General features: G+C 42.1%; 5 protein-coding genes across 10 annotated transcripts; 4 read left to right on the forward strand and 1 right to left on the reverse strand.

Moving 5' to 3' along the window:
• Positions 1-13,813: 13,813 nt before the first annotated feature.
• Positions 13,814-35,285, forward strand: LOC149447852 (uncharacterized). Of its 5 annotated transcripts, none has more exons than XM_089651955.1 (8): positions 13,814-13,876; positions 21,071-21,590; positions 24,774-24,859; positions 27,175-27,231; positions 28,725-28,866; positions 31,371-31,481; positions 31,583-31,681; positions 32,238-35,285. In XM_089651955.1, the coding sequence occupies exons 1-8, from the start codon at positions 13,832-13,834 to the stop codon at positions 33,005-33,007; spliced, it is 1,830 nt and encodes a 609-aa protein (XP_089508081.1). In that variant the 5' UTR covers positions 13,814-13,831; the 3' UTR covers positions 33,008-35,285. The 5 variants fall into 5 exon arrangements, with proteins under 5 accessions (XP_089508081.1, XP_089508083.1, XP_089508084.1 ...); XM_089651957.1 differs by having other exon boundaries at positions 31,586-31,681; XM_089651958.1 differs by having other exon boundaries at positions 31,374-31,481.
• An 8,345-nt stretch (positions 35,286-43,630) lies between these two features.
• RPL14 (ribosomal protein L14) lies at positions 43,631-51,510 on the reverse strand. Its single transcript, XM_089651962.1, has 6 exons — positions 51,458-51,510; positions 47,737-47,838; positions 45,461-45,555; positions 44,838-44,937; positions 44,146-44,199; positions 43,631-43,732 (listed from the first exon to the last, which is right to left on the reverse strand). The coding sequence occupies exons 1-6, from the start codon at positions 51,458-51,460 to the stop codon at positions 43,667-43,669; spliced, it is 420 nt and encodes a 139-aa protein (XP_089508088.1). The 5' UTR covers positions 51,461-51,510; the 3' UTR covers positions 43,631-43,666.
• Positions 51,511-61,467: 9,957 nt separating this feature from the next.
• GGCT (gamma-glutamylcyclotransferase) lies at positions 61,468-75,579 on the forward strand. 2 transcript variants are annotated; one of them, XM_089651964.1, is made up of 4 exons: positions 61,468-61,716; positions 69,583-69,728; positions 71,028-71,160; positions 73,960-74,423. In XM_089651964.1, exons 1-4 carry the CDS (start codon positions 61,558-61,560, stop codon positions 74,032-74,034), a joined length of 513 nt encoding a protein of 170 aa, XP_089508090.1. In that variant the 5' UTR covers positions 61,468-61,557; the 3' UTR covers positions 74,035-74,423. The 2 variants fall into 2 exon arrangements, with proteins under 2 accessions (XP_089508090.1, XP_089508089.1); XM_089651963.1 differs by lacking the exon at positions 73,960-74,423 and adding an exon at positions 74,431-75,579 and having other exon boundaries at positions 61,473-61,716.
• Positions 75,580-82,002: 6,423 nt separating this feature from the next.
• On the forward strand, positions 82,003-95,188 carry POLR2I (RNA polymerase II subunit I). Its single transcript, XM_089651966.1, has 6 exons — positions 82,003-82,122; positions 87,411-87,465; positions 91,134-91,207; positions 94,142-94,216; positions 94,300-94,351; positions 95,050-95,188. The coding sequence occupies exons 1-6, from the start codon at positions 82,034-82,036 to the stop codon at positions 95,110-95,112; spliced, it is 408 nt and encodes a 135-aa protein (XP_089508092.1). The 5' UTR covers positions 82,003-82,033; the 3' UTR covers positions 95,113-95,188.
• A 24,124-nt stretch (positions 95,189-119,312) lies between these two features.
• Positions 119,313-119,907, forward strand: LOC149447856 (putative transcription factor Ovo-like 1). Its single transcript, XM_089651899.1, has 2 exons — positions 119,313-119,427; positions 119,518-119,907. The coding sequence occupies exons 1-2, from the start codon at positions 119,313-119,315 to the stop codon at positions 119,850-119,852; spliced, it is 450 nt and encodes a 149-aa protein (XP_089508025.1). The 3' UTR covers positions 119,853-119,907.
• The last annotated feature ends 24,272 nt before the right edge of the window (positions 119,908-144,179 follow it).

Here is a 144,179-nt window from a genome sequence, read left to right on the forward strand (position 1 = left end):
TATCATATTTTGTTATCTAACTATAAGTTAATTCCGGTTGTGAAACCTTGTCATGTGGAAATACAGATGTACCAAGGATATTTGGCAATAAGGGTATGTGCGCTAGGTATAATTTTTATTGGGTGGAGTTTTGCAGAGGACACTTTAAGCCACACTACATTTTATCAGCTGAAAGTTTCTTTTTACAATCAACAAATAAGGATATTGTTAAAGTTAAAAGCAATCTGTATAAACTGTGGAAAATATATTAACCCCTTAATGTGCACAGGGAGAGAAAACACACAGAATCGTTGCGAGAAAGATCTCTACTGAAAATGTTAAAAGGCTTTAGTACAGCTTAGAGACAGGAATTAGATCACTTCTATGTCTTAGTAGGTGCTCAAGGTCACAGCTGGCTATACTCCTAGGAATAATGTTATCTGTTTTTCTCATGAGAATGCAGTTGAAGAAAATAATCTTTAAAGAAGAACCCTACAGGTATGACAAATATAAAATAAAGTATCTAAAGCTTAGCTCTGAGTGAACTTGCTCAACATGGAGAGTTACTTTTCTGAATGCCAATGACTCTTGCAAACATCAGATTGAACATATATGTAATATCCCCTCCCTTCAATGAAATCATTGTACTAAGCAGAATTAATGTTTGCCATACAAGTTTCTGAGTTATGAGAATTATGACATCTACGTGTAACATAACCACATCCCAAGAGATGGAAAGGAACACACACATCCATCCATTCAGACACATACAGACATACAGACACTCACAAGGAAGGCATGAAGACACATTTGTACAGTTATTATTTCTTATATTTTTATTTCACCTACACTGAACTGTAATTTATTATACTTTTTACATTGTATTTTTAAGCCATTGTGTGATACAATAAAATCATACTTATTTTTTATTTTGCCAGCTATTTAATTATCTGAAATCGCTTACACTAGAAATTATTGTATGTCATAAAACATTCTACAGTTAATGGCGAGCCACCATCTTGGTCATTTTTCTTTTTTTACAAAACTCCCGAACCTTGATCAGATGGGGAGACTAGCACAATTTTGTGTCTCAAGGAAAAGACGATCGAGAACCTAGAAAAGGAAGAAACTAAGGTGATTGACCAGAGTTGACTAAGAGATCCAGTGACTGAGCTGGGTCAAATGAGAAATTTTGATTACGGTGAGTAAAAATTATGGAATTTATGGATGAATTAGCTAGGGAACACAAGCAAGCTAGAGTTTAAAGATGTGTCCTTTTACCCAGACGATAATTATTTATGGCAGTACATGTACGATGAATGTTTACAGGCCAATGTTCAGATAGACAAATCTAGATCTACTGTAAACAGTGTAAAAAGATTTCTAATATCTTACATTTGGTAAGAATATTTAACAAAATAATTATTCATGTTGATTTACCTGTTAAAAATGTTTGTACATGAAAGCAGACAGAATGTAACACCGTACAGAACACAGGAATGCATGAAAACCTTTCTCAAGATTCTCTTAATTGTCCAAACTGAAATTTTTTGTAATTATATAGGGGATCTTGGGGAACAAATTGACTCCAAAACAAATCTTTTGTTAAGACTACAAAATGACAGTAAACAGTGACAGTATGCAGGTTGCTATGATAATAAACACAGATGACAGCATGGTTCAAAGTCAAAGCCACAACCTTCTTATATTCCCGAAAGTTCAGAAATAGAGGGTGTTGATGCTGATGATGAAACAGAAATTAAACTAAGAATTATTACGTAAAACTGCCAAACTAAAGTTGCAAATACATGACCAACTAATGAAAGTTTTGAAAGACATCCCTGCTTATGACTCAAAGACATTGATTTTTGCAATACAGATATAACGGAGTCCAATGCAGATCTTTATAATTTTCCAAATGATCAAAGGAATCAAATATTTAATCTGTGGGTTCCTGTTAATTTTGCTAAACATATTGCGTAACCTGCTATTGATGATGAAGGACAGGAGAGACATAGTGACGTGACAGACAGACTGCAACAATTGCTGTTATGTACAACTGGTGAGGAAGTGCCTTCCATAGAAATGCTAGACCTATTACAGACTGCTGCAGAAGAACACCCTTGTGAGTTTAAAATTACATTTTCCAAAGCATATAAAATATTTGAAGTAGAAAATGAGGTATAATTTAAAGCTTTTCTAAAGAAATTTAATACCTTGACCCAACATCATTAGCTATAGAACAGGAACGACCACGTTTGAACGAGATGGCAAGTGTCATTGAAAAAATTAGGAGACAGTTAAAAGCAATCTCACATATGAGGTAAACGTGATTCAATGTGGCAAAAGTAGTCAGGCAGCAGTCACGCCAGGAACTACAGGTCTCAGCAAGAATGACAACAACAGGTGTAGGCAAGTAAGTCAAGAGTCTACCACATGTTTTTACTGTCATATTCTAAGCCATATGAGAAGACTGTGCTGGAAATTTAAAAGAGACTCACATATAAAAACTATGAAAATAGAAAATATGCTTTATTATGTCATGATAAACGTTTGACTGCATTGCCTTACGCCCCAGTAGTCAAACAGATTAGTAATTTGACTAGCAAGTTTAGACGATATGGTGAAAAGAACTGACACTGACAGAGATGGTTTATTACAGACATTTTTCCATCCCTTTAGCTAAAATTTGTCAGTACAAGCTCACTTTCAAGTTCCAGATTAATAGCTAGCCTAGATATCAGTGATGGTGTAGTTAATGAGTCTATAGCAAAAATACTATCAAAGTCCTGAAGGCCAGAATGTATTGTTCAGCATGTAGATATGATTATGCTGAGTATGCAGAATATTGATGGACATATTGCTCTTTTGTCTGAGTTGTTTAGGTTTTTACAGGTTGCAGGCCTAAAATTCAACACGGAAAAAGTCCAGCTGATGAAAAGTCAGATAAAATACCTTCACATGCAGACAAGAAAAGAGAGCTATCGCTTCCATTCCAATTCCAACAGCTCATAAAGCATTGCATCAGTTTTTTGAATAAAATAAATCATTGCAGAGAATTCGTACATGGTTTTGCTGAAAAAAACATTCTATAATCTTTTGAGGAATAAAGACAATATAGTTGACCAATGGGGTCCAAAGGAGAAAAGTGCTTTCGAAGTGTTGAAAAAAGATTTGCAGAATTCTCCAGCATTAGATACAATAGAGGTTTGTTCTGAAGTCCCCTTTGTTTTGAAAACTCATGTATCTGAGGATGCATTCTCAGTAACTTTGGCTCAATTAAAAGAGGGTAATGGAGAATAATTAGCTACTTCTCCAGAGTTTTATCATCATTGGAAAAAAAACTTTTGAGTCAGGTGTACAGCAACTGCTAAGTGTTTATTATGCAATCAAAGCATCAGAGAGCATAGTAAAGTCAAACAAGATCATATTACACACTCCTGACTGCTCACTAAGAGGAATTCTTGAGGAAGATGGTTTCAAAGAATTTCATGAAAAGTATCCTCAATAGTTTAAAGCAGCCTTTCTCAACCAGGGTGCCCAGGCACCTTGGAGTGCATTGGCAAAATTTCTAAAAATTACCCAAAACTTGTTTACAAGCCAGCAGGTGGAACAAGCCTGCCTTTTAGTTATACAAAGCCACAGGTTTTCATTGTGAACCATTACGACCTTCTAGCCGCTGGCATCCTGACAACCAATGACATCATCAATTGATAAGGAGGATGTCAGCTGCCTGCACAGCATCCTAGTTTGACCCTCCCCTGCCCCTCTCCATCAGTGCTGGGGTTACATTAGCTCTGTGATGGATAAAAACTGAAAGAGAAGAGAAACATTAGAATACTAGTCAGTACCAGTGTGCAAAAGTGTGTTTGCTTTGGAAGAATAAATCACCTCCAATGTTGGGTGTCCTACAGGTGTGGATATTTCTGGGTTTATATAAAACTATTAGAATAGTTTTTCCTAATTTAGAATGGGGTACCCTTTTAAAATTTGGACAGTCTTGAGGCACCCCATTTTAGAATGGGGTGACTCAAGACTGTCCATAATTTTAAAGGGTGCTTTGACTGAAAAAAGGTTGAGAAACCCTGGTTTAAAGCATTGTCGTCCAAACACATTCAGATGTAACAGGAAGAAATCTTCAGGAAAGCACACCAGTGCATGTTTGTACAGCTGTAACTGAGAACTCTGTACCTTACATTTTCAGCATAAGAACTGAGAAAGATATTGAACCAGTACTTGTTACTGCAGAACAGTCTAACACTAGAATAATAGCGTCAGCATAGAAAACAGTTACGCATATTTCTAATTTTATAGAGAGACAATGGCATAGTCCATTGTCATCTCTGGGGTGGTACAAAACCTTTCTTTGTGAAAGCAAGGTTTTGAGTCATGACCAAAAAAAGAGATGTTGCATCCTACCTAAATTTCACACTACTTTTGTTTTCTAGTTTAGGTCATCTTAGGATAAGGACGGTACATTGATATATAGAAGTTTTCTGTGAAGAGAAATCTAAAGTAGCATTGCTTCACATATAGTGTTCCAAATTCATAAAACTATTGTCCCATAATTTTTAACATTTGTTGAAAAAAAGGTACAATAATAATGCAAACTGTTCATGCCAAAATAATGATACTGCATTTCTTTTATAGAAATGGCATCTAAAACCAAATATGGAGGATAGCAATCTCCTCCAAAGCTAACATCAAGAAATTCAGAAGTTAAAGAAGAGATCTTCTTAGGAATAAAATTGGACAAACGTTTTATACTTCATACTTATGACTGTTTTATCACGTTCAGCTAGGTTTTTCTAATATTACAGAACTTAAAAGATATTTCATAGACCTTGCATGCAGAAAGAATTCACCAGAAGAACTCTTTCAATATTACTGATAAAATAATTTATTATTGAAAATGTTGTTATAGACCATATATATGTTTTTGATGATCCACTTATTCTGATGCAAACATCCATATTAGGATAAGAATATTATTTTTATTTTTCCACATTCCTATACTGAATATTTTTGGTCTGAAACTTCACAGAGTCATTCTAGTTAATAGAACATCTTTTGTTAAAAGGTCTAAAGGCAATAGAAAGTTATGACAAGTTTTAGCATGTAAAGTATATTTCCAGAAAGTTGAAATATTATTTAAGCACAAATATGGAAGTATATTACATAATTTTAGTTTATAATTTATTTATAATTATTATTTTATTATTAGTATCATATTTTATAACTACTTGCCCTCCAGAGGATTTACTCCCCCCTTCCTGACCAGGTAATATTTTGAGATACGGCACTGCGTTACATTAACTGGCAATTGCGCGATCAAGCATCGCTGCACCTAAATGAAATTTGTCCTTTTTTTCCCCACAAATAGTTTTCTTTCGGTGGTATTTGATCACCTCTGTGTTTTTTTTTTATTTTTTGTGCTATAAATAAAAAGACTGACAATTTAAAAAAATATATATATTTTTGACTTTTTGCTGTAAAACATATCCGGTAACAAAATTTAAAAAATCTAATTTCATCATAAATTTAGGCCAAAATGTTTTCTGCTACATGTGTTTGCTGAAAAGAAAAATACCAATACATGTAAATTGGTTTACGTGAAAGTTATAGTGTCTACAAATGGCGTACATATATTGGAATTTTTTTTTTTATACATATACTAGTAATAGCGGCGATCAGCGATTTATAGCAGGACTGCGGCAGGCATTCTGACACTGGGGGGGAACAAACTGCCACTGACATCCCAATGACATTAATACATTGATCAGTGCTAATAAAAAGCATTGACACTGTACTAATGACACTGGGCAGGAATGAGTTAACATCTGTAGCGATCAAAGCGTAAACTGTGTGCTGTTTTGCTGTGTGTGTTTTACTAGGGAAACATGCTGCTTTGTATTGCTCTGCTATGCAAAGCAATACAAAGCAGCATGTTGGTGCTGACCGGGGAGAATTATGTGTTGTTTACACAGAGATCTCTCCCCTTTCACTGTTCCTCAGTGATTTCTGGGTGCCAGTGGGGAATCTCCTGCCAGGACCCGGTGATCGACATCTGTAGCCGCCACTGGTGGTATGGGTAGGGCGGCGCCCCTACCCGGAATTGCGAAATCACGTATATATACGTGATTTTGCACAGCCCTGCCACCCTGTAGCAGTAGTTATGCTATAAGGCGTCAGTGAACCGATTAAAATCTGTATTATGATTAGGAATTTTATAGATAGATCAAAGAGTAACCAAAGAAAGGTGAACAGAGTTTAGAAGTAGAGTTATTTCTGGCTGATTCAATTCTGAAGAATAATATGTCTGGTCATTTGATACAAGACTGTGTGTGTGGGCCATGAATGAAGTGTGCATTTATTCATTAATTAATATGAATAACCATAATTCAGGGGGAATTGTTAGAATATCATTCTAAAGTCATAATTTGGCACTTATACGAATTATATTATATTTATGGCAAGCTTGTAAAATATTTGTTTTTTATGATTAATCATAATTAATATTAAAATATGTGGTTGGCCTTGAGGAAGTGATGCTGTCAAATCCTTGTTATAGCTGAGCCAGAGTATTTCTGGAGTTAAGTTAACTAGCTGGAAGCTGAGTGTAACAGGAAAGTATTCAGGACACTTCTGTAAATGGGCATAGCTGGTTAGAAGATCTCTGGGGTAGGGTGCCAGGGGAGACAGGTGTGAACCAAAATAGAATCAGTGTAAAAGAGAAAATATATACATACTGTTAGTTAGAAATGAGTATGAAATAGTATATTTTGGTAGTATTTGTCCGTATTTAATTTGTTTTATAAGTTGGTAATATGTGTTACATAAATAGATTTGGTTATACAAAATGTTTTAGATATTATGTTGTAAAGATAAATTCTTTGTTATACAGTACTATCCTTTGAACAGAGAAACTGGTCCCATGAGTAAGCTGATGCAGCGTTGTCATCTTTAACTTGTGAAGTCACGTTTCAGAATAGAGGATCAAGAATAGTGTGTTACATGTGGGATTGTCAATCAAAAGACCATATACGTTGTATCCCCTCCCTTCAATGAAATCGTTGTACTAAGCAGAATTAATGTTTGCCATACAAGGTTATGAATTATGAGAATTATGACATCTACGTGTAACATAAAAAGACATCCCAACAAGATATGGAAAGGAACACACCCATCAGTCCATTCAGACACATACAGTTGCTACCTCAGCCTTTCAAAACCGAACACATTAATTACACAGGTTCTGAGGCTAATTTATTGCAGATAAGGCACTGAGTTTAATTGCCACCTTGACACGGACGTAACACAAATATGCGGCCTCACAGAAATTGGCTTTTTTAAGGTGGGATAGCTTATTTGCATACCTTTCTTTTTGCTGGGAGCACGGCGCGCTCCCAGCAAAAAGACAGCGGTGTCACTGAGAGCAACGGGTCCCATTCTAACGATTGGGACCCAGGACTCCCAATTCCGGGTCACATGATCACTGTGATGGCCTCTGATTGGCTATCACAGTGATCAGTCACTGTACAGCCCGGCCTCTTTGTTTTTTTTTTTTCTCTTTATAAATGGAGGAGAGGGATACATTGTATCTAACTCCTGGCATAGAGAGAAGAAAATTTTTGTAAAAAAAAAAAAAAAAAGATAAATATTTAAAAATAAAGAAAAAAACCTAGATCAAGGTTTGATCTAGTTCAGTGCCAGGGTAGGTGTTTGGGTCAAGGTCAGGATCAAAGGTCAAAGGTCAGGATTTAAAAAAAAGTTGGTGTTTGTATGTTTTAGGTAAAAAAAAAACCAAACAAAAACACACTATTGTTTCTGGGCTGTACTACGGGTACAAACAATAAATAACATACACACGTATGGTATTGCTGTGATCGTCAAGAGCTGGAGAATTTATTTTGGGTTGTTCTTTGGTGGTAGGTTATGGTAGTTACAAGAAACACACAGCTAAATAAAAAGAAAATAATTTTTTTTTACTATTCTAGGCCAGTTTTCCTTTGATAATAAATAAAATCAGGAGATATCCATTACCATTTACCACCAAATGAAAGCCCAATTTGCCCTGAAAAAAGGTATAATTCATCTGGATGTCCAAAGTAGTTGTGATGATATGTACAGTTTTACTAACACATGTCAATGTTGCAAAATTGTGCTTAGGCGTTTAGATTTGTTTTACCCTTAGGTGTGAAGGGATTAATCGGCCACAGAACCTGTGTAACTAATATGTGTTCTGTTTTAAAGGTATGAGGTGACAATCCTAACACAGACACTCACAAGGAAGGCATGAAGACACATTTGTACAGTTATTTACATAATGACAAGCTTAGACATGTGCATTCTGTTTTAGCCTACCAGATGTGATTTCCCTTACTGTTGGGATGCTCAGACACATTGCTTAGAGCAGAAGTACATGGAGAGGCACACGTTCCATAAGTTTGTTACATTTTTATAACTTCTGTTTTTATTTCTTACATTTTTGTTTTACCTACACTGAACTGTAATTTATTATACTTTTTACATTGTATTTTGAAGCCATTGTGTGATACAATAAAATCACACTTTATTTTTATTTTGCCAGCTATTTAGTTATCTGAATTTGCTTATAGACACTAGAAATTATGTGTTGTAAAATATTCTACAGCCGATCAGCAGGTGCTGGCAGTCAATCATTGCCCATCACCCGCAGATTGGCTTGTGCTGTGACTAATCACAGCACAGCCAGTGCGCACCCCATATCCGGGAGTGCTGAATCAGAAACATGATCTGTAACAGGAGAGCTGCCCTGCTGCCGTACTCCTACACAAGGAAATCAACAAGAGGTTAACACGGCAGTAAACCACCACAAAGAAATAAATATCCCCTGCAAAATAATATCATAATGTGCTAGTATGAATCGCATGTTTGCATATTATGAAATAGTTCCGTTAGAACTAAGCCCTCCAGAGGCGCTTTGTCACCACTGGCAGGGCTTCTATCTTCACCCAATCTTCCGTCCGGGGATTGTGGCCTCTTGATTGGCCGAGCTGCAATGACATTACTCCTGCGTATGGGAGTCTTGGCCGTGGCACACAGCTCTGAAGGAATGGCACAGGAATATCATTCCTTCAGAGCACAAGTACCGGTGATATCAGTTGCAGGGGCACTGAATATCTCCTAAATGGTGCATGTTTAGGAGATATTCCTTGTACCTACAGATAATATTTATTATAAGCCTACCTGTAGGTACAAGTGTCCAGTTGGCGTTTACTTCCACTTTAATATAAGTATAATGAATCTTTCCCCCTTATGCCACATCTGGAGATCTATGATCTCTCATACTGTAAAACTTGTGTTCCTAAACAAGTACTTTTGTCTTACCAGTAGTTTTGGTTGCTCTATATTTATGTCAGGGGTGCTCAACCTTTTGAATAGTTACTTAAGTGATTTTGTAACATGTCACACGCCACAATGATATGAAATGTTTCAGAATTTCATTTTTTTTTAAATTTATTTTGAATAGCATAATTATCATTTTCCTCCTGCAGCAGAAAATGGAAAGGATTGGTTCCTGTAAATGCTGTCCCTCCTGCTCAAGTGTAATGCAGAATGTGACAGGGAGGCTTCATGGGCCCCCTGGAGCATGGGGTGGAGTTGCCATTGCAACCCTTGATGCTACACCAATGGTTGGGGTGTGTGGTAAGAACGTGTCTCAGCTATGGGGATTCATCGCCCTCTAAACTGCAAATGTAAACAAGCCTTTAATGTCCTGAGCCCCCCATAAGACTGCTTTCACACTGCAGTTTCCCCACAATGTGGGTGCAGCACAGTGCACCTGCTGCTTTCCTACAGGTTAGCTGCACTGAGCCAGACTTTTATTAGATCTTGCAGGTGTGATGCACTTTCTGAAAGCGCACCAAACCAGCAGGATATAGTAGAAGTACACTTCCCTGCTTTCTGAGGGCCACAGATTGAGCACCCCTGGCTTATATGGAACCTTATATTGTACCAAACTATTGTCTTTCTCACGGTGTATGTGTGTTTTTTGTGCCATTTTACAAATTTATTAAAACACTACTAAACATGTAAATGAAAGGTAAAACCTTTTATGTTGTTTTGGATAGAGTGGAGAGGGATTAGAACATCTGGCAGGTTTTGTATTGCTGCCTGCATTCCTGTTAGGAAGATTCATCCTCCCTATTTGTCCTGGTGACTGTTATCACTGAGAGTGAAAGTTGGGGTGCCCCTAGTACAGGGATGGAGGGGGAATCTTTCAATGGGAACATTGGTTCCAGAGATTCCCGTATTTGCGTTATGTCATATGTCACATGAAGTGAAGGGAAATCTCCTCAGTGAGACACAGATGGCAAAAAAACCTGACAGGTTGAATCTATCCAAAATGAAAAAAAGTTTTGCCTTGAGTTCTACAATAAGCAGAATAGTGTGCAAAAAGCACACATAATTATAAAAAATAGATGACGTCTGGGAAAATTGGGCTTGGCTTGAATTGTTTTACTTTTTTGGTGATGTTTATTACAACCTCAGTTTTCAAAGTATAAAAATGTCTGCTTACACCTCTGCACTACAGCAGACTAGTATGACCATCAGGCACTGTTTATGAATAATTAGGCTACATTCAGACAGCTGAAAAGGAGTGGCCAGGGGAGGCTGCTGGCAAAAATCAGTAGATTCTTTATAGCTCCCAACTGTCCCTAATTTAAAAGGACTGTCCCTGATTTGGAACAAAGTCCAGCTGTCCCTCTTTCCTCCTCATTTGTCCCTCATTTTGGCCTGATCTATAGAATTGTATATAAAATGCTCTTTTTATCTTTCAAACGATTCCCAGTGCTAAACCTTTCATCCAATTTCCAAATTGCCGCATTTGTAAATTTGAAAAGCCAATATAAAGGAATAGTAGTGGTAAAAAAAAGAACTTGTGGGTTAACTAACTATTTTGTTTTTAAATTCTCCTTTAAAGGTGAGTGGGAGGGTGTGTGTCCTATGCCTACATATCCCTTGTTCCATCTAAAATAAAGTTGGGAGGTATGGATTCTTTGTTGTATTTGCTGGCTGCATTCATTGTGTGCATCCACCAGCTGTCAGTTCTGTACTGCTACTGCGGTTTGCCTGTAATTGGTTACAATTGTGAACAAAGCCTCTGTCCAGCCAGTGTATGTCCAGGGTCGGTGTTTCTGCAAAGTTCTGGCCGAACACAAACCGGCTGCAGCTACACTATATTGCCAAAAGTATTGGGACGCCTGCCTTTACATGCACATTAACTTTAATGGCATCCCAGTCTTAGTCCGTAGGGTTCAATATTGAGTTGGTCCTCCCTTTGCAGCTATAACAGCTTCAACTCTTCTGGGAAGGCTGTCCACAAGGTTTAGGAGTGTGTCTATGGGAATGTTTGATCATTCTTCCAGAAGAGCATTTGTGAGGTCAGGCACTGATGTCCGACAAGAAGGCCTGGCTCGCAGTCTCCACTCTAATTCATCCCAAAGATGTTCTGTCAGGTTGAGGTCAGGACTCTGTGCAGGCCAGTCAAGTTCCTCCACCCCAAACTTGCTCATCCATGTGTTTATGGACCTTACTTTGTGCTCTGGTGTGCAGTTATGTTGGAACAGGAAGGGGCCATCCTCAGACTAATCCCACAAAGTTGGGAGCATGAAATTGTGTTGGTATTCTGACGTCTTAAAGGCTTGTTCACACTTGACTAATTTCTAATCTTGCCAAACGCCCAATAGCATTTAACAGGCATTTGGGAAGCATTTTAAATGCTCCCCAAATGCCCTATGCATATTTTTGAGGCATTTGATAGGCGTTTGCCAAGCGTTAAAACCGCACCACAAATGCCTATAATGAAGTTTTATGGTATTAACGCTCTGCAAACACCTGCCAGGTGTTTGAGTGTCACCATAGACTTGAATGGGAGGCTTCAACTCCTCCTGACTAGATATGAGGCATCAATTTTGGCGCGACACTAATGCTTCAGTGTGAACACCACTGTGTGCTGCCATGTGTAGAATTTTCATAGGCATTTGAGGAGTGTTAAAAACACTTCCCAAACACCTAACGCTTGCTAACAAAACTAGTGTGGACTTAGCCTAAGAGTTCCCTTCACTGGAATTAAGGGGCCAAGCCCAACTCCTGAAAAACCACACCATATTCCCCCCTCCACCAAACTTTACACTTGGCACAATACAGGCAAGTACCATTCTCTTGGAAACCTCAAAACCCAGACACATCCATCGGATTGCCAGACAGATAAGCGTGATTCCTCACTCCAGAGAACATGTCTCCACTGCTCTAGAGTCCAGTGGTGGCGTGCTTTACACCACTGCATCTGATGCTTTGCATTACACTTGGTGATGTAAGGCTTGGATGCAGCTGCTCAGCCACAGAAACCCATTCCATGAAACTCTCTATGTACTGTTGTGCTAATCTGAAGGCCACATGAAGTTTGGAGGGCTTTAACTATTGACTCTGCAGACAGTTGGTGACTTCTGCGCACTGTGCACTTCAGCATGCGCTGACCCTGCTCTGTCATTTTATGTGGCCTACTACTGCATGGCTGAGTCCTGTTGTTCCCAGTTGCCTCCACTTTGTTATAATACCACTAACAGTTCACCGTGGAATGTTTAGTAGAAAGGAAACTTCCCGGATGTACCTATTGCACAGATGGCAACCTATCCCGGTACCACGCTTGAATTCACTGAGCTCCTGAGAGCGACCCATTCTTTCACAAATGTTTGTAGAAGCAGTCTGCATGCCTAGGTGCTTGATTTTATACACCTGTGGCCATGGAGGTGATTGGAACACCTGAATCCAATGATTTGGAGGGCTGGCCCAATACTTTTGGCAATATAGTGTATGTTCCCTCTCACATAGGTGTACTACAGTGTACACCTGTGTGAGAGCTGTGTTTGCCAGCACAGATGTTTCCATTCATGTCCATTGGGATGCTGTGGCTACATGGACGCAGTGTCTGCTCCCTATTTTACATTCGTTTAGGTGTGGGTGCATGGCCCTGTATACAGTGTGCGTTCGGGGTTGGGCACCTACATCAAATTGGGAGCAGCAGCTGACTGTGCAGCTGCCGCGTCCCAATTGACATCAATGTGAATGCCTGCTAGGAAACCCGGCCCTCACACAGGTGTACGCTTTAATGCACCCACTTGCATGAGGACTGATGAGGCAGTTTGTATACGGTCATAGCAGTGTTGCTGCGTCTATAGGTGCCGTTTTGCAGCCTCTGAACACAGGAAACTAGCCGCTGCCATTTGGCCACAGAATGTAACTGTAGACCCCAATGACCATACGCTGATAATTTTCTATATTTATGATAAAGGGCACTTTTCCATGTTTATTTATGATCAAAGGAACCCTATTTTTAATACACAGCAAACACAGCTCCTCCCACAAGGGGAACTCATTCACCTCAAAAAGCTGGGATTTTCCAACTTCTTTGCAACTAAAAGTACCAGAAAAGCCTCCTATCTCAGGCAAAAGGCATGCCTTCAGAGTTACTAGCATTAACCAATGTCCTTTCATAAACCAGGCCCAGCTACCAGGCCCAGCTTCCCTTCAATGCCTCGCTCAGGCCTCAGCACAGTGTAAAAGAATAAAACCCATCACTATCAACACTGCAGGAAGTGTGAGATAATATCTCCTCTGTGCGCTGATTGGCAGACCCGTCCTGATTGTCCGGGGGACGGATGCTGCTAGGGGCTTCTGGGAGTTGCAGTTCACTTCTCCTTTCAATGTCCGCCCAGCCTGCCAGACAGAACTACGTTTCCCAGAAGGCTGTGACCTGTGCCTAGCGTAGGGATAGAAGGTCAGCCAATGAGCGAGGACAGATTTTCATATGACAACGCCCACTGAGACCAGACGAGTCCTTGATTACAATAAGGTACAGTATAGACGGTAGGTTTTATTTGTGGGTACAGAGGAGCGGGCTGATATGGAGGGAGATGGCTGTGTGCTGCCTGGAAGGACATGGGAAGCTGCCTGCACACAGCCCAATAGACAATGCACTGCACACAATGGATGGCTGCAGCAGAGTAGAAGTTACAGACCTTCCAGGCAAAGTACAATGGAATGTTGATAGATGATTACCTCCAATAGATCCGAATATACTTTACCTATCTGGATATTATATGTTGTACAATCTGTGATGTCTCTGCCTTCCACAAAGTATGGGATGGGATACAGAATACTGTGCCATAATCATCCTATTTGTATATCTGGTTATTTATGTTATTTCTATGTATATGGAATACAGAATACTTTGCTATGATCCATTATTTTATTGTATGGTAAAGTATTCTGTGATGATCCCTGCTTTCCAATATAAAAATACATACACACATACACTATATTGCCAAAAGTATTGGGACGCCTTCCTTTACACGCACATGAACTTTAATGGCATCCCAGTCTTAGGCCGTAGGATTTAATATTGAGTTGGCCCACCCTTTGCAGATATAACGGCTTCAACCCTTCTGGGAAGGCTGTCCACAAGGTTCAGGAGTGTGTCTATGGAAACGCATTTGTGAGGTCAGGCACTGATGTTGGACGAGAAGGCCTGGCTCACAGTCTCCACTCTAATTCATCCCAAAGGTGTTCTATTGGGTTGAGGGCAGGACTCTGTGCAGGCCAGTCAAGTTCCTCCACCCCAAACTAGGTCATCCATGTCTTTATGGACCTTGCTTTGTGCACTGGTGAGCAGTCATGTTGGAACAGGAAGGGGTCATCCCCAAACTGTTCCCACAAAGTTGGGAGCATGAAATTGTCCACAATTTCTCGGTAATCTGACACTTTAAGAGTTCCCTTCACTGGAACTAAGGGGCCAAACCCAACCACTGTAAAACAACCCCATAGCACAATCCCCCCTCCACCAAACTTTACACTTGGCATAATGCAGTCAGTCACTCCAGAGAACACGTCTCCACTGCTCTAGAGTGCAGTGACGACATGCTTTACACTACTGCATCCGATGCTTTGCATTGCACTTGGTGATGTAAGGCTTGGATGCAGCTGCTCGGCCATGGAAACCCATTTCATGAAGCTCTCTATGCACTGTTGTGCTAATCTGAAGGTCACATGAAGTTTGGAGGTCTTTAGCTATTCACTCTGCAGACAGTTGGCGACTTCTGTGCACTGTGCGCTTCAGCACACACTGCCCCCGCTCTCTCATTTTAAAGTTCCTACCACTACTTGGCTGAGTTGCTGTTGTTCCCAGTTGCTTCCACTTTGTTATAATACCATTAACAGTTGACCGTGGAATGTTTAGTAGCAAGGAAATTTCATGGATGGACTTATTACACAGGTGGCAACCTATCATCACGGTACATCACTTGAATTTACTGAGCTCCTGAGAGTGACTCATTCTTTCACAAATGTTTGTAGAAGCAGTCTGCATGCCTAGGTGCTTGATTTTATACACCTGTGGCCATGGAGGTGATTGGAACACCTGAATCCAATGACTTGGATGGGTGTCCCAATACTTTCGGTAATATAGTGTATATAGGGAATACAGAATACTTTGCAATAATTATCATATGGCTATATCTGGATATTTGAATGGTATTTGTGATGATCCCTCCTTCTGAGAAAGTATAGAATACATAATTTGCCATAATTATATTTTTTATACCTGGATATTTATATGATACAATGTCAGTGATGCTTGCTGCTTTCCATTATACATACTTGGAAATACCGGCAACCTTTAGTATGATCTGTAATACTTAATCGGGCCATACCTGTATAATCTCCATAGAGTGACCAAACAGATGTAATAGGACACATTGAAACAATCCATCCAGATTGTATCAAAAAATGTTTGCTTACCTATATGCTAGTGGCTGTTGTCACCTTCAAAGTATACCCCTTGTGAAGCAAAGCATTTTTTTTAGAACTGTGCCACTGGTGGAAATATTCCTGGAATTAGTTTTCCATTAGAATCTGCTGCACTATTGTCCTGGTCATGTTCAATTCTTCTGCCATCATTCACACGCTCCACCTTCCATCTGAGCATACGACAGTTCACACTCTGTCCACATTTGCGTCCATCCTTTGCATTTTTGGCTGCCCACTTCTTGCATTACGGTGGACGTCTTCCCTCCCCTGTTTAAACTGCTTATGCCATGCAAAAACTTGATTTCTTCATGGAATGCCCACCATAAGCCTGTTGTAACAGAGTTAAAGTGTCACTTGCACTTTTGCCAGTTTTCCTGCAAAATTTGATGTTAATCCACTCCTTCAGATTCCCGTCACTGATTTTACACCAATAGCGCAACACACGCATGTTAGTTCTTCTACTACCCTGCAAAGACTGCTATGAAGTAGTGAGCTGCATGTCTCATCATACATGCAATCTGTACACTGTCATCTGTTGGGCTCCCAAGCAAATGCCAAGAACGAAGGGATGCAGCTCCAAAAGCTTTATTTCTTGATTTTAATACATTTTATAAAGCAAATAGATTAGGTGAGAACATGGAACAACAGTTTTAGGGAAATTTGAGAAAGATGTAAGGATGCCCCAAACTGGTGTTCTGTGTTTTTAAATGTGGAATGAAATCTTAGTTGTTGCCGAGTATTTCCCAAGCATGACAGCTAGCCCCAGATATCTGACTTTAACTAAACTTAAAAATGGTAATACCCAATGGCAATAGCAACATTTAATTATGACAGGTGTACCTGCCCTTCCATTGAGTAGTTTTTGTTGGACAATTCTCCAGAATGTTAGAGTGAAAATGACACCAGGCAGAATAGGTCTGCCCTGTAAAGGCAGTGTCTCACTTAGAACCTCCATTATTCAGCTGTATCAAGTGCTAAGCTATGCAGATTCAAGGCTTCCAGCATTGGGTAATGCTGCTGTGTTTTCTTTGGGGTCATAGCCCACCTTCAGAAACTTGTCTGTGTTCAGCTTGGGCTTTGAAGGAAGTTTCAGATGGAGTGAATAAAGGCAAACTTCTCTGGGCAGCAATAGTCATGTAGCTGCTTTGTTGGCATGTTAAGATCGAATCTATACATCTCTGTAAGGCATGCACATTTCCTACTGTTTTAGCACTTAAAAAGTGCTGCAAAACAGCCCCTGTGTGGGCGAGTGTTATTGCCTCTGTTTTATAATGTTTAACCAGCTGCCGACCGCAGATAGCCGAATGACGGCTTCACTGCGGCCGGCCAGTTCTGGGTGGACGTCATATGACGTCCTCCCAGAACGAGCTCTCCTGCGTGCCCCAGGGGGCGCGCATCCGGCGATCTCCGTGATCGCTGTGTCCTACGGACACAGCTGATCACGTGATGTGGTAAAAGGCCAATCACAGCGGCCTTTTACCACGTGATCAGCGGTGTCCAATGACACGCTGATCAGAGGGAAATGCAAGTGCCGGTTCTCGGCTGCACTTTCCTCACGCTGTCAGATCGTGAGGAAAGTACTGCCGAGAACCGGCAGTTGTCAGAGCGGGGATCGGCACCGATCATCAGGGCACTGATGATCAGTGCCCAGCAGTGCCACCCGCAAGTTCCGCCCAGCAGTGCGCCCACTAGCTGTGCCCAGCAGTGCACCCACCTGTGCCACTCTGCAGTGCCACCCACCTGTGCCCAGAAGTGCCACCTACATGTGCCCAGCAGTGCCACCCACCAGTGCCACCCACCTGTGCCCACCCACCAGTGCTGCCCACCAGTGCAGCCCAGCAGTGCTGCCAGTCAGTGCCACCAGTCAGTGCCCAGGGGTTGTGCCAGTCAGTGCCCAGCAGTGATGCCAGTCAGTGCCGTCTATCAGTACCGATCATCAGTGTCACCTATCAGTGCTGCATATCAGTGCCGCCTATCCGTGCCACCTCATTAGTACTGCCTATCAGTGCCCTTTAGTGCTGCCTATCAGTGCCGCCTATCAGTGCCCATCAGTGCTGCCTCATCAACGCACATCAGTGAAGGAGAAAAGATACCTGTTTGAAAAATTTTATAAAAGAAACAAACTTTTTTTTTTTTTTCAAATTTTTTGCACTTTTTTTATTTATAGCGCAAAAAGTAAAGCGCCCAGTGGCGATTAAATACCACCAAAAGAAAGCTCTGTTTGTGAGAAAAAAATGATCAAAATTTCATATGGGTACAATGTTGCATGACCGCGCAATTGTCAATCAAAGTGCGGCAGCGCTGAATGCTGAAAATTGGCCTGGTAAAGAAGGGGGTATAAGTGCCTGGTAGGCAAGTGGTTAAAAATGTAATAAAAACCATTGGAATATAAAAAGTGCTGCAAAACAATGCCTCTTGGGCTGCCGAACTCTCTGACAACACAGTCTCTCTGCTGTACAGCATTTCCAAGCAGCATTATCAGCCCCCACGTTCATATTCTATTCCATTGCTGGGTTACAATACTCTGACTCTTACCATCCATCTCTGTCCTTTCCTACATGCACACATTGAATTATTTTCCAATAACATATTGATGCAGCTTTGATGCCAAAGAGCCTGCCCGCACACTAAAGGAAATTCAGCAAAGTACTAACATCAGTTTTCTGACAGTAGGGCCCTCTAAAATGTGCAATCAAACCAGGGAAAGCACCTGAGAAAAGAGGTATCACAATAGAGGCATGTAGTTTGACTAAAAAAATGAAACTTTATTGAAACAATATGCAAATAAAAACATATGTACAGATAAATAGTAAATGCAATACCACAATTGAGGCAAGTAGTTTGACTATAAAAATGAAACTTTATTGAAACAATGTGCAATTAAAAACATATATATGAATAAATAGTAAATGCAAAGTAGCAAATGCTAATTTCTGCAGGGTAGAGGTTTCTGCAAAATTAGCATTTGCTACTTTGCATTTTTTTAGCCAAACTATTGTGGTATCTCAGGTTCTTTCCCTGGTTTGTTTGCAGCTTCTATTTTGGTACCTGATCCACGCTATAATTCATAGAATTAGTGAACTTTACATTTAAGCCCTTAAGGGTCCTGCTGCTACCAGCAGTGCCATATTGTAGTAATTTGGCCCTTTAAAATGACCTGTGCCAGCTTAAAAATTCCCTACCCCTGTTTCAGTAACTTTGCCAACATATATGCAGATTCAGGTAGTGGCACTTTCAAAGCACCGAAATTAAAAATAATTACCTAATAATAATTAGATTAATAATAATAATAATAATAATAATAATTACCTAGTTTGTAGATAACTAAACTGCAGGTAAATTAAAACCTATTCTAAATTGGTGTACAGAGACAGGCAGAATGCCCCTCCCTGTATGCAGTGTAGCAGAGTGGCATATTTGCCACCGCTACCCTCTCTGTGTCACTGGATGTTAGTGGTTCTAAAGGCTTTTTTACCTTCATGCATTCTAGCAGCTCCCTTCTCACCCCACCCCCATTATACTCACCTGAGCCCAATCCTAACCCAAGAGCAGAAACTCTCCTGGGTCTTTCCCACATCATTGGCTGAGGCACAGCAACAGGAGCCAATGGCTGTCAGTCACAGCCAGTAAGGAGGGAGCGGGGCTGATCCCTGCACTGTGTGTCACTCAGTAGGGGGGAAGGACTTGGAGCACTGGTGGGGAACCTGAAGAGTGGAGGAAACCATTGCACAGAGCAGGTAAGTATGACATGTTTGTTATTTAAAAACACAATCTGAATCTTTGGAATCACTTTAACCTCTTCACGCCGACAGTATGCAAATATGCGGCATCTCGGTGGCTGGGCTTTGATGCCGAGCAGTTGCCTATTTGTGTACCATTTGTAAACCAACATATGCTGAGAGCGTGCGCCCTTTATGCTCTCAGCACATGTGTCGGCGTCCCACAGAAAAGTCCTGATCTCTCCTTGCAATCGGGACCTTTTCGATCATGTGACTGCTGTGACAGCCAATCACGGTGGTCACATGACCCTAAACCCCGCTCCGCCTCTCGGCATCAGAAAGAACCAGAGGGCGCCAGCGTGCAGGGGTTAAGGATGTTGTTGGCTTCACATTCAACAGCCTCCTTGCAACCAGTGATGCTGTATGATGGGGAAGCTTAGACATTAGTTCCCCAACAGTTATGGTCTTGCCTTAAAATTGACAACGGGCAGTGAGTGGGTTAGATAGCCAATAGCAGACTGTCTGCTCACTAGGAATCTGCCCAGTGCCTACTGTTAAAGCACAAGGGGAGCGGACCTGATGGGGAACTGGTGTCTGTGAATCCCATAAGGCGCCATACCCCACCCCCCTGATACAAAACTCCCCAACACCGTTCTGTAGGTGCAGCAGTGGTGAGGAAGCACAGTTGCACCAAGGGAAGAATGTCCGTATGGACACACCAGTCTCAGTGCGCCTCCACGTGCCCCAGATTCACGTACCTGTCTACAACAATATTACGTGGAGGCATGTCAGAATCCTGAAGAGACACTTGGAAATCCCCTGATGTGTGTAAATAAAAAGTTTTTCGAGATGTAATTCTGAGGATAATTTGGATTCCCACCTGATCTCTCTTTCATTCAGCTGCTCCTGCAAGATTTTTACATGCCCAGTGGTAGGTTCAGGGAGAGGGGCGTAATAAAAAGCTGGTTTCATGCAGGAACACAGCAAAAGAAAAATGAATACTGGTGTATGATCTAAAGGAGAAGAGGTAGGATTAGAGATGTACTGTATTTGAGTTCATTCTATACAACTCGAGTTCTTTAAAACAGGCAATTAGTGGGGGTTCAGAGCTCGACATCCCAGATCTCACACTTTTTGCTTGGTAAAGATTTGAAAACATTGACGGGTTGTTATCTGCAGTTTAAGAAGCCCAGATACATAGGGCGACCGATGTTCTTAGTTATATCCAGGCAGTCTTTGTTATAAAATGATATATGCATAATTGATAAGATTTATGGAGTTATATAGGCACCTGCACTTTATGTTTGAGGTACATATTTTTGCAATTGTCACTTTATGAGTATGTTTTATATATGCGCTGTTGGGTAGGGTAGGTAGTAGAAACAATAGTGTTTTCTCAGTGGAGAACAGAGGGATTAGAAAATACTTATGCACTTGACATCATGTATTTAGGGAGATTGATAACATCGTATTGCGCTGTCTATTTCTTTTTTTACTATAAAATTGACTCAGTCTCTTTACAGGTGTCCACCATGACCAAGTGCATTGTGAAGGACTGTCACAGTAATTCTGGGACGGACAGTGGGGTGTTGCTACATGGTTTCCCGAGCTCTCTTGATCTAATTAAACTTTGGTTGCAACAGACAGGTAACAGCTTCAGTGACATAGATGCGTTTGCACGGAATGTCCTCTATTCTAGATCTGGCCGCTATCAGATATGCTCCAAACATTTCTCCCCAAAAAGTTACGTTTTCAATGGCACAAAAATGGTTCTGAAGCCAGATGCCATTCCCACTGTTTTCCAAGAAGCACAGTGTGTCTCCAAAGTCCCATCATGCCAGAAGGTTCGAGAAGAAACAGATGCCCGTCTACATTCTCCTCCTTCCAAAGCTCATGTAGAGAATCAGACCACTTCACTGCAACACAGACGAAGAATTCTACATACAGATGAACAAGAAAGTTCTGGATGTATGGAAGCTAAACAATGTTCAACAGTTACAATGAAAATGATAGATAAAGCAGTCGGTACTGATCCATACTATGGTAAGATAGACTCATATGTTGATCCTCCATCATGCTTCTCTTTAAAGAGGGGAGTATCACACATGTTTTCAGAAAGCACATATTTTGAGTTGTAATTGCAGTTTTACCCTAATGTAATTTTGGTATGATTCTCTGATTTTTCACATTTCTCTTCCATATTTATTCATGTTATTAATACAAACATTTTTAGGCTAGCAGCTAGAGGGAGCTACAACTACTTGCGCTTAAAGCAGTATGAAATCCAAAAACAGAAGTGTAAAATATTGCAGCTTACAAATCCTTAAATGTGGTGGCTTCATTAGTTTTCTTCTTTTTTTTTTTTTGGTGGGGGGGTTCTTTATTTTCACCTGGTGATCCAGCCAGTAACATGCTTCCTGTCTTTGGGTTTTTCCACTCAGGATGGAGGTACAATGGAGACACCTTTTGGACAGTGGCATTGTTAATGTGGGGAGATGATGTTAGACTAGCAGATTTAGATGGGCTTGACTAAGGACTTAAAGCTGAGCTCCAGCTAACTCTTTTTAAGCAGTTACAGCAACAGTTTTTTTCCTTTTAAAATAAATAAAAACTGACCATTGTAAGCACACCTGTCAGTGTTAAATGGTCTGTCTCAACCTTCTAACTTTTGCTTTTACTTGATAGCTTGGTCAGTTAAAGGAAGTTGAAAAAGAACAGGTAAAAACAAAAGGGAAAAGTCTAAAATAGGAAAACTATTATTACCACCACATCCATGAATACCACATTTTACCGCTTTAAGGTGCCTTCACTTACCTCTGACTTATTCCTCTGACTTCAGGATAAGTCCCTCTTCAGACTCCTATGCAAAATAAATTTGAGCCATGCATAGGGCTAAGACACTCCCCCCACTGTTCCATGTGATAGCAGTTGGATCAGCTCAAATATCCAATGTTGCACTGAAGATGGATGAATGTGGTCCCCCATAACCAGAAATACCAGGTATTTTTGGGAGCGCCAAAAGTGGATTCAGGGGGCAGGAAGTGAAACAGGACAAAAAGCGTGTACCCCACAGTGCCTGTCATGTATCAACAATAGACCTTTCTTGTTTTGCTTTTAATGGCTTCCTTTATAAAATGTAAACATAAGCTATTAGCCTCTTGGTAATTCTTTGTTTAGTGTGCTGACCAATTAATGGTGCAGACTTTAAGAGTAGTAAAGCACAACCAATGCATCGTACTACAAAACAGTAATCAGAGTTTGTGTATATCATGAATAAATGTGTCCTCTGTGACAGCAGCAGTCTCTAATACCACTGCTGCCACCAGTATGTGATCATTGCACTCTTAAGCCTCACCCTGCGCAGAGAATCTCCAGCTTGCAAGACAACAATCTAACCATTTACAGACAGAGTGAGCGCCACTGGAGTCAGTTACCTCCACATTTAACAATTTACGCACACAGACAGTAGCCACCATGTGTTTTCTTTCAAATTCTTTATTTGTATTGACATCACCATACTCACAGAACAGTGCAAAGCACTGTCTCCAATATAAAAGTCAAAAGTTAAGAGGTAACATCCCCTGTGTGCAGAGATCACAAAATAACCATTCAGGAATAAGACAAAGTGAACAATCAACAGGTTAGACCATATACTGTATGCTGTAGAGCAGAAAGTCAACTTGGGGAGTACCCCGAGGAGGAAGACTCCCTGCAACTATGAGCACTGGGATCCGTCCATTATTAATAAAGAGGGTGTATAAAGGGATGAGAAACAGTATGGAAGTAGAAACAAAGTGCTGGGAGGATAGAGAGAAGAGAAAGGGGAAAAAAAAGGGGGCAGCCCATGAGGAAAGGAGGAGGGAGGAAAGAAAAGGAACGAGTTGCCGGAGGAGGAAAGGAAGCTCTGTCCAAGGGAGAAATAAGTCAGTCTAGAGTGGAGGGTACAAAGATGGATTTCCCCTCATCAGAGAAAATAAACATATTCCAGGGAAGCCAGGCCTCATGTCTATTTTGTGACATCAGAATCAGATCTTCCATTTTATTGACCTCTTCTACTCTAGACAACCAGAGTGGGAGAGGAGGAGGATGGGGGTCTCTCCATCTCAAGGCAATACAGGAGCCACCACGTATTTTAATGGAAACATACACCGTACACAGCATCTGCTGTAGCAATTCTGAACTTTTAGAAATGTGCATGACACTCGCTGCTACGCTCAGGCAGGAATGTACAGAGTTTAAAATACAGGAGCCCTCACAGAGGCAAGGATTTTTTCTTTCCTGGTTAGAGCATTTAGAGAATTTTGGAGGAATGAGGGTGAAATTGTGTTTAGCTCAACTTTCACATTCCCCCCACTTGGTTTGGGATGTACATACAGTATATAATTACATTTTTCCATACAGAAACAAGGGCTTTAAAGTGGTTCTAAAGGCAGGACGCTGTGCAGCTCCCCTCTCAGCCCCCCCAATACTTACCTGAGCCCCATCTCGATCCAGTGATGTGCAGCAACTCTCCTGGGTCTCTCCCTCCTCATTGGCTGAGACACAGCAGCGTGAGCCACTGGCTCCTGCTGCTGTCAATCATAGCCAGTGAGGAGGGGGCAGGGCCGAGCAGCGCTTTCTGTGTCTTATAGACACACAGAGAAGGCTTGGGAGCAACCATGCACAAGTGCCCCCAGAGCATGCAGGTTTCTCTGGGAGCACTCAGCAGGGGGAGGAGTCAGCAGCATCAGCGGGGGACCTGAAAACAGGAGCAGTAGCCACAGAACCATTGCACATAGCAGGTAAGTATAACGTGTTTGTTATTTTTAAAAAAATACAAACCTTTAATATTATTAAGAAATGAATGCATTCTGATAAGTTCCTTTACATCAAGCTAATTGATTTTACGTGTATAATAAAACTTTTAGAAAAGTAACTATACCCTCCCTTTACATTAACATTTGCCTACATCTAGCAAGCAAATAAGAGCTGTAATTGATTTCATGTTTTACCCAGGGGTCTAAAAACTGCTATGGAAATAATTTGGCTAGGCAAAGGAAAGCTTGTTCTGCTTTTTCTTATATGGTAAGAATTCTGAAAGTGAAGCTAATGCTTACGAAGTTGGACAACAAAAAGAGAGGTTCTGATTGGTGGCTATGGACAATATAGAGACTTTCAAATATATCAATTTGACTCTCAGCAGCTTCATTAGTCAAATTTTGCTAAGGAAACACTTTTTTTCTGCAGATATAATTGAGAGCAAGATTGAGAAGATGCTGAATAAAAGACTCCTAAACATTGCCATGGAAATAATCACTATGCTTGCTGGTGAGGTGAGAAATATTTGATACTGTATGATAATAGTAAAGGACAGATAACAGTAAAATCTTTCACATTACACTTTGTCTATGCAATCGACCTGACAATCTACAGTTTTATAGTGAGTAAATCTGTTGCATCTTGAAGTGGAAGAAAAGCTTTGGCTCCCCTCTGTAATGGAGTACTTGATAAAGATTGTGAATTCTGGGAGGCGTAATGTCACCTCTAGGCTCATGTGGCCATTTCTGGCACTCCATCGGCTCCCCTGCAGCAGCCACTCGCTGACAAAGGGGAGCTAGAGCTGCAGGATCATGTGACTAGACCACCTTCTGTTAATTATGGTAGATTAAAACCATCTAACAAAAAACAGGAAAGATTTCGGAGATGGCAGACTAATTTTAAAAGACACTCCCAATCAAAATTACCAATATGGAGATAAACCCTGTCCACTAATTGACAAAGCTCAGGATAATGCTGTATACGCGCATTAGACTATATATATATTATTGCTCACAACCAAAACTGACAAACCATTTTATTGTTGCAGGAAGTGTAATGAAGCACATTGGTAAATGCAGTACAAAATTTTGGAAGCTGCTATCATTTGTTAAAGGAGAAGTATAACCAGAGATTTTTTTGCTTATACTTCTCCTATGAACCGCAGGAGTGCAGTTTGTTCTGCACTCCTGTGATCTGTTTTCAGTCGTCGGCGGCTGACATCATAGAGCCAACCAAGGCTCTGAAAAGATCCCGACTGTGTGGTTGGGATCCACCCAGAAGCCTAGACCGGCAGCTGTGTCAGCCTCTCAGCTGTGTTGCTGGGAGACTGTGCCAGCCACTCCCTCCCCTCCCCAGCACGGTGCTCCAGTGAGCGCTGGAAGGGCAAAGCAGAGAGCTGGTGACAAACAGTCATGGCTTACTGCTCGGAGGGTAGAACTGAGCGACCAGCAGTCTTTAATTGCTTAGTTTGAACCATCTAGGTGAGCATTAACCCCATTCTTTTCTTTTAACAAAAATTGTACATCTGCTATATTTTTGACTGGTTTGACTTTAACCTCAATACATATACATTAAAAAAGAAATCAACCTAACAGTGACAGTCAAAGCAAAGACTATTGATTACAATTTGCTGCCTCCTGCTGCTCTGACATCTTTTGTGATTAGAAATTCCATGACATGGGTGCCTTAGCTCTCCAGACCAGCAGTCCTCTAAGAACTCCAAAAGGTGAGGCTGAGCACGGTTACCTTTCTTGGATCAGGTGAATTTTATTGAACAAGTGGCAGAGGCACTACAACCTGTTCCTCTCCTCTGATGTGTAGAGTAGTGTAAAGGAACAGGTTGGAGTTCAGTGTAAACCTTGTTCATAGGGGCAGCAAACGCAGGAAGTTTTATTGCATTTTTGATGTCCTAACCTTTTGGCAATGCTCCGTACAAACTTAAGTGGACAGCAGGCAGTACACTTTTAGAATTCATGAAACATTTGTGCCATTTAACGTTGTGGTGCATCAAAAACAGCTAGTAGGTGCTGATGCCTATATTGGTTCACAACTGTTTTTGAAACATCAGACAAAACTGGAGGAACAACATACCCCACAAATCCATGTACAAATGATAGAAGAGATTGTAAATTTGTTGCAGCAGTCACTTCCTATGTTCTCTGCTGATCGTGATGACTGCTGTCAATGTCGCTGCGCTGATCCATGAAGTTGAACAGCATCCTGAGCTGTATGACCTTACAGTAAAAAATAGACCTAAGTAAAAACTTGCCAACCTGTGCCTCAGAGGAATTGGGAAAGCAACTTATCCAAAAAGAAAGAAAGGGAAAGTGAGTATTATATACTGTATATTGCTTTTGTACATTCTCACTATTTAAAGGATTAGTTCGTCTTTACAAGTAGTGCTCCAATTTTCAGAATAAAGCTTCTATTAAAAGTAGTACCTGTAGGCTGCGCCTAGCCTCTCCCATGTCTGTCCCAAAAACATTTGGGTTGTCAACCCCTCTCCTGCCTTCATGACAGTATGCTTCGGATGTTGGGCGCACACAGTCCCAGCACAGCATGAACAAGCTCTCTGACTCTCACTCTGTTGCGGAATAAGATTGGTTAACCACTGAAGTTCATTACAGAACCAGGCCTAACGTAGTGCTGTTATTTTTTGACCACTGCTATCATTTATCTAACAGATTATTTATAGTGTTCTAAAACTAATGGTATCCTGTATTAATATATAGTATTCTTTTAGGAGATAACCTTAGTATTTTTCTGTTTAACTGTATGTTTACATGTGATCAAACATGCCCTAAGTGTATCTGCTTTTTGTATGGTTTAGGAATATATGATGGTGAAAAAGAACTCCAATATGCCCAATTCCACATTGAAAAAGGAGGTAAGCACTGCACTGTACATGACATATAGTGGGTATAGCAGTGTTTTCCCTAGAGTTTTATTTTATCCAGGTAGGATGAAAAAGTACACTGGTGGTCCTAAAAGGAAAAAAGCAGTCTATATTTCAGTATGTTTATTAAGGATTTTAAGAAACATTATTCAGAAAGACAGGAAACGCAACCCACCAACATGACGAGTTGTAGAACATCAAGCAATGAAACAGTATATTCAAGTACAATGTGTAGCAACACAACAAAATCGACCAATAAAGTGTAATGAGAGGAATACACCGATAGTACATTCAGATTTTGATCGATTATGAGCAAATTGCACCATAAACAGAGTGGTACAAATAAAATAATTAAAATAGAAGACAAAAGTAGAGAGAACGAAAAGTGAGGAAAGAACTGAGGAAAAAAAGTAAAGAATAAAACCCTAAAAAGAAATGAGAGGGCCAGCCAAGAGTCCATTATATAACATAAATATACTGAATCCATGGGTCCCAAGTGCTCTCAAATTTAGAAGTATTGTTATTAAGTATACTAGTAAGTTTATCATTAATAATAATCCAATTACGTTTCTGTTTGACTAAGTCCAGCGAGATTGCTGACTGTTTCCAACGTTTGGCTATCGTAACTCTCGCCGCTGAAAAAAGCAGTCTAAAATGTAAAGCGCACTATTATCTTTTATTGCACACAAACAGAATATAATCTCTACAATTTTCCACTAAGTATAAAAGATCAGACTCTGCTGAGTTACCAAATATATCAAGCCGCTATATAATCTAAATGAAATCTGTGCTTGCAAAACAATGAGAAACTATAATAACCAAAATCATAAGTAGACAAATGCATTCAGGAACTTTACAGCTCATTATGTTAAACCTAAATTATGGCCATTAAATTGTTTACCTCTAGCATGCATGGATACCAGGCATGTTTCACACATTAGGTGTTTATGTATGTGCATGTGTCCGAAATCCATGTGCACTTTTGTCAAGGTGTCTTTAATTTTTTTAATTAAATAATTTTAGCTCCATAACAAGACCCGTATGTGATACTACTTAGGCAGTAACAGGTATTCATTCTGAAGGCATCAAGATTTTAGTAGAAGCCTTCTCCGCTCCAGCCCCTGAAGATCTTGATTTGACAGCTGTAAACCTGAAAATAGCTGATTTTTTATGGGTTCATCCAGCCAAGAAGAGATTGGTGAATGTCAGTTCACTGATATCCTACCACTCTCCATTGTGAATGCCGCCACAATGGTCCTGTTCTCACAGAGAAGTAAGGTGAGCCTGGGGATCACAATGGGGGGGGGGTTAGAAGGGGAAGAATAGTCTGCAGTGTTTTCCCTGGAAGGCTTTTGCCAGGCAGCCAATTGGAGCGCTTGGTAATAATACTCTAGGAAGGGAACTGATATTTCATCAAAACTTTGCTTCATGTGTAAAGTATTTGTATGCTTATTTCTCAAAGGTGTATATTCCTTGGGTTTCAGGTGCCTGTAAAATGTGGTGATGTCTCAATCTCTTTCTCCATGGATGAATGGGATTATATAGAAGACCATAAGGATCTTTATCAGGAGGTGATAGGGGAAAGTGATCAAAGGCCTAGCAGTTGTTCACCCCCAGAAGAACCAGGTGATTCTCTTTGCTGGAAATAAAAAAAACAAAAAACTGGGTATAGCAAGGAACCTGTTCCCTTAGGTTTCTCTATACCCCTTTTCATCGTCCACAATGCAATGTCTGACCTAAGCCACACAAAAGCAGTGATATATTTATCTTTTTGAAAGTATGGAAAATTGCAAATTTCAGGTTGTGTTATTTTCCTGATGATATACATGAAGATTTGTCTAGTCTATTTTGAATCACAAAAGTTATTATTGCCTGGATTCCTAAATTCTGCGATAGTACATCAGTTAGCCATAAGTACATGGAAATGTAAATCAGAAACTAATTTATTAGCAATCATCTTGATTTTATTATCACTAATAAGCAAACCAAAACAGGGTCATGTGGATCTGTAATTTACTAAATGCAAAAATAGTAGACAAATAATAATTGTACTTTAGTTTGGCACAAAATAATAGTGAATCACCTTCCTGCACTTTTTTGCAAATGGTTTATAAAATCCTGATATCAGAGGTTCAGACCCTTTCCTGAAAACTTTTAAAGACCTAGTACCAGTTATATTCATTCATGTTTTATAAATGTATGCTAAGTAATGAGTAAGGGAAAATGTTACAGATATTATTACTCCCCCTGACAATGTCTTCATCATTCTTCCCACAAGACCAAAAGACTTTTAGGCCTCAGGAAACCCCCTGTATGACATTTTATCTTCAGCCCATGGTACATTAGCAAGATCAGTGAGACCCTTACATTGATGGTCAGTTGCTGACTTCCTTAACAATAATAGCCTTTGAGAAAAGACCCTCAATATTGGGGGTGGAAGAAAGGCTCCTTACACTGGTGGTTATTGGGAGAAAGATCCCTTCCCTTGATGTTTAGGTAGAAAACCCCTCTTATGTTGGCAGCTGGTGAGAAGAATGCTCCCCTTACAGATAGCCAAAAAGATTATTGGTGTCAGTGCTTGATTACTTGAGAGATTAAAAGCACCAGTGGTCCTTCGCTGCTGGATGTGTTGACAGATGTTGACTCCAGAACTGAACAGGTGCTGTCATCCAGGAGATCAGTCTACCACTGCTTGCTGCTAAAGGGATCTCTAGCAACTTCTGGAAGAACCCAAGGGTTACACAGAAGCCTAACAAAAAATAGCAGTATGATAGATGCAATACTGCTCAAACAAAAGTGGTTACTTCAAAATCCAAGCGGAGTAGTATTGTTATACAAAAAGCTTTATTCAATCACATGGATCATATAGAGGTTAGACATGGATGTGGTAAACAAGTAATAATAAAATCACTTAAAAACATTCGGCGTCTCCAAGTAAAGTAGTTGTTCGGCAGTTTGAGGATCCACATAAGGCAATGGAGTTCCTAACCACTAGATCAAAGAATTTTCCATATTTTCCATAGAAAATCAGCATAGGGAGAACATTCTTCAGAAACCATTATGGTAATAATCACAATAAGTAGAATGACTTCCTAAAATGGAAAAACCAAAAAGAAAGATCATAGTAGGTGGAACTACAATAAGGTAAATATACTGGGCAAATACATCAGCCCAGCAAACACAAAACTAGTGTAGTGAGTCATCTATTAATGTGGATACACTTTCATCTGGGGTGGTTACCCAGGAAGGCCATATATCCATCTTTCAATGATGGTCAAGCTTTTGAGAAGGTAATGATTTAAATATACACTAGTTTTGTGTTTGCTGGGCTGATGTATTCGCCCAGTATATTTACCTTATTGTAGTTCCACCTACTATGATCTTTCTTTTTGGTTTTTCCATTTTAGGAAGTCATTCTACTTATTGTGATTATTACCATAATGGTTTCTGAAGAATGTTCTCCCTATGCTGATTTTCTATGGAAAATATGGAAAGTTCTTTGATCTAGTGGTTAGGAACTCCATTGCCTTATGTGGATCCTCAAACTGCCGAACTACTTTACTTGGAGACGCCGAATGTTTTTAAGTGATTTTATTATTACTTGTTTACCACATCCATGTCTAACCTCTATATGATCCATGTGATCGAATAAAGCTTTTTGTATAACAATACTACTCCGCTTGGATTTTGAAGTAACCACTTTTGTTTGAGCAGTATTGCATCTATCATACTGCTATTTTTTGTTAGGTATATATTGGGTTCATAAATCCACACTAATTATGAGTAAGACGGAGATATTAATATGACATATTTATAGGTGTCATATCAGGTGGCTCTTTTTCGTTTGGTTGTTTACACAGAACCCTGATTGAGAGACTGATCTTGACTAATATGCTGGCATATAGATTAGGAAATTATTCATATCTGTGTTATAGCCTTTTTGTTTTTGGGTAATTGAACATGTATCACACTGGCTGTTTTAATGATAAATAAGTAGTTTTCTTGGAGAAAAAAAGAAAGGAAAATGTTGCTGTGACACTTTATTCAAAACTGTAAAATTATTCATAGGTCAGGTTTTAAACAAAAACACTTTCCTAAAATGATTTTATTTTTATCTTGCTTTCATTTAGCAGAGCTCTGTAATGAACATGTAACACAAACATCTGCTACTGATAAACAGGAAGATGACCAAAGCAGAGAGAACTTTAAACAGGTGGATGTTGCAACCAACACATTCACAAGTGAGTGATGATTTATTTAATGTATATTTATACTTTATTTGATTACAGATGAATTATAACAGCTGTGTAAAGAATTGCTTTACAGTATTGCTCGGTCTCAGCAGGTGAATCAATTACTGCATCAAGTGATCAAGACGTAGAGGAGCTTTGTGTAAACCATTCCACGGAGACCATTGTAGAGCAAGAGGAGGCCTGTACAGGTGTGTAAATGAAAATTACACCACCCAATGGAACGGATAGAAGAATTCTGGTATATTTAAGGGAAAACAGTATTAACTGTGGTCAATTTTATTTCTAATTTGTCAAGTCTACATCTTTTTATGCTAATTGTTTTCTGTCTTGTAAGTTTGTATACATTATATTTATTTTACAAATATTTTATGTAGGATGCACCCATGGCAGTGGTGTCTAAAGAAAGAAAGCAGCAGTAGCTGATTGCTTTTAGACTGTCTGTCTCCAATTGCACAGAGCTGTACAGAGTTAGGAGGGGGAAGGGTTTTTGAATAATTTCTGACTCATTCAGTTTCATGTGTAATTTGAACTTCAGCTAGTGAGCTCTGTAAACCATTAAAAAAAAAAACAATTAAGATGAGCCCAGTAAATCTGGCAATTCATCACAAATATAAAATGTATTCAATATGTCATATTTACCTGTTTAGAAATAAGAGTTAAAAATGTAGTCCTGAACAAAGTGAAATAATTTACATAGTGAAATTATATAAAATATGTTGACATTTGGTGATATTTTTCAAACAGATGAATCTAAGAGCAGTGATTTGGGAGAAGAGCCTTACATTATGACTTGTTCCCCTGGAGAGATTGTAGAAGATAGCAAGACCATGTTACATGATTCCCAAACAGAGGATGAGGAAGAACCTATGCCTGCTGAATCACCAAGGCAGTCAATGGAAAATCTTGCTTATTCTTCTACGTCTGGTCAGTGTGAAGAGCAAGCCTGGAGTGACTATGAGAGATATGTTGGAGATCCAAGTTACACATCAGGAGAGCCAGTGCAAATTAAGGAAGAGAGCAGCCAGTTTAACTACAGCTATAGCGAAGAACCAGCTTTTATAGATCCCAATCCCAGCCATGAGGAACGTAGTGAGCTCTTTGACACCATGAATAACCTTCTTATCCACCAAATCACATTTGGCCAGTCTTCTTCGGTAGATAAGCCCTATTCTTGCAACCACTGTGAGAAACGATTTGCTAAGAGATCACACTTGGGAATGCACCTCAAAACTCACACAGGAGAGCGCCCTTATTCTTGTCCTGACTGTGGCAAAAAGTTCAGTCGAAGGTCAAACATGCTGACGCACTACCGTACCCATACTGGAGAAAAGCCATTTGCTTGCCCCAAGTGTGGCAAACGGTTCACGCAGAGCTCTCACATGGTGACACACCAAAGGACGCACACTTCTGACAAACTTTTCAGTTGCCCTGAGTGTAAGAAGCGTTTCACTAAGTGGTCCTACCTAAACTTCCACCTCCGAACACATGGAATAGAAAAACTGAGTGTACCCTGACAGTTGCTGGGCTGCACCTTTGTTATAGATCAGCAGACCTAAATCCATCCGTTTCTTTATATGCTAAAAAGATAAATACTCCAGTAAAACATGAAAATTGTGCATTTAAATGTCAAGAACACAATCTTCTTGCTGAGTGTTACTCATTTTCACTATCAGATTGTCATGAAAGGTAAATCTGGGCTTCTGAATTTGTGCCTGGGAGTATGTAGGCAAAGGATTCTATTGTACCAGCATCACTCTCTTTGTGAGCCCACTGCAGCCTCAGTCAACCCCATTGGAGCATGAGAGGGAGGTTGCACAGAACAAAATTGCGTGTCGTGGGGCTGTATTCTGCTGAATGAGAACCCTAATGAATCTGGCTGCATGGGATTACCTAAAGCTAAGATTAATCGTTAATTAGGAGGACTTTCTAATCTTAGTGCAGTTTTATTATGTCTTGGACAACATTTTCCTGACTGATCTGCTTGCACAGAAAGTTCCTTACAGTGGAATTGACGCTTACACTCCATTGTTTTGAAACAATGCAGAAGTGCCAAAACTATTATTATATATCTTGCCATGACAAGATACAATGAACTAGAGTACAGACCAGCAACATATTATTTTGTATTGTTTTCTGCAGTCCTTGAACGGATCTGGCCACTCAACTTGTGTCTAGAGGAATCGTGATACTGCCATCCAGGTCTGCTCTCTGTGACTGAACTTGTCTTTTCTTACGGAGCTATTTTTATTTGTAATGAAGGAGAATATTGCAGTGTAAAATGTGTTAAAGTGACTTCCTGCCATCATATTAAATATTTTTCTGTGAGAGATCATATAAAAGCTGCAGTGATAGTGCTGTGCCTCAGAATCAGGAGGCATAGTGAGTTCTGGGAGATGTAACCTCTAATGCTGGCCAAGTTTTAGGGGACAACTTCACCTTTAGTGAAGTTTTCTTAGTAACCTCCACTTTCCTGAGTGCATCCCACCTGGTAAAATTCTTACCTTCCTCCTCTTCATTGTGCGACCTCGCCCAGAAGCACATACTTAGCCTTTGCAAGGAACCATCCTAGTCAGGTCCCCTTCCTACAGGATTCTATGAATGAGTGGACTGTCCTTTAAAAATTAAAACCCATTTGTAAAGCACAGGTGTGCTTGCTGGGCATGCTGTATTAACTGTATGTAGCCTGAGCATAAAATACAAAGATTCCTGTGAATGGATGAGCAGCTCTCAGCACAACTTTATTTTTTCCAGAGATGGAATGTTCTCCCTTTGCTGTAACATATCGCTGTATGCTGTATGTACAGTGCCTTGATAAAGTATTCATACCCCTTAAAATTTTCCACATTTTGTCATGTTACAACCAAAAACAAATGTATTTTTTATTTTGAAAACCATTTATAATTTTCCTTCTACTTCACAATTATATGCTACTTTGTGTTGGTGTATCTTATAAAATCCCAATAAAATACATTTACATTTTTGGTTGTAACATGACAAAATGTTGAACATTTCAAGGGGTATGAATACTTTTTCAAGGCACTGTAGCTGAGGCTATGTACAGTTAATACTCACACTCACCTGTTAGTGAATTATTTAGTTTGTTTGGCCAGCTTGGACGAAATGTACTATTTAAAGGCACATTAAACCTGTAGTTAGGCTTTAAAGCAGTTTGGAGCAGTTTGGCATTGCCATTATAGACAGCAATCTACGTAATGTACTTTACGCAATTTAGAGAACAGCATTATTATACAAGACCTGAGCTAGAGGCAACTTATATAAGTGCTAACGTAAAACCTGAATTGTCACCTCTTAATTATCAAGAGAAGATTAAATATATGTTATTTAATGTGCAAACTGAAGGTGCGTTTTTGACACTGCATAGTGACACTGCACTGTCAAACCCTTGTGCTATTAACGAGGTCTTTAGGTACTGAGAACCATCTATTGGAGTTCTGAAACTTGGCATTATAGGAGGTTCACATTTTCCTTCACTATGCCATATCAACATTTCTTGTTTATTTCAACTTAATTGATACAAGGCAGACAAAAGAGATTTTATGCCTATATGTGTACATGTAAATAGAGTTGCACAATGATTAAGAAATACCACAGTAACTTTTGAGGTAGACGTTAATTCTTGTTCCTTTGTCATGTGCAAACAGACCAAACAAAATTAAAGCTTTTCAGTATATTATAGCTGTGTAATGTTTCTTTATGTTTATTGTATAATATAATTAAAAAGATTTTTTTTTGTAACTCCATCCAAACCGCAAAATAAACTCTTAAAATACATGCAATATTTGTATACTATTTTACATGTAAAATCCTAATTTTTGCTATACCTAGCAGCTACTTAAAGCCCAACTCTGTGAAACCTGAGTTTTCCGCTGCTTTTGTAGAAATGCACAGCAGTCCATTTAACGTGATTTCCTATGGGACAGGTTCACATCTCCGCGTTTTCACTCGATGTGTTTTGGAGAAAGGGTCAGAGACTTTCTTAAAACACAAAACGTTGCGTTTTTGGTTCTATAGAGTGCAAATGGAGACGCTGCAGAAAAGTATGTAGTCCATTCTTTAGGTGTTTTTGATATGTTTTGCATTTTATTATGCCCTGCGACAAGTTGAAAAAAAAAAAACGCAAAACACATCAAAAATCCAGCAAAAACACACTGCAAAAAGCAGTGCAGAAACACAAACTGGATAGCTGTGAACCTAGCCTTAGCTTGTATTGAGAATGTGTTTGACTATGACATCCTGTTAGGTGTCATCATCTCTATCCCTGGCTGCCTAAACCAGCAGGATACATACAGTCATGCTTGCCCGCATCTTCCTGTTCATAGAGTCTGAAGAGGCTCCCTTGCCTGGCATGGCTATGAGATTTCTAATTGCCAGAACATATAGCCCTTTCTCAGGGTGAATGGGAAAAACTTTTGAGTGTACCGGCCACTTGTTTAACCACTTGCCCTCCTGAGGATTTACCCCCCCTCCTGACCAGGCCATTTTTTACGTTACAGCGCTGCATTAATTTGACAATTGCAAGGTCATGCAACACTGCACCCAAATTAAATGTACGTTCTTTTTTTCCCATGATTCGAGCTTTCTTTTGGTGGTATTTCATCATCTATCCTTTTTTAAATGTTTGCGCTATAAAAAAAAAAAGTGCCAATTTTGAAAAAAAAAATTATTTTTCACTTTTTGCTATTAAACATGTCCAGTAAAAAAATAAAAATTAAATTTCATCTTAAATTTACGACAGAATGTATTCTGTGACATGTCTTTGCTAAACAAAAATCCCAATATGTGTAAATTAATTTACATGAAAGTTATAGCGTTTACAAATGGCGGTGTATATATATGGGATTTTTTTTTTCTATGGCAGCGATCAGTGACTTATAGCTGGACTGCGGCGGACATTCTGACACTGGGGGGAACTGACTACAGTGATCAGTGCTAAAAAAAAAAAAAAAAAAAAAAAAAGGCACTGACACTGTACTAATGGCACTGGGCAGGAAGGGGTTAATGTGAGGGGCGAACAAAGGGTTAACTGTGTAGTGGGTGTGTTTAACTATGGGAAGGTTTCTGTGTGCTTCATTGTAAGCACACTGCTTTAGATGGCTGTGCACAGCCATCCAAAGCGGTGTGCCTGAGCTGACAGGGAGGAAAACTTTTAGGCTGGCCATACATTATACAATTTTCATGAGAATTTTGCTTTAGATTTACCAAAAACCATATAATAGGAGGTCAAACCCAAACAACACTTTCAATTGTATCCAATTAGGCAGGCCCTTGCACTACATAGTTGAAGGTAAATCTAAAGGAAATTGGACAGAAATTTGTATAGTGTATGTCCAACATTAGTAAACAAAACCGTTCTCCCTGTCAGAGATCCTCGGTAATTACCGGCCGGGACCCGGTGACTGACAGCCACGGCCGCGAATGGCAGCATGGGTAGGGCGCGCATGCCCCTTACCCGAAAATGCTAAATCACGTATATATACTTGATTTTATGAACCCTTGCCGTCCTGTAGCAGTATTTCTGCTATAGGGTGGTTGGGTAGTGGTTAATGAATGTCACAACATGTTGGGTGTCATCATCCTCATTTCTAAATGCTTAACCACTTCCCGTCCGGCCGTTGTATATAAACGGCCGGACGGTAGCAGTGCAGGGTCGAGTGGCCGTTTATAAATGGCCTCCCCGCACCTTGTTTGTGCGCGCTCCCTGGGAGCGTGCAGCACCACGATCCGGTGCCCTCTGTACGAGGTCCCGATCATGTGATCACTGATTGACCAATCAGTGATCACATGCAGAGTATTAAGCAAGATGTTACTTGTGACATCATTGCTTACTACGTGTGAAATCTGTAAATTATCACAGAGGTCACATGGTACAAGGCTATTCACAACAGCCTTGTACCATGTGACAAGCTGTGACCAATCACAGCTCACTCAGTAGTTCTCAATGGCTACAAGAATGCAGCTACATAGAGAGAAGGAGAAATGATTGATTTTACATCCTTTATAGGTGTAAAAGCAACAAGTATAAAAAAAAAATCTTCATCACCCCCCACAAGTAGTACAGTGTCACCATGGTGACACTGTACTGGTAGGGTGACAGTATGTAAAAAAAAAATAATAAAAAATATTAAAAAAAGTTTAAAAATTATAATTTTTTCGTTATAAACTAATTTGGGTTATTTTGTTTACTAAAATTATAACAGAATACATTTTGGCCAAGATTTATGATTAAATACTATTTATTTGCAAAATTTTATAAGGAAAACACTTTTTTTCAAAATTTTTGGACTTTTTAATTTATATAGCAAAAAAAAATAAAAGTCCCAGTGGTAAATAAATACCACCAAAATAAAGCTTTATCGGTCTCAAAAAAATGCTATAAAAATTCATATGGGTACAGTGTTGCATGACCGAGTAATTGTCATTCAAAGTGTAAGAGCACTGAAAGCTGAAAATTGGCCAGGACAGGAAGGGGGTAAAAGTGTCCAGACTGGAAGTGGTTAAACAAAGCAAGATTCATACCGTGAAATTCATCCGGCTCTTCCCCTTTGGAGAGTCTGAAGAGGCTGTTTTGCCTGGGAAGGCTATTAGACTACTCTTTGCTAGAACATATAAAACATTTACATTCATGTTCATCACAGTCATGTTCATCTGCGTCTTCTTTTTTGATAAGTCTGAAGAAGGTTGCCTAGCTTGGGAAAGCTCTGAGACTGCTCATTGCCAGACTAGAGAATCCTTTTTACAGGATTTTACCTGCCGCTGATGTAATAAAGCAGAAAAATAGCTTGCTTAGTAACAAACACTAAAGGTTACCAACTGCTAGCTGGAGGTTGATACTGCAGCTTCCAACCACAGCCAGATTTAGCAGGTGGTTAATGAATCAAACTTTGCCTTGCCAGAGAGCAGGAGATAATGAAAATGTTTTGTCAAGAGCAACAAAAATAGGTAGGAATCTGCAACAATATTCTGCAATGTACACAAACCATCCAAAGGAATTGTTGACATTGTAAAAACCCCTCTTTTTTTTTTTTTTGAGAAACTGGAGAGTATAAACAAAATATAAAAGGATGTTCCATATTCCAACAGGCAATGCTGGCTACAGTAGTCATCCATAGGTGACTCTTCTACCTTCTCTGGAAATGCTGGTAGTAAAGCAAACACGAGAAGCCACCAACAGGTTAATGCCATGTGTGAACAGACAAAGTATTACTTTGTACACCTGTTATGCAGAGTCCTATCTGTGGAGGAGCTCAGGGTATGCACAGCAGCTGCAGGGAGCACAATACCTAGCAATGCATTTATTTGGATACAAAGCATTTTTACATTTAGCTCACCCAACCTCCGTCATCCAGCTGTAAACACTGGCACTACATGGGTGTGCGTGCCAAGGGGAGACTCTGTTATGCACTTCACATAGACCCAGCAGACCCCAGACAAGGCTGTTAGCCGTGATAAAAGCCACCCCGAGGACCAGCAATGGGGCTCCCTTGATTATAGGTCATTTAGCCAGTACACCAGGGACTGTGTCCATCTGAAACCCACATGCATGGACAGATCAGCTAGGTAGAGGAGCACACCTAGGTCCTGCACATGGGTGGGAAAAAAAAAAAAAAAAAAAAGAGGACCGCTGAGTCTGCAGGTGGCCTCAAATTTATGAGTTAGGTCCTGGAAAAAAGGAGGGGTGGGGCCCTTACCCAGCTGTGATGACATGGAGCTGTCAGGAAACAGGATTTTCACTTACCAGTATGATCTTCCTCCGCTCTGTTTTCATGATCTCCCTGTTGCTTGCAACAAAATTGAGAGGCTTTTTTTTTTTTTTTTTGCCAATGTCCAGTGACTTTAAAGCAGACCTCCAGTCAAAATGTAAAAAAAAAAAAGTAAGTGTCAGCAACTACTTTTAAAAATAGCCACTCACCTGTCCCTCGATCCTGCAGTGTCCTCCTCGCATCCGGTTTCACCTGCCGTCCTCTCTCCCCAGTGCCGGCATCTTAAGTGTGGGCACTCAGCTCACAGCCAGGTGCCCACTGCGCATGCACGAGTAGCGCTGTGCCTTGTGAATGGTCCCGTAGTCTTCTGGGATCTGTCATGTGTCCTAGAAGACAACATGGAAGGAGGACAACTTCCTCTTTTCTGATTGCCTAGGCAAGCGCAGAGGAAGTGGGAGCAAGTACCTGTCAGAATCGTGTACCTGAGCCCCAAAGGTGCCAATCTTTAACGGGGAGCAGGGGACTATACCATAAAGTGGAACTTCCCCTTTTGGGTGGAGCTCTGCTTTAAGGTAACTGTATATATACTGTACTAAAGGTCCTGTACTGTACCCAATAAAAACTAATTTTACTAGTAAGGCAAATGTCCTATTTTTTGCCAGCCTTCTAATTTTGTGGTATTATTTCCTCAGTGGCTTCAATCAAAATTCCCTGCCACACTGCTTCTTGAGTTGGTCTCTGCAACTATCCGGATCAAAGTCTGGTCTTCAGTAGCTTTGGAGGCTGTACCTCGTTGGAGTGACGTGGAGGGCTAGTCATGAATGTGACATTGGGGCACTTGGCTCTTCATTGTGGAGCTGTGTACTGTGGTGGGTTTCCACTGCCTGCCTACAGTGACATGGTCACCCTTGGCCACCTGAAACCCCCATAACCACCAGCTTCCTGTATTTGTCAATATTTAAAGCCTTGCCTCATATTGGAACCGGTTGCATTACTGGGCAGATGCAGCATGTCTTTGCTAAGAGACACAGTAGATAGTCCCATTGTTATGGGTGACCTCAGCTCATACGCCCCTAGTAGCTCTGGGGGAGTTTAATTTGTAATTAATTTACATTTGTATTGTAGGAATTGACACCCATCATCCTGACCCTGGGACTCCTCTTATATATGATTGTCCTCATCAGAATCTGCTCCCATTTAGCATAGTTTAGCAATGGGAATATTAGCAATTTTAAAAAAGGGTCATCAGGCTGCTTTCACACTGATCCACAAGTGCAGTGCACCTGCGGCTTTCCTGCAATTTAGCTGCACCAAGGCATAGACTTCTATCATGTCCTACAGGTTTGGTGTGCTGAATGCAGTTTTGTTGCGCTTTTAGAAAGTGCACACCTGCAAGATAAAATAGAAGTCTATGGTAAACTGCAGCACATCAGTACGAAAGCAGCCTTAAAAGGGGCTCAAGACAGTAAGGGCTTGTTTGCATTTGAGGACAGCAAAGCCCCATAATTGAGATAGATTTTACCACACTCCAACCACTGGTGGTAGCATCAGGAGTCACAATGGTGACCCCACCTCATACTCCAGGGGCCCTCACACAGCCTCCATCACATTATTTAACACATGGAAAAGGGGGGGGGGGATTATCCAAATAAATGTGGCCCATAACTGGTTACTAAATCACTTAAGTGGCCCTTGCCCTTCAATTTTGGATGAGCATCCCTGCCTTAGAGGGACCTGCTCCTGACACTCATTAGAAGAGCCTCTGATGCAGGAGGTGTCGAAGGGTCAGAGGATCCCCACCCTTCTTCCCCCACTTCAGCAGTAGGTGCTTGTATGCATTTAGAGCATCTGTCCCACTCAGGACGTAGGACTCCAACCTAGAGGTCAGCCTTCTGCATGAATGTGGGCCCCACCTCTACAAGTGAGGGTTGTTTGTTCTTCCACATGGGTTCTTGGGTAGTTTGCATCCCAGGTATTTGAGTTGAAGATAAAAGTAAACAAGTAGAGCCAACGTGTTTTGGGGGAACTTCCTCCCCCTTCTCCAGGGATAGTATACAAGGTAAAAACTCATAGGCCATAGGATTTGTATAAAGTGCAAAGCCAAAATGTGTGTTAATATACAGTGAGGAACAGATGTATTTGAACACCCTGCAATTTTGCATGTTCTCCCACTTAGAAATGATGGAGGGGGTCTGAAATTCACAGTGTAGGTGCATTCCCACTCTGAGAGACAGAATAAAAGAAAGAAAAAAATTCAGGAAATCACATTGTATGATTTTTAAAGAATTTGTCTTGCACTGCTGAACATAAGTATTTGAACACCTAAGAAACAGCAAGAATTCTGGCTCTCAAAGACCTGTTACTGTGCCTTTAAAAAGTCCACCTCTACTCCACTCATTAATCTAACTTAGTAGCACCTGTCTGAGCTCTTTAAATACACCTGTCCACCCCACAGTCAGTCAGACTCCAACTCCTACCATGGGCAAGACAAAAGAGCTGTCAAAAGACACCAGAGACAAAATTGTGGACCTCTACAAGGCTGGAAATAGATCAACTATTGGAGCAATTGTTAGAAAATGGAAGAGGCTAAAGACGACTGTCAGTCTCCCTCAGACTGGGGCTCCATGCAAGATCTCACCTCGTGGGGAATCACTGATAAGAAAGGTGAGGAATCATCCCAGAACTACAAGGGAGGAGCTGGTCAATGATATGAAGAGAGCTAGGACCACAGTTTCAAAGGTCACTGTCAGTAGAACACTACGCCATCATGATTTCAAATCATGCATTGCACGGAAGGTTCCCCTGCTCAAGTCATCACATGTCCAGGCCCGTCTGAAGTTTGCCAATGACCATCTGGATGATCCAGAGGAGGCATGGGAGAAAGTCATGTGGTCAGATGAGACCAAAGTAGAACTTTTTGGTCTAAACTTTGTCGTGTTTGGAGGAAAAAGGATGAAATGCATCCCAAGAACACCATCCCTACTGTGAAGCATGGGGGTGGTAACATCATGCTTTGGGGGTGCTTTTCTGTGAAGGGGACAGGATGACTGCACTATATTAAGGAGAGGATGAATGGGGCCATTTGTTTTGAGATTTTGAGCAACAACCTCCTTCCCTCAGTCAGAGCATTGAAGACGGGTCGTGGCTGGATCTTCCAACATGACAACAACCCGAAGCACACAGCCAGGATAACCGAGGAGTGGCTCCATAAGAAGCATATCAAGGTTCTGGAGTTGCCTAGCCAGTCTCCAGACCTAAATCCAATAGAACATCTTTGGAGGGAGCTAAAACTCCATGTTGCTCAGCGACAGCCCCGAAACCTGACAGATCTAGGAGATCTGTGGGGAGGAGTGGGCCAAAATCCCTGTTGCAGTGTGTGCAAACCTGGTCAAGAACTACAGGAAACGTTTGACCTCTGTAATTGCAAACAAAGGCTTCTGTACCAAATATTAACACTGATTTTCTCAGGTGTTCAAATACTTATGTTCAGCAGTGCAAGACAAATAAATTCTTTAAAAATCATACAATGTGATTTCCTGAATTTGTTTTTAAATTCTGTCTCTCAGAGTGGGAATGCACCTACAATGTGAATTTCAGACCCCTCCATGATTTCTAAGTGGGAGAACTTGTAAAATTGCAGGGTGTTCAAATACTTCTGTTCCTCACTGTAGTTTCAAACTAAAGAGCAATCCTCATTTAGTCTTTAAAACAAATTGCGATTGGTGTATAAAATGAAACCCTATCCACTGAATTTTTGCTTTGCACTTTATACAAATATACGGGGGGGGGGGGGGGGGGTAAGGGTGAGCTGTTATAAGCTTACCTGTAGGTAAAAGTTGCAAAAGCAGATTTTACCACTGCTTTAAAATGTTGCCATTTTCCTAGATGGCATACTGAGCCTTTGACATCAGCACAAACCCAGAAAATGTATGCAGGTGTTCTCACATCATGCAGACTCAAACAGGAAAGCCAGATACAACCAGGCAAATAGCATGTTCAGAAGGGGACTAATGAGAGGCTATTTCTTCCAAAATTCCTTTTCATACATACAAATGCACTGCTTTACAACACAATGTTAGAGTAAATCTGGAGTGACACTCAGTCGGCTTGCATTTGAAAGACCATTGCTAGCCCTGTGTTTGTCTTACAGCAGGTTGCTTTTATAGTGAAAAGCATTTTTATTACTGCCATTTGACACAGGTCTACAGAACAAGAACCATGTCATTTTAGTGTGTAGAAAAACATCAAAATGGTATGGCACATTTGTTCAGCTTTGAAATACATAACAGTCATAAATACCGTTACCTGAAATAAATCATTGCTGTATTTACATTCACTAATACATTCCTTCAACCTCCCAAAGGTTAGGCTGAAATTGTGGTGCATACACAAAAAAAGTTCAACCAGACACAAGAGTCTATAAACCAGATTTTATTTCTTTTTAAGAGAAATTTATTTTGCTGGCTTGGTAGCCTCTTTCTGGAGTTTCTTCATTTCATGTCTGATTATCTTGTTCCTCTGAAAGACCAATACAAGTCTATTAGTATTATATTCAGAATGCTCAAAATCAAAACAAACATTCAAGTGTGCCCAAATGATCACCATTCTAGAAGCCATCTTAAAAATAAAGCACAGATACCAACACTGTTATGAATGCTAATAGGACACATTACCAAGCTGTCCTCAGAATCCCCCCCCCCTCCATCATTTAATGGCGCATTTGTTGCTTCATAGTCTGGAAACAAGTGAGAAGCAACACTTTCATGACTAGATCTTTGCCGTACAAATGAAACTTATTTTAACCAGGGTTTTCATGTTCAATTATGATGTGGTTATTTTGTCCATCATTCAAATATTCAACTGGAACTAGTGTATGGCATCTGCTCCCAGCAATCAACACTTTTTATTGTGGACATAAAGGCTAAGCTTACCATTTTCTTTGCCTTCATAACTTTGTAACGGTCAAAATCTGTCATCTTTGCTTTCTGGAAAACAAAAATGGAATCACACAAATTCAAACTATGCATACATATATCAGCTTCTTCAGGAGTGACATCACTCATGCATCACTGCAGCTCCAGGGAAAGAGTGAGGCCAGTGGGTGGAACCACGGCATAAAAAAAAAAAAAAAAGAAGAAGAAGAAGGGGCACCTGTCATGCAAATTTCTCACCGAGCAGATTATGAACTAGTGCAGGCGTCAACAAGAATTTGAGAAAATCAGTGCACCACCATTACCTTCCATAAATACACGTCAAACAAAAGAGAAAAGTTCCTGGCTCAACTTGCCAGCCAGCCTGTAAACAAACCAAATTAACCTGTCTAACAGTACGAGTTAAAAACAGGGGTTTAGTTTGCACACATTTGCAAACATGCGTAAGCTACAGAGCCTCCTCACGGCACCCTTATATATTCTGTAGTCCTAACTCTACAAATTTTGGGAGCCCCCATAGTAGAGGCACATGGATAGACCAAGGGCAGGTGGACCCTTGTTTGCAGGCTGGCTAGTTGAGCCTGGAATTTTTCTCTTTTGTTTGACATGCGTTGCCCTTATATGTGCTTTGTTGTGAAGGCCAGTTATAGACTGAGGCAGTGGACATTTTTTGTACTGCCAAAATTAGTTACCCTCTCTCTAGCATCAATCCTCTTTGCCCAGTTAGTAGCAGTCCACTTCTCATTGATCTTCTCCTTCTCCCAGGCTTTACGGACATATTTCTGCCGAGCACTAAAAGAGAAAAAAATCAACTATATGGTAAACTTACTGTAAGCTAGAAAACAATTTTAAAATTATGCAAGATTCACTGATATTTAAACGTGAAAAACAACTAAGATTTCAGAAACTGTTTATTCTAAGCTTGCTAAATCCACTCTGAATATATTCAGGTCCAGAAAACATTTACAAAACATATCAGTTTTATTACTGGTCTCATTGGGGGAAGGCCTGCCTCACTTCCTGTTGACAAAACAGAAAAGATGAGATCTCTCCAAAGTGAAGGAATTCCATTCAGAAATTTGTCACCAAAACGCCCTGTTCTGGTAACAACTGTAAAATGTTTCCACATATCACTGACTTATAATCACAGTAGTCACCAGAACAAATAGAGGGTGAACCTTCCCAGTGCAGACAGATTAAAGCTGACAGATTTCTCTCCTCCATCCCAAATGTAAAATGACATTAGATACGCTTTAAATGAAGGATGACCCTACCTTCTCTTACAAAGTGCTTTTAGCCTTTAACATCTAATTACCTGTGGGGGAACTTCAGAACAAAGTCAGTAAGCTGCATGCACTTGAATGGCATGGCCTGCCTTCTTACACCAGTGCAGGGACCATCAATAAGAGCCTGTAGATAGATAATTCGATAATTCAACAAACACGCTATAAACAGTAAATATACAGCAATGCGCTTGTGACATTATTGCTCTGACATGAAGGACATTGGATTTAATCAAGTATATAACAAAAAGTAAAATCCTTATTTTAAATATATGATACACTATCTGGCAAACATCAGTGCAGCCGTTTCTTCTGCAAAGTATGACAGTGGCTGCTTAGAGGATAAGTTCACCTTTTGCAAAACAAAAAAAAAGTGCATTTATTATTTTTTTGTTGCAGCAGCCTGTAAACCATTCCACCAGTGATCAGATCGCAGGTGCCATGCAGGTCTCTGCAGACCTGTCAGTATATCTGCTTGCACATATGGTATGTACAGGCCAGCAGATATACTGACAGGAAGAATCCATGAACTACCACAGCGCTCCAGTCTCATGGTAGTTCACTGAGAAGTACAAGCTGACACCCACCAAGGCTGTTGGGACTTGCAGTTTCTCATTCACAGAAAACTGTGAATAAGTGACACGGCCGTGCGGAAGATCCCCCACTAGCTATCAAAGTGGGGGCCGGCCTATTCATACCATGTTACACCCTGAATATGGGTGTAACATAATGAAAGGTATCCTTTAAAAAATATGTGCCCCCTACACAAAATTACTCAGCTACATAAAAAGGTATTAAAAGGAATTTTTTTTAAATTAAAACAAACAGGTTATACTCATCTGCTCCATGCAGTGGTATTGTACAGAGTGGCTGAGATCCTCCTCTTCTCGGGTCCCCCACCGGCAATCCTGACTCCTCCTCTTCGTGAGTCCCCATAGCAAGCCATTTGCTATGGGGACAATCGCTTCATGCGTCTGACCTGTGTGTCTATGGAGCTGTGCTCCATAGACACACACAGCGGGACATAGCACCACCCCCTCACTTCCTCTTCACCACACTTGACTAACAGCAGCAAGAGCCAATGACTCCTGCTGCTGTTAAAAGTCCCTGTGTGAAGAGAAAGCAAGGGGAGAAGAGATGCAGCTGTGCACAGCGCTGATATCTTCTCCCCTCCCTTTCCCTTCACATGAGGAAGGGTGAGCATGGTTTACCTTAATGCAAGAAATGCATAGAGGTAAAAAAAAGTTTTCAGGTTTAGTATCACTTTAAGGTTTGACAATAAAATCTGGATGCCGATTGGTTTCTATTCAGAGCTACACCAGATTTGCACTCTGCAGTTTTAGTAAATTAACACCTGAGTTTAGGTGTTAAATCAGTCTATATAGGTTACCTTCTCACCGCCCATTTCAGCCTTGATAATGCTGCATCACTGTGCCACAACCGTGAGCATTACATGAGGTTTTCATCACAGCCCAATTAATTTGAATGTTTGGTGGTGGTAACACTGGTTGAACTCCAAAAGGGTATATAATTTTAAGCACACCCATGAAACAGGTGTAACATGTGTACACCTGTCTGTTTGCCTTTGCATCTTGAGAGGGCAGGAAAAGAAAAGAAAAGAAAAGAAAAAAAAAAAAAAAAAAAAAACACACCTAAACTGGCTGTTTTTACTGCCCCCAAATGCAAAGTGTAATCAAGCCCAAAGTGAAAGTTTTAGGTAAGTGGCTCTTGTAACTTTAGGACTCTCACAGGAATTAGCTTTATATAAAGCAGTTACAATTACCATAGGGGTAAAAAAGCAGCAATAATTTAGCATTTTTAATGATTTTCACATTAATTAAATTAACTGTTTAATATACAACTGAAAATACGTAATTATGTAGGGGTTAGGCAGGCGTCTCCAAACTTTCTAAACAAAACTGCCAGTTTTTTGTGCTTCAGAATTTAGAGGGGCTGCACTTTGGCCAGTGGCAGCTTTGCTGGCATCAATGGCACCAAACCACCACATTGGCTATTAACTATGGGAACACTTTGTTGTTTCTTCCTCCTTGCCCTCGCCCAACTGAAAATTATGTTGTCCAAATCTTCTCCCGTGCTCATTTATCCAGGGTGGAGATATTCGAATACATAAGGTTATTACTGGCCATATCACCAGGAGAAAGGGGGGCGGGGGTGCAAAAAGAAAAACAAATGTAGCCAAATGGTTGGTATGCTACAATATATCACATTTTTTTCTTTCAGGTTTAACACACATCACAAAAATCTCACCAACATAAATAATGATGTCATAAGCATTTCTAATACTTACTCTATTTTGGTCAATTACATCAACAATTGTCACAAGTTTACCAGCATGGGGACCAAAAGAGATGTAGGCAACACGGCCTATCTGCACATAGCGTTTGAACACCTGCAAGATATAGAGGAAAAAAAAAAAAAAAAGGTCAGTCCAGCTTGCTAGACAAACGTGTTTTATTTTTAATTGTTAAAACAACGTTTCAGAATATAAATACTAGAAAATTGCTGCCAATAGCAATTATATTGCAGATCTAAAGAGCGCACTTCTAGTTTTCAATAATTAGGTTTTTACTGCTGTGTCCCTGTTGGTGACATTTATCCTTCTAGCTGAAGCACCGTAGAGAGGTTTCGGGGGACTGGTCTCCTAGACTTCAAGAAGTTCACCTTTGTGAAATAATGAATAAATGCACTTTTGTACCTCCAAATACAAGAGACAGCAGAGCGTTGTACCTGTGATTAGAGCATCGAGGGTGCAATCTCAAGTTCCTGCAGACCCTTCCCTTCAGCTCTCTGCCCCCAACTATATGGCCTGTCAGTTTCAGTGCTGCAGGAAGGGTTCATGGACTACAAAGCACGCTTATTCAGCTTGTACTCTATTGGGAACTACATGCTGTCTGATGCGGTGAGATGACTTATTCACAGATCTCTGTGCATGTGCAGTCACACAAAGCCGCACCAGTATTAATAGTGATAGTGGCTGCAGGGGAGAGGAAACCCTGCCCGCTGGGGGGTTGCTGCAAAGCAACATGTTACACCCTAAATACAAGTGTAATGTGTTACCAAAGTTGAACCTATCTGGTAAATAGTTAACCCTTGCACTGCAAGACCCCCACTACTGGGGTACATTTAAAAAAAGAAAAAAAAAAAAAAAAAAAAAAAGATTACTTTTTTTCCTTTTGTACCTTTCTTCAAAACACAGTGGCAGGGAAATCGCATGAAAATCGCATGATGCTTTCACGCCATGCAATTCCCCAAACCCGCAAATGCGTGTTTTTTTTTTTATTAGATGCATGGGAGTGCCATTAAGAATGAACAGCAGTCCTGCGTATCTGTTAAGAACAGCGTATTTTGGCTGCGGGTAGTTGTGGGTGCAAGAACAGGTGCGATTCCTGCACTCACATAAGTGTGACCCTGGCCTAAGTGCCAGTTCACATTGGAAATTGCACACGAATGCTCTGTGGGTTCCTGTGCAGCGCAATTTTAGCCCATTCATATGGAATTGGCTGAAATTACACTGTACCAAAAGTAACATATGCACTACTTTTGAAAACTCACTGCAAACGCATCGCATGAGACTTCTGTACCAAGCTACCCTGTGTGGGCAACCGCGCTGTGCTTGTAACCTGCGTTTGGGGTGTCCTTCAGGGCCATTTCACACTAAAATGGAGTGCGGGAAAGCCTCGTTCCTGTGCAGCTTCCCACGCCGCATTCCAATCACACTGCCCTTGTGATCTGCTGTGGGTATCAGTGCAAAGTTAACGTTTGCCTGCACAACATTTGCACATGGTACAAAAGTTCCCTGCATTCCAGTTGCTGCACATTTCAAAAAAGTAGTGCATGCACTACTTCTGGTGAGGTGTGATTTCAGCCCATTCAAAATGAATGAGCCGAGATCGCACTACATGTGAATTGCACAAGAACTACATAGCGTTCCTGTGCGATTCACATGTAGTTCATAGTGTGAAAGGACCCTATATTTGTTGACACCTGCTTCAGATTGCAGACACAGCCAGTTTTGAATGCCATGCAGGAAATGCACACGGAAATGTGGGGTTCCCGCACCGTGTTCTGGTTTGGACTAGATGTAAGGAATAGGCTGCTATACTTCCCTTATTCCTTGATCCCCTGATCTCTTCTCTACACCACGTCAGGTTGTCAGTGGGCCCTCACATACAATGGTCCTGCATTAGAAATTACGCAGGACCACCAAGTGGAGCACCTTACAGAGGCTTTGGGGGACTCTACCTAAGGTGAACACAGTGTGTAAAAAATGCATTCAGTGTGCATTTCCCACACTGCACACAAACACTCTGCCTTTGTGAGATGCACGGGGGTGCCAATTATTAATGACACTCTAAACACAACTTGCAAATGCAGTGCTTTTGTGTCCATCAAACCACATGTACTGCAGTACCATTAAGTACAGTGCGGAAAGGTCTGAAAAAGTAGTCCTTGAAAGGGTTAATAGTTAACTAACCTTTGCTTTACCCAAGATTTCACGGGACCGCACAAATACCTGCAGCCACACCACCTGCACAGAGGAACGCAGGACCCATAGACAGGTGCCATTAATTGTAATGGCACGCCGCCTGCATTGGAAATCACAAGCGTACTGCGAACCTTGGTTCCCGTGCGGGATGCGATTTCCCAAGAAGTGCAGGGACAAATCACGGCCCGCACATATGTGAACCAGGGGGTAGGCTTACTAACTTTTGTTCCCCATGAACAGGAGGTTCCCTGAAGAATGAAATGTTATCTTATGTAGGTGTCTCTAGGCCTTGAAGAATTGTAGAAGTTACCATCTTGTCTATGACAGCTTAGGACACACCACTTCATGGTTTATTGTAACATCTAGAATGTATCCTGATTGGTGCTTTACGGAAATCCCCAACGTTCGCACTATACATAAGCTCAAGCCATAATAACGATCCCAGTTCTGCATCTGAACCTCTAGTGTCTGACTTGCATTATTCCCAAAGTACTTTGCATCTGGAGTGATGGGATGGAGACAGCCGGCATAACATCGACTTCCGAACAGTCCTTGCACTACTGTTTGCACATTCCGGTACTTTAGGCATCCATCCTATTGAAATGAAAGGCTAACCCAGAACACATGAGACGGTGACCTTTCCAGGAAGGGTTAGCACCTCATCCCTATAAACACAAACCTCACACAGGTTCTGAGGAGAACTAAATGCAGATCAGGCACTAAGGCTCCATTCACACTTATGCAACTAGTCATGTGACTTTGTGGTCAAAAGTTCCATGACAAGTTACCTCCTCCCCCCCCCCCCCCCATGTTTTCCAATGGGTACCATTCATAGCTGTGCGACCTCAAAGTAGTTCCTGCACTACATACTTTCATGCGACTTGAGGGCCATAGACTTCAATGTAAACCCCCCAAAGTTGCACCTGAATGTTGTACATGTGACTTTGTACAGAAGAAACAATTATCCTTGGTCAAAGCCACACTCATCCACTCACAATGAAATTTGCAGGATTTTGAAGTCGCACAAGTGTGAATGCAGCCTAAGGCAGTTTAATCCACCACAGAACCTGTGTTCAGATTTCCAGGGATGAGGTGCAACCCTACTTCCGGGTTGAACTGGCCCTTAGGCCAACATTCAGACATATTGGAGCCATGATGAGTGTCCGGGTGAAGGATCACCTCCACACAGCCTATCCCCGATCAGGTAGATGAGGAGTAGGCCCCGCCATGTGTCCAGCACAAGACACACACCCCTCCCATGGGGGGATCTCAGGCCTCCCTCACTTTGGACAAGTCTGCACACTCCCAGCAGATGAACACACACGCCGGGCTCTCCCAGGCCTCAGCCTGGCTCTCCATGCCGCCCCGACCTCCCCTCCTAAACTCACCTAGGACATTCTAACACCACAGCACACACAGTAGGGGCCATGCCCGCTCTCCGGGGCTCCGTCACCTATCCATCCTCCCTCCAGGGAGCACACAGCGCCCTCGGCCTCTCAGAGCACAAGAGCAGGCTACTCACCATGATGGCGGCGGGTAACAGAAAGGAGGGAGTATCGTGAACGCTTTCCGGCTAACCCTTAGTCTCCGACCAATGAAAAAAAAGAGTGCAGGTTCGTCACGGCTCCTAGAAACAGAACGGCAGAATAAGGAAAAGTGATGGCAGAGAAAACGTGTAACACGATTGGTTGACGAATAACATCCTCCTACCAATACAGATTACCCATTCATAACTCATTCGGCCAATAGTCTGACAAGTACTGCTCACAATCCCGAGGTGCATTGCCATTGGTCCGTGCGATTTGCAGCTTCCATTGGCTTTGAATTGGGGAATGATCCATTTCTTTTCAAATCGATCTCTTCCATAGGAATAATACATCAATACTCAACAAGCCTTTTAATCAATATGCCACACATGGCAAAGGGGATAGTTAAGATGCGATCATAAATGATTTCTTTTTCCACCATGTAATCTCATAATCTGATTCATCGAATTGCAATTGTATTGATGAACAAAATACGTCAGTGCTACAGATTGATGCAAACCAATCAATAATATTTCATCCTGGCCAATCAAAATTGAGTCTAAAGCTGGCCATACACATATAGATTTTCGTTTGAGAATTTTTGTTTGATTTACTAATCGTTAGTAGGGTCAAATTGATGTTTGTTTTCGACAGCAGTGACGGGAAAATTCTACAGGGCAAGAAGGAAAACTTTTCTAGATCAAACATATTTTCGGCCAGTATATATGGTTATCGTTCAGAAATTACATTCATTTTAAACTCGAATGTTAAAAGCAAAAGACAATTTTCGAACGACATTTGTCAATTAACCAAATTTTCAAAGAATTTTCATACTAATATTCTGGTCTGAAAATCTGCATGTGTATGGCCAGTTTAAGTCAATCAGAAGGGGAATGATGGCTATTGAACGCCCGATCGGTGTGCAACAAGCTTACCGCCATCCACGACCTCTTTGTTTCCCGCTCCCTCAACCTCCTGGCGATCACGGAAACCTGGATCCAGCCCACTGACTCTACCTCCCCTGCTGCACTCTCCTATGGAGGTCTCACCTGGACCCACTCACCCAGACTTAATGTCGTAAAGGTGGTGGGGTTGGTCTGCTCCTGTCACCGCAGAGCACCTTCCGAGTCCTCCCAAACCCCCCCTCCCTATCCTTCTCCTCCTTCGAGGCCCACTGCGTCCGACTATTCTCCGCAACCCCCCTGAAGATTGCTGTGATATACCGGCCTCCTGGATCCATACCCCGCTTCCTGGAAGACTTCCCCTCCTGGCTACCCTTCTTCCTCTCCTCTGAGCTACCCACCATCATTCTTGGGGATTTCAACATCCCTGTCAACCTTGACAACCCGGACACAGCCCGTCTCCTCCACTTAACCTCCTCCTTTGCACTTGCACAGTGCATACAATCCACCACCCACTCCGACGGTAATATCCTTGATCTTGTCTTCTCCAACCGCTGCGCTCCCCACAACCTCACTAACACCCCCTTCCCTCTCTCTGACCACAACCTGATCACCTTCTCTATCTCCTCGTCCTCCAACACCTACCCCTCCAAATGTCACACTACTACCAGCCATAACCTCCGCAACCTTAACCCTGCCCCCCTCCACTCTGCAGCTGATCAACTCCACGACCGCATCCTCCCCCTGTCCTGCCCCGACTTGGCTATGATTGCCTACAACAACGCGCTGTCAGCAGCCCTTGACTCACTAGCGCCTTTAACCACACGCAACATCAGACTCCGACCGCTCCAGCCCTGGCAGACTGATCACACCAAAACCCTCAAACGACGCAGTCGTGCCCTGGAGCGACTATGGCGCAAAACAAAATCCCAACAAGCTTTCACCTGCTACAAATCTGCCTTCCGCACCTACACCTCCTCCCTCCACGCAGCCAAACAAGCCTACTTCCTGACCCTCATCAAGGCCCTCTCCTCCAATCCTCGCCGACTCTTCTCCACCTTCAACTCTCTACTCTCTCCACCCCCACCTCCACCCAGCACCTCACTCACCGCCCTTGATATTGCCAATCACTTCAAAAACAAGATTGACACAATTCGCAAGGACATTGCCGCAACTCACACGCCCTCTCAACCCGTCCCCTCTCACACAGCTACCCCATCATCCCCCCTCCCCCTCGACATTACCCGCAGGGACTTCGTCGCTGCTCAAACTCCCTCCAACCCCCTTCTTCCTCACTTAGCTACCCCCTCTTCACCCCTCTCCCACGGCCTCACCACTGCTCTGACCTCCTCTCCCACCCCACCCTACATTCCTCATACTGAAGCTCCCCCAACACTCCGCACCTTTGACCTTACTACCATCGAGGAAGTCTCCAAGATCCTCTCTGATGCCCGCCTCACCACCTGCCCCCTCGACCCTATCCCCTCACAATTCCTACGACCTCCCTCCCCCTCCATCCTACGCTCCCTCACCCACATCTTTAATCTCTCCCTCTCCTCCGGCACTTTCCCCTCCCCACTGAAGCATGCACACATCACCCCCATACTTAAAAAGCCCTCCCTGGACCCCAATGACCCGAACAACCTCAGACCCATCTCCCTGCTCCCACTTACATCTAAACTCCTCGAGCGCCTCGTCTACACCCGCCTATGCTCTCACCTCAACGACAACAACCTCCTCGATCCCCTACAGTCTGGCTTCCGCCCCCTACACTCCACCGAAACCGCCTTACTCAAACTCTCCAACGACCTTCTAACCGCCAAAGCTAATGGCCACTATTCAGTGCTCCTACTCCTTGACCTCTCTGCGGCCTTCGACACAGTTGACCACCCCCTCCTCCTCAAAATACTACACTCCCTCGGCCTCAGAGATTCTGCTCTCTCCTGGCTCTCATCCTACCTGTCACAACGCTCTTTCAGCGTTACCTATAATGCTACCACCTCCCCCTCACTCCCCCTCTCTGTTGGGGTCCCTCAAGGCTCTGTCCTTGGGCCCCTTCTCTTCTCCATCTACACCTCCTCTCTTGGCCAACTCATACACTCTCACGGCTTCAACTACCACCTCTATGCCGACGACACACAAATCTATCTCTCAACCCCCCACCTCACCCCCTCGGTCTCTGCCCAAATCACACACCTACTGAGCGACATATCAGAATGGATGTCGCTCCACTTCCTTAAACTGAATCTCTCCAAAACCGAGCTCCTTGTCTTCCCCCCAGCCCGAACCCCACCCCCCATTGACTTCTACATCACATCCAACAACGCCAATATCAAACCCGCTCTGCAGGCCAGAGTACTTGGTGTCATTCTGGACTCCAACCTATCCTTCCAGCCCCAAGTCCAATCTTTAACAAACTCGTGCAGACTCCACCTCCGCAACATCGCCAAAATCCGCACGTTCCTAACCCCAGAAACCACTAAACAGCTCATCCACTCCCTCATCATATCACGACTCGACTACTGCAACTCCCTCCTCACTGGCCTGCCTCGCCGCTGGCTATCCCCGCTTCAGTCGATCCTGAATACGGCTGCCAGACTCATTCACCTTTCCAAACGCTCCGTTTCCGCCACCCCCCTCTGCCAATCCCTCCACTGGCTTCCGATTGCGCAACGGATCAAATTTAAAATCCTAACACTGACGTACAAAGCTGTCCACCATACTGCCCCGAACTACATCACTGACCTAATATCCAAGTACCACCCAGCACGCACACTCCGCTCCTCACAAGACCTCCTTCTCTCTAGCTCCCTGGTCTCCTCCTCCCATGCCCGCCTCCAGGACTTCTCCAGGGTGTCACCCATCCTCTGGAACTCCCTGCCCCAACCCATCAGATTATCACCTACTCTCCTCTCCTTTAGGCGCACCCTGAAAACCCATCTCTTCAGGGAAGCCTACCTCACCCCCTGCTAACTTGCTGACCTCCTCCATTCTTCCTACCACTCCATCCCCCACAGCTATCTCCTCCTGTACCACTATCCCATCCCTTCTAGATTGTAAGCTCGAAAGAGCAGGGCCCTCGATCCCCTCATGTTTTGCATTGTATTGGTATTGTTCTGTCACATGTTCTGTCCCCCTTTGTAATGTACAGCGCTGAGTGAACTATTGGCGCTTTATAAATACTGTATAATAATAATAATAATAATTTGAGTGTTTGCAGATATAATCGTTTTCACTGAACTGCACATTGATCAGATAAAGAAATCATTGCAGTGTGTATGGCCACTGTTAGTATTTAACTACCTCAGTACCAGGCACTTCCACCCCCTTCCTGCCCAGGCCAATTTTTAGACACTTCACACTTTTTTTTTTAGACAAATAGAGCTTTCTTTTGGTGGGTTTTTATTTATTGCTATATAAATAAAAAAGACCAACATTTTTGTAAAAACAAAACTAAAAAGTTTTTCTTAGTTTCTGTTATAAATTCTGCAATTTAATAATTGGTTTTCATAAATTTAGGCCAAACTATATTCTGGACAATACGACTGGTGTGGCAGTGATCAGGGACACTGTGACTGGTGTGGCGGTGATTCTGGACAATACGACTGGTGTGGTGGTGATCAGGGACACTGTAACTGGTGTGGCAGTGATTATGGACAATACGACTGGTGTGGCAGTGATCAGGGACACTAACTGGTGTGGCAGTGATTATGGACAATACGACTGGTGTGGCAGTGATTATGGACAATACGACTGGTGTGGCGGTGATCAGGGACACTGTAACTGGTGTGGCAGTGATTATGGACAATACGACTGGTGTGGCGCTGATCAGGGACACTGGGACTGGTGTAGCCATGATAAGGGACACTGTAACTGGTGTGGCAGTGATCAGGACAATATGACTGGAGTGGTGGCGATCTGTGACACTGTAACTGGTATAGGGGTGACGAGGGACAATGTAACAGGTGTGGCCATGATAAGGCACACTGTAAATGGTGTGACAGTGACTATGGATAATATGACTGGTGTGGTGGTGATCAGGGACACTGTAACTGGTGTGGCCATGATAAGGGATGCTGTAACTGGGTGTGCCAGTGATCAGGACAATATGACTGGAGTGGCAGTGATCAGGGACACTGTAAGTGGTGTGGCATTGACGAGGAACAATGTAACTGATGTGGCGGTGATCAGGACATTGTAACTGGTGTGGCAGTGATTATGCACAATATGACTGGTGTGGCGGTGCCGAGGGACAATGTAACTGGTGTGGCGGTGCCAAGGGACAATGTAACTGGTGTGGCGGTGATCAGGACACTGTAAATGGTGTGGCAGTGATTATGGACAATTTGACTGGTGTGGAGGTGATCAGGGACACTGGGACTGGTGTGGCAGTGATCAGAGACACTAACTGGTGTGGTGGTGATCAGTACAATGTAACTGGTGTGGTGGTGATCAGAACACTGTAACTGGTGTGGTGGTGATCAGTATAATGTAATTGGTGTGGTGGTGATCAGGACACTGTAACTGGTGTGGCAGTGATTATGGACAATTTGACTGGTGTGGCAGTGATCAGGGACACTGGGACTGGTGTGGCAGTGATCAGAGACACTGTAGCTGGTGTGGTGATGATCAGGGCCACAGTAACTGGTGTGGCGGTGATTAGGGACACTGTGAGAGTGTCAGTAGGGCAGGGTAGCTGATGACGGACCTTTCTCCATGTTCCCCATTAACTCATTGGGTGCCAAGTCTGGGTCATAAAGGAGGATTACCTCCAGGGTGGATTCTTCTGGGCTACGCTAAGCACCTGTAACAGGATCACTCTACATCACACATAAAGGGTGCCTTTATGTTTGTACTGTTTCATCAATGCCCTGGGACAAGGTCGAGGCTGCTGTGGGGAAAGACTTGACCTTAAGGCGGTCCTCTGACATTAGAAATGACCAATACAGTCTGTATACTTGCACAACGACTGTTCTCCAGTTACCTCTCATGTCCCTGTGTAAATGTACATCTTCCCATTGTAGCTTGCAATTAGTGCTGAACACTGACCACAGCCATCTGTCCAGCGTTTTCCAATACCAGTCCCTGTAGCAGAATGGACCCCCACCATGCACCTAGAGTAGGCTCCAATATGCACTTGACTTTAACTCTTGAACTTCCGTACCTCTGCACAGGATGGCAACCACATGTGTAACTTGCACTAGGATGCCTCTTTGTGCTAACCATTGGTGCCACTTACTTGCATTACACCCCTTTGAGTAACTTCAGATTAGGCGGGAACAAAGTTTCAAAGCTTTACTTGGAAAAGTGTAAAATGAACATCTCAAAGTCCAACATGCAAAAACAGGAATATTCCGATGTGCCTACTCCTAACTCAGGCTGTGCTTCCTCGGCATACATGCAAAACGTAGAGTCCATGTGCAAAGAGGCCCATCAGTGGCATTTCCCAGCAGCTGCTGTCCACGAGGGCGAACCCCAGGTCCCAATGACCTATTGCATCATGACAGCTCCTAGAATTTCAGCTGCAGGTTCTCTCTCCACGACCCCAGGGATCAGGAATAGGACATTGAGCTCCGGGCCTGTCAAATTCTTTCTGAAGAGGGATCTGAACACACATCACACTTCAGATACCAAAGCTAGTGTGTATGAGCCCTAAAGGCAAATAATTTTTTCATTTTGGACAGAGTAGAGAGGAATTAAAACACCAAACTGTTTTTTATTGTTGTCTTTGCCTCTGTTAGGGAGAATCACCCTCTCTATTTTTCCTGCTGATCATTATTGCTGAGAGTGAAAGAAAATCTCAAATTTTGAGTTGTCACTAGAACAGGAACAGAGGGGAAATCTTTCACTGGGGACACTAGTTCTAGTGAAAAAAAGCAATTTCCTCACTTGGTTGAAATCAGTTAGTCTTCTGCCGGTCCATAGTTTAGTATATGTACTCTGTTATTATAATTTGTAACTATTCATACATTTTGAAACTACAGCCAATCAGAATGTTTACATTTTGTTTCTTTTATTTCTTTTAACTTTATTAAAGTGTCACAAAATGACATGTAATTAAATTTTATTTGCCACAGCTAAACTGTAGTACCATACTGTGTGGTGAGCTGGAAAAACACAGCATGTCTGCAACTTTGTGAATGAGGCACATAGAAATCAATTGTTTTCTAAGTGCCATTGCAGTGTTGTTCTTGAGCAGAAAAATGCAGGTCACATATAACGAGAATAAGCCCTAACCCCTGGTTCACATATATGCAGCCGTGCGGGCCACAATTTGCACGGGCATGAGAGCCCATTCATTTGAATGGACTTCCGTGCCCCGTGACATGCAGGGAAGAAGTCCCTGCACTACTTCTGAAAATGCAGGCCGCACGGGAACCTCACTTCCCAGTACAGTTGTGTTTTCCAGTGCGGGTGGCATGCCATTAGAAATAATGGCACCCACCAGGGGGTCCGCATTCTTCTGTGCGGGTGGTGCGGCTGCACGGATTTTCGTGCGGATCCGCAGCGGCACCACCCGCACATATGTGAACCAGGGCTTAGAGGCTAATTAGACTGCCTCTCATTTAGCAATGTGTGCAACAATTGAAAGTGATTGAAAAGGATACATTTTAATTTTCTAAACATAACATGTTATACTTACCTTTAATGGATTTGCACAGAGCAGCCCGGATCCACTTCTTCTGGGGTTCCCCACCGGTGCTCCTGGCTGGATCCCCCTCACCTCTGAGTGCCTCACATACCATAACAATTGTTTTTTTATGTGTCCTTTCACACCACAATGCTTGGTTGACTTAACATAACATGCAATTAAAAGCAACCCAGATCAACGCAGCACTGTGGGGTGAATAGGTCGCATAAAAAACAATTGTTTTTATGTGTCTATGCATCAACCTGCATTTTACAAGTGTGCTCAAACACAGATCAAGACATGTCAATGTGCGTTAAAATGCGCATAAAATGAATAGAATTGTACATTTTTTTCACTGCATTTTATCACAAGTCAGTGTGAATTCAGCCTCACTCACAGAGTGATAAAACACCTGTCACCACAAGGACACACAGGAAACAACATGGCCTATGGCTGCGCTACAGCATGTTGCAGTAAAACGCAGCCACACTGAATTTTATCACAGTGCACTGCGCCGAATTGTGTGGCAATGTACAGTTGCGCAGTGCATTGTGCGTCAAGAATGAAGTGTACATTTTGCACACTGCAAATAAAGTTTGTACAAAACATAAGAAGGGAGCCTCACGATGCGCTGAATTGCACACCACACTGCCCCCTAACGCAGCCAGGAATGGACAGTGCTTCTGCAACTCTCCATTCCCATGTGAATGTGTGCAGACTGATTCCTAGCAGGTTTAAACATATTCCATTCCATTGACCAATACAAAACAGAGATATATAAAAAAAAGTTGTTTAAAAAAAAACATTATTACAATGTAAACAATTACATAATTGGCATTGGAACATATATTGGGCTTCACCACAGAAGATCAATGCAAAAATAAAATGTAGCAATAAAAGAAAGGAAATACAGTACATGTAACCAATGCAGTGTATTCAGTTTCGCAGCACGCCATCTAATGGCAGAATTGCTGAAATACAGCTTGCTATGATAAACAAAACTTCCTAATACTTTTCAAAATGAATACAAATAAATGCAAACACTTTGCTTTGAGACATACATGAGTGCGTGGCATTCCTGTTACTGATACAGTACATGCAATATGTTACAGTTGTAAACTTATAGTAAATTAATTGCATAGACTCCCTGCTCTTGTTAGCATTTATTTGCTATGTTATGCTACTGACTTGATAAATGTCCTCCGCTGTCCCTCATTTTGTAAGGTCTCATTCACACAGAGGTGCTAAGGTCATGTGTTTATGTAGCTGGAGGAGCTGCTTTCAGTGATCAGGCAGTTGATACACTGATGGATAGGGAGGATGATGTTCTAGGTCACAGGTGTCAAACACAAGGCCCGTGGGCTGAATCTGAGCCTTCAGGCCATTTCAAGTGACCCTTGCACCTCTTCTGCAGCTGCGGTACCCACTTGTCTCCGCCCCCACCCTGTTTCAGCAATCGGCAGCAGAGAGGAGGACATAACTCCTCCGCCAGATCCTGCACCTCTCACTGCAGCTGCAGCACCCCCTCATCTCTGCCTCCGCTGGTCACTTCATTCAGCCGACTCTGGTAACTGACTCCACTCCTCCTCTGGTCCCCCTCCAGACCCTGCACTTTCTGCTTCCCAGCTCAGCCTCCAAAGGGGCATGGTGATGTTAGGGAGGATGAAGAATTCTTGACATCTGATGTAATAGGGGGTGGGGTGCTCTGGACATCTAGTCCTACAGATACAACCAGCCTCATAATGCTGATACGGCCTGCAATGAAATGGAGTTTGCCACCCCTGCTCTAGGTGTTCAGATAGTTAATACACTGAAGGACAGGGAAAATGATGCTTCCAGGGATTAGAGGGTTATTACACTGAAGGACAGGGATGATGATAGTCCCAATGATTGGAGGGTTAATACACTGAAGGACAGGGATGATGATGATGCTCTCAGTGATCGGAGGGTTAATACACCAAAGAACAGGGATGATGATGCTCTCAGTGATCAAAGGGTTAATACACCGAAGGACAGGGATGATGATCCTCTAATAGATCAGAGGGTTAATACACTGAAGGACAGGGAAAATCATGCTTCCAGTGATCAGAGGGTTAATACACTGAAGGACAAGGATGATGATGCTCCCAGGGATCAGAGGGTTAATATAATGAAGGAGAGGGATGATCATGCTCTTAGTGATCAGAGGGTTAATACGCTGGAGGACAGGGAGGATGCTCCCGGGGATCAGAGGGTTAGTATACTGAAGGACAGGGATGATGCTGCTCCCGGGGATCATGAAGGACAGGGATGATGCTCCTCCCGGGGATCAGAGGGTTAATACACTGAAGGACGGGGATGATGCTCCCCCCGGGGATCAAAGGGTTAATACACAGATACAGATGCAGGTTGCCAGGATGCGGCTGCGCCCTGCGCTCATGGTTCAAGGTTCTGTGCTGAGTGTGAGTAGGAAGCATGCGCATGGCAGCAATGTGGGGGGCGGGGCGGGCAGTGATCCAGATGAGGAGTACATTCCGGTTGTGATGACAGGTGACAGTGTGCCGGTTACCAGAGCGCTCCGTATATGTACACAGAGAAGATGGGCACGGAGAGGAAGGACTCCGCCGGGCTCCAGCCTGGACACAACTGCTTCTATTACTTCGCCTATGGCAGCAATTTACTGAAAGAGAGGATCCTGCTGGACAATCCTTCCGCTTCATTCCACAGCATTGCTCTGCTCAAGGTGCTCTCTGATCTTCTGGACAACCTGAATTAGAATGCAGGGTGGGGGTACATGTGATCCCGGGGGGCCCGGCACGGGGTGCTGGTAGTGCAGACTGTGTGGGGGGTACATGTGATCCCGGGGAGCCCGGCACGGGGTGCTGGTAGTGCAGACTGTGTGGGGGGTACATGTGATCCCGGGGGGCCCGGCACGGGGTGCTGGTAGTGCAGACTGTGTGGGGGGTACATGTGATCCCGGGGGGCCCGGCACGGGGTGCTGGTAGTGCAGACTGTGTGGGGGGTACATGTGATCCCGGGGGGCCCGGCACGGGGTGCTGGTAGTGCAGACTGTGTGGGGGGTACATGTGATCCCGGGGAGCCCGGCACGGGGTGCTGGTAGTGCAGACTGTGTGGGGGGTACATGTGATCCCGGGGGGCCCGGCACGGGGTGCTGGTAGTGCAGACTGTGTGGGGGGTACATGTGATCCCGGGGAGCCCGGCACGGGGTGCTGGTAGTGCAGACTGTGTGGGGGGTACATGTGATCCCGGGGAGCCCGGCACGGGGTGCTGGTAGTGCAGACTGTGTGGGGGGTACATGTGATCCCGGGGAGCCCGGCACGGGGTGCTGGTAGTGCAGACTGTGTGGGGGGTACATGTGATCCCGGGGAGCCCGGCACGGGGTGCTGGTAGTGCAGACTGTGTGGGGGGTACATGTGATCCCGGGGAGCCCGGCACGGGGTGCTGGTAGTGCAGACTGTGTGGGGGGTACATGTGATCCCGGGGAGCCCGGCACGGGGTGCTGGTAGTGCAGACTGTGTGGGGGGTACATGTGATCCCGGGGAGCCCGGCACGGGGTGCTGGTAGTGCAGACTGTGTGGGGGGTACATGTGATCCCGGGGAGCCCGGCACGGGGTGCTGGTAGTGCAGACTGTGTGGGGGGTACATGTGATCCCGGGGAGCCCGGCACGGGGTGCTGGTAGTGTGTGTAGTCAGTGTGTATCTGGCTGTATTGTGTGGGTGATGCTGGTGCATTCTAGGAAAGGCTGATGTACAATGAGTCAGCAGCTGATCGGTGAGTGCAGCATACACACACAGTGTGCACAGGGATCACAGGGACACCCCAATGGTCCTTCTTTATAGGAGAATTACAGATGTATGTGTAGCTGTGTACTGTAGGGTGACAGACAGGGTCCAATAGATTTACAGCTCACATTTATTTGAGCCTGGGTTCACACCAATGTGATGCAGGAAACACTGCGAATCCTGTGCATTTCCCGCACCACATTGCAATTGCATCGCGTTCATGTGATCTGGTGTGGGTGTCAATGATAAATTAATGACACCCCAAAACAGAAAAAAAAGGCAATGCGATTGCCAGAAATTAGGTGCGGATTTAAAAAAGGGTCCTGCACCTTTTTGGTGCAGATGCAATGCGATTTTTACCCATACAAGTTGCAACCTTGGAATGCCAGGATGGAGGGGGGCAGGATCAGCTAGCTCTGGCTCTTGGCTGCATGTTGAGAGGTGGAGCCAGCTGTCCATTTTACCATGATGCTTCCTGAGTTTGGAGCGGCTCTGCCCCATCAGCTGATAGCGGTTAATTGCCCGCCATCAGTTGGCTTTGGGTCACAGGAGAGCAAAAGTATTTGTACCTCTCTGATGCACAAGAGAAGAATGGCCAAAAAAGCCATACCTCTCTATTAAAGAATTGCTATGTTACCCTAGGTTCACATTGATGCATCTCTGCCAGCTCCCCCTCCTGATATGCAGGGATCAGGTCCATGCAGCATATCTGAAATTGCAGTCCACAAGGGAATTGCAATTGTAGTGCAGTTCCCAGTGTGGGAACGATTTCCAGTGCATGCGGTGTACCATTAAGATTATTGCACCGGCATGCATGCAGTGCACTTTTCTGTGCAGTTGACTGCAGCTGCTGGAACAATTGTGGTCCTGCAGTGGAAATCACCTGCACAGATGTGAGCCTAGCCTTACAGAGAATATTTATAAATGGTAATTGTGCCTAAGCAGTTTCCTGAAAGATCTACCTATTTGCCCAGAACGTCTCTTGAAGGATAGCAGTACTCTTCTTGTTATGTGTGTGCCTCGGCAATTCTGTGTCTGCATCCCCCTAGCTGCATATCTGCAGTGTGAGAAGTAAGGTACTGATGCCTGTTACTAGTCTCGGGAGATTTGGTGATGCCACTATTGTGCTGCTCACGGTTCTCCTTGCTGGAGGCTCAGACATGAGGATTTGTGTCCTGATCACCTTGATCTCGGAGAGTAAAAGTGAAAGAAAATCCCAAAGTTTGGTTTGTCACCAGAACAGTAATAGAGGGGAAATCTTCCAGTTGGGACACTAGTTCTGGTGAAAACCAGGGATTTGTTCACTTTGGGGGGATTTTCTCTTATTTCCTGTTTTGGCTATGGGGCAGGAAGTGAAGGGAAATCCCTACAATGGGACACAGATGGTCAAAAAAATGACAGGGGTTATAACACTCTGTGTATCACCTGAGGCCAGTCACTAATCCAAAATAAAAAAATGCTTTTCAGCTTTATTATCTATAAGAGAAATCATGATACATTTGTATTTTTTAGAAATGCACATTTCACTTTGAAGTGCAGGCCAGTGGACTGGACTTTTCCATCCCTCACACTGATAGAATAGCCTGTCCATGTATTGATAAGCCTGTGGTTTGTGCATCTGCCCCAGTCATCTAGATTTTGGCCATCAATCAGTGGAGCATTCTGGTCTGCTCTCTGCTGTTGTTCTGTTTTTGCATTTTGGAGAATGAACTTCTTGTTCTATAACATTTTTCATAAATCCAGGGTTTTCTTTCAGCGGAAACGTAGGGGAATGCAGTTCCACCACCTCCAACACTGAATGTATGTAATGCCTAGGGGTGCTAAAGGGTCTATTGTTGCTGGGGAGGTCTATTGCTGCTGGTGGGGGATCTACTGTTGCTCAAGGGTCTATTGTTGCTGGCTGCTGGTGGATATTTTTTCATGAGGAGGGGTCTATTGTTAATCAGAGTTCTATTGTTGCTGGGTGGATCTATTGTTGCTGAGGGTATGTTATTGCAGGGGGTCTATAGTTACTGGAATGGATCTATTGTTACTGGGGGTATTTTTGCTGTAAGAGATATATTGTTGCTGGGGGATGTTTAGTTGCTGGGAGGGATCTATTGTTGTTGGGTGTTCTATAGTTGCTAGGAAGGTCTGTCTCCCTGTCTCTACATTCACTTGTTCCACTGTGTCCAAGGAGAAAGGCATAGTTATCACCATAGGACAGGACTAAAAACACATCTTCCTATCGTCATCTCTAATAAATTGGGGGGGGGGGGGGGCAAAAGAATTAGTAATTTACAAAAGATAGTTTGGAAGAAAAAGAACCATTAATCTATCAATTCAATTCACAGGAAGTTACAGGGACACAGTATTTGTGACAGGATAACCAGGTGGTAATTCTTTACTTGCTGAAAATAAATGTAGCTTGAAAAATAAAACAAGTGCAGCTATCACTTCTAGGGACTGGTTAGCTGCAATATATAAAATGTTTGTTCTTGGGTTTAGACATCCTTTGATTTGTATAACGATTTCATGTTGGCAGTAAATGATCTATAACACACAAACGTAATGAGTCAAAAGGGGGGTGTTCAGTCGTAGTGATAATTAAGAGACTTTAACTGGACAAGTCAACCAGCAGCCATGAATATTGCACGAATGATTGTCCGTTTTTTTTTTTTTTTACATGCTAGTCTCATATTGAAAGTGAAGAGGTTACTAAAGTTACGAAAATTCTTGTATGACAGAATAAAAATTTGGAAGTGATGTCCTGTATTGTATTTTCAGATGAAAACTTACCGATTAAACGAAAATCGTATAATCTGGTATCGTACAAGAAAAATTTTCATGCTCGTCACTTCAAATAATTTCAGACAAAAGCTGTGTACTAACAATCAGATTATCGTACCATTGCTTTGAAAGTGGTATTTGTCATACGATTTTCTGTATGTGTGTACTAAGCTTAAGGCTGGAATTAGATGGGTGGACAACTCAGACAGGACAATTGGCAGAGCGATTGGGCAGCACAGTGGTTAGCACTTCTGCCTGGCAGTATAGGGGTTGTTGGTTCAAATCCCAGCCACAGCACCATCTGCCTGGAGTTGCTCCAGGCAAACTGTGTGACCTGCGTGGGTTTCCTCCGGGTACTCCGGTTTCCTCCCACACTCCAAAGACATGCTGGTAGGTGAATTGGATCCTGTCTAAATTGTCCCTAGTATGTGTATGTATGAATGTGAGTTAGGGACCTTAGATTGTATGCCCCTTGAGGGTTAGGGACTGATGTGAATATACAATATACAGTTGTGGCCAAAATTATTCAACCCCCACTGAAATTGAGTGTTTTGGCCAGTTTGACATTGCTTTTGATCATTCAGTCATCTTGCTTACATTTACATTAAAGAGGCACTTGTAGGTCAGACAAATATAACATAACAGTTATAATGAAATAACCACAAATGTCTTTTCTGTGCTCACAGCATTATCAGTTTTATTCAACCCCCAAGTGACATTCAATCTTAGTACTTAGTACAGCATCCTTTTACAGTTATAACAGCTTTTAAACGTGAAGCATAGCTTGACACAAGTGTCTTGCAGCGATCTACGGGTATCTTCGCCCATTCTTCATGGGCAAAGGCCTCCAGTTCAGTCACATTCTTAGGCTTGCGCACTGCAACTGCTTTCTTTAAGTCCCACCAGAGGTTCTCAATCGGATTTAAGTCTGGTGACTGCGATGGCCACTCCAAAATGTTCCAGCCTTTCCTCTGCAACCATGCTCTAGTGGACTTGGAGGTATGCTTGGGATCATTGTCCTGTTGAAAGGTCCAACGTCTCCCAAGCCTCAGGTGTGTGACGGACTGCATCACGTTTCCATCCAATATCTCCTGGTACTGAAGAGAATTCATGGTACCTTGCACACGCTGAAGCTTCCCTGTACCTGCAGAAGCAAAACAGCCCCAAAGCATGATTGACCCTCCACCATGCTTCACAGTAGGCAAGGTGTTCTTTTCATCATAGGCCTTGTTCTTCCTCCTCCAAACATAGCGTTGATCCATGGGCCCAAACAGTTCTAATTTTGTTTCATCAGTCCACAGAACACTATCCCACAACTTTTGTGGTTTGTCCACATGGCTTTTGGCATACTGCAGTCGACTCTTCTTATTCTTTGGAGACAGCAAGGGGGTACGCCTGGGAGTTCTGGCACGGAGGCCTTCATTACGCAGTGTGCGTCTTATTGTCTGGGCTGAAACTTCTGTACCCACATCTGACAAATCTTTTCTCAGTTCCTCAGCAGTCACACGGGGACTTCTCTCCACTCTACGCTTCAGGTAGCGCACAGCAGTCGAAGTCAGCATCTTCTTTCTGCCACGACCAGGTAGCGTTTCAACAGTGCCCTTTGCCTTGAATTTGCGAATGATGCTTCCTAAGGTGTCTCTTGGTATGTTTAACATCTTTGCAATCTTCTTATAGCCATTGCCCTTCCTGTGAAGAGAAATCACCTCTTCTCTTGTCTTCCTGGACCATTCTCTTGCCTTCACCATGTTTGTAACCACACCAGTAAATGTCTAGAAGGAGCTGAGTATCACAGTCATTTTAAAGCTGCCTAATTGGTGCTTATTATGCTTGATTGCTGCTCGGTGACATCCACAGGTGTTTTCAATACCTGATGGAAAGCACCTGTATGAACCTCTGTTCTTCAGAGTGGTAGTCTTTAAGGGGTTGAATAATTGTGGCAATGAAGAAACCACATAAGAACCATTTACTACTGTATTACATAAACAATTGATGTCATTTTAGTTGCATTTGGGTAGTTACAACGTCCTTGTAGGATTTGATTCTGAATACAATTCCAAATGTACACTATAGTCCCTAAACCCCTTTACAGCATTGGGGGTTGAATAATTTTGGCCACAACTGTATATATGTAAAGCCCTGTGTAAACTGATTGCGCTATATAAGTACCTGAAATAAATAAATACATTTCTTCCTATTTTCATAAGATCCTAATGAGTGCCAGGATCTTTTGTGTTGCTTGGCCAATGTTGACAGTGGTGACATAGAAGATAGGGACCCTCCTACAGGAAGTTTTTCCATTAGATTGGAAAAGTCCCTGAATGATGACAAATTATTCTGACTACATAAAGGAACTCCATATCTTTAGCTAGTACAGAAAAAGTCTCAGGCAAATGGCCCATAAGTCTCAGGCAAATTCGAAGCAGGTTTGCTTTAAAGTAACTCTATCACAAAAAATAAAAAGGGACACAATCAAGTGAGTCATAATTGGAGTCCACCTTATTTTGCAAAGTATATTAACCTTTTCTCTGATGTCTTTAGGCCTGTCACCAGACATGCTGGGTCCTCTGTACCTATACTTCAGTACTTGTTGGGTCCTCAGTGATGCAGAGAGTGGCATTGACGTCATTCAGTGGTGTGGTACTGTGGTGGTGCCTTGGGGGCAGATCCATTATGCCTGTACTCACAGTGTGTCCTCTGTCTTTTGAGTTGAATGACGCTGGATGTCTTGCATACTTGTTTCAGGCTGGAGGCCCTTCAAGTATTGAAGCCATTGGATCTGCATGATAGCCATGCAAGTAGTGCAAGTAGCATTTTCAGAGAGAGAAAGAGCAAGTGCATCAGAGTCTGTGGCATCCTGTAGTACAATTTTAGTTATAACAGATGTTTCAGTTATTGATAGATGGTGGAGAATTAAATCACCAGACTGTTTTCTTATTGAGACCTCTCTTGATGGAATATCTGTGGTTGAGGTTCTGGGTTGTTATTTTTGCCTGGGTCATTATGAGGGGCTTCCACTCCCCTTGTTAGATATTTAATTTGTTTTGAGTTTTAGAAAATGGAACTTGTATGATGTAGATGTAACTTGTATGATGTAGATGCAGGAACACCCAAAATTGGGAATTATTACACAGAGATCTCATTGTTGGAATATCCGAGATGCCTAGGAACCTACAGTTGCTGACTCAGCCCAGAATGTTTCACACATATCTGAAATATCACTTTTGCGTGGACTGATTATTTTAATTAATAGAACGGGTAAATAAGAAAGCACAAGCATTTAAAATCAATTATAAACATATCTCCATATCTTCAAGAATAGTTCTGTTATACAGAGTAATTAGTGTTAAAAGGGCTGTGGAAGTGTAGGTAAAATCTAGGAGCCTGAAGACTCTTAAGCTGCCCATGGACTTGTGATGTGCTCATTCATGCTTTCATGATCCACCTATCATTAATGTAATATGTCTAGAAAAGTTCTCATTTGTCCAGGTCATAGTGTAACTAGAAAATGGTCACATTCAACTGGATTTGTTCTTTAATGTTTAAGGCGTTTCACAGCTTACGCAAGGAGCTTCTTCCGTTTTGAAGGAGTTCATGAAAAGGAGAAGCTGCTTGCATAGGTTGTGAAACATCTGCAACATTACAAAACTCATCCGGTTGAATGTGTCTAACTACTACTAGATGTGCTTCATACAAATTATCTGCTGAACTCTTCCATCATTTTATGTAAATGGAGAAGAGCAGAGAGCAATATCAGTTTATCAGGATAGGTTTTCCGATTGTCTAAACAATGGATCCCTCTAATACTGGCTGGCCAAACTGAGTCGGGTACCATCCACAGTTTGAGGCCATCGTGATCCAGTTGAAAATGAGCATATCAGCTGGATGTCATATCTGCATTACCCTTAAGTAACATTTTCTGAAAACACTAGAAAAAGCATTAGAACATTTGGGGGTTCTGTTGAAATTTTATGTGCATGTGGATGTGTCCAGAGAGGAGTATTCATAACTAATCTTCATATGCTTTTAATATTAGGACTTCAGGCTTGCATTTGGGAGCCACAAAGGCAATCGGAACAAAAGGTGGCATGGAGGAGTGGCTACAGTGGTGGACAGCCAAGGGGATGAGGTCTGGGGAGTCGTCTGGAAGATGGACATCTCCTGCTTGGACTCTTTAGACATGTAAGTGAACAAGGCCATTGTAGGCAAATTTTGTCATGCTGTGCTATTTATTAATGGCATGGTGTAGGTCAGCATTAAAAACTGACTGAAAATAAATTGGTTTTCAAGGCTAAAGCTGACCACAGATGGGGAGATTTTCTTCTTACCTGCAACCACAGTCGGTATTGATGGGGAATCCGTCCCATAGAGCCATTGTGTTCTCCCAGCGGGGGATGCTATTGTGAAAGGAGCCTTAGGAAGCATGCTGTATTTTTGTATATCTTCCCCACTAACCGTTTCAGCAGACTGAGGGAGTGTGGCCACAGGGCCATTTTTCTTTAATTTCCTCCATGTTTGTAACTTTTTTTATACATGTAGTACTTTTGTACTATGTTGCTTTGTGCTTTGTAAACCTATCTACAAAGTCGGGCAGAGGGTCACCCCACTGTCCCCCACAGCTGTCAACATAGCTAGCATGGAGATGGGACTGCTTAACAAACAGCACTTCTTTAGGCTCCAAGCACTTGAAGGAGGCAAGGAATAGCAAGAGAAATGCAGAGGGGGTAATAAATCCAACATTTAACAGTTGTCAACAGAATATGAGGTGAGGGGAAATCTTCCAATGGGCATACCTGTTCTGGTGACAGCTGTCAAAAAAGTATATTACTCTAACTTTGTAGAAGTTAACTCTGCCTGTTGCATTTCTCAAGTGTGGATGTGCCATATCGGACCTATTGCCGTAGAAGCTGGAGATCACTGTAGTAGGCTCCGTTCAAAGAACACTTTGCATTTTCATAATGAATATAAAACATTCTCTGATTGAACAATGAAGGGGGGGGGGGGGGGGGGAATGTGATGTTACCATCCAATCAGAGAATGCTTTACATTTATTGAGAAAATGCAAAGTGTTTCCTGAATGGAGCCCATGCCAGTTGAGTGACTTCCAGTGGTCACTAATGGAAGCTGCTCAGTACAGGACCCAGAAGCTAGTGACAGCCACTGGACTAGCGCTGCCTGCTACAGTGATTTCCAGCTTTCACAGGGATCGGCCAGGTATGGCACATTCATTCTTATATATGTCCTGCTTGCAAAACAGTCCATACCTAAACTTCAGCTTTAACCCTTTCCTAATCAAAAACTAACTAAATCAAAAAGTTTGGTCTTTAAATCTCTTTCATGCATTTATAACACTGTTGCAAGTCCAGATAAGATAACTTTCTACCTATATATAGTAGTCTAATAAACAAATATTTTCTGATATATGAATGCGTTTGCTTAACCGATATTATTTTCTGAAACTGTATTTTTTGTTTCTTCCAGCCAGGAGGGGGTTGCTGGGGGTATATATCAACCAATAGAGATCAATGTCCAGACACCAGAAGGAGAGCTGGTTTGCCGATGTTATCAGATGAATCAGTGTGTGTATGGGCTGACATCCCCTCAGTACAAGCAGGTAATCTATTGGGGCTCAAAATACATAGATAGCAACTTGTAAAAGTCAAAGGTATTTTACGACTGGGATTTTTCTGTCAAAATATTAATGAGCATAGGGTAGTGTGAAATCTGAACTCCATCAGCTGATACAAGTCTGCTTTTGGAACAGTATAGTAAGGCTCTAATGCTCCCTTAGTCTTATAAGAAAGCTTACCTGTAGGTAAAATGAATATCTCCTAAATGTGCACCGTTTAGGAGATATTCTCTTTTCTAAAGCCGGCTCAAGCACGGGAGTGACGTCATCATGGCCCAGCCTGTCAGACGGCCGGAGCTCGCAAACCCAGAAGGAAGACCGTGTGAGGATGGAAACCACTGCAGCAATGACAATGTGCTACTGGAGGGCTTGTTTTCTGATAAGTTCTTTATAATGTGCTAGTATGCGATGTATACTAGCACATTATGACATTACCTTGCAGGGGACTTTTTTTTTTTTTCCTGCGGTTTACTACCGCTTTCAATAAAGACAGTTTTTTGGCATGATCAGTCATATTTTCAATTTCATTCATCAATGCCAAAATGTAATAATTTCTGCCAGGTTATGTACTGTATATGCACTTGTATGAACACTATGAAGCAGATATTTTTTGGGCACATTAATTATAATTTAGAGATTATTTGCGTATATACAGGTTTTATATAATTATACATGGTTCACAGAGGTAGATACAGCGGGCAAGCACTTGAGATATTTGCATTGCACTTTTTGATATATACATTTTTGGATTGATCTGGGAACACATTATAGTGTACAGCTGCAAAATCTTTGGTTTTAGTTTGGGTAAGACTCATGGTTAGGTGGGTTTAGTGTAGAGAACAGAGACTCAACATTTATTCTTAACCCTACTGAACACCTTTGGGATGAATTGGAATGCTGATCATGAGTTAGGTCCTCTAATCCAATATCAGTATCTGACCTTAAAGTGGAGGGCAAGTCAAAACCTAACTATGCTCAAAGAATATGTAAACCCAACATTTCAGATTCCTGATATGTGTTTGCTATACCATGTACTTGTATAAAAACGTATCCTGTTTTTTGTAATGCTTCCTTTTTGTAAAATTCCTGGTTTTCCTGCCGGTCCCTCTGCTCTCCTATTAAAAGCTGATCACACTAGCCACACTAGGCAGGAGAGCACATAGGTCAGCTTTCTAGCTGTGCTGGAAGATAATCCATTAATCAGGCTTGTGCTAACACGCCCCCCCCCCTTTTCTCTGCACAGCCGATCACTGGGAAGATCAGTGTGCAGCAGTTTCGCCTCCCCCAGCTCTTTATACAGCTGAGAACAGAGGGTATGCAATCACTTATTTAACCCCTTGGCGCCGGCGCCTCACGGTCCTTTAAGGGTATCAGAAGCCGAGAGGCGGACAGGGTTTTAGGGTCATGTGATTCGCTGTCACGGCGGTCACATGATCTGGAAAGGTCTCGATCACAAGAGGAGATTGGGACCTTTCCATGAGTACCGGCTATGTGTGCTGGGAGCGTGCAGGGTGCGCGCTCTCAGCACATTTTCCTTAATTGCACGCAAATATGCGGCCCCTCAGCGTCAAAGCCCAGATGCCAAGAGGCTGCACATTTGTGTGCGCTCGGCATGAAGAGGTTAAGAAACAGGGAAAAAAAATTGTATTTATAATGTTTTTTATATGTATACAAAATGTTTTTGCCTTTCATTTCTATTTTAAATTTAATGGGTTGTTTTTACAAGGTGAGATTTTACATATGCTTCAAATCTACTCCCACCCCATTCTAAAGCTATTCTATGTACCCTGTAAAAAGAAAGATGCCTATACTTGCCTATTCTGAAGTCACTCTGGTCCGGTCACTTGAGCTTTCCAGCACTGGCTTCATTGTAGAGGAGAGATCGCTGACAATGGCTGCAGAACCTGGGCAATGATATCACCCATAAGCTCATTATAGGGCATCCGTTGTTGGCTGTCCCTCCTCTATATTGAAGCCGGCGCTGGAAGCTGGTCATGTGACTAGAACAGAGCAACTTTAGAATAGGTAAGTATAGGCATCCTTTCTTTTACATGGTAGATAGAATAGGCTTAGAAAGGGAGTGGGAGTAGATTTAGACTTATTTTTGACTTGCCATCCACTTTAAAAATGCTCTTTTGGACAGAAGGAGCATTGATTCCAACAGACATACTCTTAAATCTTTAGGAACGCCTTCCCAGAAGACAGGAGGCAGTTAAAGCACAAGGGGGATGCAGGTTCATAGAAAAGGCCTATGGGACTAATTAGGATATTCAACAAGCTCATATAGGTGTGATGGTCATGTTTCCACAATACTTTCGGGTTTTTTGGAAACAATTGAGTACTGACGTGATACTTTTTTTGGGGTTGATTTACTAAAGGCAAATATACTGTTCACTTTGCAAAGGAAGTTGCACTTTGCTAGGGAATTAGGGCACAGTGAATGAGGTGAAACACTGCTGACTTCCATCTTCTAAGCATGTGCAAGCAAAAATTGCCCCCCCCCCCATTTTTTGCATGTGAATTGGTGTTTGCAAAGTGAAACTTCGCCACATTCACTAAGCTCTGGTGGTGCACAGTGCAACTTCCCTTGCAAAGTGAACAGCCTATTTGCCTTTAGTAAATCAACTCCAGTGTGTATGTTATGACATGTAAGTATTTATTTAATAAAGACAAATGGGCTGTTCACTTTGCAAGGAAATTTAGCTTAGTGAATGATGTGAAGCTCTGCTAACTTCATTTACCCAGTCACGTGTAAGCAAACATATTTTTATATTCTCCTTGCAGGTGACTGGGTATTCTTGGCAAAAGGGAATTTTTACCACCTTGACTAAGCTAAGTAAAATTTCCTTGGTAAAGTAAACACCTATATTAACCTTTAGTAAATCAACCCTATAGTGTGTGCTTTTAAAAAGGAATGCATGTAGAGGTTTATGAGTGTTGAAATCAGTGGCACCGCCTGTCACAACACATAAAAACTAATTTAATTGCTTATGTAATAAATGCTGTATGTTCAAACATAAATGTTTGAATGAAGCCTCGTTCTCATGTGCAAAAGCACAGGCAGATTTTGTTCTCTTTACGTAATTTATTCCTATATAAAATGTTAAGGTGACTCAGCCACCTTGCCTGTTCAGGTTTCCTTTGTAAGTTGCTCTTTTACCTTCCCCACCCTGTATTGATACAGTGACTAGTTTAGGCAGATGATATGTTTGCACCAGGAGAATTAAAACTGCATATATGTGTTTTATTTGACAGGTCATGTGCATGGGAGCAAAGCAGAATGACTTACCACTTCAATATCAGAAGATGTTAAGAGAGTTGGAAACCAATAATTACTCAGGTCCAATGGCCATCATGGACAGACTGAAAGATGCATTACAAAGAGTACAAGATGATGGATGATTTTCACATAAATTGTAGCATCTTTATTTCAGTTTTAATTTGGGATGATTTTACAGTTTAAAGTGTTTCCCATTTTAATGAACATCTTGAGGGTTGTTCTTTTTTTTTTTTAAATATGCAAAAAAATATTTATTTTAGCATCTTGCCTGTTTCACCTTTCTTATTCTGCAATCAGGAAATAAGTTGAACCTGTACAGTGGGGATTCTAATGAGTCAATTGCATACATCCCAACTGTCCCTGATCCCTCGGGACTGTCCCACTAGTTAATTATAATTCTGGGGTCCAGCAGATTGGGGCCAAAGAATTCCTCCTACACATTGGGACTATTATTTGGCAAAAGGCAATTGTGAGCTTTAACATATAAAAAACAGCTTTATTGGCACAAATACATAAGAAGCAAATAAAACCAGTACAAATTGTGGCTCTATAGTACATGTATACATTTTATAAATAGTCATAAGACCTTGACCATGGTAGCAAAGATGCCTAGGTACCCAACACTTTTCGAAAGCAAATACTGGCAGTCTTCTGTTCTTTTTTTCACTAGGGGGAGATTTGGGCAGCATTCTGTTCTCCTTCAGAAAAAGAAATATAAAGCCCTATTTCGAAAAGTGTTGGGTGCCTAGGCATCTTTGTTACTATGATGGTCTTTTGACTATTTACAAAATGTATGAATGTGCTATAGAGCCGAAATTTATACTGGTTTTATTTGCTTTTTATGTATTTATACCAATAAAGCTGTTATAATAATTTTTTATATATAACAGCTCTAAATTTGTCTTTTTTCCAAACCATAGTCCCAATCTGTAGGAGGAATTATTTGTGTGTTTTATTGGAGGGATGATGACCATGCCATAGCACTCTATCATACTGTTTGTCCATATTTCATAACTTAACACTAGTGCGTGGCCGTTCCAGCACCTGGCTCTGGATCTCAATTGTAGGATAGACATAGAATTCGTGAAAAGTAACTAATGTTATTAAAAAAAAAAAATCACCAACTTCCGCTTTAGTTTTTTGAGTTGCACCAGAAAATGAATAGTATCTAAATGTGGAATTTTCCTTCACTTTGGGAATCTTTCCCATCACTTTTTGCTGTGTCTTCATTAAACTAAGTGGGTAGAAATTTCCCCAACAGGGAGCACGAACTGCAAAAAAAATGTAGGTTCTGACTTCTCCCCACTCCATCCAAGCTTCAAAAACATCTTTTGGCTGGAGTTTACTTTCAGTGAACTAATGCACTATACCAGAATAAAAAAACCTGAAACTTTGGGAAAGCAGGCTGTGTACCCCTTCTGATGCTTTTCAAGACTTCATTTTCAGTAATGACTGCAGTGTACCTTTAATTATTCAGGGAGATTGAGACAAATATGAAAACTGCCATTGCTGACCCGCACCTAAAAATATGAGCTACCTGCTCTTAAGCTGACCTTCTGACTCCAATAGTTTGTAAGTTGCTGACCCAAACCAAGTATGTAGGTCAGAAGTTCTAAGTCCATGTGGGTTTCTGCATATTTGTTCTGGTACATTGACTTAGGACTTATTGAGGCCAAATGATTAGCATCATACTCAGAAGCCTTCCTATTTCAGTTTTTCTGTAAGGCTCTTTTCACACAAAGGGTCCAATCAGGTCCGCCTGTCAGTTTTTTACATAGACCTGATCAGAGCCTCCATCTACCCCTATGGAATGGTGGGTGTAAATGGGCTTGTGTCCGTTTACACCTGCCTACCCCCAATCCGATCTTGTCCACTAAGAAAAAAAATGGAAGAGGATCTGTCCCTCTTCATCTAGGCGGATAGGATCGAGGGCAGTCGGATATGAATGGACAGTGGAGTCCGTTTACAGTACCAAAAATAAATGGTGCACTGTCCGTTTAAATGATAAAACCCCCAAAAATATGCAATGCAATTACTGATTAGTCTTCTGGAAATGTAACAAACCAGCAATTCCATATATGAAACTCTCAATCATTCATAATAATTACATGAGCCTGCTATAATGAAATACATCACTCTTCTGACAAGTCCAAATATTCTCCATGTGATATAGTGCAAATAGACCACTATACTCCCTTAATGTAACTTCTTAAACATCATATCCAGTGTCCAGATAATAAAAGTGTTTATTCCGTGACATAAAACATAAATCTTCCACATAGTGCTTAAGTGAAGGTGCTTCAGTGCCCCAGCTGCCAATCCACCAATGTGTGCAATGCCCGTACACTTGAATACTCCACCTAAAATATTAGGCCACTTGCGCTTTACCAGGTTGCTCATGTGGTTCCACCTCCAGCTATTAGCAGCAACTTCACAATTAGGGTCCCTTTAAGAGACCAATCCTTGCTACCTCCACTCCAGATTATACCTTTACAACAGCACATTTCCAAAATTATGGATGCCCCACCTCCTGCACACAACTACAGGGGATGGATAAAAAAGTGGAAACACTACATGATTCGCAGGCGTGAATTGATGACGTTCTGTGTTGAAAGCAAAAATGATGTAACATTCTTTTGCTTCCACTGTGTGATGAGACACCTAGCTAACAGGTGGGAAGCCTCACTTTTGTCATTCACTGCGTGCGCTGCTAGTAATACAGAGTCATGTCAGAGCTTGCTGAGCTTCAAAGAGGGCAAATTGTTGGTGCGCGCTTAGCTGGTGCCTCTGTGAAGTTACCAATTTATTTGCCGTGTCGCAAAGTATCAAAGGTTGCAGATTCCGGGAAAACGTTGTCTGAGAAGCATAAGCACGGTCGACATGATCAACTGACTGAAAGAGACAAAAAGACATTGTGCAGGATTGTGACCCGGAATAAAAAAACGACTGCCACAAAAGTGACTATAGAGCTCAATCTCAGTTTTCATGGGCTCATTTACATTTGCAGGGGGGTCGTAAAACCCCATAGTTGAGACTTGTTTTTACCCCAACCCCCCTAAACATATATACAGGAACCGATCCTCTCTATTTTCCTACTTCAACCAATGAAATCCGGCTTCTCCTCCTCTCCCTGCCAGCATCACTCAGTGGCTGCGGGAGAAAAATGTTCATTGTGCTATTCAAAATAAACAACATTTTGAACCATTTCATTTCATTGTGGCCCATGACCGGATACCAAATCACTTAAGTGGCCTTCACTCTTCAAAAAGGATGAGGACCCATGGTCTAGGCAGATCGGATCAGTCTGGTGTAAATGGGAGCTGAATCCTTTACACCTGGCTGCCCATAGAGCATGTCTGCTCTGCATAAACTGCCTGATGGACCTGAGATCCGCCTGCTCTGATCAGCTGGAGATCAGTGGACAGATCCCTGCCGATCAAATCAGAATCCACCCCGTATGAACGGGGCCTAAAAGGAAAATAAAAAAAGCATTTCAAAGCTGATAAAATCGGATGCCACCCCATGTAAAAGGGGCCTAAAAGGAAAATAAAAAAAGCATTTCAAATGCAATAAGATGTGGACATGTTACACACCAACGCACACTAAAGAGGAATATCTGACTTTCAGCACATGGGGCTGCACAAACACATTGCTTTACATAACATTTTGGTGTATCCAAACTGGAATTTAACAACAAAACTTTTCCACGTGGTGACTTCTAAACAAATACTGTTTTCCTGACATCACCTTTGCCATAAAAGATGTTTTCAACTTATACATTAAAATCTGTGGCACAGGGTGACAGTATAAGTAACTCTGATGTGGATGAGCGGGAGATGCATTGTCACTAACCACTTAATGGATGAAGAAGACATTGGATTCAGAAAAGAAAGGTGAAGATGGTGGCGGCGAGGAACCTGTAAGCAGTGGAGAAGGGCACACTAAGAAGTAAGACTGCCATACAGTGCACTAATACCCACAATTCACAGATTTTTTTTTCACCTAAGATACAATTAGAACAGGAATCCTTAAACTTAATCCACTTCACTGTCCTTCAGATCTTAGGGGGACCGCACTGTGCCAGCGGGAGTAAAAATGGCCCATTGTAAGTAACAGTAAACAGTGCCAAAGGCTCATTGGTCAGTGGAATTAAAATAATGCATTTAGCATAGTTAGTGGTGGGAGGAGCATTGCCCCATCTTTGGGCTGAGTGGGGGAAATATTGCCTTATATTTGGGGTCAGTAAAAGGAAAAGTGCCCCATCATTGGGGTCATTTGAAGGAACAGTGATCTATTGTTGGGGTCAGTGGAGAAAATGGTGCCTCATTGTTGGTGTCATTAGGAGGAATGGTGCCTTATGGTTGGCAGCAGTGAAAGGAATGGTGCCCCATTATTGGTATCAGTGGAAGGAATAGTGCCTCATTGCTGGGGTCAGTGGGGAGAAATAGTTTCCCATCATTGGTGTCAGTAGAAGGAATAGAGCCTCATCGTTGGAGTTAGTAGAAGGAATGGTCCCTCATTGCTGGGATCAGAGGGGGGAATTGAGCCCTGCAATTGGAGTTAGTGGGAGGAATAGTGACCCATCATTGGGGTCAGTGGAAGGAATGGTGCCCCGTTGTTGGGGTCAGTGGAAGGAATGGTGCCCCGTTGTTGGGGTCAGTGGAAGGAATGGTGCCCCGTTGTTGGGGTTAGTGGAAGGAATGGTGCCCCGATGTTGGGGTCAGTGAAAGGAATGGTGGCCTGTTGTTGGGGTCAGTGGAAGGAATGGTGGCCTTTTGTTGGGGTCAGTGGAAGGAATGGTGGCCTGTTGTTGGAGTCAGTGGAAGGAATGGTGCCCCATTGTTAGGGTCAGTGGAAGGAATAGTGCTTCAAAGTTTGTGTTAATGAAGGGAAAGGTGCCTCATTGTTGGGGTCACTGAGAGGAATAGTGCCTTTCTTGGAATCAGTGGGAGGAATGGGGTCAGTGGAAGGAATAATGCCCAATCATTGGTGTCAGTGGAAGGGATAGTGCCTGTTTGCGTCAGTGAATGCAATAATACCCTATTGTTGGGGTCAGTGACAGCAATAGTACCCCATAGTTCTGGTTAGTAGGAGGAATAGTGCCTCATTGTAGAGGTCACTGGGAGGAATAGTGCCCTATCATTGGGTTCAAAGGGAAGAATGATGCCTTATTGTTGGGGTCAGTGGGAGAAATGTGCCCCATCATTGGGGTCAGTAGAAGTGCCTCACTATTTGTGTCAGTAAAAAGAATAGTACCCCATTGTTGGGGTCAGTGGAAGGAATAGTGCACCATTTTTGGGGTCAGTGGAAGGAATAGTGCCTCATTGTTGGGGTCACTGGGAGGAATACTGACCCATCATTAGGGTCAATGGTAAGAATGGTCCCTCATCTTTGGAGTCATTAAGAGGAATATGAGAAATAGAGAAAAAAAAAAAGCGCCACAAACTAAATAAAACAAAAGCTGCACTCCTAACCAAAAAAAGGTAAAAATGTGAAATCAAAGAGTGCGCTAAATATAAGTAAATACAAAAATTATTAGTTTAAAATAATGATGTCCGTGATAGAAAAAATTTTATATTAAAGTCCATCCACCATAACAAAGTAATTAAACAGTTCTAACATCTTGTATAAATCAAACACCGTGCAAAAAAAATCCACCACCGAATGAAATGGGTACACTCACCAGAGCTCCATGCTGACCAGATTATAAATCAGCAAAGATAGCGTTTGCTCTGGGGCGATGATCAGCAGAAGTAATCCAAACTGGGCGCAATATACTGCAAGCAGCCAGTCAGCACAATATGGAATAGCCTTAACAGCAGGTAGTCATCACGTCTCCATACCATAGATCATGTTCGGGGAATCAAAAAAGGAAATCATGGTGCAGTGCGTTTAAAACCAAAATGTTTTATTAAAACGTCAGAAATGCACTCACAAACAGGGTATCTAGCCGACACCAGCAATGACAGCCTCAAGAAAACAGAAACGAGCCTCGCTCACCGCGATATCACAGCCGACAGTCTACGAGGAGCGTACAGACGTCACATCCAAAAGAAGCCCTGCCCTTACGAGGAATGTCCAGATGTCACATCCAAAAGAAGCCCCGCGGGGCTTCTTTTTGATGTGACATCTGGACGCTCCTCATAGACTGTCGGTTGTGATATCGCGGTGAGCGAGGCTCGTCCCTGTTTTCTTGAGGCTGTCATTGCTGGTGTCGGCTAGACACCCTGTTTGTGAGTGCATTTCTGACGTTTTAATAAAACATTTTGGTTTTAAACGCACTGCACCATGATTTCCTTTTTTGATTCCCCGAACATGATCTATGGTATGGAGACGTGATGACTACCTGCTGTAAGGCTATTCCATAATGTGCTGACTGGGTGCTTGCAGTATATTGCTCCCAGTTTGGATTACTTCTGCTGATCATCGCTCCCAGAGCAAATGCTATCCTTGCTGATTTATAATCTGGTCAGCATGGAGCTCTGGTGAGCGTACCCAATTCATTCGGTGCTGGAATTTTTTTGCACAGTTTGATTTATACAAGATTTCAGAACTGTTTAATTACTTTGTTATGGTGGATGGACTTTTATATAAATTTTTTTCTCTCACGGACATCATTATTTTAAACTAATAATTTTTGTATTTACTTATATTTAGCGCACTCTTTGATTTATTCACATTAAGAGGAATAGTGCTTTATTGTTGGGATCAGTGGGAAGAATGGTGCCTCATCATTCGGGTCAATGGAAGGAATAGTACCACCATCAGTCAGATAAGTGGAAGGAATAGTGCCTTATTGTTGGGGTCAGTAGGAAGAATGATGCCTCTATGTTGGTGTCAGTGGGAGGAATAGTGCCCCATTGTTGGTGTCAGTGGGAGGAATAGTGCCCCATTGTTGGTGTCAGTGGGAGGAATAGTGCCCCATTGTTGGTGTCAGTGGGAGGAATAGTGCCCCATTGTTGGTGTCAGTGGGAGGAATAGTGCCCCATTGTTGGTGTCAGTGGGAAGAATAGTGCCCCATTGTTGGTGTCAGTGGGAGGAATAGTGCCCCATTGCTGGTGTCAGTGGGAGGAATTGTGCCCCATTGCTGGTGTCAGTGGGAGGAATAGTGCCCCATTGTTGGTGTCAGTGGGAGGAATCGAGCCCTAAAAAAAAAAAGTATGTTGTTCCAAGGGGTGGTAAAAGAAAAGCAAAGGGCCATACCCATCTGCTGGGCCGCAGTTTGGGGCACACTGAATTAGAGGAATGTAGGGTGCAAACATTGATATATAGACCCCTATGGAAAGAGATGATGCTCCCGCTCCCCAAGACGGTTGATGGTGTAATCAGGCGAATGTAGCAGAACTCTCCTGTGCGCCCCCGGCCTCCTCTGTACTGATCGCCATGCTGACATAACATGTAGCGCACCCGAACTTTCCAGCTGTCGGTTCTGTCTCCGCCCCCTAGCTCTACACTATATACCGTAAGCAGGTAAGGACCGCCCACTTCCCCGCCCCTTCTCCTATATCACCTCCTAGTCTTCGGAATAGCAAGTTCGCTCTCCTCTGTGTATGTGTGACACGTGACTTCCGGGGCACCATGTTTTCAGAGTCATTTCCGGAGCAAGGGATGGAGGCGGACGGGTCGTATGAGCCGGGGTTCGTAGGGATCCGCTTCTGTCAGGAATGGTGAGCAATGCTGGCTCTGGCGATAGGATGATACCAGAGAGGGACTACATATCCCAGCATTCCCCTCAGATATAAGTCTATGGCAGTGCTGGCTGTACAATTCTCTCTGGATGGAAGACAAGATCCCACACTGCAGGAAGTGGACGGTGTGTAGGATAACAGTTGGGCAGTGGCGCACAAATCAATGGAATCACGATGTTTAAAGTGTTTGTAAAGCAAAAACTGTTCTGTACTTCTGCATGCAGTATGGAAGGGGAAAGCCTGACTTTTGTTCTGGCTGTGCACTTATGGGGACATGTCCCTTCATTTCCTCTCCTAGAGATTTAACAGGAAGTTGGAGGAAATTTCCCAATGTCAGGGGAAGTCTCTTCCACCTCTAGCAGTACTAGGAGCCAATCAGTTCATGTCCTGATAAGAAGCATAGTGATATGAGGAGAGAGCAGAGTGACAGGGAGATGAGCTCATCGCAGTGCTGCTTATCCTTTCACTGTCCAGGCACAGGAAGTGGTTGAATGACCGTGCCCATTGCCGAAAAAGTCCAGTACAGTGTATCTCCGCTGTGAAGCTGAATATTGCTGGTTTGGGTATGGAGTCTTTTAACTGCCTCCAGCCTGTCATTGTTCTGGGAGGAGGTCATATGATGTCCTCCCATCTTTAGTTGCACATGCATGCCCCAGGGGAACGCGTTGCAATGATCGGTGCACTTTGTCCATTCACAGCTGATTGTAAAAAGGAAATGCTGGGTAATGGCAGTCCTCTCCTCATGCTGACCGTGCTCTGATGATCAGTGTAGCCCCATAATTGCCACCTGTCAGTGCGCATCAATGCCACATACCAGTGCCGATCAATGCATCCTCATCAGTGTAGCCTATCCGTGCCCATCAGTGCAGCCTCATTAGCGCCCATCAGTGAAGGAGAAAAATTACTTATTTACAAAATTTTATAACAAACTAAAACTTTTTTTTTTTTTCAAAATTTTCAGTCTGTTTATTTTAGTTTGTTTAGCAAAAAATAAAAAACCCCAGTGGTGATTAAATACCACCAAAAGAAAGCTCTATCTGTCTCAAGACAATGATACAAATTTAGTTTGGGTACAGTGTTGCATGACCACACAATTGTCATTCAAAGTTCAACAGCGCTGAAAGCTGAAAATTTGGTCTAGGCAGGAAGGGGAGAAAAGTGCCCAGTAGGCAAGTGGTTAAAGACCAACTCCAGACAAAATACGAACCCCTCTGACCCACCCCAATCTATCCCCCCCGCCTTCTGAAGTCGGGTATACCTGCTTAAAGAGGAGCTCCAGTCTTACTTGGCATCTTAAAGTGGTCTTTAAGGTCATTTTTCTTTAAAATAAAAAAAAAAACAAACATGTTATACTTACCTCTGAAGTGGTTTTGCACAGAGAAGCGCCAATCCTCATCTTCTTAGATCCCCCCACTGGGGCTCCTGGCTCCTTCTCGCTGCCGAGTACGCCCAAAGCACACAGGTTGCTATGGGAGCACCCAAGCAGGCTCGCTCCTGAGCTGCTGCTCTGTATGTCCATTCACACGCATAGGTGCAGCTCGGGCCCCCCCCCTTCTCATTGGCTTACTGTGCTGTCTCCGCTAATGAGGAGAGAGAGTCCCCAGAGAGCTGAGACTCATCGCTGGATTGCGATGGGGATCAGGTAAGTATTGAGGGGGAGCTGCACACAGATGGTGGGTTTTTTTTTTTTAACCTTCGTGCATGAAGGAAATAAACCTTGAGCCTCTACATCCACTTGACGTAAAGGAAACTGGCATTGAAGCCTTGTGGCTTCACAGCCAGTCTGCATTACACATGCGTGAGCCATGCTGCACTTTGTGAATGGTCCCAGTCTTCCGGGACCTGTGATGTGTCCCAGAATGCTGCAGGGGAAAAATCCAACTTTGGCGATCTGAGCTAAAGTGGGAGCAGGTGGGTTTTTTTTTTTTTTTTTTTTTTTTTTTTTTTTTTTTTTTTTTTTTACACAAACAGGTACCCTCTCCCCTTGCTGTTTTACATTATATAATATGTAAAAGTGCAGTGCTAAAATCAAATATCATATACAGTCAATTGATACATATCATAAATCGTGGTCATACATGTGCTAATAATAAACAAAAATATTTATATTATATATAAAAGTCATAAGTGAAGTGTCCATAGCTAGATAGAGGTCTATCTATCTGTTGTACCTATCTATCCATTCAGTTGTATCCGACCCTTGGCGATTGCATGGACCTTCACTCGTATGTGACTTTTTCCATGAATTCTCTTAGCAATTATTTTACAGGGTAGGTTGCCAGGTCTTTCCCCAACCCCTACCATGCAGGAGATGCCGCATGACCAGGGATGAAACTAGGACAATTTAGACAGGAGCCAATTAACCTACCAGCATGTCTTTGGAGTGTAGGAGGAAACCAGAGTACCTGGAGGAAACCCACGCAAGCACAGGGAGAACATGCAAACTCCATGCAGGAGGCGCCATGGTTGGGAATTGAACCCATGACCCATTTACTGCATGGCAGATGTGCTAACCACTAAGCCACTGTGATATACAGTGGGGCAAAAAAGTATTTAGTCAGCCACCAATTGTGCAAGTTCTCCCACTTAAAAAGATGAGAGGCCTGTAATTGGCATCATAGGTAGACCCCAACTATGAGAGACAAAATGAGAAAAAAAATCCAGACAATCACATTGGCTGATTTGGAAAGAATTCATTTGCAAATTGTGGAAAATAAGTATTTGGTCACCTACAAACAAGCAAGATTTCTGGCTCTCACAGACCTGTACCTTCTTCTTTAAGAGGCTCCTCTGTCCTGCACTCATTACCTGTATCAATGGCACCTGTTTGAACTTGTTATCAGTATAAAAGACACCTGTCCACAACCTCAAACAGTCACACTCCAAACTCCACTATGGTGAAGACCAAAGAGCTGTCGAAGGACACCAGAAACAAAATTGTAGACCCAGGCTGGGAAGACTGAATCTGCAATAGGCAAGCAGCTTGGTGTGAACAAATCAACTGTGGGAGCAATAATTAGAAAATGGAAGACATACAAGACCACTGATAATCTCCCTCGATCTGGGGCTCCACGCAAGATCTCACCCCATGGGGTCAAAATGATCACAAGAACGGTGAGCAAAAATCCCAGGACCACACAGGGGGACCTAGTGAATGACCTGCAGAGAGCTGGGACCAATGTAATAAAAGCTACCATCAGTAACACACTACGCCGCCAGGGACTCAGATCCTGCAGTGCCAGACGTGTCCCCCTTCTTAAGCCAGTACATGTCCGGGCCTGTCTGAAGTTTGCTAGAGAGCATTTGGATGATCCAGAAGAGGATTGGGAGAATGTCATATGGTCAGATGAAACCAAAATAGAACTATTTGGTAGAAACACAACTCGTCGTGTTTGGAGGAGAGAGAATGCTGAGTTGCATCCAAAGAACACCATACCTACTGTGAAGCATGGGGGTGGCAACATCATGCTTTGGGGCTGTTTCTCTGCAAATGGACCAGGACGACTGATCCATGTACAGGACAGAATGAATGGGGCCATGTATCGTGAGATTTTGAGTGCAAACCTCCTTCCATCAGCAAGGGCATTGAAGATGAAACGTGGCTGGGTCTTCCAACATGACAATGATCCCAAACATACCGCCCGGGCAACGAAGGAGTGGCTTCGTAAGAAGCATTTCAAGGTCCTGGAGTGGCCTAGCCAGTCTCCAGATCTCAACCCCATAGAAAACCTTTGGAGGGAGTTGAAAGTCCGTGTTGCCCAGCGACAGCCCCAAAACATCACTTATCTAGAGGAGATCTGCATGGAGGAATGGGCCAACATACCAGCAACAGAGTGTGCCAACCTTGTGAAGACTTACAGGAAACGTTTGACCTCTGTCAATGCCAACAAAGGATATATAACAAAGTAATGAGATTAACTTTTCATATTGACCAAATACTTATTTTCCACCATAATTTGCGAATAAATTCTTTCCAAATCAACCAATGTGATTGTCTGGATTTTTTTTTTCTCATTTTGTCTCTCATAGTTGAGGTCTACCTATGATGCCAATTACAGGCCTCTCTCATCTTTTTTTAAGTGGGAGAACTTGCACAATTGGTGGCTGACTAAATGTGTGTGTGTGTGTGTGTGTGTGTGTGTGTGTGTGTTTAGAGCGACAAAAAAATTAATGTGGATGGCATCAATGTAACGCCGGCAAAAGCACAACTCAGGCCAATCCCTCAGATATATTATGTCTTGCCATGAATAAATTTGCCAAACTAGGGGCAAATTTAGCTCCCATGGCTACTCCCTAGTTTGCAGATAGAATAGCTTATCAAACCAAAACTTTTATTGTTTGTTCAGCGCTCCCTTTTATCTACTTATTATGTTACATTATATGTCACAATCGACAGACATCCTCTTCCTGAATGTACAGCCCATGCTTGGATAAAGCGAGATATAGGATCCTACACATTTCAGGTATAAAAGAACAAATACTAGCTAAGCTTCCAGACAGACTGATCAGTATCCTATAATCTGCTGTATCCAGCAAATGATGCCTGGTCCACACTTTCTCACCTGTATGTATATTTGTTGGTTTGGGGAAATTCTACAACCCTTGGAAATATCACTGGATGTAAAGATGCCAAGGAGGATGTCAACCTGGCAGTCTGGGTGCCCAGTGCAGCTTCTGATAGATGATGGGAGTGTTAGAAACAAGCTTGTGCATCGAGAAGGGAAGATTCGACTGAGAATGGTTTGCAAAGAGTTACATGTCGACAGTAAGCAAGTACATTCTGTGCATCTTGACTTTTTTTTTTTTTTTTTTTTTCCTGAGCAGGAGAAACTCTGTCTTTAGTGGAAAACCCACCCATAGACTTTCATGACTTTCTGATCAGGGCTTTGAAAAACTTTAAAGGTGAACTTGATCAAAAGGTCCATATGAAAAGACCCTAAGGTGCTGATGCATTTTCCTAAATGGACCTTTACGGGCCTCCGACTTATAGTGGCTGAAATATTGCATTGTGCTACCCTGACGCAAGTGTCCTGAGGTTATTTTGTATAGGTATCATGCTGCTGTCTCTCTGAGAGCTTTTACTGTGCCAGCAATATGTGAATTTCAATAAACATTCATTGGTGGTGAATCCATCAGTGTAATTTAAAATGCATTCATCAGCAAAATTTATCAGCAGTGAATGTTTGGTGAAGACACATTCACTGCCTTTATAAATGTATACCTTAATTCTCTAAAAATTAAAATGTTTGTTTTGCTGACTTTTCTAGCAACAACATGTTGTATCCAAAAGAAGACAAAGAAAATCGTATCCTGCTGTATGCGGTAAGAATATTTTTGGAGACATTTAGCCAATTATCCCTAAATTAAAAAATGAAAAAAAGACTGACATAAAACTTTGTTGTTCATGCGATATTGTGACTGCTTGCATTTAGTTTTTGTGATTAGCACAGGAGGGATCCCAGAAACTGTGGTCATGAACATCTGTCATTAATATGTAGTGTAGTGTACAGGAACTTCCTCCATGCAGTTTTCACTTGTCCCTTGGAACCCCCGAATGCAGGCCATCAGTAAAATTGCAAAATTGAAGGAGGTTGACCCACCCCTTCCACCAATTCTTATTGGTCCGTGAGTCCACCCAACATAGTGATGGGCCTAGCAAAAGGTATGCAATAAAGTATAACTAAAGGCAAAAGTGTGTGTTTTTTTATTTTTGGGTGGGGCAGAGAGGGTTTAGAACACCTAGTTTAATAAGTTTTTATTGCTGTTTGTCCCTGTCAGGGAGATTCACCCTCTGTTTTGTCCTGGTTACCATTGTCACTGACAGTGAATCTCAAATTTTGGGTTGCCACCAGAACAGGAATAGAGTGGAAATCTTCAAATGGAGACGCTAGTTCTAGAGGGATTTTCTCTCACCACTGTTTCTGCTATGAGGCAGAAAGTGAATGGAAATCTCCCCAATGCAAGAAAGAACATACGAACACGCACACTGGGTGACGTGAAGAAAGTTTTACTGGTCTGAATTACAGGAGTAAATGTTTGTTTCTGTTTGTGCTTTCCTTTTTTGAGATTGAAAATTGCCTGGTTTTCATGTTGATGCTTTGAGTTGCTATCCTGAAAAAAGGAAAGAGATGGAGAATACATGCTTTCTCCACCTTTTCATTTTCACCATGATTACAGGTGGGTGACTTAGAAATATGAAGCCAACCCCAGCCAGGTACCTATCATTTTTAAAAGGCCGGCAATGAAAACTCCCATATTTCTTATTTGACAGACTTATTTTGTGGTTGCATCTGTTTTTTTTAATATTTGAGTGAAATGTTTGATCATGCAGTAAGTACATGAAGGATAAACCGTTCAACACTGTCAACAAACAGGTGTAGTTTAACCACCTCCTGCCCACCATATAGTCCAATGACGGGCACAAGGTGGTTCTCTTATTCTGGGAGGACATCATATAACGTCCTCCCATTCTCCCCGCGCATGCGCAGCTCATGGAGCGCGCGGCGATCGGCGGTGCGCTGTGTCCCTCGGACACAGCGGATCACCGATGACGGAAAGAGCCGAAGATGTCGGCTCGGTCGTGATCAGCTGTGTCCATTCACAGCTGATCACATGTAAACAGGGAAATGCCGGTTATCGGCATTTCTCTCCTCTCGAGCTGTCACGCTGACAGCTCAAGAGGAGAGCCGGTAATCTGCATTCCGCAGAGGGGACATGTACACTGATGATCAGTGTGCCCTGATGATCAGTGTAGCCCCAGCAGTGCCACCTGTCAGTGCCACATCAATGCCACATATCAGTGCTGCCTTTCAGTGGCTATCAGTGCCCACCACTGCAGCCTCATTAGCGTATATCGGTGAAGGAGAAAAATCGCTTATTTACAAAATTTTATAACAAAAACTAAAACTTTTTTTTTCCCAACATTTTCTGTGGTTTTTGGTTTAAGAAAAAATAAAAAAAACCCAGAGGTGATTAAATACCACCAAAAGAAAGCTCTATCTGTCACAAAAATGATAAACATTTCATATGGGTACAGTGTTGCATGACCGCACAATTGTCATTTAAAGTGCGACAGTGCTGAAAGCTAGAAATTAGCCTGGGCAGGAAGGGGGTATAAGTGCCCTGTAGGCTAGTGGTTAAACCAACTTTTTGCGTCTTTTTCCCCTCTAATGGTATTTTATGTCAGAATTGGTGGCCCAATAAGTCATTGTGATCAGACCCTTTATTCCATAGCAGTAATTTACCCTTCTAGGAAATGGAGGTGGATCTGTTTAATTACAGTTGTGCTCAAAAGCTTGCATACCCTTGGAGAATTGGTAAAATACAGTACCATTTTTAAATAAAACATGAGTGAACAGGCAAAACACATTTCTTTATCTCTTATGGGGTTCATAGTCAGCTGCAGGACATAACAGAATGGGAAAATCCTAAAACAAAACATGGTAACAAGTAAACAATTGAAATGATCCCTGTTCAAAAGTCTGCATACTCTTAGTTCTTTAATATGGCGTATTGCCCCCTTTAGCATCAATGACAGGGTGCAGTCTTTTGTAATAGTTGTCTGAGGTCCCACATTCTTGTAGGTGCTATATCTGCCCATTCATTTTTGGCAAAATGCCTTCAGGCCATGAAGTCTTTTTGTCATCTTGCATGACCCTCACATTTGAGATCTCCCCAGAATGGCTTAATGATATTACAGTCAGGAGACTGTGATGGCCACTCCAGAACCTTCACCTTTTTATGCTGTAACTAATGGAGACTCATCTTTAACTTGTGCTTAGTGTCATTGTCATGCTGGAAAGTCCAAGAGGTCACATGCGCAGCTTTCACTCAGAAGAATGCAAATTGCCAGTATTTTCTGCTAACCTGCTGCATTCATCTTGCCAGCAATTTTTACAAGATTTCCTGTGCCTTTACAGCTCACACCCCCCCTCCCCCAAAAACATCAGTGAGCCATCTCAATGCTTCACAGTGGGGATGGTATTCTTGTTGCTGTGTGTCATGTTGACTCCTCTCCAAACATGGCGCTTATGGTTGTGACCATTCAGCTCTATTTTGGTCTAGTCACTCCAGAGTGTGCCTGAAGCTGTGAGGTGTGAAGATGGCATGTTATAACTGGGCTTTGTGGGATCGGTGTAGTAAAGGCTTCTTTCTGGCACCTCGACCATTCAGCTCATTTTTGTTCAACCACACTTTTTCCAGAGCAGCCTGTATTTCTCCTGAGGTTACCTGTGGGTTTTTCTTTGTATCCGAAACAATTGAGTACTGTCCGTGATACTTTTTTTGCTATCCCAAACGATTATTCTGGTAGTTGTGGCTGCAATCTTTCTTGGTCTACCTGACCTTGGCTTGGTATCAAGAGATCCTTGAATTTTCAACTTCTTTAGAAGTGATTGAACAGTACTGACTGGCATATTCATTCATATAGCATATTAAAATATTTTTATATCCTTTTCCATATTTCTAAAGTCCCATTACCTTGTTATGCAGGTCTTTTGAAAGTTGTTCTGCTCCCCATGGCTCAGTATCTATCCTGCTCGGTGCACCCATGTGAGCGCTAACAAACTCATTAACTATTTATACACTCACTAATTGAAATTAAAAAGCCACAGATGTGGGAAATTTTAACTTTATTTGCCATTTTATCCTGTGTGTGCCTGTACCAATGCCAAACATTCCAGGGTTTGTAGACTTTTTTGATCATGGGCATTTGGGCAATTTCTGTTATGATTTAAAAAGGAGCCAAACAACGTATGTGACCATAAATTGCTTCATATGATCACTATCCTTAAATAAAAGAAAGTTTGTTTGTTTTTTTTTTTTTAGCATGATCAGTCATATATTTTCAATATCCGTGCCAGAATTTCATGATTTCTGCCAGGGTACGCAAACTTTTGAGCACAATATCTGACCACGGGGTGTTTTTTTTTTTTTTTTTTTTTTTCTCGAAACACAACTTCTTGTCATTTTTATTTTTACCCCCTTTGCAGTGTCGAAACTGTGACTACCAGCAGGAGGCTGATAATTGCTGCATTTATGTCAATAAAATCACACATGAAGTAGAGTGAGTATTCTCCATTATTTTGTATTACTCTGTTGTGCTTCATATATACACTGTCTACAGTTATATGGCGCAACTGGAAAGAAGTTTTATAGGTTCACTTCTAATCGAACATGAAAATAGTGTGTCTAAACAAAGCCTACCCACTGACTAGCTCATTCTGCCATTTATCTGCTTAGGACCAGGAGGAGGAAAAGTGTAGTCTAAGCATCTGACACTCCTGAAAGTGTTGACGGTGGAAGAATATTGCTGTATATTTTTACAAATACATAGCATATAGATACAGCGGATAAAATAAGTATTGAACATGTAACCATTTTTATCAGTAAATATATTTCTAAAGGTGCTATTGACATGAAATTTTCAGCACATGTTGGTAACAACCCAAGCAATCCATACATACAAAGAAACCAAAACAAATGCGTTCAGCAATGAAATTATGTGTGATTAAAATGGAATGACACAGGGAAAAGGTATTGAACACATGAAGAAAGGGAGGTGCAAAAAGTCATGGAAAGCCAAGACACCAGCTGAAATCTATCAGTAATTGTGAAGCAAGACCTTCACAACCTTATTGTTGCAAAACATACTGATTACATGGGCTACAGAAAAGATTTCTAAACTTCTGAATGTTCCAGTAAATACTGTTGGGCCATAATCCAGAAGTGGAAAGAACATAATTTCACCATAAAACCGGCCATGATTCTTGCAAAATTTCTGACTGGGGAGTGAAAAGAATTATCAGAGTTTCCCAAGAGCCACTCGTAAATAAACCCCAATGACTCCAAACACAAAGCCAAGGAAACTCTCAGCTGGTTTCAAAGAGAGAAAATAAAGCTGCTAGAATGGCCCAGCTAATCACCTGACTTTGAATTCAGTAGAAAATCTATGGGAAAAAACTAAAGATCAGAGTTCATAGAGGTCCACAGAACCTTTAGGAGTTAAAGACTGTGTGGAAGAATGGGCCCAAATCACACCTGAGCAATGCATGCGACTAATTTCTCCACAGAGGAGGCGTCTTGAAGCGGTCATTACCAACAAAGGATTTGTTACGAAGTATTAAATACATTTCAGTTAACATGTTCAATACTGTGGTGTGTGGGTGTTTTTTTTTTTTTTTTTTTTTTTTTTTTTCCCCCCTGTTATCCCATTGACATGAAATTTTCACCACGTAACAACCCATGCAAATAGCACCTTTAGAAATCTCTACATAGAAAAATGGTAACTTGTTCAATACTTATTTTACCTGCTATTTGTCAAGCACAGCAATAGTAAGTCATAATTTCATGCGTTTTTTTTTTTTTTTTTTTCCCCTTATGAGATGACTGCAATCTGATAGGTGGCGATAGTCACTTTTGGGCAGAAAGGACTACCTCCAAGGTATCCTGCTATTTGAGTTGGGAACTAATTTTTGTGGGGGGTGTATTGGTATGATGTCACATATGCAGATATTTGCAAAAAATAACAAAACCCTCCTGTATTTAGCCTGAAATTTAAAAACTGTATAATTTTTATTTTTCGTGGCTAGTTCAGTTGTGTAAGACCTTGGGTCCCTGCTGATTAATTACCCGGTAATTACTTGCCTGGTAATTACTGAGCATCTGCATCAGGGAGGAAGATTGTTTACTCAAGGACACTGCTTGGGATGGCTGTGCACAGTAGTCATCCCGATCAGTGTGCTTTCAGAAAAGAACACTCCCAGCACACAGTTAACCCTTTGATCGCCCCTCACATTAACCCATTCCTGCCCAGTGCCATTAGTACAGTGTCAGTACTTTTTTTTTTTTTTTTTTTTTTTTTCTTTCTTTCTTTCTTTCTTTTTAGCACTGATCACTGAATTTGTGTCACTGGGGTCAGTTACAATAAGCTCCTCCAGTCTGCCACAGTCCTGCTAAAAAGTCGCTGATTGGCGCCATTACTAGTAGAGAAAAAAATCCCATTATCTGTACCGCAATTTGTAATTGCTATAACTTTCACGTAAACCAATTCATTTACACGTATTAGGATTTCTATTTTAGCAAAGACATGTCACAGAATAAATGTTGACCTAAATTTTATGCTTTTTTTTTTTTTTTTTTTTTCTCTCCTCAAAACTGTTCTTTGCTTATAGCGCAGAAAATAAGTAATGCACAGGTGATCAAATACCACTGAAAGGTCAATTTTTGGGAAAGACATAAATTTCATTTGACAATTGCATGGTCATGCAACGCTGCACCCAAAGTATAGCAGCGCCATAACTCAAAGAATGGCCTGCTCATGAAGGGGGGTAAATCCTCAGGAGGGCAAGTGGTTAATAAAGATCCTTAAATAGCCAAGTTAGAGTGTTTAGTTTTCTCAGCACAGTTTTTTGTTTTGCTGCTTGGGGACTCTATCTACAGTAGCAAGTTTTTTTTTTTTTTTTTTTCTCCTTCTTGTCTCTGACCCTCAGATCATCACTTCCTACCTCCTCCCCTCTATTCCACAATTATGCCGACAACAATCTACACTCCTAGCACTCACCCCTTTCTGCTGCACTTGCCGGTCCTGCCACAAAAATGTCTCTCGCTGTTACCTGTCACCTCAACAATCTACAATTTGGCCACACACTTGCCCTCACATAACCTGCCACCCTGCACCCCCCCCCCCCCCAACCCTGTTTTGCATCTCTGCTGGAGCACTGTCATTTTGCCATTGTAATGTACAGGGCAGATATGATGCTTTGCAAGTTATTCTTCTGTGTTTTGTTTCTTAAACTTCTGTCATTGCTCTAGAAACAGACTGCAGAACCTCTTGCAGTGCTATCACATCCTTTGCCTTCCACTGGTGACAGTCTTCAGCATACCCTTTGATCTCCCATCCTGCACAAATTTGCACCTGTCATCCCAAGTTTCCACCATTCTGGAATGTTCACACATTTCCTAGTTCTAATGCAGCATATGTTTTGAATTTGTTTTCCAGTGAACTGACTCAGATCATTGCAGATGTATCTCAGGACCCCACACTGCCCCGTACAGAGGATCATCCCTGTTCAAAGTAAGTGCCCTTACCCAGCAGAACTCGCATCTCTTGCCTGCCTTTTTATTCAATATAGTGTGTAATAAATGTCTCTTTTACAGATGTGGACATAAAGAAGCGGTGTTCTTCCAGTCTCACAGTGCGAGAGCTGAGGTATCTTTTTGGTGAAGTTTTTTTTTTTTTTTTTGTTGTTGTTTGTTTGTTTTTTGTGTTTTTTTTTTTTGGATTTTTTTTTTTTTTTTTTTTTTAGTTGCCACATTTTATTCTCTGGAAGATCACTGCACTTTTCTGACAAGACCTCAATATATACCTTTCTCCTAAAGCTGGTGTCACCTTTGTTCAGGCATTATCTTATAGCTGCATCTACTTCCTCCACAGAGATGCTGGCCCAGGGATGATTAAATTGTATATTCCAGTGCATATACACAGTCATAGGCAAGGGGAACTTTTAAAATGGGTGAAAAAAGGATTGTTGCTTTCACTTCGCAGGATGGTTTACATACAAAGCTTCAAAAAGCTAAGCAAACATTTACTTTGTAAAGGTGAATTAGCTCTGCTCCCATAGTAAATCAGCCCTGGTGTGTTAGGACATTTTCTTCAATATCGACTATTTTAGCCATCTCCTTTTCTGCTAATAGTTTAGAAATGCTTGCGGCTTTATCTATGAATGTCAATAAAACCTTATGTTTACATAATCATCCTGTCATCTGAAAATGTGTAATGTACCTGTTCAGGAAAAACATCCTAATAACTGTTGCAATAGAAAGGAGCTTTTTGTGCGTGGTGTGTTTTTTGGTTTTGTTTTTGTTTTTTTCATTTTTTTTAATCACACTGCACTTTAATTCTCTTAGGATGCCATGAGATTGTATTATGTCTGCACTGCTCCACACTGTGGTCATCGCTGGACTGAGTGACCTCCTCCCTGAAGATTTATTTTCCTTGTGTGTTTTTTTTTATTGTTCAATAAATGTACATTTTGTTTTATCTTAATTCAGCAAGTGTCTGTTCTTCTGTATGGACAAACGGTGACTTGCCAACATCAATAAATTCACACCTATTTATTTTTTTGTAAGAAATAAATATAGCAGTATGTTTTAAACATAACCATGTTCCATCGATCTTTCTTCCGGTTTCATCTTTCAAATGCAAGCTTTTTTTCATCTATTCTCAGGCTTTCCTTTTCTAGGGTGGCTATATTTGTTCTTGTCCACCTTGCTTGCCCTCAATATGGGCTACACATCTATGTGCAGACACATTCAGCTCTCTGGGAGTTGTATGCATAGAGTGGAGCAATTGACCAGAAATGTTAAGCACTGCTAGCTCTAAACGGATAGCTGTAAGATGCACCAATGGAGGATAGGGATCATGCACAGGACAAGAAAACATTGACATTCTTTAACAGCAAAAAATAGTCGTTTAGTTGACAATTTAGTACAATTGTTAAAAAACAAGTTTAGTTTTACCTTTCGCCTAATGTTCTCTCCACATTCATTCCGTTTTCTACTGCCTCCTATTTCCTGCTTTTATCTACTGCTCTGGTATTCACATTGAGTCCACATGCATTCATGCTTATGCATGAAAGTGGTTGGCCTTTACACCTGGACTTTAACAACATGTATTGGTTCTGTTTTACACACATGAATGGTCTTGCAGCACTGAATTATTGGTACCATTCAATGCCTTCATAACAGCATCCTAAGGCTTCCACAGTGTAGTTGGCTTTCCGTACTGAATGAAATGTTGCTTGATATTGTTTCAGGATAGTTCTTTCACTTCTTAGAACATTAGGATCCCTTTTTTAGGGCCAGTTCACACCACATGTAGTCCAATGCATTTTTAATCTGCATCAAAAATGCTTGGATAATAATGAACATTGATTCAAATGGCATAGTTCACACTAGTGCAGTCAACAAACGAAGAATATGCATTTTTATTTTTTTTCTTTATAGCATGAATCTGGAACATGGTAAAACACATTGGAACTCGTCTAAATGCAATAGAATGCACATGTCCCTAATTGAAATGAAAGAGGAAATAAAAGCTACAGAATTCATCCGGATCGCAGAAATGTGGTTCAAACGGGCCCTTTAGGGTTTATTCAAACCAGGTGTATTTTATGTGTGTTTTTTTTTTTGTTTTTTTTAAGTTTAGGAAACCTACTTATTCCTTGAAGGGCTGATGGATTTTAAAATCCAAAGCTTTAGCAATGGTGGGGAAGCATGAAACAAAAGATCAAAGGTTATCATCTGATTCTTGAATTATTACATTTAGATTTCTACAGATAAATGTGATGTTGTGTGGGATCATGTCCAGTGTAGTAAAAACAAATTGCATGACAATTGATTTGTGTAATTTTCAACTTTAGTTGGTCTCGGCACAGGCTTACTTTGCAACACATACAAAATAAAACTGGCTGTTGATGCACGAGACCTTATGGTACACCTAGTTCGTTTCTCCCCCTATTCCACCATTGCACCAAGCCAAAGGTCTGGTGTTGTGTTTATGGGTGCCATAGGACACACTGCAAATGTCAGCTAACAACATTTTGTTAGTCAAACCATTTTTTTCCAAAGGAGTGGCACTACAATGCCCTGTGGTAGAGCAGGTTAAATGCAGTGCACCACTGCAAAAAGGCCTTAAATAGTGGACCTTGCAAAGCTAAGCATTAAAGTGGAACTTGAATCAGAAAATTGCTGCTAGATCACTTCATGTTGAACCCTTTTGCAGGTATAGCTATGTAAAACATTAAAATGAAGTGCCTGTACTTTTTAAATTCCAGTAATACATTCTCACACTGCTTTACACATGCTCAGTTGCCATCTATTTTGTGGTACTGCTGAAAATGTAAAGGCCAATCTTCTGACAGTCTAAAGATTTACTGCTGCTCAGGGCTTCAGTGAAATAGCAGCCATCCAGCAAGAAGAAACAGAAGCAATGCTGGATGCAATTTACAGCACACACTAAGTTTGGTAGCATAATTATTGTAGAATGTATGTTCCTTGATAAAGACCTTGACACGAATTTGACTGTGATACTGCTGTTTAATTTTTTTTATCAAATACAATTTAAAAAAAATGGCTTCACATCCAGGGTTAATGACTCTGTAAGGGCTCGTTCACATGTAAGCCATGTTGTGTGGTGTTTTTTTTTTTTTTTTTTCTTTTTTTCCTTTCAATTTTGTTTGGGGTAGGGATGGGAGCTAGGCATTCAGTGGATCTTGCCTTTTTGCTTGTTTGAAAGTTAAGCCCTAAATGATAGCAAGACTTTATGGAAAATACCTTTTTCAGCTTTGGCTTTCTTTAACCAGCACAAATAAATTTTTTTTTTTCTTTTAAATTTGCTGTTTTGTTATTTCTACTCTGTAAGGACAATTATGCCCAAATCTGTTGCATTTGTAAAAAGGATAATGCATATAGCCAGCATAACAGGCTTCTAGCCATAAGAGGTTAACACACTGCAAATCTCAGCTAACAACATTTGTTAATCAAATAAGTCAGGGGCAACGGGACAGTCAAATGAATCCAGAGCAGCAACTAATGACATCCCGTTAATTCCAGCATTGAGTTGAACACAATACATGCAAAGACTATGTACACAGCCAGCTAATGTCCCCCTCAATCTCAATTTGGAAAACAAGTAATCAGATGCAAACATGCAAGGGGGGAACTTATCAATACAGTATAAGCACCAGCTTCTCAAAATGAACTGTACCATCACAATGTCCCTCTCTCCCTCTTGTGTGTCTGTCTGCTAGTTTTGCATGGGGAGGAAGAGCCGTTTTCTCTATGTATGTTAGAAGAGGAGCTCAGCTTCATATGCAAAATGTTGGGACATTCAAATTATTCGGAACAAATAAAGGACCCTGCATAGTTTGTCATCTCTCTTTATATAGGCTGTATTCTTACGAGCATCTCCACACTGATTCTACACAGCCAGGTGAGTTCTGCTCATAGGTTACTCACAGGTGCTATAAATATATTGCTCATAACTTATTTCAGTCTATGTATAGATAACAAAAAAGGTATCAGTGTTTGGAAGAACTCTGTTGTATCAACAAAATATATACCAACATGCTTGAAAGCATCTCTTCTACATGTATCAGACTGTTTTGGAAAAGATTGTTTCTTTAAAAAATTACTACCATTTTATTCTTTAAGGAAAGGCAAAGCATTCAGAAAATGATGGTTGCTGCAGGAGTTTGCAGATTGTGTGATTACTAGCCGTTTTTGACGAAAGATTGAGATCTGATCATTGATTTTACATCCTAGCACGTTTGTTGTTAACCAAAGGCATACCCTTCTAGCTTTTGAGATCAGCAAACAAATTACATATTTTCACAATACCAGATATCCTAAGCAGCAAAAAAATGTAATTCTATATTTTTACTGCTATGGGGCCCCAACGATACAGAGGACCCAGCATAGTGTGGTTGTATTAAGATATTTCCCATCTGCACAAATATTTACACAGTGGGGAAAAAAGAGAAATTGTATTTTTAGTTCAGGCTCTTATAACTAATTTTCATGAAAAAATAGTATTCTGAAGTTTTAGCTACTTTATAATAGAACAGTTTAAATAGTTAGATTGACATGACATGGAAAGTCCATTTTTTTACCGTAATGGTTTTCTATAGGGTCTCTTTTATATCTATTTCAATACTTTAAAGCAGCCTTTCTCAACTAGCGGTCCTCCAGACATTGCTAGTGGTTCCTTGCACAATTTTGTTATCATTAAGGATGAGATTCTTCCCAATGACCACACGTGTAAGGAGCATTCTTACCACTGATCTTTACACTAATGTACTGTCAGCTGTAGATATAGTCATTATTAAAAAGGGTTCCCTAAGACCTGAAAATAATTTTAGGGGTTCCTCCACATTAAAAAGGTTAAGAAAGGCTGCTTTAAAGTAGAGCTGGCCTCCTAAAGGTTTCTGTTATCTACTCTAGGTACCCCATAAATACTCAATGTTGTACCCCAAGTCATCCACTTTCTGCAACAATTGCACTCTGCCCAATTACGAAACAAACTATGGAAGCTTACATTTCTGAGTCCTTTTTCAAATTTAGAATACTATGACTCCTCTGCTGCTAACAGACTACAATTACTAGTATTAGGAGTTTCTACTTTCAGATATTCTGGAGTTTTCAGAGCTACACAAACTAAGCAAGCACTATACAGCTAACAGGTGTTTGGTGCAGTAAGAAGCATTTAACTTGATGCATTCTTCAGGTTTATGATCCATATTGTATCCCTCTTTTAAAAATGCAAGTCCTGTTCTGTAGTCAAGATTTAGAAGTTGCACAGCTGACGAGTTTTCAGGACTTCTGTTAGCCGGGCCACTGATTCTTCCAGCTCCCAACATCATCCCTTTCTTCTACCATAAGAAGTAATGTACTTCAATGGCCAGGTGCCTTGGGGTCATGGCCAGTGAACAGGGGCACGTGTGCTAAGCATGATGTTTCAGGCCGTGCAATTAGGGGACACTTAGGCAATGGAACTGAGTGCAAAATGCCTCCCTTCAGCACCTTTGTGTACGAGCCATAAAGGTGTCCATAGATGGCTAATTATCTACAGAGAAATGTACTTTGCCAATGCTTTACGCAGAAAAATCTGCTTATACATAACGTGAAGTCAAAAGAGCTATGGGCGTCTGAGGGTTATATGGGTAGTTGTATATGGCTTTCATTGGATAATGTATGTTATTTGCATAATGCTGATTGGCATATAAATCAAATAGATGTTTCTGTCTTTTCTATCACCAGTTAGTGGGCAGGTCAGTTGAAGCTTAGGTTAATTACAGGCCACATTGAGAACAAGAAGAGTTAGGATTTTATTTGTTTTTGTTAAATTGAGTCTCTGCACAACTTCATCACTTGATAATTACTGACACCAGGGCTATGCCTCGCTCATTCTTGGTAAGGAGAAATCGCTCTACTGCGGGAGTGAATGGATGGGAGCATCTTGTGGATGCAGAACGAGGAGACTTGTACATTCCAGGTAAGAAGAATTATACAAAATTAAAGCTCTGCTTCTGGATAAGCAAATATTGTCTAAAATAGGCATGTATTTCTCCTACTTAGTGTATGGAAATAAGTATTCTTACTGAATCTTTGGTGTGCTTTGTGTATTTCCAGCTCTGTGCAGTAATCTATTTATGTTAAACTCTAACTCTGTGCAAGAGCTTCCTGCAATCAAGACTGGTCACTGCTGCTCTCTCTCTCCTTGTGCAGGGTGACTGGTCTTGTATCCACCCTTCCCTGCTGTTTTTGTTTACAGGAAGCCTGTAAAGGGAGGACCTGTTGGGTCTCACTCACAGCTCTGCTCTCCACACAGGCTATGGTCTGCACAGTGATGATGTCAGTACTAATTTTACAATGTAATATTTGGGTTTGCAAAGGCATTTGGTACTCACACTGTGCATTTATTTTCTTTGCAGCTATTGAGAAATATATTTACATGAAAGTATTTGTGTCTTGAGTTCAGCCTTAAGACCACCATGCATGTAAGGATTGTTTGCAGGCCTCATTCTTTAGTGCTTGAGCTACAATAGATATCTACTCAGATAATAAGATGGTTTGAAAATTGAGATTCCTTGAGGAATGCATCAGTCTGGTTTATAAAGGCAGGACTTTCCAGGATTCACCATATCTGTCAGATTTAACAATCACTGTGGAGCTGTGCCAAGGCTCTACCATCATTGACTAGCTTTCCTGTATTAAAGTGTCACAAACTCCTGTTTCACTTACTAAAAGGGCATGCAACCTGATGTGCTGTAGATTTCCCATAGCTACCATTTGCATGAAAGAAAGACAGCTACTCTTTAATCATTAGCCCTACACACAATTAACAAAAATATTCACTTTTATAGATTTAAACAATATATAATATACAGTATTTTTCACTCCATAAGACGCACCTGACCATAAGACCCGCCTAGGTTTTAGAGGAGAAAAACAAGAAAAAAAATATTCTGAACCAATGGACTGCAGACACAGTACAGGAAGTGACCAGACACTGCAGACACAGTACAGGAGATGACCAGAGACTGCGGACACAGTACAGGAGATGACCAGAGACTGCGGACACAGTACAGGAGATGACCAGAGACTGCGAACACAGTAGAGGAGAAGGATCAGAGACTGCGGACAGTACAGGGGATGACCAGAGACTGCGGACACAGTACAGGGGATGACCAGAGACTGCGGACACAGTACAGGAGATGACCAGAGACTGCGGACATAATACAGGAGATAACTAGGACTGCGGACACAGTACAGGAAGGGACCAGACACTGCGGACACAGTACAGGAGATGACCAGAGATTGCAGACAGTACAGGAGATGACCAAAGACTGCGGACACAGTACAAGAGATGACCAAAGACTGCGGACATAGTACAGGAGATGACCAGAGACTGCGGACACAGTACAGGAGATGACCAGAGACTGTGGACACAGTACAGGAAGTGACCAGACACTGCAGACACAGTACAGGAGATGACCAGAGACTGCGGACACAGTACAGGAGATGACCAGAGACTGCGGACACAGTACAGGGGATGACCAGAGACTGCGAACACAGTACAGGAGAAGGATCAGAGACTGCGGACAGTACAGGAGATGACCAGAGACTGCGGACACAGTACAGGGGATGACCAGAGACTGCGGACACAGTACAGGAGATGACCAGAGACTGCGGACATAATACAGGAGATAACTAGGACTGCGGACACAGTACAGGAAGGGACCAGACACTGCGGACACAGTACAGGAGATGACCAGAGATTGCAGACAGTACAGGAGATGACCAAAGACTGCGGACACAGTACAAGAGATGACCAAAGACTGCGGACATAGTACAGGAGATGACCAGAGACTGCGGACACAGTACAGGAGATGACCAGAGACTGTGGGCATAGTACAGGAGATGACCAGAGACAGCAGACAGTACAGGGATGACCAGAGACTGCGGACACAGTACAGGAGATGACCAGAGACTGCGGACACAGTACAGGAGATGACCAGAGACTGCGGATACAGTACAGGAGATGACCAGGGACTGCGGACACAGTACAGGAGATGACCAGAGACTGCGGACACAGTACAGGAGATGACCAGAGACTGCAGGCATAGTACAGGAGATGACCAGAGACTGCGGACACAGTACAGGGGATGACCAGAGACTGCGGACACAGTACAGGGGATGACTAGAGACTGCGGACACAGTACAGGAGATGATCAAGAGACTGCGGACACAGTACAGGGGATGGACCAGAGACTGCGGACACAGTACAGGAGATGGACCAGAGACTGAGGACAGTACAGGGGATGACCAGAGACTGCGGACAGTACAGGGGATGACCAGAGACTGCGGACAGTACAGGAAATGACCAGAGACTGCGGACAGTATAGGGGATGACCAGAGACTGCGGACAGTACAGGGGATGACCAGAGACTGCAGACAGTACAGGGGATGACCAGACACTGCGGACCTTTAGGGAGGGAGGGGGAGCGGGTACCTGAATTTGACAGTACAGGAAGTGACCAGACACTGCGGACACAGTACAGGAGATGACCAGAGATTGCAGTCAGTACAGGAGATGACCAAAGACTGCGGACACAGTACAAGAGATGACCAAAGACTGCGGACATAGTACAGGAGAAGGACCAGAGACTGTGGACACAGTACAGGAGATGACCAGAGACTGTGGGCATAGTACAGGAGATGACCAGAGACTGCGGACACAGTACAGGAGATGACCAGAGACTGCGGACACGGTACAGGAGATGACCAGAGACTGCGGACACAGTACAGGAGATGACCAGAGACTGCGGACACAGTACAGGACATGACCAGGGACTGCGGACACAGTAAAGGAGATGACCAGAGACTGCGGACACAGTACAGGGGATGACCAGAGACTGCGGACACAGTACAGGAGAAGGATCAGAGACTGCGGACATAGTACAGGAGATGACCAGAGACTGCAGACAGTACAGGAGATGACCAGAGACTGCGGACACAGTACAGGGGATGACCAGAGACTGCGGACACAGTACAGGAGATGACCAGAGACTGCGGACATAATACAGGAGATAACTAGGACTGCGGACACAGTACAGGAAGTGACCAGACACTGCGGACACAGTACAGGAGATGACCAGAGACTGCGGACACAGTACAGGAGATGACCAGAGATTGCAGACAGTACAGGAGATGACCAAAGACTGCAGACACAGTACAAGAGATGACCAAAGACTGCGGACATAGTACAGGAGAAGGACCAGAGACTGTGGACACAGTACAGGAGATGACCAGAGACTGTGGGCATAGTACAGGAGATGACCAGAGACAGCAGACAGTACAGGGATGACCAGAGACTGCGGACACAGTACAGGAATGACCAGAGACTGCGGACACAGTACAGGAGATGACCAGAGACTGCGGACACAGTACAGGAGATGACCAGAGACTGCGGATACAGTACAGGAGATGACCAGGGACTGCGGACACAGTACAGGAGATGACCAGAGACTGCGGACACAGTACAGGAGATGACCAGAGACTGCAGGCATAGTACAGGAGATGACCAGAGACTGCGGACACAGTACAGGGGATGACCAGAGTCTGCAGACACAGTACAGGGGATGACCAGAGACTGCGGACACAGTACAGGGGATGACCAGAGACTGCGGACACAGTACAGGAGATGATCAAGAGACTGCGGACACAGTACAGGGGATGGACCAGAGACTGTGGACACAGTACAGGAGATGGACCAGAGACTGAGGACAGTACAGGGGATGACCAGAGACTGCGGACAGTACAGGGGATGACCAGAGACTGCGGACAGTACAGGAAATGACCAGAGACTGCGGACAGTATAGGGGATGACCAGAGACTGCGGACAGTACAGGGGATGACCAGAAACTGCAGACAGTACAGGGGATGACCAGACACTGCGGACCTTTAGGGAGGGAGGGGGAGCGGGTACCTGAATTTGACAGTACAGGAAGTGACCAGACACTGAGGACACAGTACAGGAGATGACCAGAGATTGCAGTCAGTACAGGAGATGACCAAAGACTGCGGACACAGTACAAGAGATGACCAAAGACTGCGGACATAGTACAATAGAAGGACCAGAGACTGTGGACACAGTACAGGAGATGACCAGAGACTGTGGGCATAGTACAGGAGATGACCAGAGACTGCGGACACGGTACAGGAGATGACCAGAGACTGCGGACACAGTACAGGAGATGACCAGAGACTGCGGACACAGTACAGGAGATGACCAGGGACTGCGGACACAGTACAGGAGATGACCAGAGACTGCGGACACAGTACAGGAGATGACTAGAGACTGCAGGCATAGTACAGGAGATGACCAGAGACTGCGGACACAGTACAGGGGATGACCAGAGACTGCGGACACAGTACAGGGGATGACCAGAGACTGCGGACACAGTACAGGAGATGATCAAGAGACTGCAGACACAGTACAGGGGATGGACCAGAGACTGCGGACACAGTACAGGAGATGGACCAGAGACTGCGGACAGTACAGGGGATGACCAGAGACTGCGGACAGTACAGGGGATGACCAGAGACTGCGGACAGTACAGGAAATGACCAGAGACTGCGGACAGTACAGGGGATGACCAGAGACTGCAGACAGTACAGGGGATGACCAGACACTGTGGACCTTTAGGGAGGGAGGGAGAGCGGGTACCTGAATTTGACAGGTACCCGCTCCCACTTCCGCGGAGTTCTCCTTCCTATACTGTGGGCACCCGACTTTGACAGCCAGGTGCCCACTGTGCATACGCGAGAAGCGCTGCGCTTTGTGAATGGCCCGATGTCTTTTGGGACCGATCATGTGTCCCAGAAGACACCGAACCATTCACAAAGTGCAGCGTTTCTTACGCATGCGCAGTGGGCACCCGGCTGTCACAGATGCCGGGGCGGGAAGAAGCTGGCGCTGGAAGACTACAGCTCTGGACCGAGGAACAGGTGAGTTCCTGCCATAGAGAACAGCTGAGCAGCCGGCCCGGTATTCTGACATTGTGGCGGCGGAAATCCTGGACCAGCCGCTTTATATTCGCTCCATAAGACGCACTGACATTTTCCCCCCTATTTTTGGGGGAAAAAAGTGCGTCTTATGGAGTGAAAAATACTGTAGTTTATAGACGTGTGTATGTGTGTGTATATGTATATGTGTGTGTATATATATATATATATATATATATATATATATACTGTATATGTATATTCACTGTATTGGGATGACCGCCTTTAACAGCTTCAACTCTTCTGGGAAGGCTGTCCACAAGGTTTAGGAGTGTCTATGGGAATGTTTGACCATTCTTCCAGAAGGGTATTTGTGAGGTCAGGCACTGATGTGGGACGAGAAGGCCTGGCTCACAGTCTCCACTCCAATTCATTCCAAAGGTGTTCTATCGGGTTGAGGTGTGCAGGCCAGTCAAGTTCCTGCACCCCAAACTCGCTCATCCATGTATTTATGGACCTTGCTTTGTGCACTGGTGCGTAGTCATGTTGGGACATGAAGGGGCCATTCCCAAACTGTTCCCACAAAGGGATGCCTTAAGAGTTTCCTTCAGTGGAATTAAGGGGCCAAGCCCAACGCTGAACCATTTGGGGGGTTCCCATCCACAAGAGGCTCAGTAGCCTGGGAGGCATCTCTTTGGTGCTCCCCTCTTACCCGCCCCTAGTTTGTCGTGGCCACATTATTATTTTTATAGTCACCTTTAATTAAAAGGGGGACGCATCAGTAAGTTTAATTATGCTGAAATAAATCTATTATTATTATAGAATAGGGGATGGTTTTAATATGTACAGCTTGAGGCGTAGTGACTAAGCTTTGGTTAAGTAGTTATATTTTAAGTAATATGGTTAATATAGTCATGTTGATTTACTAAAAAAAAAATTGATTGTAAGCTAGTTTATACCAATAATAAATGGTCACTGCCAAGTTATACTGTATATCCAAATAAAATTGGTTATGTCTCTGTTTATTTAATAGCATACTGCTTGCAGTCCCATAAGTCTGTGTGCCTTCCAGAAAACCTTTTATGAATAGACTGCAGGACAGTCATGGATCAGTTATAGCCAAATGCGCTGAAATCCCAGCTATTCACATGTACAATATATGCACGGCTCTATTTGTTCTCTGCAGCTGGGGGACTGCTTAACAAAAGAGGCACCTATTCAATGTATTCACACAATTATTTATGTTTACTTAAATTGACAACTATTAATCTGTGTCTGCCTCCCACCTACCACTGTTCCCATTTCTGTCCGCTGTGCGAATCAATCCCTGAGTTAGCTCAGCCATGCAAATATAAGATAAATACAATGGTAGCCTGCTGTATCTATTATAATTAATGGACAGGGCACAGTCATTTAAATGAAACGGAAAGGGTTGTCAATGATGATATGGAAAATATGGAAATTCTATTTAAAGTAATCTATTTTGTACAAAATGCACATGCAGAATCTAGTTGTTACAGAAATATGGCTTTTTAGCGGTTAAGATGCTGATGGTGATTATTAGACAGATTTAATATGAGATTTCAGCTTTATTCATTAATTCCTTTCTAAAGACTTAGAAATTGTGTGTGTCATAAGTAAAATACTCTAACTGACCCTTGCAAAACTGTCCCTTTCAGCTACCCAGGAGTACAGGTGCAGGGGTTGCAAGTAAAGAAAAATAAAAAGTCTGCTGAATGGGAGTCTGATTTGCAATAGACATGTGTCTAAGATTGTTTTTATATTTATACACACACAACCCAAAAGAATTAAAGGAACCACTCCTCCATGATGACATCACGGAGCTGGTGGATGTTAGAGACCTTGCGCTCCTCCACCTTCCGTTTGAGGATGCCCCACAGATGCTCAATAGGGTTTAGGTCTGGAGACATGCTTGGCCAGTCCATCACCTTTACCCTCAGCTTTTGTAGGAAGGCAGTGGTCATCTTGGAGGTGTGTTTGGGGTCGTTATGTTGGAATACTGCCCTGCGGCCCAGTCTCCGAATGGAGGGGATCATGCTCTGCTTCAGTATGTCACAGTACATGTTGGCATTCATGGTTCCCTCAGTGAACTGTAGCTCCCCAGTACCGGCAGCACTCATGCAGCCCCAGACCATGACACTCCCACCACCATGCTTGACTGTAGGCAAGACACACTTGTCTTTGTACTCCTTACCTGGGTGCCGCCACACATGCTTGACACCATCTGAAAGTAAAAAAGTTTATCTTGCTCTCATCAGACCACAGGACATGGCTCCAGTAATCCATGTCCTCAGTCTGCTTGTCTTCAGCAAACTGTTTGTGGGCTTTCTTGTGCATCATCTTTAGAAGAGGCTTCCTTCTGGGACGACAGCCATGCAGACCAATTTGATGCAGTGTGTGGTGTATGGTCTGAGCACTGACAGCCTGACCCCCCCACCCGTTCAACCTCTGCAGCAATGCTGGCAGTACTCTTAAGTTTATTTCCCAAAGACAATCTCTGGATATGACGCTGAGCATGTGTACTCAATTTCTTTGGCTGACCATGGCAAGGCCTGTTCTGAGTGGAACCTGTCCTATTAAACCGCTGTATGGTCTTGGCCACCATGCTGCAGCTCAGTTTCAGGGTCTTGGCAATCTTCCTATAGCCTAGGCCATCTTTATGTAGAGCAACAATTCTTTTTTTTTAGATCCTCTTTGCCATGAGGTGCCATGTTGAACTTCCAGTGACCAGTATGAGAGAGTGAGAGCAATAACACTAAATTTAACACACCTGCTCCTCATTCACACCTGAGACCTTGTAACACTAACGAGTCACATGACACCAGGGAGGGAAGATGGCTAATTGGGCCCAATGTGGACATTTTCACTTAGGGGTGTGCTCACTTTTGTTGCCAACAGTTTAGAGATTAACTGGTTGCCGACCAGCCACAGTGTTTTTACTGAGGCAGGGCGGCACCTCTGTGCAGAACGCCATTTTTAAATGCCGCTGTGCAAAATGTGTAGGGGGCGCGAGCCCGCCCTACCCGTCCCATCGATCGCGGCAGCGGGTGTCCATCACCGGGTCCCGGCCGGTCATTACCCGCCGGGTCCCGAAGATTACCGGCAATCACTGACAGAGACCACGGCTGCGGTGTTTACACTGCAGCTCTGCTATCTGTCAGTTCCGAGCACACGCTGATCCTGAGAGAAGCGTTTATCCCGGGATCAGCATTTATCCCGTGAAGTACACAACCCCGCCCCCTAGTAAAACACTCCCCTCACACAGTTAACACTTTCATTGCCTAAAAATGTTAACCCCTTCCTCCCCAGTGCCATTAGTACAGTGTCTGTGTTTTTTTTTTGCACTGATCACTGTATTGGTGTCACTGGGGATGTCAGTGACCCCAAGTCAGTTTCCCCCCCCCAGTGTCAGAATGTCCGCCGCAGTCCCACCATAAGTAGCTGATCGCTGCCATAAGTTGCTGATCGCCGCCATAAATCGCTGATCCTGGCCATTATTAGTATTAAAAAAAATGTAAAAATCCAGTATCTATACCGCCATTTGTAAACACTATAACTGTCACGTAAACCAATTAATTTACACGTATCAAAATTTTTTTTAGCAAAGACATGTCGCAGAATACATTTTGGCCGAAATTTATGACAAAATTTGATTTTTACATTTTTTTACTGGACATGTTTTATAGCAAAAAGTCCAAAATATTGTTTTTTTATCAAAATTGTCAGCCTTTTTTTTTTATATAGCGCAAAAAATAAAAACCGCACAGGCGATCAAATACCACCAAAAGAAAGCTCAATTTGTGGGAAAAAAAGGATGTAAATTTGGGTGCAGTGTTGCATGACCGCACAATTGTCAGTTAAAGTAACGCAGCAACGTAACACAAACCGCTTCTGTAACCGCTGCCTGACCGCCCTATAGCAGAAATACTACTACAGGGCGGCATGGGTGCACAAAATCACATATACAGTATATAAACGTGATTCGTGCTCCCGTGGTTTTCATGCCCCTCCCAGATAGCGTCAGATTCCCTGTCAGTACACCAGTCATCACATTTAACCCCTTGATTGCCAGGAACACGCTCATGCACAATAAACCTCCATTGCTAGTATAGTGTCTGAACGGATCAATATCTTTGATCAGTGTTCACATTAGTATAGCATCCCCAAAAATGCAGCGTTATGCAGGCCATAGATGGGTCAAAAACCATCCATTTTTTTAAAAGAAAACAAACTAAAAATTGGACGTTCAATAGGCCAACGTTACCACCAACGGTAAAAAAAAACGGCTGATTTTTGTCCCGTCTACGGTCGGCATTTAATTACTTCTGTCTCTGCAGAGAGCTCCGCTATTATAATTGACATGAAAAAGTATTGCGGTTGCAACAATGTATCCATTTCGGATACAGATGGTTTTTATTTGGATACAAATAGATACATTGTTGCAACTGCAATTCTTTTTCATGTCAAATATAATAGCGGAATGGAATTCTTTTTCTTCTTTTTCTTCTTTTTTTTCTTCTTCTTGCATGTCACGGCTCATGCACAGATTTTTTATCAGTAAAAAGATCAGCCGATTTGCCCATCATTGCCGGGAAAATCGGCCGATCGGCAATATGGGCTGATTTTTTTCCAACTTCACCAAAAAAAAAATGTGCCAAAACCCTAAAAAACGGCCAACCAATTAACCCACTTAATCGGCCAATTTTCTTTTTCGGCTGATTTTCGAGCCTTTTTCTATATGGGGTACCACTTATACATGGACAACTTTTATTCAAGTGTCCCACTATTTAAACATTTGTTCAATCTTGGAACTGGCGCTGGTGCCAAAGTGTGACCTTATGTGTGCTCACCATTAGAAGTGGGTGGATGCAGGGTGGTATATACTAATGGTGGGCATACCACACACTTTTTTTGGCAGAGATTTCTTCTCTTTTTTCATTCAGCCCGCAGGCTGCATACAAAAAAAAGAACATAGCATATATACCCAACAAGGATGAGCGACGTACTGATACATCACTGGACTTTGAATGGTTATAACAGGTCGATGCCTGCAGCTGCAGGCATTATCCTGGTATCGTTTTTTTCAGCCAGCAATCTGCTTTCATGTAAAAGCAATCCTAGTGGCTAATTAGCTGCAGGACTGCTTTTACAAGCAGCGGGAGATGATGCCCCCCCTCCCCCGCTGCCTTCCACGACCTTCTCGGGCAGTCCCGTGCCATCGGGGGAACCTGAGAATGCAGCCGGAGTTTCTGCCAGCTGACCATAGAGCTGATTGGAGACCAGAATGGTGCCAATCATCTCTATAGTGTAAGAATTCGGAAGCTACGAGCATTTCATCACTTCAGTTTCGCAGGATATAAACAGCGCCATTTGTAAATTGGGAAAGCATCTGATCACACCGCTTTTTGGTTTGATTAGATAATGTAATGGCAGAGGAGATATTTAGAGTCTGATAGACTCCAGATTTCTCAAAAAAGAATATATGACAATGCCCATTGAAGTTATAGGGGATATTTGCATTCCCTGTGATAGCATTAAAAGTGATCTATAAAAAAAAAAAGAAAGGTACAGTGTAAAAATAATAAAAAAAAATCAAAATAACTAAAAAAAAACAAGAAAAAAAAAAACCTCGCCCTTCCCATGCGCGCACACCTGTGTGCACAAGCCTTGACCCTGTGCCGGTATGTAAATAGTGGTTGCACCATACATGTGAGGTATTGCCGTGAACGTCAGATCAAGGGCAGTAATTCTAACACTAGACCTCTTCTGTAAATCTAAAATGGTAGCTTTTAAAGGATTTTAAAGCGTTGCCTATGGATATTAAAAATGTATGCAGTTTGTCACCATTGCACGGGGCATGCTCAGTTTTAAAGCATGTCATGTCTGGTATCTATTTACTCGGCTTACCATTATCTTTTATAGTTTGCCAAATAATTGGCCAATATATTGTGGTTTTATGCATTAAAAGTAAAAAAAGTGTATTTTTGTTTTAAATATGCTTTTGAAAAATCGCTGCGCGAGTACTATGTGCCATAAAAAATTGTAGTACCCACCATTTTATTCACTAGGGTGTCTGCTTTAAAAAAATATATAATGTTTGGCAGTTTAAATTAATTTCCTAGCAAAAAATACTGATTTTATTCATGAGAACAAAAAGTGTCAGAAAAGGCTTGATCTTCAGGTGTTTAGAAGAGTGGGTGATGTGTGGCATAAACTTCTAATGCTGGGCATAAAATGCCCCCACCCCCCAAAATGACCCCTTTTTGGAAAGTAGTCACCCCACACTATTTGCTGAGAAGCATGTTGAATCAATAGAAGAATTTATTTTTTTACCACAAGTTTTTGGAAAATGACAAAAAAATATTTTTTTTTTCTTTACACAAAATTGTCACTTAAATGATTTACTGCTCACACATGCCATGGGTATATGTGGAATTACTCCCCAAAATACATTCTGCTACTTCTCCCAAGTATGGGGGTACCACATGTGAGAGACATTTTGGCAGTCTAGCCAAGCACAGGACCCCAAAATCCAATAAGCACTTTCAGGCTTTTAAAGGGCTTTATTTCATCATTACACTTCCAGACTACTTAACACAGTTTTGGAGGCCCTGAAATGTCAGGATAGCACCCAACCCCCCCCCAAATGACCCCTTTTTGGAAAGTAGACACCCCAAGGAATTTGATAAGAAGCATGGTAAGTATTTTGCAGATTTGTTGCCACAAGTTTTTGGAAAATGAAGAAAAAGAAAAACATATTTTTTCTTTTCTTTTTTTATATTTCAAAACCTTGTGAGAAAAAATGAGATCTGCAAAATACTCACCATGCCTCTTTTTAAATTCCTTGGGGTGTCTACTTTCCAGAAAGGGGTCATTTGGGGGGGGGGGGGGGGTTGGTGCTATCCTGGCATTTCAAGGCCTTCAAAACTGTGATAGGTAGTGAGGAAGTGAAATGAGGAAGTTACGCACCTTCAGGCTTTCAAAGTGGTCATTGGATTTCAGGCTCCTGTATGTGGCTAGGCTCCCAAAAAGTCTCACACATGTGGTATCCCCATACTCAGTAGAAGTAGCAGAATGTATTTTGGGGTGTAATTCCACATATACCCATGGCTTGTGCGAGAAATAAATCATTTAACCATTTCCATACCGGGCACTTTTACCTCCCTCCTTCCTTCCATTTTTCACGTTTCAGTGCTCTCACACTTTGAATGACAATTGCGCGGTCATACAACATTGTACCCAAACTAAAATTTTATCATTTTCTCCACACAACTAGAGCTTTCTTTTGGTTGTATTTAATCACAGCTGGGGTTTTTATTTTTTGCTTAATTAAAAAAAAAAACGAACATTGTGGAAAAAAAAAACACGTTTTTCTTTGTTTCTAAAAGTTTGCAAATAAATAATTGTTCTTCATAAATTTAGGCCGAGATGTATTCTGCTACATGTCTTTGGTGAAAATAACCCAAATTAGGATGTATTTTTTAGTTTGTAGGAAAGTTATAGAGTTCACAAACTATGGGATATATCTGAATATTGATCAATCCTGAAGTACTGACAGCCAATATCATTTCTTGAAGTCCAAGAATGTCAGAAAAGTAGATATCCCCCAAATGACCCCTTTCTGCAAAGTAGACAGTCTGACGTACTTCATAAGAGGCATGGCAAGTTTTTTGAAGTTGTATTTTTTTGTCATAATTTTTCGGAAAATGAAAAAATAGAGAAAAATATTTTCAATAGTTTTTTTTTTTACACACTGTCACCAGTGCAGTACAGCGTCATCATATAACTGGCACGGCGGTGATCAGGGACACTGACTGGTGACAGTATGAAAAAAAAAAAAAAATATATATATATATATATATCAATTATTTTATTTTATTATTGTTAATTTTTTATTACATTTTTTTCTTTTTTTAAAGATTTTTTTTTTTATATTTCACTATGACCAAAGTAGTATGATATAACCATAGTAACATTGTACTACTTTGGGGAAGTGATCAGTATTTTTTTTTTTTACACAATTTGCTTATAGCAAAGAATTACTTTAGTATAAGCAAGCATTTACCTGAATGACATCAATTCATTCAGGGTTTTTTTTTTGTGCTTAGCTGTGATTTGGCCACGGCTAATCACATGACACAGCTGGGCTGTGATTGGCCCAGCTTGTGCATATGATCGCTGTGACCATTCACAGCTAGCCACACTAGTATACAATGGATGGCATGAATGAAGCCATCCATTGTATACAACTGTCATGTGGCCTGCTGTGATTGGTCACAGCAGGTCACATGGTACCGGCAACGGGGCCGGTACTCAGATCTGTCATCGGCCGCGTCCGAGGTACACGGCCGGTGACAGAACGTGCCGCTGCGCAGCTCTGCAGGCACGCAAACTGCGCATGCCCGAGAGGACGCCACATGGCGTCCACCTGGAACGCTGAAGTTTTTGTCATTTTCCAGAAACTTGTGGAAAAAAAATAAATCTTCCATGGACTCAATATGCCTCTCAGCAGATAGCTTACGGTGTCTACTTTCCGAAAAGGGGTAATTTGAGGGTGTTTGTACTGTCCTGGTATTTTAACACCTCAAGAAATGTGATGGGCAGTCATAAAGTAAAAGCTGTGTAAATTCCATTATCTATGCCATAGTTTGTAGAAGCTATAACTTTCACACAAACCAACAAATATACACTTGCTGGAATTTTTTTTAACCAAAAATATGTAGCAGACTTCATTTTGGCCAAAAATTTATGACAAAATTTAGTTTTTTGGGATATTTTTTATGACTGAAATGAAAAAATATTGTTTTTTTCAAAAAAAAATTTTTCTTCAAAATTTTTCTGGTTATAGCACCAAAAATAAAAAGCGCACAGGTGATCAAATATTACCAAAAGAAAGCTCTATTTGTGTGAAAAAAGGACATAAATTTCATTTATGTACCGTATTGCATGACCGCGCAATTGTCCGTTAAACTAGCACAACGCTGTATGGCAAAAAAATGTCGTAAATTGCAGTATCTATACCATAGTTTGTAGACGCTATAACTTTCACACAAAGCAATCAATATACACTTATTGGGATTTTTTTTACCAAAAACATGTAGCAGAATACATTTTGGCCTAAATTTATAACTAACTTTGAGTTTACTATATATATTTTATAGCTGAAAGTAAAAAATATAATTTTTTGTTTATAGCGTGAAAAATAAAAAGCGCACAGGTGATCAAATACCACCGAAAGCTCTATTTGTGTGAAAAAAGGACGTTAATTTAGTTTGGGTGCAGCATTGCATGACCGCGCAATTATCAGTTGAATTAGTGCAGTGCCGAGTAGCAAAAAGAGGCCTGGTCATTAAGGGGGGTAAATCCTCTGGAGGGCAAGTGGTTAATGGCTGTGTGTTGAGTTATTTTGAGGGGACAGCACATTTACACTGTTATATAAGCTGTACACTCACTACTTTACATTGTCATTTCTTCAGTGTTGTCACATGAAAAGATATAATAAAATATTTACAAAAATGTAAGGGGTGTACTCAGTTCTGTGAGATACTGTATGTATGTATATATATGCTTTTTTTTTTCTGCAATCGGAAAAAGAAAAAAAATTTTTTTTTCAGATTGAAGAAAAAAAAATGTGTATGCATGTCACGTACCTGATGGGAGACTGAATTGATGAGGTCGGCCTCACTTGTGTCACTAGCCCTGACCCCGCTGAAGTTGGAACAGAGGGAGTCTAGGGACTAGGGGGACAAGAGCCCCAGTGGTTGTTGCTTGCGGCTCTTGCAGGTGATGACCTTGGTAGGCAGAGTATCCTCTGATTTGGGCACCATAGATAGACCAGGTAGGTTCTGTGGATTACCAGATGTGCAGCAGAGCAAGGTAGGTAGCCAGGACACAGGACTGGAGCAGAGTCAAGAATAGCCGGGGTCATAAACAGTCGGGCAGCGCGGTACAGAATCAGAACGAGAAGCCAAATTCAGGAGCAGAGCCGAAGTCAGGAACCAGGAGCAGGAGAGTAATCGGAGTCAGGTCAGGAACAAGAAGGGTCAGCAACAAAGGAATCGTACGGAACTAGCAGGACACGGGGGGAGCTGAAGACCAGTCAGCACTGAACCTGAGCAGAGGCACTCCTTAAATGGGCCTCTCCTGCAGGAATGCCTGTGTGCAGGCGCGTTACCGATAGCAATTCTCCTTGCCGGAAATCCCTTACAATGCATGTTTTTTTTTCTTTTTTCGTGCACCAGGAGGAACCCAGTACCCACTGCACCAGCAAAACAGTCATGCTGAACAATGTTACAGGCAGCATAACTTTTCTCCAAGGCTTCTCCAGACCCTTTCACGTTTTGTCACATGTGCTCATACCTGCCAATTCTGGTGTTCAATGGCAAATGCCAATTGAGCTCCATGGTGCGGGGAAGTGAGCACAGGGCCCACTACAGGACATCGGGCCCTCAGGTCACCCTCATGAAGTCTGTTTCTGATTGTTTGGTCAAAGATATTCACACCAGTGGCCTGCTGGAGATCATTTTGTAGGGCTCTGGCAGTGCTCATCCTGTTCCTCCTTGCACAAAGGAGAAAATACTAGATACCAAATATGCTCTTGAGACTGCTGGGAGACACAGCAAACGTATTGGCAATGGCACATATTGATGTTTCATCCTGGAGGAGTTGGACTGCCTGTGCAACCTCTGTAGGGTCTAGGTATCACCTCATGCTACCATTAGTGACACTGACCCTAGCCAAACTAGTGAAAACCAGTCAGAAAAGATGAGTTGGGAAACAAAATTCAGTAAACTCCACATGTAAAACCATTCCTGTTTTGGGTGTCATCTAATTGTTGCCCACCTAGTGCACCTGTTGTTAATTTTGTTAACACCAAGCAGCGGAAACTGAATAACAACCCCCTCTGCTACTTAACTGACCAGATCAATATTCCAAGAGTTCAATTGACTGGATGCTATACTCTGATTAAAAAGTGTTCCTTTAATTTTTATTGAGCAGTGTATATGTATGTATGTATGTACAGTATGTATGTGTGTGTGTGTATGTGTGTGTATGTGTATGTACAGTGGGGATCGAAAGTTTGGGCACCCCAGCTAAAAATTTGTATTAATGTGCATAAAGAAGCCAAGGAAAGATGGAAAAATCTCCAAAAGGCATCAAATTACAGATTAGACATTCTTATAATATGTCAACAAAAGTTAGATTTTATTTCCATCATTTACACTTTCAAAATAACAGAAAACAAAAAAATGGCGTCTGCAAAAGTTTGGGCACCCTGCAGAGTTAATATCTTGTACTGCCCCCTTTGGCAAGTATCACAGCTTGTAAACGCTTTTTGTAGCCAGCCAAGAGTCTTTCAATTCTTGTTTGAGGTATCTTTGCTCATTCTTCCTTACAAAAGTCTTCCAGTTCTTTGAGATTTCTGGGCTGTCTGTCACGCACTGCTCTTTTAAGGTCTATCCATAGATTTTCAATTATGTTGAGGTCAGGAGATTGTGAAGGCCATGGCAAAACCTTCAGTTTACGCCTCTTGATGTAATCCCCCGTGGATTTTGAGGTGTGTTTAGGATCATTATCCATTTGTAGAAGCCATCCTCTCTTTAACTTCAGCTTTTTCACAGATGGCATCAAGTTACCATCCAAAATTTGCTGAAATTTTATTGAATCCATTTTTCCTTCTACTCGTGAGATGTTCCCTGTGCCACTGGCTGCAACACAACCCCAAAGCATGATTGATCCAACCCCATGCTTAACAGTTGGACAGAGGTTCTTTTCATTAAATTCTGTGCCCCTTCTTCTCCAAACGTACCTTTGCTCATTCCGGCCAAAAAGTTCAATTTTAACCTCATCGGTCCACAGAACTTGTTTCCAAAATGCATCAGGCTTGTCTATATGTTCATTTGCAAAGTTCAAACCCTGATTTTTGTGGTGAAGACGTAGAAGAGGTTTTCTTCTGATGACTCTTCCATGAAGACCATATTTGTACAAGTATCTCTTTATAGTGGAATAGTGTACCACAACTCCAGTGTCTGCCAGATCTTTCTGGAGGGATCGTGCAGTCAAACGTGGGTTTTGAATTGTTTTTCTCACAATCCTGCGAGCTGTTCTGTCTGATATTTTTCTTGGTCTTCCAGATCTTGCTTTAACTTCCACTGTTCCTGATGACTGCCATTTCTTAATTACATTCCAAACAGAGGATATTGACATCTGAAAACGCTTTGCTATCTTCTTATAGCCTTCTCCAGCTTTGTGAGCGTCAACTATTTTCAGTTTCCTAGACAACTGCTTAGAAGAACCCATGGTACTGATTGTTGGGGCAAGGTCAGATGAGTCTGGGCATTTAAAACCTTTGAGATTGACATCATCTGGTCTTCCCAGACGATGATTGAGAACAATCCATGACACTGGCAGGTCTCAGCTTTGCAAAGGGGGCAGTGCATGCTATAAATTCTACAGGGTGCCCAAACTTTTGCAGACGCCATTTTTTTGTTTTCTGTTATTTTGAAAGTGTAAATGATGGAAATAAAATCTAACTTTTGTTGACATATTATAAGAATGTCTAATCTGTAATTTGATGACTTTTGGAGATTTTTCCATCTTTCCTTGGCTTCTTTATGCACATTAATACAAATTTTTAGCTGGGGTGCCCAAACTTTCGATCCCCACTGTGTATATATATATATATATATATATATATATATATATAAATGTGTGTTTCCTGGAATTTGTTTTACTGTAATTTCTTTTTAATGCTTTTATTTCAACAGATTCCATACTTTGGTCTTACTCACCAGAAGGTCGAACACAAGCTCCAACAGCTACTGAGGTAAGAAATGAAATTACTGATTACATGCTGGACCCCATTGAACAGATATTTCTGTGCCACTGGAACAAAACTGTAAAATAATGTGCCCTCTTAATTAAAGTCAGTAATGGCAACTCACAGGTGTGCTTAAAGTGGACCTTGCACTACAGGCAGGTCTAGTGTTTACCTTTGCCCCTTCCTCTTTGCAGAAGCACTGAAAAAAAGTACAAATAATATTCCTGTAGGGGTAAAAGGCACCATACTCGCCTTTTTTCCAACTTTGGGGGTTCAGGTTGGAAAAAACAGCTCTTTCAGTGCAAAGTCCACTTTTCTGTCCCATTCATATCTACGCATGTGCAGCACTTGTTGTACCTCCTTTCTTTATACCTTGACATCTGTTGCAGACCATGCATTGCTGCATGCGCTCATGCATTTTTCGATGTGTACTCGATGCAATTCCATGCACCAAAAACATACAGTTTTTTCCCCATGCACTGCAGGTATTTATGCGTGCATGCATTGCATTAAGTTGACGGTCATGTGTGTTGTTTGATGCATGGATGCATGCTGGAGGCCCATAAGCGCTGATTGAACTTCAAAACATATGCACACAGTGTCTAGCCATACACTTCAATGTGTTTTGCATACTTGCAAAAAGGCTATGAAGAGTTGGTGTTAATATCAAAAGCAGTTTAAAATCAATATGGGCTATGCAGCCTGTAGGGTTACTCCGATAACACCCCAGGAGTTAATTCTGTCAAACGTTTGTTTCTCTTCTGTTGGATCACATGCCCCATGAGCTCAGGATAATGAGAATCAACAGACACAGCAGAGTGAAATATCAACTCAAAATCAAAAGTTTATTTGCTGCATTACATATTTGTATAAAGTACACATACAGTAGGCAGTGGCATATATAGTAAGAATGAAACTAGCTGATAATACATTTTTATTTCTTAGAAAGCATATCATTTACAGTAAAACAAAACTTAACAGTTTTGATATTCTTAAATAGATACTCTTACTAGAAAACTACTGCTAATAGGAAGCTCACTTTAACCTTTCACTTCCAAACAAATCAATGTGGATGCATTGCAAGCTCAGAACGCCCATGAACATTGGCCCTTTTACAGCTGGCTACTGGAAATAACATACAGTATGTCAGCCTTTTCTGTGTGTTTTTTAGCTTTTGATTCTGTGCTATCATCATTCTTCTTCTTTCGCCCAGGGCCCATTTTCTTGCCGGGCCTGCAGGAAGACATTCCCACTACAACGTATGTTAACCCGTCACTTGAAGTGTCACAGCATCCAGAAGAGGCACCGCTGTCCTTGCTGTGCCAAAGGGTTTAACGACACATTTGATCTGAAACGTCACATGAGGACTCACACAGGTAATCTGGTGAAGTTGGGATCTGACATACTGGCTGTCTGAACTTCTGCAGTTGTTGTAGTCAGAACTGACACCTTCTTCACCCATACAGGTATCAGACCATACAAGTGTCCAGCCTGTGACAAGTCTTTTACTCAGCGCTGCTCACTGGAATCTCATCTGCGCAAAATTCATGGAGTGCTACAGAGCTATGCCTACCGCCAGCGCCGCTCCAAGATCTACGTATGTGAGGAATGCGGCTTTACATCCCCCAGCGCTGACACCTACACACTGCACATCCTAGAGGCCCATCCCTCCAACCCCATGCTGTCCAAACATCTACGGAAGCGAGTAGCTGGCGTTCTGAGAGGGGAGATTGGAGGTCTGATGCATCCAGCGCCATGTTACCTTGCAACTCATGTCACAACAAGACGACAGACATTATGAGCCTGCAAATTCCTTCTTAGATATAAGCAGGGGAAATAAAGAGACACTCCAGCAACAGTATTTTTCTTTTGTTCAGGGGTGTCAATGGTTTGCGCTCTCAAATCCTCGTAGGAGGAGCTTGGCTTTTCAATTGAGCTACTTTTGTTACCAGACATGAGTTTTTAATACAGGAGAAACTATTGTACCCTATAGTGGACTCTCCTTGTATGGCAACTTTCAGATGAGCTATCATCCTGTTGTAGCTGCACTGTAGGGAAATTGCTCCTTCTGAGATCTATGCAATATGCAACTGTCAGAGTATTAAAGCATGCTTCACTCCACCATGAAAGGAGAATTCACTTTGTGCTATGTTGCTTTTTAAAAGGATTTAATTGATGAGTTCCTATCTCCTGATACCCCCTGTAAAAAAACAAAAACAAAACAGATACACCAGTGATCAGGAAGCACAGCTATATACTGTATGTATGCTTAGTTTGCGTGTAATACCAGGTTTTACAAGTGGGTGGCACTACAGTAAAATATATAGTTGCAGCTTACAGTAAATTTTTAACTTAATGCCCAAACACAACCTCAGCCTTATGTTTTAGCTCTCTGAAAAGGTATAGTGTATTTGTACTGATGGTCAATCTCATTTCTTATGGCCCTAAAATCCAGGACAGTACAAATATCCCCCAAATGACCCCTTTTTGGAAAGTAGACAGGCCAATGTATTTACTAAGAAGCATGGCGAGTTTTTTAAAGCTGTAATTTTTTGTCAGATTTTTTTAGAAAATGAAGAAATTAAATTAATATTTTTTTGCAATTTTTGTTTCTACATACTACTACCAGTGCAGTACAGCTTTATCATATGACTAGTGTGGCTATGCTCAGGTTTACTGACTGGTGACACTATGTAAAAAAAATGTAAATAATATTTCATTCAATTTTTTAAACCTTTTTTTTCCTTGTTTTTTTTTTACAGTTTTACATACTGTAATCAGTGTAGTTTAGTGTCACCGTAGTGAAACTGTACTACTCTGGGAGAAGGGTGGGGGAGGAGGGGTGATCAGGGATTTTTCTTCTTTATGTTTTTTTACAATGTGATTGCTGTTACAGTGATGATCACTGTAACAGCAATTGTTTGAACTGTTGTGAATGATTTTTATTCATAACAGTTGTGCTTAGTCTAGTGATGATGTGATTGGCTCACAGCTATCATATGGTACAGGACATATGTGGTACAGGCCCAGGTACCATGCGATAGCTGTGCTCGGATTAAGGTCCCTGAACAATATCAGGCCACATACCCTCAACATGGGGGGGTGCTTTGGGGGAGGGGGGCCTCCTTTCCCAAGGCCGGGATGATCACTTCCGGTCCATTACTTGGCCACTGACATCATATCTGGTGCTTACGGTGTACACAGTGCAGTCATCTTGGTGGGTGTCCAGCCATGGCCACATCAATAACCTGGAAGTAGTGCCTCCCTTCCTCCCTGTAATATTCCTGGTCTTCTGGGCATCATACAGCTACATTGTTGGGTATGTGTACTGGCTAATACCAGCCTCTATATCACACCAGGAGCTGTTACATACATTTCGCTGCTAAAGCTTGGTGGAACCAGAAACTTCTATCTATATATCATAGTGCCTGTCACCAGTTCTCTTGATTGCACTGAGGTGGTGTCAATGTTCTTACTGACATTTTTTTTTAATAAAATGTTTTTTATCTTTTTATTTTCTTCTTTTTGGACTGGAGATGAACTATCCCGCTATGCACAAGCAATCATAAAACTTTGAATGGTTTTGTTCACAAAACTTTAGTGTGCTGCTTTTTGAAATTTTATATTAAATTAGTGGCAGCCAGTGAGATTTGACCTGCCATTTGTCGCATATTGGTGGCAGCGGCTGGGATCTGACATGGTTGTTGTCCCAGGGGGTACTTGGTAAACATTTTTAAAAAAAGGGAACATACTTATGATAAGCTGATAATCACTGAGCTAAGATACTTTCTACTGGCATAATTTAAAACCAAAACACACAAATATAAATGGAATAGTTGTTATTGGCATTTAAATAAATGTTGGCAAGAAGAGTTGTTGGTATATTCAATGTGTTAGAAAAAATGTTGGAGTGATTCATGTTGTCTTCCACTTGGTGGCTCTCTTGTGTAACAAGATTCAGATGAAGATTCAAACCTCTTTATCGCAGACTGTTTACTATCATTTAATCATCATTTGATAAGTTCACCTTTTAGTATAAAAATAATAAATGCACATTTTTTTGCAGGTAAAAAAATGTGCATTTATTATTTTTGTGTGCAGATCGCTGGTGTCATGCAGGTTTCCTGCAGATCAGTCAGAAAATATGCTTGCTCGCACGGGATGTAGGAGCAAGCAGATATACTGACAGGAAGACTCAATGAATTACCACGGCGCTCCAGGCGTGCTGTGATAGTTCACTGAGGACAACAAGCTGACAACCGCTAAGGCTGCTGGGATTTGTAGTCACATTCACAAAACTCCCCACGGTCATGTTTTTTTCAAATTTGACAGCTAGGTGGGGATCCCCTGCTAGCTGTCAAAGCAGGGAATGGGATCTGCTCAGATCGTATTATATTACATGTTACACCCTGAATATGGATGTAACATATAACATGTTACGAAAGGTGAACTTATCCTTTAATGCATTACCTGCACTAAGGTAACCACTTGAAGACCAAGCCTTTTATTATATATATTTTTAAAGCAGAGGCTCTAGAAAATAAAATGGTGTGTGTTACAATGTTATATATCACATGGTATTTGCACAGCATTTTTTTCAAACACATTTTATTTTTTTAAATTACACTTTTTTGAATTTTAATGTGTACAAACACAATATAATACCCAATTGTCTGTAAAATTAGAGGTGTAATTCCTAGCTTTCTGTCAGGTGGGGAGTTAAAGTGGTAGAAAAAACTAATGCTTACTATTCTTATAAACGTTCCCTCCCCTTTCCTCCTACCTATACTGCATATGCTATATGAAAAAAGATCTGTGTACTTATCCGCTATTCCTGGTCCAGTCACAGTATGATTCTACAGCTTTGGCTCCCCTCTGTGTAAAGGAGCTCTCAGCTATGGTTGTGACTTCCCAATCCTTCTGGGAATCCCCGCGATCTAGACTTGTTATATGCAGAATAGGTAATAGGACGGGCAGACACAGGGGCGGACTGACAATTCATGGGGCCCCTGGGCAATAGAGGATCATGGGGCCCCTGTGTCCTTGCCCAAACTCAAAAAAGCCTATGAAAAAGGTACCAGGGGCATCTCATGGGGCTCCCTACTGACCCTGGGCCCTCGAGCAGTGCCCGAGTTTCCAAATGGTCAGTCCGCCCCTGGGCAGACAACATTTGTAAGAATAGAGTTAGCCTTTTCTTCCAATTTAAATCTTAGCTCTGTAGCACCCTCCTAGTTTAGCTAGGGGGAGATAAACCCTAATAGTTCCCCCAAACTCCTTTATATCCACATTTACAAGTCACGCTCTTTTGAAGTCCAATCATTCCCCTCCCAAAGTACACAAAGGGTTGAGGATGCAGGTGCCATCAGTGCCCTTATATGGACACGTGCCCATATTTAATCAATGCCATTGGCCAAATATGGGCATGTGTCTATGGAAGGGCACTGACATAACCAGGGCATCCCACCCTTTGATTACATGTGCTGAAGAGCTGGGCATGACCCGACCTACAGCTGACTGGACTTCAAAAGAGCGAGATTTGGAACCTCGAATAGAGATACATTCGGAGGACACCCACCTGGCATGTAAGTAGTAGAACGTTTGTCTTACCTTACGAAAAAATATGCCTTTGTTTTTAAAGTACGCTGCTCATTAAAAAAAATTACTGCGCAGTCATTATAGAAATGCTAATTATCTGGCTTCTATGCTAATAGGACTTATATCCAGATCAAGATACAGCAAATGAAAGTCTGGCAAAAATCAGATTTCCTTACTTACATATATGTACTTGTTCTGGGTTAGTACTGAAGCCAATGCTTCAACATGACAACCAAGCAACTGGCATTTTTCAGAAGGAGAGGTCATTTTGACTTTACTTAGGCTTGCATTTGCGTCATGCTTGTTCCAGGGCTGTAATCTAGAAGTTTTAAAGTCAGCCATGGCCAGGCAACCAGCTTTTTCTGTAAATCAGTAATGGCAGACCCTATACAGGAAAAGACAAGTAAATAGTCAACAAATGATGTGGGTGGCCTCTCCAGCTTATCTCCACACAGCAAGGAAAGGTTTTTCCTCACCCCGATGTATCTGAAAGCATCCCACTGGAATTCTATAATTGTACTCTAATGAGTGCTGAAACATCTGACAGATTATAAACCCATCTACATCTTGCCTGACGAGAAGACACACCAATAGAAGACAATTGGCTAATGTTCTGTTTTAGAATAGTTTCATCACATACTATGATGTTCTTCCCATTACCTGGATTATCTTGTTCCTCCTGTTCTGTATTCATATTTAATGCCAGAACTTATTTACAGATGTTTTCCCATTTTCATTTTATTATGGTTATCCACCTGCTGCATATGGACTTTATTGAAAATTATCCCTTGCACTGAGCTTGTTCAAACAGTGCAAACTAAAAGGCCTAGTTTATATTTGTGGTTGGGGGGCATTAAAAACAGGCAGTTAAGTCACATTTTTACCACTCACCAACTCCTCCCCCACTTAAGCTGTAAAGGCAGCTGTACACACATAGCATTGCGGTGCACCAAAAATGGTCCCCTAGGGATATTTGGCAAGCAGTATTACTGTTGAACACAGCCTGTTCAAGTGAACTAGGCTTGTGGTTGTGGTATTGCCATTGTCAAAGCCCATTTGGGGGTGGCCTGAGGGACCGACATCCTCTAGTGGGCCCTGTGTTCACTGCCCGGCACCATAGAGCTTGATTGGCATTTGCCATTAAACACCAAAATTCGTAGGTCCACCAATGTCCCCCTGTGCTTTTCACAGATGAGAGCAGGTTCATCCTGAGCACATATGACAGATGTGAAAGGGTCTGGAGAAGCCATGGAGAACATTATGCTGCCTGTAACATCGTTCAGCATGACTGTTTTGGTGGTGGGTCAGTGATGGTCTGGGGAGGCATATCCATGGAGGGACACACAGACCTCTATAGGCTAGACAACGGCACCCTGACTGCCATTAGGTATCGGGATGAAATCCTTGGACCCATTGTCACACCCTATGCTGGTGCAGTAGGTCCTGGGTTCCTCCTGGTACACGACAATGCCCGGCCTCATGTGGCAAGAGTATGCAGGCAGTTCCTGAAGGATGAAGTAATTAATACCATTAAATGGCCCCCACACTCGCCTGACCTAAATCCAATAGATCACATCTAAGATATCATGTTTTGGTCCATCCAACACCACCAGGTTGCACCTCAAACTGTTCAGAAGCTCAGCGATGCCCTGGTCCAGATCTGAGAGGAAATACCCCAGGACACCATCTGTCGTCTCATTAGGAGCATGCCCGTTGTCAGGCATGCATACAAGCACTTGGGGGCCATACAAACTACTGAGTACCATTTTGAGTCGCTGCAATAAAATTTCAGCAAAATGGACTAGTCTGCTGCATCATTTTTTTACTTTGATTTTCAGGGTGTCTTTGAATTCAGTCCTCTGTAGGTTGATCATTTTCATTGCCATCAATGAACATGGGACATCCTTACATTCCTAACACATTACCCAGTCCATATCAGTATAGATAGCCAGCAGATTTTTCCCCATTGAGATCTGATGGGTTTTCAAAGTGTTCCTTTGATTTTTTTGAGCAGTGTATATATTTATTAATCAAAGGCCCTAGAGAATACAATGGAGGGTTTTGCACTTGTTTACGTCACACGGTATGTGCACAGCGGCTTTTCAAACACAATTTTTTTGAGGGAAAAAATACACTTTAATAAATTTGAATGCACAAAAACATAATAAGATACCCAATTGTTTGTTAAAATATAAAAGTTGATACCTAATAAGTCATGCAATTAAATTGTGTATGCCCAAGGAATGGTAACAAACTATAGTATTTAAAAATAGGTGATGGTTTAAAAGCCTTTACAATTATTAAAGCAGTCATGCCACGGGCATTGTTAATACACGTACTTTTCACAAGGAGTGTGTGGGTAACCCCCTTCTCCTTGCGTTTAGCTGTCACCCTAGACCTACTGTTAAATCAGCGCCCATGGGGGAATTAACCAGAGCCAAACATAACTGCTCTAAGGTGGGTGATTTTATTCAATAATGTCAGATTGTCTCATCTAGGTCAATAGAACGGATATAGTCAGTGGCACATAGACAGAGCAACTAATATCATTTCTAAAAAAGATAGATCGGCTCTTGTCAGTAACAACAAAGGAATTACTGATATAAGTAATACAGGCTGCCAAGGAAATATTCCTGCTGCATTTATCACAACTTTTTTGCAGGAATATAATCAGATCAATAATATATTTAGCAGTTCTAGCAGCAGACAAGGATCTTGTATCCATCTTGTCTAAAGGCTGCAGATTTTCAAGCAGACATGCTAATACTGGTAATGTATTCTATCCCCAAGTCTGTTCCTGTCTTCTTCCCCTAATATCCCCTAATATTCCCCTAATGTACTTGGCTGAGTACAGTTGGATCCTTTGGTTGTGGTGTAAAGACATGCCGTAATAAGCACAATGTAAACCACAAAAGTGTAATTTTCCAATCTATTGGTGCGGAGTTTAAAATTCATGATTTTCTTAATTGTAGAACTAAAAAGTTTCTATGCATGATTGAATGCACCACATGCATGTTGCAATATGTTGTTTGCATGTCAAGATCTCTTCGTACCAGAATTAGGGAACATTTTAACGGTGCAAATTATCTGGGAGAAAGACATTTATCATACATCTCCAGACATTCTAAACATGTAAATTCTAGTGATTTGTTTTTTCTGAGGTGGAAAGAGTCAGAAGTTCTCTTTGTGGTGGCTATGCTCATCGTAGGCTCCTAGAAAGAGAAGTTTGGTGGATATTCACATTGGATACTATGAGTCCAGTGGGTATAAACTCTCTTTTTGAAATTAAGTTTGATTAATAGAGGATAATAACCTTGATACATCTGTTATTTATTTGTTTTTTCCTGTAGGTCATATACTCTTGACTTCCCAAAACATCCCTGCCTGTGAACATGTGATACAGATTTTTGATGAAAAAAAATGTATATTAAAAAATGTATATACTGTGCATATATTTTTTTGTTTAATACAATCTCCATCACTAAGACATGATTTCTAAGAACAAAAATATTTTTTATTTTAATTAAGCATTTAATTGTTTAACTGGTTGATAATATATATTATGAACCCATCCCTATTTTTGGGTGGGACTTTTTGTGTTTATATGTCTTGTCTTGCATATAGTATTAAGCTGTGAACAAGGCTGTGTGCTGAAACGCATCAGTTTGCTTTTATGTCACTTCCCTGTACCTTCAATAAAAATCATCATATGGATTTTGGAATTTCCGGCTCTCTTGATCTGTATGTAATGGATCCAGTGGAAGAAAGACTCTACAGAGCCTAAGCACCTGGGTTTGGATTCCCTCATGTAATTACAGGTGTGTTCCTCAGTGAGCGCTGCCTTTGTTTCATGTACCAGTTTAGAGTTACACAGGAGGTCTAGTGCTAGAATTACTGCTTTCACTATAATACTCTCAGTGATACCTCACATCGTTTTCATATGCGTGCGGACCTACATATGTGTTTGTGTGTTTGGCTTTGTATGTGAGCACAGGGGTTAGGATGGGGGGAGGGGGCATTTTACTTGTTTTTAAAATGATTTATTTGATTTACATATTTTTGTCTTGTTACTTTTTTTATCACTTTTATTACTATCACAGGGGATGAACAACATCCCTTGTGATAGCATTGGCAGTGACAGGTCCTCTTTACTGAGACAACTGGGGTCTGACTACAAACTGAAATCAGTTTGAACAGATGCTTTCACAAGCCAGTAACAGCTTATTTATATCTAAACAAAAACAGAAGTGACAAAATTTTCATTTTCTTTTCCGGTTTCTTAGACCATAGAGGTGATCGGGGAACTTTCAGTTCTTGGTCATCTTTATGGCTGCTGGAATGGGAGAGCTCGGGAAGGCAGTACAAGGTGGTGGGGATCCCCTCCTAGCCCATGTAAAAGCAATCCAGCAGTTATTTAGCTGCTAGAATTGCTTTTTCGTTAAGAGCATCACCGGTTGAAAAAAAAGATACCGGGGTCATATCTGCAGCTGCAGCCATGGCCCAGGTATAACCACTTCAGCCTGAGGATGTACTAGTACATCCTATGGGTGGGAAATGGTAAAGTAGCATCAGTCAAGTTTCTTGATATAGGGGGTCAAATGGGCCACATGTAGTTCCAGGGCCGTGGGGTTTGTTTACACTTGTGCTGCCCTATAGAGAGCGATCCATGGTGGACCACTTTTCATAGTGTTTGGATCATGGTTGTGGCTTGTGTTATGTGTATACCCCCCCCCCTTCCCCGTATGTCTGCTTTTGCAGCTTAAAGGGAGGCAATTGGAGAGGCAGTAATAATGCAGCTCAACTGCCTATTTCTTCATCTACCCCAACCACAAGTGTAAACTAAGCCTAAGGCTGCCCATACCTGGCTCCGTTTTTTTCATTCAGCCAGCCAGCTGAATGAAAAAATCTGAACTGATTCCCGGCACTGATCTGTGTATTCTTTTTTGTTTACTAGCTTTTATTGAAATCAACAGGAGATACATAAATAAGAATCACCATATAAAGGAGAATATAAATAGTGAACCGTATATTCCAAAAAGGAACATGATACAAAAAAATACAGTATACTGACAACTTGAAAAAGAATTAAGGTAAATAGCAGTCAGAGAGTGAACATAATGTCATCTATAATATACTGTAGAATACTGAATGCACTGGGAAGAGAAAGGGAAGTTTAACATCCAGATACATCAGTGTTCATATGAAATATAGAAACTGAGCATAGTGTAAACTCTAGTTGAGAGCAGTAAGCAAGATACCATATTAAAAACAGTAATAAAAGGGTTAATGAAAAATATTGCCTTGTGTAAGCCGTGGATCCTATTTGTTATTATAATAAGTAATAGAATTATATAAAGTATGGAAAAGCTTTTCCATATAGCTAATAGAGTCAACTCTCGATTTAATTTGCGAGACTGGAATCAAAGTGGTTTTCCAATGTATGGTTATAACCCAGTGAATAGAAACACATATAGTATGAATGAGTAAGGAGGAAACACCTGAGATAGGTGAAAATAAAAAGGCAATTGGTAGCCATGATAGGATTACCTGCCATACTAGAGGAAAGGTCTTCTAGTGTCACTGCTGCTCATCGCAGGGACATCGCTGCTGCTCAGACCTCCACCCCACCTACCTCCTCTCACACAGCAACCCCCTTGGCCTCACCACCACTGAGGAGGTCACTAAGGTCTTCTCAGAAGCTCACCACTTGCCCCCTTGACCCTGTCCCCTCACAACTCCTACGATCTCCTTCCTCCTCCATTCTACGCTCCCTCACCCACATCTTTAATATCTCCCTCTCTTCTGGCGCACTCCCCTCCCCTCTGAAGCACGCGCACATCACCCCCATACTTAAAAAGCCCTCCCTGGACCCCACCGACCCGAACAACCTTAGACTCATCTCCTTACTGCCATTTACATCCAAACTCCTTGAACGCTTAGTCTATACTCACCTAAGCTCCCACCTCAACGACAACAACCTCCTCGACCCCCTACAGTCCGGCTCCCCTCCCCTACACTCCACTGAAACCGCCTTACTCAAACTCACAAACGACCTGTTAACCGCCAAAGTTAATGGCCACTATTCAGTGCTCCTACTTCTCGACCTCTCTGTGGCGTTCGACACAGTCGATCACCCCCCTCCTCTCTCCACTCTCTCCTGGCTCTCATCCTACCTATCCCAACGCTCCTTCAGCATTACCTATAACACTACCACCCCCCCCCACTCCCCCTCTCTGTTGGGGTCCCTCAAGGCTCTGTCCTCGGACCCCTTCTCTTCTCCATATACACCTCTTCCCTTGGACAACTGATACACTCTCACGGCTTCAACTACCACCTCTATGCCGACGACATGCAAATCTATCTCTCGACCCCTCGCCTCACCCCTTCAGTCCCTGCCCGAATCACCAGCCTACTGAATGACATATCAGATTGGATGTCGCTCCACTTTCTTAAACTTAGACTCTCCAAAACTGAGCTCCTAGTCTTCCCCCCAGCCCGTGCACCCCCCCAGTGACTTCTCCATCACGTCCAACCATGCCACCATCAAGCCCACCCCGCAAGTCAGAGTACTTGGTGTCATACTAGACTCCAATCTATCCTTCCAGCCCCAAATCCAATTGCTGACAAACTCATGCAGATTCCACCTCCGCAACATCGCCAAAATACGCCCATTCCTAACCCCAGAAACTACTAAGCAGCTCATCCACTCCCTCATCATATCATGACTCGATTACTGCAACTCCCTCCTCACTGGCCTGCCTCACCACAGGCTATCCCCGCTTCAGTCGATCCTGAATACGGGGGCCAGACTCATCCACCTTACCAACCGCTCCGTTTCCGCCACCCCCCTCTGCCAATCCCTCCACTGGCTTCCGATTGCCCAACGGATCAAATTCAAACTGCTAACACTGACGTACAAAGCTGTCCATAATTCTGCCCCAAACTACATCACCGACCTAATATCCAAATACCACCCAAAACGCACTCTCCGCTCTTCACAAGACCTCCTTCTCTCTAGTTCCCTGATCTCCTCCTCCCATGCCCACCTCCAGGACTTCTCCAGGGCATCACCCATCCTCTGGAACTCCCTACCCCAATCCATCAGACTATCACCCACTCTCCTCTCCTTTAGGCGCACCCTAAAAACCCACCTCTTCGAAGCCTACCCCACCCTCTGCTAACTGCCGATCTCCTGCACTCTTCCTTCCACTCCATCCCCCACAGCTTTTCCTCCCGTACCACTATCCCCTCCCTCCTAGATTGTAAGCTCTTAAGAGCAGGGCCCTCGAACCCCTCGTGTATCGCACTGTATTGTTATTGTGCTGTCTCATGTTCTGTCCCCCACTATAATGTACAGCGCTGAGCGAACTGTTGGCGCTATATAAATACTGTATAATAATAATAGTGTGCGCCAAACAGAGGCAACCTTCGCAAACTCCAAAAGACATGAAGAAAGGAACCGAGAAAGAAGGCATCCTCAAAAACACACAGGACAGACCATTGGAAAGAGAGAGTGTTTGTTGGTGTTAAATACCACCTGGTGAAAAGCTTAATTGCAGTTTCACAGGTGGTAAGTGACCTAGTACATTTATGAAGGTTCTCAATACAAGTGTTCCTATCTTCTATAGAAAAGTCAACAAAATAATCAGATTTCCTTTTAGACATGTATGAAAATTTACCTTGTGGATCTGTGCTTGCCAGGTGACCATAGATCTCTGATATAAGGACTTTGTCTCTAGGAGTTTGATGGCAAATATGTTCAAAAAATGTTTGCCGTGAAATAGTATTCACCAAGTAATGAGAGGAGTAGAAGTGTCTAAATAGCTCCCTATGAGGGATCAGGTGGGAGGTTTGGAGAAAAGAGAACAAGATAAACCTGGAATGTTCTAAAAGGTTTGTGCAAAAACACTAAGCCCACATCTATCCACCAGGAGAAAACTGATGTATTGGAAAGACCAGGAGGAAAAGTTGAGCCTCCTAGGAAAGCTGCCTGACGTGGCCCTGAAGACAGCAGTGCATATTTTTGCTTATAACATTGCCATAACTAAAATGATTGTGACACCAATCTATTTAATTGGGCTAAATCACAGTGTGAAACCTCTTTAGACCACAAGAGACCTGGGAGAGAACATGGGCTAATAGACTCAATTATTCATATTTCATATATATTCAAATTTGACCCATAGGACATTGGAATGATAGATATGCCATTGGGCAAGTTGTGAGGCCAAATAATAGAGCCAAAGGTTAGGGGACCCAAGACCTCCATAATATTGTGAGCCACACAACACAGCTTTAAAACATCTGATCTGTGTATTCTTACAAGGGGGAGGCAGGGGATTCTCCACACTGTCAGAATACAATGATTCAGATTCATGCATGGCCAGCGTACAAGATATGAGAGGGAACAGGTTAAAACAGTGACTCATCAGCCACCAAGGGATTAGTGAAATTTGGCTGCTTATTCTGTAAAACATTAGATAACCCAATTACCTAAGGTGGTTTTCGAACTACACACCCACACAAAAGAATAATATACACAAGTTATTGAATATTTCTAGCCATTGCTAGAACAGTTTTCCTAATGAGTTGTTTCCATTGTTCCAATGCTTGGAACTTCTAGAAATAATACTAAATATTTGTAAAAATTACCTGTTCCCAAGAAATGCAACAATGCTATGAGCACATACTGTATATTGTGCCAGGATAATACTTGCAGGGTGAGGTCCATTGATTATACACATCAATGCATGTCTGAGAGCCTCTCCCCTGCTAAGCTGCATATAAAATCACTTATCTAACCCTACCCATAATTGATTAAAATCCTGACATTCTAGTCAATGCAGATCCATGAGGCCTAACACAACACCCTAATACTAAGTAGATGCCAAAAATCTATACAAATGACTAAAGTCTAGTACACACGATCAGAAAATTGGAAGAAAAATACCACTTTCGAAGTGATCATGCGATAATCTGATTGTTAGTACACAGCTTTTGTCCGTATATATTGAAGGGACAAACACAACATTTTTTTTTTGTACGATGCCAGATTTTACGATTTTAGTTTAATCAGTACAGTATTTGTCCGAAAAAAATCGAAAGAGCAAGACCACACATGCTCAGAAAGTAAAGAATACACTACAATACAATACAACACATAACATCACTTCCGAAGTTGTATTATGTCATATGAGAATTTTTGTAACTTTAGTAACCTCTTCATTTTCGATATGAGACTAGCATGCAATAAAACCAAATGGACGATCAATCGTCCGTTATTCTCATCGTGTTTACCAGGATTAACTTCTTGATTTCTATTTACAATCACCAATATATCTGATAATTTTTATAAGGTTTTTTTTTATAAGTATCACACCCAAAATATCAAACCATTAGTACATACGGTAGTTAGAAGAGCAGATTTTTAAGGTGCCCATACATGACAACATATAAAATATTAATTATAGGTACTTATATAGTACATTAAATTTACGCAGCGCTTTAAAATATACAGGCAGATTGTACATTTACATTGGTCTCTGCCCTCAAGGGGCTTACAATCTAAGGTCCCTAACTCACATTCATACATACACATACTGGAGCCAATTTAGACAGGAGCCATGTCTTTGGAGTGTAGGACGAAACTGGAGTACCTGGAGGAAACCCACGCAGGCACAGGGCAAACATGCAAACTCCAGGCAGGTAGTGCCATGGTTTGGATTCAAACCAATGACCCTAGTGCTGCTAGGCAGAAATGCTAACCACTTAGCCACTGTGCTGCCCCATAAAATCAGACAACTTTTATAATTATTACATTACAATGTACTGTAAAAATTCATAGTTCACAGTAACAGGTATACCACTTGGCAAGCGCCAGTACTTGTATATATCCGCCTCTAGCACCATGAGCCATCCTAATATCAATGAATTAACTTCTATGGTCTTGTGAATCAATAGATCAGTACGATATCAGATGTGCTAATGTGGTGGTGGAGTGGAGATTTATTTTGACACTTTTCTCAGAAAATCATCTGGCTTCTTCAGGAGCATAGTATTCAGGGCTAGTATTTCCTGTTTGTAATCTGTATAGGAGTATAAAACTCCATAAAGGGCAACTGCAAGAGAAGAAGAACCCAGCATGAAGGGTTGACCGCGGACTCACCTAATTTCATCTAAGAGACCAATCCATTCCCCTAGTTGTTGGTCTTTTAATATACTTCCATCATCTCAGCGAGAACCATTTAGCATCTCATTCCAGAAGCACATACATCACTTCTTATACATGCACATTAGGAATGTTCCCAAAGCTGTCATCTGTCTGATCCTACAAGGTCATACAAAAATAAATGGTGTCACAGCATCCTCATCTGCATATACTGAATCCATGGCCTTTTGTATTAATTTTGGTCGGATGATGAGATGTCAGACATGTTTGCACCTCTATGACTATGCCCCAGTGGGCAGGGTGAAATGCATTAGGGGAATGGCTTAGGAGGACATTAAGGCTGAGTTTGGATGTTTTAGGAGTTTCTGATGAGCATTAGGGACTCCTAGATCCTGATGTATGGTATAATGGAATTATTCGATAAATTGTGAAAGAACAAAGTACAGTAACCCTTAATAGCCAAAATAATTCTATTTATTACCAGACCAATACAAATACATTGCTATGGATGCTGCTCTTTGTACTTCACTCATAGCTCCATTCATTGCTTAACCGAATATGCCTGATATAGTATGTGTCAAAAATTCATCAACACATTCTTCGCCACGCAAATGCTGTCTAAGTCTGTGTTTTTGTAACTGACCATGATAGATTAAATATTCTTCCTTGCTCAGATTACTGTATTTTTACATACACTATATTGTTAAAAGTATTGGTACTTCCTTTACACGTACATGAAATTTAATGGCATCCCAGTCTTAGTCCGTAGGGTTCAATATTGAGTTGGCTCACCCGTTGCAGCTACAACAACTTCAACTCTTCTGGGAAGGCTGTCCACAAGGTTTAGGAAAGTGTCTATGGGAATGGTGACCATTCTTCCAGAAGTGCATTTGTGAAGTCAGGCACTGATATTGGGCGAGAAAACCTGGCTCACAGTGTCTGCTCTAATTCATTCCAAAGGTGTTCTATTGGGTTGAGGTCAGAACTCTGTGCAGAGCATTCAAGTTCCTCCACCCCAAACATGTCTTCATGGACTTTGCTTTGTGCACTGGTGTGTAGTCATGTTGGAACAGCAAGGGGCCATCCAAAAACTATTCCTACAATGTTGGGAGCATGAAATTGTCCAAAATGTCTTGGTATGATGACGCCTTAAATGTTCCCTTCACTGGAAATAAGGCCCAAGCCCTGAAAAACAAACCCCACACCATAATCCCTACTTCACCAAACTTTACAGTTGGCACAATGCAGTCAGGCAAGTACCCTTCTCTTAGCAACCACCAAATCCAGCCACATCCATGGGATGGCCAGACAGAGAAGCGTGATTTGTCACACATCTCCATTGTTCTAGAGTCCAGCTGTGATGTGCCTTACACCACTGCATCTGACACTTTGCATTGCACTTGGTGATGTAAGGCTTCGATGAAGCTGCTCAGCCATGCAAACCCATTCCATGAAGCTCTCTATGCACTGTTGTGCTAACTGAAGGCCACACAAAGTTTGGAGGTTTTTAGATATTGACTCTGCAGACAGTTGGCAACTTCTGCGCACTGTGTATAAATGTTGCTGTTTTCAAGTGGTATACCAGGGTTACGGCTGAAGATATCTTTTTTTTCATTAGATATTGGAACATTTTCAGTATGTTTCGGCTGCTCGCCGGTGTCTCAGGCATACCATTAAAACCGGCGAGCCTAATAAACAATCTGACGGTGCGGCCTGCTGCTCCCAGAGGTGTTGAGAGACTCTAATGTCTTTGATCGCATCTAAAATATCAATTTTTTTTTTAATCTTTTGCTTTTAAGGGTAAAGGAGAGATCTGAGGTCTTTTTGACCCCAGATCTCTCTTTAAAGAGGACTTGTCATGCTTATTTCTATAACAAATACATTGCTTGTAATAGGAATAAAAGTGATCAACAATAAATAAATAAATAAGAATTAAAGTGCTCTCATCTCTCCGTGTTGGCATGCAGAAGTGAATGCATACGTAAGTCAACCACATATGTAAACGGTGTTCACAGCACACATGTGAGGTATCGGCACAAATTTTAGAGCGAGAGTAATAATTCTAGTGCTAGGCCTACTCTGTAACTCTAAACAGGTAACCTGTAAAAAATGTAAAAGCGTAGCCTATGGAGATTTTTTAAGCACCATAGTTTGTTGCCATTCCACGAGTGTGTGGAATTTTAAAGCATGCCATGTTAGGTATCTATTTACTCACCGTAATATCCTTTTTCATATTTTAAAAAATATTTTCCAAAAAATTAGAATATATATATATATATCGCCTTTTTTTAATTCATTAAATTGTATTTATCAGGACCACATTTTATTGTGTCAAACCTAGCCTAGGTGTAAAATGAGGACAGTGGAAAGACAGCGCTGGACCCACAGGTACACTCCACTGGTATTATTATCTTAAGATATTATGTTGGCATAAATGATCTGGTTCCTGGGCAGGTGGCTTCTACACTTTAGATGATCTCCACAGTCTCCCTAGCTTGTAATGTATTGTAAGAAAAGTTGAAATTGTAGTGCCACACCACTTTTAAGAGGTCCAGATACAACTTTATTCCAATAGAGGTCAGGGGTATAATTTGAGAAGTAGGCAACGCGTTTCGAGGGTCCAAGTGCCCCCTTTATCAGGGCTTGACTGGCAATAAATTGAACAGACCAGGAGTGAACTGGACCTACAATGGTATTTATTTGTGTGAATTAAAAGCAAGGCCTAATCAGCAGCTTGTTTGGCACAGCAGACCCAGGCCCATAGGCACCAGGAGCAAAGTGGTTTTTCCTTGCATAGTTATCAATCACAGTGACCCTGCCAGAGAGAGTTTCTTTATGTGGCATTGGTTGTTTGCCTTCAGGCTGCAGAAATGGAAATCTGGCTCTGATCAAAACAAACCAATGCCATTTGGTGTTGACATGCAACAGGCCAAGAATTTGGCACTGGAAAGCAAGCAATAAAATGTTTTTGTTGAATATAACAAATTTATATGATTAGTACTTTGTACTCTTCAATCAGTAGGTGTTTGTGTGAACATTGCTTTGCATCAGCAACTGATAAAGGTACCATGCCGGTGTCACACAAAATGAATTCTTGCAGCACCTGCTAGGCCGAGTGCCAAGCCTGAGATTACCAGTGAGTCTGAATACTTTACTTGTCACTTGTTCCTAATGAATAAGCAGTGTAGGTTTTTGTGGAGTGTACATCTAAAATAGATATATAGCGGGGAATGAGTCTGAACTTTTACACAAAATGTATTACAAAAGGAAACAGACTTACCTAGTCAATGTGAGCAATAATTTGTCATCAGCATTGTACTAGTACATTATGAAAGACTTACCTGTAAAATGGATGCCTCCAGCGGGTGGCTGTCAGGGCTTCCATCTTCATTTGGTCTTCCTTACGGGTTCACAAGCTCCAGCTGTTTGAATGGCCAAGCCCCAATAACATCACTCCTGCACATGCGCACTGGAGTCACAGTAACGGCACAATGCTCTGCATTGACAGCACATTCAGTGTGCCCCCAATTCAGAGTGCAGTGCATATGCACTGGTGATGTCACCGGCTGCAAAACAATGCATGTTCAAGAGATATTAATTTTAACAACAGGTACACTTTAGTATAGGCTTACTTGTATGCAAAAGTGACAAAGTGGGATTTACTACCACTCTAACATTTATGCAATGCAAAACATTACGTATATATACAGTACAGTAAAGGGGGAGGGGAGGCAGTGGGGGAAAGATTGTAAACCCTGTGAATTTTATTTGTTGCTGTATGTCTGCCTGTTAGGTAGATTTACGCTCTTGTTTTTATAGACCATCGGTCACTAAATGACGGACCGCAGTTCGCGAATGGCCCCAGCAGTGCTGCCATCTGGACTGCCAGCTCGCAATGACAGATCTGCCGCTGAGCAGGGCGGTCGTCACGGCAACATGACATCACGTGTGCGCCCTGCCCCTTTCAGCTCACTGTCTCTCTGGCTCGTGCTCCCTGCCTGTACACAAGCGTCCAGCAAGGATCCCAGCACAGCTCCTGTCTACCCTCAAGGTAGGGTGTAGTCTTACAGGGGCACTCTGATGGGCACATTTTAAATTTTAAGCGGCACTCTGATGGGCACATCATAGAATGTGCCCATCAGAATGCCCCTTAATATAACATGTGCCCATCAGAATGCCCCTTAATATAACATGGGCCCATCAGAGTGCCCCTTATTATAACATGTGCCTATCAGAGCTACCCTTAACATAAAATGTGCCCATGAGCATGCCCCTTATTTTATGTTAAGGGGCACTCTAATGGGCACATTTTATGTTATGGGGCCCTCTGACGGGCACATTTTATGTTAAGGGGCACTCTGACAGGCACATTTTATGTTAAGGGGGCACAAATGGGCACATACTGTGGAAAGGGGCACTCTGATGGGCACATGTGATGGAAAGGGACACTCTGATGGGGAATATGATGTAAAGGGGCACTCTGATAGGGAATATGATGTAAAGGGGCACTCTAATGGGGAAATATGATAGAAAGGGGCACTTTGAGTGTAAGGGGGCACTCTGATGGGAATACATGATGTAAGATGGCAAAGTGATGGGCACACCTGATGTGATGGGAATACAAGATGTACAGTTGCACTCTGATGGTGACACCTAATGTAAGGGGGCACATTGATGGGCACACCCTATTCAGACCTTGGCCAGAAGAAAATTTTAGTGACCGGACCTCCTTGAATTTTTATTCAACATCCCTGTTATAGACCTTTGATACTGAGAAAGAAGATGGAAAACCAAAATTTTAGAGCTGTCACTAGAACAAGAGGTGAGGGCACATCTTCCAACAGGGACACCCCTTCCTATAGCAAACAAAGAGAATTCCCCTTACTTTTTAGAGATTTCTTCACAACTCCTGTTGCTTCTGCTGGGCAGGAATGGAAAAGAAGCCCAGTGGGTGTAACACATATAGGGGCGGAGCCATGCTGAAAAAGTTGAATGGATTCAAATGGTATGATGTGCATGGTAGTAGTGAGTTTTCTGTGTATACTGTAAAATACATGGTATTGGCAAGTTTCCGGTGTATACTGTGCAGCGCACACCATAGCACACAGAGTGCTTTTTTAATGTGAGTGTTTAATTGATGTTTTAATAAAGTGATGTTTTATACAGCGAATGCTATTCGTCTCATTTCTGTGTTCACATGTAGCCTGGTCTGTGATTGTCCTGCTAAGGGAGGAGGAAAGGACTAGAGTGGAATGAAGGCAATACTGCCTTGGAAGAAATATCATATGCCTTTATTCCCTTGATTTTTATATTTGTGTCCACGTTGCGAGGTAAGCAGATAGATTGCACTGGGTAGTTACATGCACAACATAAGTAGCTCTGGATATGCATAGAGGATTGCACATTTGTATGCAGTTCTTGATGTGAGTGCTTTTTTGGCATTCTTTTAAGAAAATCTTCTATATGGAGAACACTGTTATTTCCATTTTGTGTTTGCATGTTCCTTTACCTGTGAGTTTGGAGCTGCTGAAGGAGAAGGAGGAGAATACAGAAGTGGAATGGAGGAGACATCCCCTTGGCTATGATGATATATGTCTTAATGACCTTGATTTATATTGGGGTCCAGTTTTGAAAGTAAGCACATATATTGCACTGGGTGGCTGGAGAAACAGCATGAAAAACATTGGCAGTGTATAGATTTCACACAATTTTCAACACATTTGTGATGGACTATTCATTTTTGAAACTGGACTTTTTGTTTTCAGTTTTGTATTTATAATTTTTGCACTACATCTTTATATGCATTAGTAGATGGCTATACGAGACTTAAAACAGGCTTCCAAAGGGAAGGAATACACTAGACTAACCTCTTTCAACCTTTTCGACACACAGAAACCCTTAAAATAACTTTCCGGTCTCAGGGACCCCCATCTAAAAATAACTTTATCTGCAACTCATCATACATTAGTGTGATGGTCAGTGGGAAGAAAGCTGCTTACACTTGTGGTCATTGGGAAGATTTACCCCCTTATAGATAGTTAAAAAGGTCACTGGTGTCAGTGGTAACTTATCTAAGAGTCAGAAATGTCTCATTGCTTAAGGACCCCCCCCCCCCAAAAATAAAAAATAAAAAAAACTCTGGAAGAACCCTGGTTGAGAAACCCTGCCATTGACAACCAGAATGATGTGCATTTATTGTGTAGCCAGATGCACATGCAAACCAGCACAATAGTAGCATTTTTTTAATGTAGTAATCCTTAGCAAACAATGGCGTCATATCAATTACCTTATGTTCACACAAGTCATATTTTACCTAGTGCTACAGCAACAGTTTCTGCAAACAGACTATTTCTACCTAAGTACATCATGAAAGGGGATGTTTTCTGAAACTGAAAGGCCAGCTTTGACTGTGTGCTTTACCTATCCATTATGTTACATAAAAACACTCTTTTATGCGTATAGTCAGAAGGCTTTGGTATATTCTGGAGTAAATATCTGGGCTGTGTTATTTACATAAATGTTTCATTGGGAACGAGTATAAAATGTATTTTTCGAAATTTTCCACGCTTTCTTCATATCAAAAATATTTAAAATAAAAATAAACAAATCAATTATGTTACAAAATGAAAGCTTCGCTGTACCTAAAAAATTATGTACTGTATAATGTCAAGGTACACTGCAAGTGTAAAATGTTATTTGGCATACAGGTAAGACTAGTAATAGGGTCCGAGACAAACTTTGCTGCGAAGAGACGTTGTTCTGTAAGAAGCAGAGAAGTTGTCAGTAGTGGTAACAGACAGTTTGGAGCTGTCAGGAGGCGGAAAACTAGAAGGGAGATAATAATTAAGTATGCTATATATAATTCAAGATGCTAGGAGCAAAGTGGTTAATTAAGAGAGTGTCACAAAGTAACTAACAGCTTCATACATCACACAGCACAGACTACTAATTTATTGATGGTAGTTTTGCTCACTAATCAATTCTTCAGTGAACAAGAACTGGGTATGGTCACTGATTTCTTAGCATGGATGACATCTGTTAACCTGGGTATACACACAGAGGTCTTTTTTTTTTTGTTCAACCAGCAGAACAAAAGAAAACTCGAATATCCCTGCATCAACACAAGCAATGTGTGATGCAGGGATTTCTCCCACTGCGCTCTTGTACTCTGACAGTGGGGACTCCCCCATTCCAAAATGTGCTGATCAGCACTGCAACCATTAGCTGTATGCACTGATTGAATGCTGGTTTTCCAGCAGCATGGTTCAGCAGAAGCCAGTCTAACGACTGGCTTTTGTTGAACAGACAGGTACACACAGAGCAAAATTCGTCTGTTTCCTGCTGAACTGGCCAGTTTTCAGCCCAAGTATACTCAGCTTTACTCTTTGGGACTTGGCGCAAGTGTAACCGCAAAAACCTGGCAGGTCTAGAGGAACTTTGAGTAAAAGCGAAGGCTACAGTCGCACTGGCAACTAGTCACAGTGCAGCAGGAATCTACTGATTCATGCAGCTATTTTTGCCACCTGTAAGCACTCATCTGTGGCTGTTTGCACAGTCGCCTGTGCGAATATAGCCTAGTAAGCTGTGTACGTTGATATGCATTGATGTTTGTTGCATTGCATTAAAGCTGAATCAAAAATCAAATTAAAAAAGAAAACATTTGATGCAGTTATGTGTAGGTTTTAAAAAAAATCAGTAAGGTTCATTCAAGCTAGTGAGTTTTGGTAATGTGAAGTGGACCTTGACTTAGATCTACCTGTCCCTAGCCTTATATGAAGTCCATCCTTAGCCAATGTACTGAGGCTGTACTAATTTATCATACTGTATATACAGATCATTCATATAGCAATCTTAAAAGATCCCTTTAATTAATTCTCTCCATCCCTACTAAGTTTATCCCCCTAAGTAACATTTTTACCTTTCCCCCGATCCAATGATGTTCACTGTTCTGACCTGCCCAGCTGCACACAGCCTTCCCAAAGAAAATCTCTGGCTGTCTTCTCTTCATATTGTATGTGTGACTTCATTTATTCCTATGGTACAGATGTACTTTGCAGAACCACTCTCGGCCACCATAAGTTTGGATTTCCTGTAGGAATATGTGGGGCCATGACATGCATGCACATTATGAAAAGTAAACAGCTGAAGGTTTTCTTTGCAAGAGCTGAGCAGCACTGAGCAAGGATGAACAGTGAACAACACTAATTAGGGAGAAAAGGAAGTATGTTACCACGTAGGGTAAATGAAAGGAAGAATTCAGCAAAGGTGAAGCCATCCTCTAAGGTTGCTATATAGATGATCTGTATGTATGGGCAATTTGTTAACTTTTTATTCTGGGTTTGATAGAATAGGAAAGGATTATACTATCTGACAAGTCTGTAGGTGAAGTTGTCCTTTAAATATGTTTTATACAGAAGGTGGACACAGAAGAATACATCCTTGTTATTTTCATATAAGTATTCTTACAGTTGAAGGATAATAGTAATACAGCTAAAATTTAGTGAAAAAACCAACTCATAGTGCAGTTTCCTGGCACCAATATGGCAGTATATATGCGGTAGCTGCCTCTCTTGATTCCGCTCACAGGCCCAGTGCAAAGTGTTAGCACTACACAACAGTCCATTACCTGTACATCGCTAGGAATGAACTGGGGGGGGGGGGGGGTTGTTATTATGCTACTATAGCTTGGCATCAGGAAAGGAAAATTACGGTAAGTATAAGATACAATTTTCCATTTTCCTGGTGCCAGCATGGCATCATACATATGGTAGACCAATAACTAGCTATCAGGATTGGAGACTTGAAGCAGAACTCTCATGTCTTTGTTGATTTCCTACCTTCACTGAATATGTCATTATCTTCTGGTTACATACTTGGTAATGTTGAATAGACACCAGTCCATTCAGCTCAACCTGTGCATGTGTGTGTGTGTTCATGTCAAAAACATTGCCCATATCCCTGAATATTGTGTTCATCAAGATACCTGTCAAAGAGTTTTTTAAAATCAACAATGGTTCCTGCTGACACTGCCAAATGTATTTGCCCACCCTATTATTTTATTGATTTCTTTTTGCAAAGTTTCTATATCGTCTTATTATTATACAGTATTTATAAAGCACCAATAGTTTGCTCAGCGCTGTACATTACAAAGGGGGACAGAACATGTGACAGAACAATACCAATACAATGCAAAACATGAGGGAATTGAGGGCCCTGCTCTTTCGAGCTTACAATCTAGGAGGGAGGGGATGGTGTCACAGGAGGAGAAAGCTGTGGGGGATGGAGTGGTAGGAAGAGTGGAGGAGGTCAGCAAGTTAGCAGGGGGTGGGGTAGGCTTCCCTGAAGAGGTGGGTTTTCAGGGTGCGCCTGAAGGAGAGGAGAGTAGGTGATAATCTGATGGGTTGGGGCAGGGAGTTCCAGAGGATGGGTGACACCCTGGAGAAGTCCTGGAGGCGGGCATGGGAGGAGGAGACCAGGGAACTAGAGAGAAGGAGGTCTTGTGAGGAGCGGAGTGTGCGTGCTGGGCAGTACTTGGATATTAGGTCAGTGATGTAGTTCGAGGCAGTATGGTGGACAGCATTGTACGTCAGTGTTAGGATTTTGAATTTGATCCGTTGCGCAATTGGAAGCCAGTGGAGGGATTGGCAGAGGGGGGTGGCGGAAACAGAGTGGTTGGAAAGGTGAATGAGTCTGGCAGCCGTATTCAGGATCGACTGAAGCAGGGATAGCCAGCGGCGAGGCAGGCCAGTAAGGAGGGAGTTGCAGTAGTCGAGTCGTGATATTATGAGGGAGTGGATGAGCTGTTTAGTGTTTTCTGGGGTTAGGAACGTGCATATTTTGGCGATGTTGCGGAGGTGGAGTCTGCATGAGTTAGTTAAAGATTGGACTTGGGGCTGGAAGGATAGGTTGGAGTCCAGAATGACACCAAGTACTCTGGCCTGCGGGGCGGGTTTGATGGTGGCGTTGTTGGACGTGACGGAGAAGTCAATGGGGGGTGTTGTCAGGGCTGGGGGGAAGACAAGAAACTCGGTTTAGGAGAGGTTCAGTTTAAGGAAGTGGAGCGACATCCAGTCTGATATGTCGCTCAGTAGGTGTGTGATTCGGCAGAGACCGAGGGGGTGAGGTGGGGGGTTGAGAGATAGATTTGTGTGTCGTCGGCATAGAGGTGGTAGTTGAAGCCGTGAGAGTGTATGAGTTGGCCAAGGGAGGAGGTGTAGATGGAGAAGAGAAGGGGCCCGAGGACAGAGCCTTGAGGGACCCCAACAGAGAGGGGGAGTGAGGGGGAGGTGGTAGCATTATAGTTAACGCTGAAAGAGCGTTGTGACAGGTAGGATGAGAGCCAGGAGAGAGCAGAATCTCTGAGGC

The sequence above is a fragment of the Staurois parvus genome, unplaced genomic scaffold (genome assembly GCF_062004578.1).
Source record: "Staurois parvus isolate SC_StPar_1 unplaced genomic scaffold, SC_StPar_1.0 ptg000668l, whole genome shotgun sequence".
NCBI classification, from domain to species: domain Eukaryota; kingdom Metazoa; phylum Chordata; class Amphibia; order Anura; family Ranidae; genus Staurois; species Staurois parvus.

Coding starts and splice junctions, on each gene's coding strand:
- RPL14 (XM_089651962.1), bottom strand. Junction 44,938..45,460: donor GTTCTGAAGTTCCCCCACAG/GTAATTAGATGT, acceptor TTTCTCTTTTAG/TGCTCGGCAGAAATATGTCC. Junction 43,733..44,145: donor TTATGAAGGCAAAGAAAATG/GTAAGCTTAGCC, acceptor TTGGTCTTTCAG/AGGAACAAGATAATCAGACA.
- POLR2I (XM_089651966.1), top strand. CDS start 82,034: ATGTTTTCAGAGTCATTTCCGGAGCAAGGGATGGAGGCGGACGGGTCG. Junction 91,208..94,141: donor AAAATCACACATGAAGTAGA/GTGAGTATTCTC, acceptor TTTGTTTTCCAG/TGAACTGACTCAGATCATTG. Junction 94,217..94,299: donor GAGGATCATCCCTGTTCAAA/GTAAGTGCCCTT, acceptor TCTCTTTTACAG/ATGTGGACATAAAGAAGCGG.
- GGCT (XM_089651963.1), top strand. CDS start 61,558: ATGTACACAGAGAAGATGGGCACGGAGAGGAAGGACTCCGCCGGGCTC. Junction 61,717..69,582: donor ACAGCATTGCTCTGCTCAAG/GTGCTCTCTGAT, acceptor TTTTAATATTAG/GACTTCAGGCTTGCATTTGG. Junction 71,161..74,430: donor CATCCCCTCAGTACAAGCAG/GTAATCTATTGG, acceptor TTTATTTGACAG/GTCATGTGCATGGGAGCAAA.
- LOC149447852 (XM_089651955.1), top strand. CDS start 13,832: ATGACAACGCCCACTGAGACCAGACGAGTCCTTGATTACAATAAG. Junction 24,860..27,174: donor TCACTATGCTTGCTGGTGAG/GTGAGAAATATT, acceptor TGTATGGTTTAG/GAATATATGATGGTGAAAAA. Junction 31,482..31,582: donor TGCAACCAACACATTCACAA/GTGAGTGATGAT, acceptor GCTCGGTCTCAG/CAGGTGAATCAATTACTGCA.
- LOC149447856 (XM_089651899.1), top strand. CDS start 119,313: ATGTTAACCCGTCACTTGAAGTGTCACAGCATCCAGAAGAGGCACCGC. Junction 119,428..119,517: donor TCACATGAGGACTCACACAG/GTAATCTGGTGA, acceptor TCACCCATACAG/GTATCAGACCATACAAGTGT.